Source organism: the organism of the source record quoted next, unplaced genomic scaffold, assembly GCF_019419815.1.
Source record: "Pyrus x bretschneideri cultivar Hongxiangsu unplaced genomic scaffold, Pyrus_bretschneideri_v1 Contig24, whole genome shotgun sequence".
In the NCBI taxonomy this organism is placed as follows: Eukaryota; Viridiplantae; Streptophyta; class Magnoliopsida; order Rosales; family Rosaceae; genus Pyrus; species Pyrus x bretschneideri.
Genome location: NW_025999546.1, coordinates 1,082,586 through 1,185,663, shown reverse-complemented (window position 1 = coordinate 1,185,663; position 103,078 = coordinate 1,082,586). Strand labels below are relative to the sequence as shown.

At 35.7% G+C, this 103,078-nt stretch overlaps 6 protein-coding genes and 3 pseudogenes across 6 annotated transcripts; 4 read left to right on the top strand and 5 right to left on the bottom strand.

Annotated features, from left to right (window-relative positions):
• Positions 1-9,104: 9,104 nt before the first annotated feature.
• LOC125478383 lies at positions 9,105-10,459 on the bottom strand. Its single transcript, XM_048586546.1, has 3 exons — positions 10,286-10,459; positions 9,590-10,193; positions 9,105-9,480 (listed from the first exon to the last, which is right to left on the bottom strand). The coding sequence occupies exons 1-3, from the start codon at positions 10,457-10,459 to the stop codon at positions 9,308-9,310; spliced, it is 951 nt and encodes a 316-aa protein (XP_048442503.1). The 3' UTR covers positions 9,105-9,307.
• A 3-nt stretch (positions 10,460-10,462) lies between these two features.
• LOC125478334 (disease resistance protein RUN1-like) lies at positions 10,463-14,030 on the bottom strand. The gene is made up of 4 exons (XM_048586478.1): positions 13,528-14,030; positions 11,634-12,732; positions 11,250-11,549; positions 10,463-11,128 (listed from the first exon to the last, which is right to left on the bottom strand). Exons 1-4 carry the CDS (start codon positions 14,028-14,030, stop codon positions 10,463-10,465), a joined length of 2,568 nt encoding a protein of 855 aa, XP_048442435.1.
• Positions 14,031-24,701: 10,671 nt separating this feature from the next.
• Positions 24,702-86,302, top strand: LOC125468204 (annotated as a pseudogene).
• On the top strand, positions 28,514-29,519 carry LOC125478386. The gene is made up of 3 exons (XM_048586548.1): positions 28,514-28,650; positions 28,812-28,844; positions 29,145-29,519. The coding sequence occupies exons 1-3, from the start codon at positions 28,539-28,541 to the stop codon at positions 29,318-29,320; spliced, it is 321 nt and encodes a 106-aa protein (XP_048442505.1). The 5' UTR covers positions 28,514-28,538; the 3' UTR covers positions 29,321-29,519.
• On the bottom strand, positions 29,686-35,773 carry LOC125468098 (disease resistance protein RPV1-like). The gene is made up of 6 exons (XM_048586477.1): positions 35,103-35,773; positions 32,195-33,293; positions 31,815-32,114; positions 30,847-31,689; positions 30,133-30,754; positions 29,686-30,023 (listed from the first exon to the last, which is right to left on the bottom strand). The coding sequence occupies exons 1-6, from the start codon at positions 35,603-35,605 to the stop codon at positions 29,851-29,853; spliced, it is 3,540 nt and encodes a 1,179-aa protein (XP_048442434.1). The 5' UTR covers positions 35,606-35,773; the 3' UTR covers positions 29,686-29,850.
• On the top strand, positions 45,852-46,557 carry LOC125478388 (annotated as a pseudogene).
• LOC125478378 (disease resistance protein RUN1-like) lies at positions 54,759-59,242 on the bottom strand. The gene is made up of 6 exons (XM_048586538.1): positions 58,651-59,242; positions 57,343-58,441; positions 56,963-57,262; positions 55,956-56,837; positions 55,227-55,863; positions 54,759-55,117 (listed from the first exon to the last, which is right to left on the bottom strand). Exons 1-6 carry the CDS (start codon positions 59,160-59,162, stop codon positions 54,951-54,953), a joined length of 3,597 nt encoding a protein of 1,198 aa, XP_048442495.1. The 5' UTR covers positions 59,163-59,242; the 3' UTR covers positions 54,759-54,950.
• A 107-nt stretch (positions 86,303-86,409) lies between the features above and the next one.
• LOC125478379 (disease resistance protein RUN1-like) lies at positions 86,410-91,520 on the bottom strand. Its single transcript, XM_048586541.1, has 6 exons — positions 90,817-91,520; positions 88,926-90,024; positions 88,542-88,841; positions 87,576-88,418; positions 86,849-87,479; positions 86,410-86,739 (listed from the first exon to the last, which is right to left on the bottom strand). The coding sequence occupies exons 1-6, from the start codon at positions 91,317-91,319 to the stop codon at positions 86,567-86,569; spliced, it is 3,549 nt and encodes a 1,182-aa protein (XP_048442498.1). The 5' UTR covers positions 91,320-91,520; the 3' UTR covers positions 86,410-86,566.
• An 11,258-nt stretch (positions 91,521-102,778) lies between these two features.
• The window catches only part of LOC125478385, a 5,469-nt pseudogene continuing 5,169 nt past the window's right edge, over positions 102,779-103,078 (top strand).

Here is a 103,078-nt window from a genome sequence, read left to right as displayed (position 1 = left end):
GCCCATAGTGAGGCTTAGCCCATTCTCTTTCCTTAGTGTAACTATGTAAACAATATCGTTTATTAAAAAAAAAAAAAAACAAAAAGTAGATGAATAATAGGAGCTTGGTCTACTTTCGTATTTCATTTCAACGTTGGGAAGGTCCAACTTGGTGTACTGTTACTTTTGTTGATTATTCGTTACTTTATTTTATGAGAGATTCTTTCATAGAACCAAATTTTACTTTTAGAGGCGTCATTACTGAATCAATATTTGCCACGATTTCACAACATACTTTTAAAGACATATCTCCCCATCCGGTTGATAAGGATGGTGGAAATAAAGGATATGGCCATACATGACATCCAAACTGTTGAAAGACACTTCCATTTTTTAAATGACTTGTACAGATTATATTTTATAATTAGGATAAATGAGAGCTTTGCAAATTAAACAATGCACTGAATAATATAGTTGCAAAGTCCTTTGTCGTAAACTCTATATGTTGATGAATGTCTAAGATAGAGTTCACTACAAGAAAATTAGTGGAAGTTTATCCAACACATTTGCAATTAAAAAGACAAATAACATGTATACACATGATGTAGGATTTAACGAGGTAAAACCCACCATTGAGAAAATCTTCAGACTCTTAAGCCAGAACAAACACTAAGAGAAATGAGTATAGAAAGACTTACAAAACTCATCAACTAGACTCACATACTAGTAGACAATTTTTTCATTGCGTTTTGCTACCCGATCTCTCTTCAGCCTTCAAGTGGAAGTGGCATGACACTAATGCAGTCGTCAATCACTATCTCCTCGAACTTTGTAAGATCATGCAAAATGTATGAAATGTAATAGTTTTTTAAAATCAACCAATTATGAAAATCATAAGGTACATTTTCATAATTAATTTCTAATTAAAACACAATGAAAAATCAGTGATTAAAAACTAAACTATTCTCTTTGAAAACACATGGACACAAAATTGATTTTTCTCAAATAATCACTCTATGCCGACTCACTTTAAAACCCAGAGCATGCAACATATAATTTTTGAATAAACAGTGAATAATATATAACCTTCTCTTTCTAAATGCAGTACTGCTGACTACCATGTGCCGTATATGAAAGCTGCTATATAAATTCTACTTACAATATAAATCTCAGCAGCTACAGAAAACCACTTATGCTCAGCGATAGCAATAACCAAAACCACACAAACTACTTTAATGCATGCAGCACCCAAAACTGAAAACCATATTCTAATGCACTCGGTGGTGTGCTAATGCATATGCATTGACGACCATACCTAAGTGGACGTCTCTAAAACGTTTGGTATTTTTGTGATCGAGAGCACAAGAGATAAACTTAAACTAAAATCGGCCTGACCCTGAACAAGCGAAGCCCTGAGTAGACCAACATGGATGCGTTGCAACTCGTCCACTTCTTTCTTCAGACTTTCGTTGATCTTCAACACACCTTGGAGTTTCAACATTTGGGGTTCAAGCTTATTGGCGATCTTCTGGAAGTGGATTACTTGATTATAAGCAGCAATCAACTCTTCATCCCTCAGGAATAATTGCCATGTTAATTGCAAGATATTATTTCACATAATATCTTGCAATTGTTCTCCAATTACCACCATATATGGCTGACCACTCTTCACCCAAAGTGTTGGACACCCTACTATAAATACCCCTCGCATCCCACTAAAATGCTAAGTCATTTGCTACCCACGAACTCCTAAATACATTCATTTCAGAATTCTAACTTTGGCATTGGAGATTTTTCGCCCAAAATCCCCCTCATTCATCATAGGCATGTGAGACTTTTGACCCTAATCTTATGCGTTATTATTTTACGAGTGCATTTTTGTTAAAGGAAGAGACGGCGAAAATTTGCTCCCATATCAATCTTCGCTCAAGTTGTGTCAGAAAGTTACACATAAAGCTAGGAACTTTAAGAAAATCTCAATTTTAACAAAAATTGATTGGAATTGAACACAACCGATCTTTCTCTTTATTGTGCATTGAGTCGTCGACGTGCCCATCGGCCTCTCCTCCTTCCCGTTTGTCCATTACCAACCTTCAACATCACAATTGTCTCAATTTGAACTGAGAAAATTAAATCCACCCCATGAGTATTCTTAAATCTTTCAGATTATTTTGAGACATCTCTCTACAATCACCTGAATTATCTGTGCAACTCAATTTAAAATAACGAATTTTGATTGCTTGGTGACATGATGGTCAAGAATTTATAGTCATTTCCCCCTCAAATTTATGGGTGGTTGCTTGGAAAGATTTGTCAATATAAAAGATCGTTATCCTAACCTCACACGCACTTCTCTCAATCATTTGATACTTTCTCGTTTCTTCGTTTTCAATCTTTACACGATCCTCACGCGTCACTCCATTACCTTGAAGAAGACCACATGCTTATCTCATGGTTCAAATCAAAGAGTTAAATCATTAGAAATTGGAATATGTTCACACACCAATTTTTACTTCTTACATATCCTTATTAATTTTTTGTCATTGTTCTTTTTCAACTCATTATATCCGATGTCCAAAATTTGAGAGTGGTGTGTGAAAAGTAAAAATGGGTGTGTGATAGCACTACCCTAGAAATTTTTACAAGTACTCCAAGGATGACAAGATTAATATGTCTCATTTTATGGGTAAATCTTCATTAGTTTGAATTACTAGGTAGTTCGATATAGGTAAGTCTTCAATAATTCGAATTATTGGTTAATCCGACTTTATGCCATTAGATGGGAAAGTAAATAAAAATGGTATTTTCTCAATTCAATCTTGATCGTTCATTTTTCATTCATTTCTCAATTTAATCTTGACCACCTTATATTTCGAGCACACTAAGCATCTCCGATGTACCAAAAAATTTGGCCTCAAATCTTATATTTGCGTCTAGATACGAGTCTAAGTGTTCTCCAAACTCATATTTATGTCTTTGGCGGAATGAAGACCCAATTTGAGTTTCAGTATGAGATTTGAGTTGAAAGTGGAGCCCATGCCAACTAAGAAAATTGTTACTCAACCAAGAATAATGAGATTTGAGTCCAATCATTTCCAATACACAACCAGATTGTTAAAATTCAAATATGAATTTCCAGTGCAAGGATTCAAATTTTAAAACTCAAAACGAGTTCTAGAATTTAAGTTTTTAAGATCCAAATACATCACCTGACACACCCCGACCCAGAAGGTCCACTTGGACCCTGAATTGAGCTGTGCTGGCCGACACCATAAAATGTGATAAGAGTGTAGAAAAAATGTGAATAATTTGAACTTAAAACTTTTAAATAACAGAGTGCGTTGTGAGTGGGAGCGAACCCATTTCACACATGACATCAGAGCATAAGTAAGGTACAAAAGTGTGGGTAAGAATCATACCCTCAGAAGTATCCATCAATACTAAGATTCGCCACAGATCCTTGTCGATACAAACTCAGTAGCTAAAACCTGGAGGGCACCAAACAGAGAGTGTGAGTGAGCAACAAAACCAAGCTTCCCAAAGTTATTACCTCTCTAAAAGTAATGCCCCTCAATGTAAAACCCGTATCGTTTTCCATAAGACAATACAACATATATACATATATCCAAACCATACTAAAAAATGGCCAAAACCACGATTTTCCATGTCCATTAACTCTACCATGCATTAATAAGTAGGCTAAATGAACTTAATCAATACAAAATGATATATCAGTCGGAGTCACCTATAATGACCTGTACGACTTATCTATATCTCATCAATCATGGCTAACATATAAGTCGGAGTCACCTCTAATGACCTGTACGACTTATTCATATCTCAGTAATATGTCAGTTGGATCCACCTCTTGTGGCCTGTACGGCTGAACCCATAACTCATCACATATCCCTGCACACGAGTCGGAACCACCTATAGTCGTCTGTACGACAGGTTGGGTGTAAATAAACGCGCTCAAGTGCTACGATCATGTGAAGGCTGTGCGAAGTATCGCAAGTCACCTACGAGTTAGAACCACCTAATGTGGTCTGTACGACAGGCTGGCACCTACCTTGGATTCAAGGTGAGTGTGTGGTGCAGCAGGTAAACGATCACGTGAAGGCTAGGCCCCGGCCACAGGCGGAAGCACTAACACCGGGATATAGGTTTATGAGCTCTAATATATCTCAACACAATCATACTCACTACTATCATTATCATCAAAGTATACTTATCTGAATCTCACCTGAGCATCTGCAGCATCATTTGGCACTTCAAAGCATTCACAATAATTAGATTCAGGTAATATACATATAAATATGCCATAATGCAATCTAAACCCAAACATTTCATGATATTCACAAAATATATAATACGGCGTAAAATGTACAATCAATAACACCCTGCTCCCAAACTTTTTACTTTTGAGAGTAATCATCAGTGATAAGGCCAATTAGACACTAGTTAAAATTAACTATAATTACTTATCTTTCCTTACTTCAATTTCTTGATTCTTCACACATTGATTTATGATCAACATTTAATCACCCAATCATAAAGCTAAAGCTCACACTTCCCACCAATGTCCCTCACATTGCTCAATTCACAAAACAAGGCTATTGTCTCGATTATTTAATCTCATTTATTATATGGCTGCATCTAACGTCTTGTTAGACTGCTTACGTACCCTAAACAGGGATCAAGCCATTCGTAGTTCGCAATGATTAATTGTAGGTAACAAGCATAGATCACTTTAGAAGTGTTTGTGGAACTATCAATTATATGCCTATGAAAGAAAAAAACCCACGCACTTGGAGTCCATGCTATGATTATCTTGCACGCACATCGAGACATCACGATCTATCGTTGCCTGTGACCAATTATCAAATCACGTCTCAAAGTTCTTACCGATAGAATACATAATTTACATAAAACATATCTTCAAGGACCTTCAAGAATAATTTGAGACTCATTGACCAAAAGTCAACCGTCGATCTTTGATCGACGGTAGGGTCTACAACCCTATATAATTCGATTCGGAAGATTTTCATATCAAATTTCCAACCCGTAACTTCCAAATATCCACATTATGCTTCTAGACTAACATACTAAAATTTTATTACAATCCAGCGGTTGGATCCTCGCCAATTCCCAAAACTGATTAGCGGTTAACGTTTTATTTTATGAACTTACAAATCCAATTCGGAAAGATCTGTACGTCGGATTCTCAATCTGTAAGTTCCTACATTCTTCAAATATTATGTATTACAATGTAATAAAGTTTGGTGACGATCCAACGGTTGGATCGTTGATTCACATAAATACCTATTAACGTATTGTAGAGAATTTAGGTTCCAACGATCAACCTACGCCATTCAAATATCAAGACTAAATTCAAGACATTTAACATAGCCTAAAAATAGCATTGGCGGCCCACTGGCCATGCGCCGCCACACTCGCCGCTGTCGGTGGCGGTCGGCCGCCCCGACTCACCGGAAAATCCAACTATTTCCAAAAATTACCAAAATTTACAGAAATGAAGATCTCAAAGAGAGGAACAACTTTTATACCTACCACAAAGTTCAAAAGTGGACGGAAGATGGTCAATTTTTCCCACGAAGCCGGCAGGTGCCTAAAGCTTCCGGGTGTCGATTCGTCGTCTATGGTGGTCAAACGGGGTCAAGGTTGGTTGAGTTTTTCTCCTGGGAGGATGGGCTATAAAGCCCAAGTGGTGGCATCAGCCATCGCTTTGCCGATTTGCCGGAAAATAAAAAATGGTGGTCGGAGCACCATGAGAACCGTCAACTTTCATGGCCTTAAACCGCCACATACCGTGGTTAATCAAGGAGGTTCTTGGGTGGGTTTTGTAGAGGGGAATGAGAGCTTCAAGATGGTGGTGGTGGCGTCCAAAAATTCCACTGGATGTTAGCTGCCGCACGTGTAATCGTCCAATTGTGAATTCCACTATGATCCATCTATGATTTGGTTTTGTCTTTGTATTTCATGGGATTTGTTTCTTTTTATGTATTTATTTTTTGTCCAAAGTAAATGCAATGCTACTTAATTAATCAACTCGTAAAACATATTAGATAAATTAAATCATCCATCTCTAAATGTTGATAATCATTACATGACCCACATGGTCATTATGCACTTTTTTATTTTATATATAGTTCTATTGAAAGTAATGTTCAGAATACCGCATCACACGTATTTTTAACATAAACGGGTGCTTATTAGCTATACAAGTAGAGTTTTTAAACATTTTTCTTAGTTAAATGTTTGAGCTACACGTTAAGAATCTCTTTATCAGAAGAATTAGCTTTTGGTCTATTAACACTTACCTTAAGTATCCTGTTTGGTGTCGAATGAAAAGAAAGTGATGAGATTTATTTTTTTTTATTTTTTATTTTTTGTGTTTTGCAGTCTGCAAATTGGATAATGGTGCATAGAGCTATCATGGCCATTAAAGATGTGGGTGCAATGTTTTCTTCCTTGGATCCCGAGTACTATGACATTCTCATGAAGTAGTTATACCTTATGAATGCTATCCGATTTTGGCTTCGAGTATTTTACGTAATCTGTTGAATTGAAATTTGAAATCTATGTAGATAATGTACTTTGTTTTGCTAGAAGGTGGTTTTGTATAGATTTGTTGTCTGTATATAACACGAATCTCGTTAGCGGTTGGTAATAGTTGCATGATTCAATGTGCTTAAAACTGTTGGAAGTTCTTTAACCAAATATAGAGTACACATGAGTATACTAGAGTATTTTCAGTTAAACCGGTTGAAGATTTTCCCAAACGGAGAACCAAAGTATCTTGAATTATAGAAATGAACTTGAATTTGACTGGTTACGTAGGTCTGGCTCTTTCTTTGCGTGCATTATGTATCTTTATCCTTTTAGATGTTGATTATAGGCAAGTTACCAAGACTTGTGCTTTGTTAGGGTACAAACTACAAATAAAAAGTGGCCTTCACTATCCATTTCAGGCCTTAGAGAGATTTGTTTGAATCAAATATGGCTGTTGAGTATCTTATATTCCTGAAGGAATCTAATTTGTATGATTAGTGAATGGGATTTTGGGAATATAAAGAACAAGCAACAAGGTTCCCTTGTAAGTCTGGGACAGCATTGCATCCTTGCAAGGCCTAATCCTTATGGTCTTTCCGGGCACTTAACACACTACGTTGAGTTTGGCGTCTAGTGTGAAACAAATGGTTGCTTTCTTGGGCAATCAAAGTATTGGCTCCATGAATGTGTAGAAAGTAATTTATCAAAAGGCTTCAACGTAGAAACAGGGACGTATTTTATGTAGTATAGTTCATAATGAATATCACTATATGCGAAACATTTGTAAGTTTCTTCTTATTTCGTTTCTTATCCAAGATGTCAGATTACTGTCTTTGGAGCGTTTGTTATATGTATGGCTTTGGTGTAGTGTCATAGAAACAAGTATTCTACCCCAAAGTTTTAGAAAATGTTAGGTATACATATTTTTTTGTCTAAGTTTGTGATTTCGATTTCTTGATGTTTTGCTCGTTGGGTAGACGATTATGGAATGAGGATCTTTATAACCGTATCAAAACCATAACCGAATCATATTCACGGTTTTTTTCATATCCAAAATATTCGAGGGCCTCCGATCCGCACGATTTGTTCTTCTCCGACCCACCGGAGCTCCTCTTCGACCCTCTCGAGCTCGTCGAATAGCACTATGTGGTGTTACCCTAATTTTCATACCTAAATCTGTTCATTCGGACGGTTGTCCACGGTTATTGGATTTAATGTTTTGAATGTCATCCCCAGCTTAAACCCCTAAAACCCAAACCGTGCATTATGTAAATCTGGACAATCTAAGAAGTCACAGTCATCTAAGAACATTGATGGTGATGGTGATGGTGATGCGGATTGGTCACGAATTTCTTAGTTGCTGTCGAGGTACTCAGATCATAAGTTGGATATTCTGAAAAGAAGAATCATATTCTACCATCTAGATATGCTCTCGTTATATTGAAGCCTATCTATAAAACTGAAATATTGTTTAACATTGTTGTTCATGCCATACTTCGCCGATCCATTTGGAGTAGCAAGAAGAACTTTGGAATTTTGTTGTTTTATTGTTTAAACTTCTTGTTGGAAGAAGTGACACAGGACCGAGCACAATGGCGTTCCAGGATTCATATAGCCGACCCCACTTAGTGGGAAAAGGTTTTGTTGTTGTTGTTGTTGTTGTATTGTTTAAAATTCTTGTAAATGGTGGATTCAAGTACCTTACTATTATTGCTGTATTTCAATACCTTAGTGTTTAGTGGGAAAAGGTTTTGTTGTTGTTGTTGTTGTTGTATTGTTTAAAATTCTTGTAAATGGTGGATTCAAGTACCTTACTATTATTGCTGTATTTCAATACCTTAGTGTTTAACTTTTGTTATATTTCAATGCTTAGTTCTTATCAGTTAATAAAAGAGGCTATTATGTTATTAAGTTTGTCTCAACTGTTCAATATGAAATATACTAGCCGATAGCTTTCTGACCTTTAAATTCCATTAGGTACTAAATTAAATTAGTTTGTTATCTAAAGGGGCTGGCAGAGAACCATGAAATTCATTTGTACGTTATACTTGTAAAAATCTATGTTGCCGTATGTTTACCTTAAGTATAATCTCGGGTAGTTCTGTGTAAATTCTTTCATGCTCCGATAACTTCTCTTGCATGAATTTTAGGAATTTATTCTACTATGTTCAACTTTTCATCAGTATGTGCTTTTCCATGCGGGTTACTTGGTCTAACTAAGGCCTGTCACGTTGTATCTTGTAGAATGGCTATTTTCAGAAACAAATTGATAGACAAATGGCAGAGGAAGACGGAGGTGACCACAAGCGCTGCTGATATTAAAAGCGAGCCGCATGCCTTTAATCAGGTCTGGTTCTATAATTGAACTTGTAAACATGCCTTTCCCTATGACTAACTTGTGTCATGCTTTGCCAGATATCACTAGGAGTTCATTTTTCTTTTTCCAATTGCATAGTATTAGTAAACAAGTTGCTGCTTGTATAAAAGACCCAACCAGAATGGTTGGGCAGATGCAGATGTGGAAATTAGCAGTTGCTGTATTTGGCACTGTAAGACATTAACTCTTATATCTAAATTGAAAAACTGAAAATTTCAGAGTTCCCAAGGTCTCACGCGCACGCTCAGATACATTTGTGCTTCATATTTTTAACATCATAACAAGATTGGTTTTTATCATTTAGTAATTTAAACACAAGGAGGGAATCCAAAGATGTCTGTATCAAGTAAAATTACAAACTCATGGATTTCTTGTGGACTACTGTCGCTTCTTTTTCTGGGAGATAGAGGACCGAACTACTAGGGCAAGCGTGAAAAATAAGCCGGAAGCTGTGAGGAGCACCTTCCAGCCTCTGAGGCCGCAATTGCTACTGGCATCCCTCGTCCTTCCAATTGTGTAATCAGGTTCCTCCTCTTGCCCTTCTTCTTTGTCTGAAAAACATACAAATAACATAAAATTTATGTTTTTGAATTGAATACAGACGGACTTGGAAGTGTTTGGATGGAGTATAATTCATTGCAATACAATGACATAGCATACCTGTGTCTTCTTCATCAGTGTCCATGATAAGGTGATACAAAATACTCCACGCAAATTTCATAGTCTGTTCAACAGAGTCTTTTTGGTAACCAAGGAAGTATATTCCTGGTATATGCTCCCACATGGACAAATCTCCACCGATGACACATGGATAATTAGGATCTGATTTGGTGTTGTGTTGGGTACTTATCATTATATTATTCTGGTGTTCTTGCACAAGCTCGACACCAAACTCCTTTATCTGAATCAACTCGGCCACTACAGAAACCACCACTTGATCTCCACATTGTAATATTGTTTTGTTCTCCATCTTCCAATGGCTCAACCATATCATATCTTCTCCATCTCCTGGAATTCCATAGAAATCTGGGCGATAGATCCACTTCAGACCCTTGCTCTTGTTACACACTTTAGTCAGTATTGTAAAAAAAAGATCACAATTCTTTGCATAGGTAGCAAAGATGTTCAAGCCTCGAATTCTGTGACTAGCAGGTAGTAAAGGGACCATAAATAATATAGAGGACTTGGTACTTTTATAACTGAACCGCCCTGGAACCTCATTCCCAGCAAAAAATGTGCTGAATATACCATATTGATACAGTCCCTATGTATTTGCCATAATCATGACAACATTACTCAGTCATTTCTTTCCCATTATATATTTAAGACTTATGAGAGAGAGAAAGAGAGGCGCACCTGGACGGGGACCTCTTTTGGACCGTTGTTTGCGATTGGATAACACATTTGAACAGCTGGCATGGATTCCAAGTTGCACAAGCCCAAAAGTTTGATTATTTCCACATCAACTCTATCAATAGGCTCCATCTTGTAATCATAGTCCCACTCAACTAGATTGTAGTTGTCACGCATCAATTACATTTTGGACCGTCGCTCATGGGAAAGATATTTTATTTTTCTTAATGATATGCATCCGACTATATCTGTCGTTTGGTGTACTTTCGGCAACCCCACAAGCGATTCGAGCCTATTACAATCCTGGAAAGATAGATGATCGAGCCTTCTCAAACCTTTGATGAAAACTGGCAGACTGCAAATTGGATTCTCATCTAAATGTAGGCTTCGCAAGTAGGATAGATTACTTAAATTCGTAGGAAAGACATCGTCAGAAAGATTGCACCCCTTCAGACTTAACTTTACCAAAGAGCATGGAAAAGAACTCAAGATAGTTGAACTTCTTTCTGGCCTTAATGGAATTCCATCTGTTGCAAGAACCTCTAAAGACTCCATCTCCTTCATCATCTCCACTGGAAACTCACCAAGATTTGAGCAACCAGATAAAATGAGTGTTTCAAGTGATTTAAGCATGCACATGTTCTTCGGAAGCATCCTAAGATTCTTGCAATCTTTCATATTCAAGTACACGAGTCTCTCCAGGTTTCCAATGGATTCATGAACATCGATCAGGCTGGTGCAATCCACAAGAATCAATTCCTCTAGTTTGGGGCAAAGTGAGAAGTCAATGATTTCACTAAGGGCATGGGAATGGCTGACGTCAAGGATCTTCAATGATGGAAGAAACTGTGTAAAATAAAAACAAAGAAAGAAAAAAAAAATGTGTAGGGGTTAATTTTAACAAATGCAACTGGTCAAAAAAAAAAAAAAAAAAAAAAAACTGAATGAAATGCGTGGAGTAACATACTTTTGTTCCTTTCCAGACTTGTCTCAAGCTACTGTATTGCATTTCAAGAACAATTAGACACCCCAAAGGAAACTCAATAGGTATAGAATCCAAAGGAAATTGAAGCCAACACAACCATCTTAATCCTGTAGGCAAATCTGCATAACATCCATCTAGTTGTACATGACCAAGATGTAGTAGTTGTAATTTGCTCATCCTTTCAAATGCATTGGTTTCCAAGATTGTCTCATTTGTGTTTATTGGACTGTTTGCAGGATGCATACGCATATTCAGGACAAGACCTTGGATTTTTTTTGTACCCTAAAGGAAAAAAACGGAAACATTAGTATGGATAATTTTCACAATAAGAAATACATATATAGACATAAAATGCATGTTTCTTACATTCTTTTCCCTCAGTACTTCGAAAGAATCCTTATAGCGCCATAATCTACTACGTTTTCCAGGCTCTTCTGATTCATGGCGAACAATTTCTCTTCCCATGTCACGGATCATGTCATGCATTTGCACTTTGTTGCATCCATCAATTGTCACCAAGCATCTATCAATGAGATTTTGAATGCCAACAATTGTATAGAAATCACATCCATCGAGTATTCTAACAATGTGGCTTTTGTTCTTTCCTATTAGGAAACAGGCAATGTGGAGGAATAATTTCCGATCATGGTCATCTTGTAAACTGTCATAGCTTATTCTTAGTTTATTCATGATTTCACCATTAGGGATAACTTTTAGCTTCTCCAATGTACTTTCCCATACATCTGTACTTTCCCCAGATAAAGAAGAACCCAAAACTTTTAGAGCTAATGGAAGTCCGTCGCAATAGTGTACAACCTTTTTTGAATATTCCATGTAACCTCTAAGGGGATGGTCTTGGCGAAAAGCATGCCAACTGAAAAGCTCTAATGACTCATCGTAATACAAAGTTCCAACTTTGTGCACCTTTGTAACTTGATGTGCCTTTAGCAACCTTTCACGCCTGGTTGTTATAAGTATCTTACTTCCCGGATAAAACTGATCTTTCATCTTTAGTACTGCATCTAATTGGTCCATATGGTCCACATCATCAAGAACAAGAAGAACTCTTCTAGAGCTTATGACTCTTTCAATCTTATTTAGTCCCTCACCAACACCATGTATTTTCACTTCTTTGCTGTTCGAAAGATCATAAAGAAGTTGCATTTGTATTTGAACTAAGCCATTTGGTTGATCTGCTGTTTTATTGATATTTTCAATGAAACTACTTCTTTCAAAGCTTCTAAAGTTTGAATTGTAAACATGTTTTGCAATTGTTGTCTTCCCCATTCCAGGCATCCCATAAACAAGAAGTATACCAACATCAGTTGATCTGTCTTGTAACCATAAATTGATGTCTTTGACTCGAGAATGGATTCCAATCAATTTTGGTTCAACACTCAATGGCACGCGACTTAACTTATCTTCAATCACTTTAACAATTTTTTCAATAAACCTTGACTCGTACCTAAGAATTTGCAAACAAAATGAAAGATAAATCAAACATGTCATGTGCAATAAACCATCTTAATTGTTAGTTTTGCTAAATTTGTTTCTTTTGGTTTGTAAATTTTTCTACATGATGTGACTGTTAAATATTTTTGAAGTTTCACATTATCGTATGTTAAAGAAAAAAAGGCAAGTTTATGCAGTGTAATATAGTTATTGGAGTTCTAATCAAGTACTTTTGTAAGTATAACATGAGTTAAATTGGAATTAATGTGAGCTTCAGCAGAAGGTTGTAAATGTTGGGATGTGACATCATGTCTCACCGAAGGGATTTGGATCCTCTCTAGAGCCAATGAAGAGGATCCTCCTGACCAACCATCGTGAATCGTTGGATGAAAATCCAACGGCTATAATTATTATAACTTTAAAGGAATTTCCTGTTTGTAGCCGTGAGATTTTCATCCAACGGCCCACGATGATTGGTCAGGAAGATCCACTCCATTGGCTCAGAAGAGGATCCAAATCCTCACCGAAGTATTGGATGAATAAATAATGATTTAAATATATACTTTGTAATGGGGAGTGGGTCGGATCAGGTGATATTACTTGATAATATTGTACGATTCAGAATTGGGTCAAATTACCTGTTTACTTTAATCGGTGTCAACACATGACACCCAATTAAAATACCAAGTATGTCAAGAAAATGACACGAACACAAAAAATACGAGACGGATGCTAAGTCTAGTACCTACAAATCATATTATCAAATTGACTGAAGAAAGAGAAGAGAAACGGAGAAAATGAAAGTTACCCATCAGCTAAGAACATGCCTGCTAGATTTGCAACCTCTGCAAGTGCCTCTCTCCATCTCTTCACCTTTTTCGACGACTGAGTTCTTTGGTGTTGAGCAAATGCTTTTTCAATACTTCCCGTCTGCTTCCTCAAGTGGGACGGATCGACATCGTAGAAGACTGGTAAAACTACATGATCAATTGAAGTCCTCTTGTGTTCAAGGATCACCACAAGCTCATCGAGGCACCATCTGGATGATGCGTAATCTTTCGAAAACACGACAACAGAAGTTCGTGACAGCTGGATCGCTTTCTGCAGTCCTGGCTTTATATCTTCTCCTCTCTCAAGTTCATTGTCGTCTCGGAACGTGAGAAATCCTGCGTTGTTCAAGGCTGTGTAGAGGTGGTCGGTAAAAGTCTTGCGAGTGTCTTCGCCTCTGAAGCTCAAGAACACGTCGTAGCGATAACCCCGAAAAGTGTTGGAATCAGAGGAGGTTCCTTGAGATGTTCTCACAAGAGCCATTGATGCGGATCGATGGACAAACAGTCTTTGCTAGGTGCATTGCAAATGTCTCTGTGCAGGGGAAATATTTGATAGGGTCATTCCTATCCACTTCCAGGAATGGCCACAAGCATTGACCCAAAAAGCGTTTCTTTAAGTCATGGTCGGCCACTAGTGGTGGAGATGAAAAGAAAAAATAAAGAGTACTTCTTGTTTTATATGTGATTTTATAAATTACAATTTATATCGATGGTTGCTTGCTTTTTTGCGATAAAATGCACTTCTAATTGCATTCAGTTTTTTTGTGATAAAATACAACACACTTTGATAGTTGTTCTATACTGATTTCTCGTCCTTGAAATGTTGGAGCCATTTCTACCAATCGTCAACCCACCAACTAGTAATTTACGATTTATAACACGGATTATGGTCCATCAACCCTTTAAATACCAAGTTTTTTGTTTCTTGTGTACGGCAGCCGGCAGGTATATGGAAGCTAATTGGATTTAGTCCATGTCCTACACAACCAAGCATGTTACGTATCGTTTAAGGCAAAAACATAAAACATAAATTCAATGAAGATTCCTTTGAATTCTTTTGCCGGCCACTAAAACCAAATCTAACTTGGGCTAAATGCTATTTTTTAGGTTTTACTCCTCCCAAACTCAACCTAATTCATGCTAAATGTGTAGACTAAATGCTAAAAAACTAAAAAAAAGCCAGATTTAGCCCAGAATTAGTGGGGCTGGGCCATTATATATGTGTATTTTATTTAGTTTTATATTTATAAATTCATTAAATTCAACGGTTAAGATCTAATTTGATGAAATTCAACAGTAAAAAAAAAAAAAATTAACGGTCCAAATTTAAATCTAACGATTAAAGTAATTAAAAAAAAATCTCTTATGTGTTTCATATTTTTTTTCATAATGTTTAACGAGTTTCATGGTGTCGGTTTGCGATTTTTCAATATTTGTCAGAATCTAAATATTTTTAAGTTAAAATGTTAATTATGATAGTTTACATAATTTTTTCTTTTAAAAAAGTTACTTTAAGAAGAAAAAAAATTAACCTAAATTCATTACTTTAAGACGAGTGTTGGAATTAGAGGATGTTCCTTGAGTTGTTCTCACAAGAGCCATTGATGAGGTTCGGTGGACAAACAAAAAACCTGGTCTTTGTTAGGTGCAATGCAAATGTCTGTGTGCAGGGTAGATATTTAATTAGGTCATTCTTATCTACTTCCGGGAAAATTAACAAACAATTATAAAATGGGTCGTTCCAATGCACTGACCCAAAAAGTGTTTCTTTAAGTCATGGTCGGCCACTAGTTGTAGAGATGAAAGGAAAAAGAAAATTTTACTTCTTGTGTTACATGTGATTTTCTAAATCACGATTATTTTGATCGTTGCTCACCTTTTTGTGATAAAATGCACTTCTAGTTGCACAAAGATTTTTTATGATAAAATACAACACACTTTGATCGTTGTTCCATATTTATTTCTCATCCTTGAATTGTTGGAACCATTTCTACCAATCAACCCATCAACTAGTGTTTCCAATATCACCATCTCGAAGGTTTATATATTCAACTACAAGATTGATTGTCCTAAAGATGATGAGGAAATTAGACAAAAATTAAAACTTGATAGAACCGTATAATAATGTGGCACTTTTAATGTTCAGGTAGTTTCATAAGGAAAGTTTAGAAAAACTTGAATCTAGGTACATGTATGGTTGAACTTAAAGTGGTTGATTGAATTGTTATGTAGTTATAGATTTGTCATATGGTTACGAGATTTGGCAAGTTGTGTCTACGTTCACAGGATAAGAATATTGATTTCTCATTATACGAAATACAATTTACAATGTAAGAAACAGGGGAAGTTGGGAGCATTTTGCTCTTTTCCGTTAGTAGACATAATGATGAAGACGATTTTCCTTTTTTATTTTTTGTTTTTATGCTTTTCCCTCTCTTCCTCTACTCTCCTAAGCTTCCTTCCCCTTTTCCCTTCTTTTCTGCTTTTCTCTATTCTCCAAAATTTCCTCTCATTTTCCTCCTTCCTTTTCTACTTTTCCCTTTGTCTTTTCTGCTTTTCTTCTTTTCCCTTCTTTTCTGCTTTTCTTCTTTTCCCTTCTCCTTTTCTCTATTCTCCGAAATTTCCTCTCATTTTTCTCCTCCCTTTTCTACTTTTCCCTTTTCCTTTTCTCCTTTTCTTCTTTTCCTTCTCTCTACCCTCCGGAGTTTCCTTCTCATTTTCCCCTCTCCTTTGACGTCATTATATTTGGGTTGAGATGTGGACCTGTTATTGATGAACAGACAACCAAGGCAATGCTTGTTTTGGTCAAGCAATTGGAAAGATGTCTTTTGCTTAGGGAAGTGATGGCCACTAGTGGTAAGTGACGAGGGAATTGGATCCTCTCCTGAGTGAGCCTCGTGACCAACACACAAGGGTTGTTGAATTTTGATCCAACGACTACAAACAGGGAACGTTTTAAAAGTTGTAATAATTATAGCTGTTGGATTTAAATCCAACGGCCTTTGTGTGTTGGTTAGAAGGTTCCTGAGCCCAAGCTCAGGAGAGGATACAATTCCAATGACGAGAGAGGGACCCCGTGCAATGTTTTTCTTGATTATTCATTAATTAAAAGTGGATGAATAATGTCATTTAATACTACAGTCTAATAGTATTCATGTTCACTTGTAAGTGAGAGGTCTTAAGTTTGATTTTCACTAAATGCGAATTTGAACCATATTATTGCTAGCCCATTGTGAGGCTTAGCCCATTCCCTTTCCTTAGTGTAACTGTGTAAATAATATCGTTTGTTCAAAAAAAAAAAAAACAGTATATGAATAATAGCAACTTGGTCTACTTTCATATTTCATTTCAACGTTGGGAAAGGTCCAACTCTGTGTCCTGTTACTTTTGTTGATTATTTGTTACTTTATATTATAAGAGATTCTTTCAGATAACCAAATTTTACTTTTAGAGGCGTCATTACTCAATCAATATTTACCACGATTTCAAAACATACTTTACCCTTCCAATAGACGATTGCCACATTATGGGTTTGTAAGATAAAGACATATCTCCCCATCCGGTTGATAAGGATGGTGGAAATAAAGGATATGGCCATACATGACATCCAAAATGTTGAAAAACACTTTCATTTTTTTAATGTCTCGTACAGATTATATTTTATTATTAGGATAAATGAGAGCTTTACAAATTAAACAATGCACTGAATAATATAGTTGCAAAGTCCTCTGTCGTGGACTCTATATGTTGATGAATGTCTAATGTAGAGTTCACTACAAGAAAATAAGTGGAAGTTTATCCTACACATTTGCAATTAAAAAGACAAATAACATGTGTACACATGATGTAGGATTTAACGAGGTCAAACTCACCATTGAGAAAATCTTCAGACTCTTAAGTCAAAACAAACATTAAGAAAAATGAGTATATAAAGACTTACAAAACTCATCAACTAGACCCACATACTAGTACACAATTTTTTCACTACGCTTTGCTACCCGATCTCTCTTCAGCCTTCAAGTGGAAGTGGCATGACACTAATGCAGTCGTTAATCACTGTCTCCTCTAACTTTGCAAGATACTAACGCGATCATGCAAAATGTAATAATTTTTTAAAATCAACCAATTACGAAAATCACAAGGCACATTTTCATAATTAATTTCCAATTGAAACACAATGAAAAATCAGTGATTAAAAACTAAAATATTCTCTTTGAAAACACATGGACACAAAATTGATTTTTCTCAAATAAAAACTCTATGCCAACTCACTTTAAAACCTAGAGCATGCAACATATAAGTTTTGAATAAACAGTGAAGAAAATATAACTTTCTCTTTCTAAATGCAGTACTGCCGACTACCATGTACCGTATATGAAAGCTGCTATATGAATTCTGCTTACAATATAAATCTCAGCAGCTACAGAAAACCACTCATGCTCAGCGACAACAATAACCAAAACCACACAAACTTTTAATGCATGCAGCACCCAAAACTGAAAACCATATTCTAATGCACTCGGTGGCGGTGTGCTAATGCATATGCATCGACGACCATACCTGAGTGGACGTCTCTAAAACGCTTGGTAATTTTGTGATCGAGAGCACAAGAGACAAAATTAAACTAAAATCAGCCTAACCCTGAACAAGCAAAGCCCCGAGTAGACGAACACGGATGCGCTGCAACTCATCCACTTCCTTCTTAAGACTTTCGTTGATCTTCAACACACCTTGGAGTTTCAACACTTGGGGTTCAAGCTTATCAGCGATCTTCTGGAAGTGAATTACTTGATTATAAGCATCAATCAACTCTTCATCCCTTAGGAATAATTGCCATGTTAATGGCAAGATATTATTTCACATAATATCTTGCAATTGTTCTCCAATTACCATCATATATGGCTGGCCACTCTCCACCTAAAGTGCTGGACACCCTCCTATAAATACCCCTCGCATCCCACTAAAATACTAAGTCATTTGCTACCCACGAACTCCTAAATACATTCATTTCCGAATTTTAACTTTGGCATCGGAGATTCTTCGGCCAAAATCCCTCTCATTCATCATGAGCGCAAGAGACATTTGACCTTAATCTTATGCATTATTATTTTACAAGTGCATTTTTGTTAAAGTAAGAAACGGTGAAAATTTGCTTTCATATCAATCTTCGCTCAAGTTTTGTCAGAAAGTTACATATAAAGCTAGGAACTTTAAGAAAATCTCAATTTTAACAAAAATTGATTGGAATTGAACACAACCGATCTTTCTCTTTATTGTGCATTGAGTCGTCGACGTGCCCATCGGCCTCTCCTCCTTTTCCTGTTTGTCCATTACCAACCTTCAACATCACAATTGTCTGAATTTGAACTGAAAAAATTAATTCCACCACATGAGTATTCTTAAATCTTTCAGATTATTTTGAGACATCTCTCTACAATCACCTGAATTATCTGTGCAACTCCATTTAAAATAATGAATTTTGATTGCTTGGTGACATGATGGTGAAGAATTTATAGTCACTTCCCCTCAAATATATGGGTGGTTGCTTGGAAAGATTTGTCAATATAAAAGATCGTTATCCTAACCTCACACGCACTTCTCTCAATCATTTGATACTCTCTCGTTTCTTCGTTTTCAATCTTTTCACGATCCTCACGCGTCACTCCATTACCTTGAAGAAGACCAAGGGCTTATCTCATGGTTCAAATCAAAGAGTTAAATCATTAGAAATTGGAATATGTTCACACACCAATTTTTACTTCTTACACATAATAATTTTTTGCCATTGTTCTTTTTCAATTCATTATATCCGATGTCTGAAAATTACTAGGTAGTTCGATATAGGTAAGTCTTCAATAATTAGAATTACTGGGTAATCCGACTTTATGTCCATTAGATGGGAAAGTAAATAAAAATAGTATTTTCTCAATTCAATCTTGATCGTTTATGTCTCATTCATTTCTCAATTCAATCTTGACCGCCTTATATTTCGAGCACACTAAGCATTTCCGATGTATTAGAAAATTTGGACTCAAATCTTATATTTGAGTCTAAATACGAGTCTAAGGGTTCTCCAAACTCATATTTATGTCTTTGGCGGAATGAAGACCCAATTTGAGTTTCAGTATGTGATTTGAGTTGAAAGTGGAGCCCATGCCAACTAAGAAAATTGTTACTCAACCAAGAATAATGAGATTTGAATCCAATCATCTCCAATACACAACCAAATTGTTAAAATTCAAATATGAATTTCCAGTGCAAGGATTCAAATTTTAAAACTCAAAACGAGTTCTAAAATTTGAGTTTTTAAGATCCAAATACATCACCTTTTAAGATCCAAATATAAAAATATTGTCTAAGATTGAGTCTTTACATTACAGATACTTTGATAGGTCTCTCGTAAAACCAAGTCGGTCATGAAATTTTTAAGCACTATGATTAGCAAATGAGGGTCTTGGTCGGCTATTATTATGCTTCCCCACGTGCATGTTAGCTGCCGCACGTGTAATCGTCCAATTGTCATATAGCGAATTTGATAAGAATAATTTGGTTGCGTTGCTGAGTCCAATTCAATGAATTTAGGAAAATCTGATGGTTGATTTGTGTAGTTCACGGTTAACTTGGGACATTGTCATTTATGGTTTATAGGAATAGTAATTGGAGATTGATATGTGTTGCATATGTGTCATGTGTGGTGAAGGACCCTCAAGCTAGCCTTTCACCCCTTTCATTCACCCCAATTTAGTATCAATTAGTTTGTTTTCTGCAACCTACTTAGTTTTAGTTTAAAATTCGTCCAAACAAACCCCACTTTAGTATTTCGTGTCAATTTACTTCAATTTTCGTCCAAATCACCCTTTAGTTCCTGTTTTGAGTCAATTTGTTTGTTTTGCGCTGTTTTGAGTCAGTTTGGTCAGTTTTGACTCCCCACATCTTTTTTATAGTTGTTAGATTAAACATTCATCCTTTTTAAAGATTTGATCAAGGTACTTTGATCAATTGCCACCTCAATAAGTTTCTATTTATTTAATTTCCATGTCATTAATTTAAATGCATTTATATAGAGGCACAAGGTAACTTAGCAACTAATTGCCTATAATATAGAAATTTAATTTCGTCAATCCCCTTCTACACATTGAATGACATTTTTTTAATAAAATAAAATAAAAAATTAATTAACTAATTCCTCAGTACCTTATTATCAGTATTTAAAAAAAAAAAATCTCTTTCTATTAAAAATGTCTCAATAAAAAGTTTTCAATACATATTTTTTCACGCATAGATATATAAAAAATATACTTAAAATTTATGGTACATTTGAGAACAAAAGTATTAACTTTTGGTACGTTTAGATTTCAAATGTACCGAAAAGCCAAATGTATCAAAAATTCAAATGTACCATAAAACCAAATGTACTCATTGTTATGTAACCTTTTTGGTACGTTTAAATTTCAAATGTACAGATAAACCAAATGTACCATAAAACCAAATGTGCCCATTGTCAGGTAACCCTTTTGGTATGTTTAAATTCCAAATGTACCAAATGAACAAAAAATCACAAATGTATCACAAAGCCAAATATCTCTATCGAATAACTCTTTTGGTATATTTACATTCCAAATGTACCGAGAAATACAAAAAATCAAATCTGCTATAAAACTAAATGTGTCCATATTATAGCTATATAATCAAACAAATCTTTATTATGTGTTGGTTCTTCTAAATAATAAAATTTGACAATTTTTTTATTTATAAATATTCTACTATATTCACAAAAAAAGGAGTAAAATTATAACAAACAATAACAAAAATGCATAGAGATGGATAATAAATGCATAAATATAGGGATAAGAGGAAAAGAAAAAAAAAAGAAATTTCTAGGAAAAGTCGTGAAAAACTAAAATTCTAAACAAAATAAACTTATGTGAAAAAGTGAAATTAATTACCAAAATTTTAGGAAAATGTTTGATCAAATTTTCAAAAGAAGTGTATGTTTAGTCTAAAAAAAAGAAAACAACGAGGCGCCAATATCAAAACGCCCCTTCTTTTTATTTATTTATTTTTTGTCCAAAGTAAATGCAATGCTACTTAATTAATCAAATATAGGGAGGTTAACTAAGTCTCTAATCCTTAATAATCAACTCTAAAACATATTAGATAAATTAAATCATCCATCTCTAAATGTTGATAATCATCACATGACCCACATGGTCATTATGCAGTTTTTCATTTTATATATAGTTCTATTGAAAGTAATGTTCAAAAGACCGCATCACGCGTATTTTTAACATAAACGAGTGCTTATTAGCTGTACAAGTAGAGTTTTTAAACATTTTTCTCAGTTAAATGTTTGAGCTTCATGTTAAGAATCTCTTTATCAAAAGAATTAGCTTTTGGTCTATTAACACTTATCTTTTCAATTTTGGGAGAGATCTTCAATTTTAATTTCACATTTTTTTTGTTAATATTAAAAGAATAAAATACTATGTCAAACCGGCTCAAGTACAAGGAGAGGACATGTAAAAATGTATGGGGGTTGATACTAAAAGACTACATAAATATGTGTTGAAATATCAGTAAAAGAAAAGAAAAAGAAATCTAGACTCTCAAATTCATATTGACATGGAGATGATTGGTAAATTGGGTCGAAAAGTTTTCTAATTTCGCTCGTTTGGTAAAAAGAATTATATTAAAGTATTACGTTACGAAATCCTGATTCATTCTTGTTTTAAGCATCAATTTGCAAAAGAACGACTTTGGTCCTAATTCTTATTTATAGTGTAGGGAGTGACATACATAGATGTATAAGGTTGGAACAACTCTTTTCCTTTTCCATTTTTGCTCTTCTTTTAACACCATTTGCATAAAGAAAAACTAATGAAAAGAACCTCAAATTTTAATCCAAAAACATACAATGAATTTTCTTTAATTACAATAACAAAAGACGATGACAATATTGTAAACAAGTTAAAGTTTAGGTGGAGTGACAGTATCACAATTAAATTAAAGTTGACACCGACAATCGTTTCTTCATAAAACATAAGCTTTTTCAAAATTTTCATTAAAAATCATTAATGTGTTTTTCATTGAAAATTTTGTTGTGTGAAAAATTTTCATTAAAACTCACTTATATAAATATTTGATCTAAAAGAATTGAGTAGAACCAAGAAAATGCAAACAACAGTCTCCAGGAAGACACACGTGCGCTGCTTAAAGACTCGGAAGTAAAGGACAATGTGGACTGGAAACACCGAGTTTTCATTGATTCATACTGAGTTTCATCAACTGAGAGTGGCCTCAAATGCGAAGGACGAGCATTACTACCTACTCTTTTCCCTCTTTCCATCCTTGCAGAACGCGAACGCCAATGAACCGGGGATGGTGATGCAGCAGCTTCATTGAACTGCTGTTCTAAATTTATAGCACCCAAATTCAGAGCTATTAAAATAGCCCTCAGAACCTAAACCGAATTCACTCCTAGCAACAAACTCAAAACTGTCCCGGTTTTTCACCCTCGGTTTCAAACTCCGAACCGGCAATCCTAAAGGCTGATTATCAACCATTGATCTGGGTTTGCATTGGACATAAAAAAACATTGCTTTCATGACAAGATTGAGCCACGGCAGTAACAGGGTTACCCCACAAAATACCCAGAATTCCAATTCTCACCCTCTCTTTTCTCACCATACCCACATGGGTGTTCACACCCGCCGTCGAAATTCGACGAAACGGGATATATTGTAGGCATATAAGACTCAGAAGTACCTAGTACATTTGAGCTATTAATTATCACCGTTTGGTTGGAATGACGATATTGACCTTGTGTTTTGCTTTGATTTACGGGATTTTGTGGAGTGGTGATCTTATATTAAAGTATAACGTTACGAAAAACTAAAATATATTAAAGTATTACGTTACGAAATCCTGATTCATTCTTGTTTTAAGCATCAATTTGCAAAAGGATGACTTTGGTCCTAATTCTTATTTATAGTGTAGGGAGTGACATACAAAGATGTATACGGTTGGAACAACTCTTTTTCTTTTCCATTTTTGCTCTTCTTTTAACACCATTTGCATAAAGAAAAACTAATGAAAAGAACCTCAAATCTTAATCCAAAAACATACAATGAATTTTCTTTAATTACAATAACAAAAGACGATGACAATATTGTAAATAAGTTAAAGTTTAGGTGGAGTGATAGTATCACAATTAAGTTAAAGTTGACACCAGCAATCGTTTCTTCATAAAACATAAGCTTTTTCAAAATTTTCATTAAAAATCATTAATGTGTTTTTCATTGAAAATTTTGTTGTGTGAAAAAATTCCTTTAAAACTCACTTATATAAAATCAAAGAGTGGTTATTTGATCTAAAAGAATTGAGTAGAACCAAGAAAATGCAAACAACAATCTCCAGGAAGGCACACGTGTGCTGCTTAAATTCTCCTGTATACTTCAAGATAGGTTGGGTGGTCATGCAAGTGTGCTAGTCTTGAAACGAACAAGTCCTTATGTAACATATAATATTTGGGTGTTAGTGATGTAGACGGAGCAGGAAGAGGATGACTCTTTCTTCTCATCATGTTCTCCTCATGGAAAGAACCAATGCTATACCCCCGCGAATGCAATGCACTCACTGAGGCTTTTTCATTCAACGGTTTTGGTGGTGATGATGCAAATCCTGAAGGAGAAGAAGACCCTTGAGAATGAGTACTCTTTCTTTTCTTCACATTCTCCACCTTCGAGTTAAGCACCTCCGAAGACATGGAGTGCGTGAAGGAGTTAAGCACGGCAGCAACAGAGTTAAGCACGGAGACATTGATCTGGGTTTGCATTGGACAGGAAAAAACATTGCTTTCATGACAAGATTGAGCCACGGCAGCAACAGGGTTACCCACAAAATACCCAGAATTCCAATTCTCACCCCCTCTTTTCTCACCATACCCACATGGGTGTTCACACCCGCCGTCGAAATTCGACAAAACGGGATATATTGTAGGCATATAAGACTCAGAAGTACCTAGTACATTTGAGCTATTAATTATCACCGTTTGGTTGGAATGACGATATTGACCTTGTGTTTTGCTTTGATTTACGGGATTTTGTGGAGTGGTGATCTTATGATTCTTATCTGTTGGGGCTTGGAGGCCATTTGACCGAAGAACAAAACAAAAGCAATTTGGTGGAACACAGAGCTCACTGAGCACCTAGCAAAATAGCAATGCAAACTAGATGAGTCACGAACATACAAATTTGAAGATACACATCTACGAAGAATTTTTCCCATATGTTTTTTAAGCTTTTTTTCTTTTTATAAATTTTTATTTATTTGTATAAATAAAAGACACATCTCCAACATATTCTATAAAAGAGTTTATATTATAGAAAAATAATTTACAGAGCAACTATTCATCATCTAAATATTAAAAAAGTAATAAAATTCAAAAGTGGAACTTGAGCAAGAAGAACATAAAGAGAGATAAGATTCGTCTAGAAAAAGAGTGGGTTGAATTTGAATTGTTTATAATAAAATATTTAAATTTGTTAAAATAAACAATGTTATTGGAGATTAAAAAAAAAAAAAATTGAATAGCTAAATAGTGGAACAAATAAGAGAAAGGGCGAGGGAGAGGGAGAGAGGGATGGCCATAATCAACAGAATCGAACAAAATCTTGAAAGATCGAGAGCTTACTCAAACTGTATCACTCCAAATCCTTTCCCCTTTGTACATTCAATTTTCTGTAGAACCCCTTAATGATTTGGTAATTCCCCAAAAACCTTAACTGTTTGATCCGTTTTTCATATAGGTAGAAGACAGTTGAAGCTCTAAAAACTGCTCTTGAAGGCTCGCCTCTCAACACCAAAGACGAGCGCTGCAAGGTTTGTCTTTTCTCTTTTGCTAATCTTCTGTTTGGTTGCCGAGAAAATCAATCGGTGGAATAGAAAATTGAATTGCAAGTTTAGAACTTTCTTTTCTTATTGTTTTTCCAGTGGTTTTCTTCGGTACCAATCGGAATTGTTCCCGTGTTTAATTATAATCTTAAGTGTCCTGTTTGGTGTGGAATGAAAAGAAAGTGATGAGATTTTTTTTATTTTTTGAGTTTTGCAGTCTGCAAATTGGATAATCGTGGATAGAGCTATCATGGCTATTAAAGATGTGGATGTAATGTTTTCTTCTTTGGATCCCGAGAACTATGACATTCTCATGAAGTAAGTAGTTTTACCTTATGAATGCTATCCGATTTTGGTTTGGAGTATTTTACGTAATCTATTGAATTGAAATTTGAAATCTATGTAGATAATGAACTTTGTTTTGCTAGAAGGTGGGTTTGTATAGATTTGTATGGAGAGAGAGAGAGAGAGAGAGAGAGAGAGAGAGAGAGATGGAAAGTGAGCGAGGGGTAGGGGTAGGGGTCTCAGCGCTGTTTCTGCAGATGGATTTCACAAGTGGGAGAGTGAGGATGGTCAGAGAAAACCATATGGGTCGTCAGGATTTCAGGGAGAGGGGTAGGGGTCATGAACAGAGGCAACTGAGGGTGGTGTGTGCCGGATCTTGTGCTGCTTGCCTGGATTTCCAAAGATAAGTTCATTTTTTAAATTGGATTCTTTACTGTTAGCTTAGATTTTTGAATTTTTTAGTACGTTAGGTCAGGTTTTGGGGTATTCATCCCTCTCCCTCTGTTTACTCCCTTATTTGTTTCATTCTCTCTCATTTTGGGGATTCATCCCTTTTTTTTTTTTTGTGGGTTTTCAGTTTGTTAGTTTGTTTAATTGTTGTTAATTTTGCAGTTTAATTGTTAAGTTTATAATGTATTTAGGTTGGGAACACAATCTTTGTTGAATTCTAAGTTTTTATCCACCTTTGCTTTTTTTTCCCCTTCAATGGTTTCAATTAATTGCTGTTTTAGTATAACTATTGCCTATATGTTTCGGATGAGGTATTTTTCTTACCTTTTCTTTCTTTCTTTACCGATACTGAAGCCATTCCGCTTGTCCCTCTTTCGAGGAGGGGCTTCGCTTCACTCTCCTTGAAGAAACCAAGTTTGCAGTTACGTATATGATAACCTAGAAGCATCAGCTTCTGAGGGTGTCATTCATTGCATGTGGTAAGTACTACGTGTTTTACGGACCTATGCTTTTTGTGCCAATCTTTTGTTGTTGTTGTTGTTGGTGTAAGTATTTATGTTAAGTACTAGCAAACATAGTGTTATTGCAAATTGTTCCATTCGATAGAAATATAGACATCCAGGATTAAGGGTCACATATTTGGACCTTATTCTTGGAAATTGATTGCATTGTTAAATAAACTGCATATAATTTGGGTTGGGTTGGGTTAGAAGATATGGCTACAAGAGGAATTAAATAAGTGGATTGCTATTGAGTTGACAATGCACGAATGAGATTTCTTCCTTTCTGAATGGCTTGTGTAGTCTGCAAGGAGGGGAAAACGAAGGGGAGAAATTCCTTCTCTTCCATTATTTGGTTGGTCAAGGAAGAAAATACTCATCTTTATCTCCTCAGTCCTGCCTAAATTAACTGGAGTCTGAAATGTTCTTTTTTAGAAATAGTTGGAAGTTTTTCTTATTTAGAATTTTAATGATTAGGTTATTGAAAACAAGCCAATCCAAATATGTGATGGTTTACGCGTATTAGGTGGGAAGTTCAGAGTAGATCAATAAAACGTAGACACTTTGTGATTTTGATTACAGCTTTCAAGGAAACATCAATTAAATAACCACTCTAGAAGGTAAATCAGTTGAGTCTTGTTTTCTGATCTGAGGATAGCGAAGATGAAGCCAGATTTGAAATCTGCCAAGGATGTCAGCACAAATCTTTCCCGCTTGATCTCATATAAGCCTTAGCCTGATTAAGCAAAAAAAAAAGGCTTTTGGGCTACCATGGTCTAATTGGCTGTCCTAGTGTGTACTGTTTGCGTTTTCATTAACTTCATACTGCATATGTTCATGTATTGCTTCTCCTAATACATATCCTGTTCTGTAGGTAAATCTGGACAATCTAAGAAGTCACAGTCATCTAAGAACATTGATGGTGATGGTGATGGTGATGAGGATTGGTCACGGATTTCTTAGTTGCTGTCGAGGTACTCAGATCATAATTTGGATATTCTGAAAAGAAGAATCATATTCTACCATCTAGATATGCTCTCGTTATATTGAAGCCTATCTATAAAACTGAAATATTGTTTAACATTATTGTTCATGCCATACTTCGCCGATCCATTTGGAGTAGCAAGAAGAACTTTGGAATTTTGTTGTTTTATTGTTTAAACTTCTTGTTGGAAGAAGTGACACATGACCGAGCGCAATGGCGTTTCAGGATTCATATAGCCGACCCCACTTAGTGGGAAAAGGCTTTGTTGTTGTTGTATTGTTTAAAATTCTTGTAAATGGTGGATTCAAGTACCTTACTATTATTGCTGTATTTCAATACCTTAGTGTATAACTTTTGTTATATTTCAATAATTAGTTCTTATCAGTTAATACATCAGGCTATTATGTTATTAAGTTTGTCTCAACTGTTCAATATGAAATATACTAGACGATTGCTTTCTGACCTTTAAATTCCATTAGGTACTAAATTAAATTAGTTTGTTATCTAAAGGGGCCGGCAGAGAACCATGAAATTCATTTGTACATTATACTTGTAAAAATCTATGTTGCCGTATGTTTATTTTAAGTATACTCTTGGGTAGTTCTGTATAAATTCTTTCATGCTCCAATAACTTTTCTTGCATGAATTTTAGGAATTTATTCTACTATGTTCAACTTTTCATTAGTATGTGCATTACCATGTGGGTTACTTGGTCTAACTAAGGCCTATCACGTTGTATCTTGTAGAATACATACTTTCAGAAACAAATTGATAGACAAATGGCAGAGGAAGACGGAGGTGGCCACAGGCGCTGCTGATATTAAAAGCGAGCCGCATGCTTTTAATCAGGTCTGGTTCTATAATTGAACTTGTAAACATGCCTTTCCCTATGACTAACTTGTTAACAAGTTGCTTCTTATATAAAAGACCCAAGCAGAATGGTTGGGCAGATGCAGATGTGGAAATTAGCAGTTGCTGTATTTGGCACTGTAAGACATTAACTCTTAAATCTAAATTGAAAAAATGAAAATTTCAGAGTTCCCAAGGTCTCACGCGCATGCTCAGATACATTTGTGCTTCATATTTTTAACATCATAACAAGATTGGTTTTTAACATTTAGTAATTTAAACACGAGTTATTGATGTGCAGGTTCCTGTGGGGGAGAACACTGCAAAGGGAAAGGTACTGATTGCATATAATTGTGGTCAAGTATAATTCTATACTAATCTGAGGACCCATTTATACATTCATTGGAATTAAATGTCCCATGGAATTTACAATTTTTCCATGTGCTATTTTAACTCCCAAATGAGGTACAAATTCATTGTTTGGGATGGATGCTGTTTATAATTAATTTGATATTGCGTTTGAGCAAATTTTGGGTTGTTTGTGGTGTTTGCTTCAATTTTCTTTTTGGATGGCCCTGATGTGACTTGACGAATTTGTGCCTTTTATTGCTATAAGAATAAATCATGCAACCAGTGTGCGAGGGCTGTGAGTGTTTCAGTACTCTTCATGCGCCATTAACTTTAATGATTTTCCAACAATTTGGACTCGTCTGTATCTGCGTCATGAGGGAAGTTTCATTCAAACAATCTGTATCTGCGTCTATTGAAGTCAACGACACTGCATTGTCTCAGCAGCTTGTAGTGGGCTAGGAATCTCAGCTTGTAGAGACAGATGTTCCTCCTAATGCTTCCTGACCCTAATAATTCAGGTTGAAGAAGCAGAAACCAGCTCCGTAGTGTAGTAGTGATGCAATTGTCTGCTGTTTATTTGTTTGATATATTATTCAATCTTGTATCTGTTATACTTATTTACACAATATTTCAATGGGAGTTGAGTCTTTAAGAAGCATGATTTTGTTGTAAATGACAATTAAGATATGTAACTTTGACATTTATAAGCAAATAGGATGGTTTTGCTTTCCACGGTGCCGAAATAGCTTCGCTAATGCTGGATGTATCAGTATTTGATGCTGTTGAACACATTTGAGCTATGCAATATCTGATGATGTGGAACATATTTGAACTTCGATATCTAATTGCTAGGGGTTTCTATATCTCAAGCGGTTAAGCGCTTAGCTGTGAACCCGAAATTTTGAAGGCGGACAACATCTTGAAAACAAGGAGGGAATCCAAAGATGTCTGTATCAAGAAAAATTACAAACTCATGGATCGCTTATGGACTACTGTCGCTTCTTTTTCTGGGAGATGGAGGACCAAACTACTAGGGCAAGCGTGAAAAATAAGCCGGACGCTGTGAGGAGCACCTTCCAGTCTCTGAGGCTGCAATTGCTACTGGCATACCTCGTCCTTCCAATTGTGTAATTAGGTTCCTTCTCTTGCACTTCTTCTTTGTCTGAAAAACATACAAATAACATAAAATTTATGTTTTTGAATTGAATACAGACGGACTTGGAAGTGTTTGGATGGAGTATAATTCATTCCAATACAACAACATAGCATACCTGTGTCTTCTTCATCAGCGTCCATGATGAGGCGATTTAAAATTCCCTGCGGAGATTTCGTAGTCTGTTCAACATATTCATTACAGTAACCAAGGAAGTATATTCCTGGTATATGCTCCCACATGGACAAATCTCCACCGATGACACATGGATAATTAGGATCTGATTTGGTGTTGTGTTGGGTACTTATCATTATATTATTCTGGTGTTCTTGCACAAGCTCGACACCAAACTCCTTTATAATCAACTCATCGGCCACTACAGAAACCACCACTTGATCTCCACATTGTAATATTGTTTCGTTCTCCATCTTCCAATGGCTCAACCATATCATATCTTCTCCCTCTCCTGGAATTCCATAGAAATCTGGGCGATAGATCCACTTCAGACCCTTGCTCTTGTTACTCACTTTAGTCAGTATTGGTTGATATATGGGCGATAGATCATTATAATTCCCCTCGTTTGCATAGGTAGCAAAGATGTTCAAGCCTCGAATTCTGTGACTAGCAAGTAGTAAAGGGAATATAAAAGATATGGAGGACTTGGTACTTTTATAACTGAACCGGCCTGGAACCTCATTCCCAGCAAAAAATGTGCTGAATATACCATATTGATACAGTCCCTATGTATTTGCCATAATCATCACAACATTACTCAGTCATTTCTTTCCCATTATATATTTAAGACTTACGAGAGAGAGAAAGAGAGGCGCACCTGGACCGGGACCTCTTTTGGACCCCAGCGTGTGTATGGATGACGCATTCGAACAGTTGGCATGGATTCCAAGTTACACAAGCCCAAAAGTTTGATTATTTCCACATCAACTCTATCAATAGGCTCTATCTTGTATGTATTCTCCCACTCAACTAGATTGTCGTTGTCACTCACATGGTACCATCTAGACCGTTGCTCATTGGGAAGATATTTTATTTTTCTTAATGATATGCATCCTTCTATACTTGTATATTGGTGCACTTTTGGCAACCCCACAAGCGATTCGAGCCTATTACAATCCTGGAAAGATAGATAATCGAGCCTTCTCAAACCTTTGATGAAAACTGGCAGACTGCAAATTGGATTCTCATCCAAATGTAGGCTTCGCAAGTAGGATAGATTACTTAAATGCGTAGGAAAGACATCATCAGAAAGATTGCACCCCTTCAGGCTTAACTTTACTAAAGAGCATGGAAAAAAACTCAAGATAGTTGAACTTCTTTCTGGCCTTAATGGAATTCCATCTGTTGCAAGAACCTCTAGAGACTCCATCTCCTTCATCATCTCCACTGGAAACTCATCAAGATTTGAGCAACCAGATAAAATGAGTGTTTCAAGTGATTTAAGCATGCACATGTTCTTCGGAAGCATCCTAAGATTCTTGCAATCCCTCATATTCAAGTACACGAGTCTCTCCAGGTTTCCAATGGATTCATGAACATCAATCAGGCTGGTGCAATCCACAAGAATCAATTCCTCTAGTTTGGGGCAAAGTGAGAAGTCAATGATTTCAGTAAGGCCATGGGAATGGCTGACGTCAAGGATCTTCAACGAAGGAAAAAACTGGAAACAAATAAAAATAAAAAACAAAAAAATAACTAGGAGTTGATTCCAACATATGAAATTAATTAAAGAATTAAAACCTAAAGAAAGAAGGAAAACAGATTGAAAAGCGTAGGGTAACATACGTTTGCTTTTTTGCAGAGTTGTCTCAAGTTGCTATATTGCATTTCAAGTACTACCAATTTCTTCAAAGAAAAATCAACAGGAATTGAATCCAAAGGAAATTCGAGCCAGCACAACCATCTTAACCTTGTCGGAAGTTCTGCATAACATCCGTCCAGTTGTACATGTCTAAGACAGAGCAGTTTCAGTTTGTGCATCCTTGCAAATGAATTGGTTTCCAAGACATTCTCGTTTGAGTTTATGGGGCTGTTCGTAAGCTGTTCATGCATGTCCAGCATAAGACCTTCAATTGCTTGCGTACCCTATAAAAGAAATCGGAAAAACAATTGGTTAATTAGCACAAGAGAAAAAGAAAAACACACACACAATGAACATTTCTTACATTCTTTTCTCTCAATACTTCGAAAGAATCCTGAGAGCACCACAATCTACTACGATTCTCAGGCTCATATGATTCTCGGCGAACAATTTCTCGTCCCATGTCACGAATCATGTCATGCATAGACAACTTGTTGTCCCTATCAATTGTCACCAAGCACCTATCTCTGAGATTTTGAATGCCACAGATTGTCTTGAAATCACATCCATCTAGTATTCTGACAATGTAATCTTCATCCTTTCCAATAAAGAAACAAGCAATATGGAGGAATAATTTCTGGTCATGGTCATCTTGTAAAGAGTCGTAGCTTATTCTCAATTTATTCATGATTTCACCATTTGGAATAACTTTTAACTTCTCCAATGTACTTTTCCATACACGCTTAGGTACCCCGAAAAGAGAAGAACCCAAAACTTTGAGAGCTAATGGAAGTCTTCCGCTGTGTTGTACGACTTCCTCAGAATATTTCTCATAACCTTCAAGGGGATGATCCTGGCCAAAAGCATGCTGGCTTAAGAGCTCCATTGATTCATCGAAACCCAACGGTCCAACTTCATGCACCGTAATACCTTCATGTACCTTTAGCAACCTTTTACGCCTAGTTGTTATGATTATTTTACTTCCAGGATAAAACTGATCTTTCATTCTGAGTACTGCATCAAATTGGTCCATATGGTCCACATCATCAAGAACAAGAAGAACTCTTCTCAAGCTTATGGCTCTTCCAATCTTAATTATTCCCTCACTGACATTGTGTATTTTCTCTTTTTTCCCATTTAAAATATCACAAAGAATTTGCTTTTGTATTTGAACTAAGCCGTCTGGATGACTTGCAGTTTCTCTGATACTTTCAACATAGCTGCTTCCTTCAAAACTTTCAAAGTTTGAATTGTAAACACATTTTGCAATGGTTGTCTTCCCTATTCCAGGCAGCCCATAAACAACAAGTACACCAACATCATGTGATGGATCTTGTAACCATAAATTGATGTGTTCGACTCGAGAATGGATTCCTACCAGTTTTGATTCAACGCTCAAGTGTGTGCGACTTAGCTTATCACGAATCACTTTAACAATATCTTTGATAAACTTTGACTCGTACCTAAGAATTTGCAAATAAAATGAAAGATGAATCAAACATGTCGTGTGCAATAAACCATCTTAATGTGACTAGTTATTTTTCTTCAATTGGAAATTGGTAGATGTTTTCTCTCTAGTGTTTGATATGTTAGTTTTGGTAAATTTGTTTCTTTTGGGCTGTAAATTTTTCTACATGATGTGGCTGTTGAATATTTTTGAAGTTTCACATTATCGTATGTTAAGAAAAAAAGCAAGTTTATGCAATGTAATATTACTATTGAAGTTCTAATCAAGTACTTTTGTAAGTATAACATGACTTAAAGTAGAATTAATGCGAGCTTCAGCAGAAGGTTGTAAATATTGGGATGTGACATCATGTCTCACCGAAGTATTGGATGAATAAAGGGGTTTTTGAATATTAGTCATTGCAAAAGATTAAAATTAAAAAAAAAAAAAAAAAAACAACTAGTACTAGATTACATATTCAATTTAATCCCTTGAAGTGTACTTTTATCAAAATTTATATTGAATTTTTGTTATTTAATGTGTATTTTTATTTAATCTCTCCACAATGAATTTTAATTTTATTAATATGCACATATTTAGTTCTTTAATTATAAATGAACATAAATGAGAAAATATTAAAAGAAATTTGTGATACAAAATATATAAATACATGATTATACTTTGCCGAAATGTATATAATTGACTTTTTTGTACCTACATGATTGTACCGAAATATATTATAATGAACCTAAATGTATATACCGAAATGTATTATATTGAATTAATGTACCTAAATATCAATACCGAAATCTATGTACTGATATGTACGTACTGAAATATACGTACCGATATGTACGTACCGAAATATACGTACCTAAATATATGTACCGAAATGTACGTACCAAAATATACATACCGAAATGTATTAATTGAATTAATGTACCTAAATGTCAATACCTAAATGTATGTACCGAAATGTATGTACCGAAATATAGTATATTGAATTAATGTACATGAAAGTCAATATCCAAATGAGAGGTATTAGGTTCGAATCTCATGGATGACGAATTCGGTACCAAATTAAGTTATCCATTGTGTAGCTTAGCCGAACCCCCTCTCCTTAATGTAAAATATATCGTTGTACTAAAAAAAAAAAAAAAATCAAATGTGTGTACCAAAATGTATGTACCGAATTGCATGTATATGTTTGTATTAATGAATTAATATACCTATATGTTTGTATTGATGGATATACCAAAATATTCAAATATATTAATGTACCTAAATGAAGAACATACAAATATTTATCGGACTATATATTATAAAAAAAAATTAGTTACCTAAATATAGACATTAAAATATTATGATAAATGAAATAAAGATTAAATTTAAATGTAATTAATACATTAAAATAGGAATAAAAAGATAAATAAACATCAAAATATAACTAATAAATGAGATGATTAAATGTAATAGAGACTATAATTGGTTTTTAATCTTACGCAAGGTTATAATCTAAAACTCATCTTTTTTAAGGATTAAAATAAAGTTTTCTAATGAATAAATAATGATTTAAATATATACTTTTTAATGGGGAGTGGTGGGGCCGGGTGATATTACTTGGTAATATTGTACGGTTCAGGATCGGATCAAATTACTAATTTACTTTAACAAGTGTTACATAACACACGATTAAAATAAAGGGTATGTCAAGAAAACGACACGAACATAAAAAATACAACATGGATGCTAAGTCTAGTACCTACAAATCATATTATCAAATTGACTGAAGAAAGAGAAGAGAAACGGAGAAAATGAAAGTTACCCATCAGCTAAGACCATGCCTGCTAGATTTGCAACCTCTGCAAGTGCCTCTCTCCATCCCTTCACCTTTTTCGACGACTGAGTTCTCTGGTGTTCAGCAAATGCTTTTTCAATACTTCCCGTCTGCTTCCTCAAGTGGGACGGATCGACATCGTAGAAGACTGGTAAAACTACATGATCAATTGAAGTCCTCTTGTGTTCAAGGATCACCACAAGCTCATCGAGGCACCATCTGGATGATGCGTAATCTTTCGAAAACACGACAACAGAAGTTCGTGACAGCTGGATCGCTTTCTGCAGTCCTGGCTTTATATCTTCTCCTCTCTCAAGTTCATTGTCGTCTCGGAACGTGAGAAATCCTGCGTTGTTCAAGGCTGTGTAGAGGTGGTCGGTAAAAGTCTTGCGAGTGTCTTCGCCTCTGAAGCTCAAGAACACGTCGTAGCGATAACCCCGAATAGTGTTGGAATCAGAGGAGGTTCCTTGAGATGTTCTCACAAGAGCCATTGATGTGGATCGATGGACAAACAGCTCTTTGCTAGGTGCATTGCAAATGTCTCTGTGTAGGGGAAATATTTAATAGGGTCATTCCTATCCACTTCCAGGAATGGCCACAAGCATTGACCCAAAAAGCGTTTCTTTAAGTCATGGTCGGCCACCAGTGGTAGAGATGAAAAGAAAAAATAAAGAGTACTTCTTGTTTTATATGTGATTTTATAAATTACAATTTATATTGATGGTTGCTTGCTCTTTTTACGATAAAATACATTTTTAATTGCATTCAGTTCTTTTTGTGATAAAATACAACACGCTTTGATAGTTGTTCTATATTGATTTCTTGTCCTTGAAATGTTGGAGCCATTTCTACCAATCGTTAACCCACCAACTAGTAATTTACGATTTATAACACGGATTATGATCCATCAACCCTTTAAATACCAAGTTTTTTGTTTCTTGTGTACGGCAGCCGGCAGGTATATGGAAGCTAATTGGATTTAGTCCATGTCCTACACAACCAACCATATTACGTATCGTTTAAGGCAAAAACATAAAACATAAATTCAATGAAGATTCCTTTGAATTCTTTTGCCGGCCACTAAGACCAAATCCAACCTGGGCTAAATGCTATTTTTTAGGTTTTACTCCTCCCAAACCCAACCTAATCCATGCTAAATGTGTAGGCTAAATACTAAAAACTAAAAAAAAGTCAAATTTAGCCCAAGATTAGTGGGGCTGACCCATTATATATGTGTATTTTATTTAGTTTTATATTTATAAATTCATTAAATTTAACGGTTAAGATCTAATTTGATGAAATTCAACAGTTAAAAAAAAAAATTAACCGTCCAAATTTAAATCTAACGACTAAAGTAATTAAAAAAAAAATCTCTTATGTGTTTCATATTTTTTTTTCATAATGTTTAACGAGTTTCATGGTGTCGGTTTGCGATTTTTTAATATTTGTCAGAATCTAAATATTTTTAAGTTAAAATGTTAATTATGATAGTTTACATAATTTTTTCTTTTAAAAAAGTTACTTTAAGAAGAAAAAAAAATTAACCTAAATTCATTACTTTAAGACGAGTGTTGGAATTAGAGGATGTTCCTTGAGTTGTTCTCACAAGAGCCATTGATGAGGTTCGGTGGACAAACAAAAAACCTGGTCTTTGTTAGGTGCAATGCAAATGTCTGTGTGCAGGGTAGATATTTAATTAGGTCATTCTTATCTACTTCCAGGAAAATTAACAAACAATTATAAAATGGGTCGTTCCAATGCACTAACCCAAAAAGTGTTTCTTTAAGTCATGGTCGGCCACTAGTTGTAGAGATGAAATGAAAAAGAAAATTTTACTTCTTGTGTTACATGTGATTTTCTAAATCACGATTATTTTGATCGTTGCTCACCTTTTTGTGATAAAATGCACTTCTAGTTGCACAAAGATTTTTTGTGATAAAATACAACACACTTTGATCGTTGCTCCATATTTATTTCTCGTCCTTGAATTGTTGGAGCCATTTCTACCAATCAACTCATCAACTAGTGTTTCCAATATCACCATCTCGAAGGTTTATATATTCAACTACAAGATTGATTGTCCTAAAGATGATGAGGAAATTAGACAAAAATTAAAACTTGATAGAACCGTATAATAATGTGGCACTTTTAATGTTCAGGTAGTTTCATAAGGAAAGTTTAGAAAAACTTGAATCTAGGTACATGTATGGTTGAACTTAAAGTGGTTGATTGAATTGTTATGTAGTTATAGATTTGTCATATGGTTACGAGATTTAGCAAGTTGTGTCTACGTTCACATGATAAGAATATTGATTTCTCATTATACGAAATACAATTTACAATGTAAGAAACAGGGGAAGTTGGGAGCATTTTGCACTTTTCCGTTAGTAGACATAATGATGAAGACGATTTTCCTTTTTTATTTTTTGTTTTTATGCTTTTCCCTCTCTTCCTCTACTCTCCTAAGCTTCCTTCCCCTTTTCCCTTATGTTCTGCTTTTCTTCTTTTCCCTTCTTTTCTGCTTTTCTCTATTCTCCAAAATTTCCTCTCATTTTCCTCCTTCCTTTTCTACTTTTCCCTTTTTCTTTTCCGCTTTTCTTCTTTTCCCTTCTTTTCTTCTTTTCCCTTCTCCTTTTCTCTATTCTCCGAAATTTTCTCTCATTTTCCTCCTTCCTTTTCTACTTTTCCCTTTTCCTTTTCTCCTTTTCTTCTTTTCCTTTTCTCTACCATCCGGAGTTTCCTTCTCATTTTCCCCTCTCCTTTGACGTCATTATATTTGGGTTGAGATGTGGACCTGCTATTGATGGACAGACAACCAAGGCAATGCTTGTTTTGGTCAAGCAATTGGAAAGATGTCTTTTGCTCAGGGAAGTGATGGCCACTAGTGGTAAGTGACGAGGAAATTGGATCCTCTCCTGAGTGAGCCTCTTGACCAACACACAAGGGTTGTTGAATTTTGATCCAACGACTACAAACAGGGGACCTTTTAAAAGTTGTAATAATTATAGTTGTTGGATCTAAATCCAACGGCCTTTGTGTGTTGGTTAGGAGGTTCCTGAGCCCAAGCTCAGGAGAGGATACAATTCCAATGACGAGAGAGGGACCCCGTGCAATGTTTTTCTTGATTATTCATTATTTAAAAGTGGATGAATAATGTCATTTAATACTACAGTCTAATAGTATTCATCTTCACTTGTAAGTGAGAGGTCTTAAGTTTGATTCTAGCTAAATGCGAATTTGAACCATATTATTACTAGCCCATTGTGAGGCTTAGCCCATTCCCTTTCCTTAATGTAACTGTGTAAATAATATCGTTTGTTCAAAAAAAAAAAGAAAAAAAAAGAGTAGATGAATAATAGCAACTTGGTCTACTTTCCTATTTCATTTCAAGGTTGGGAAAGGTCCAACTTTGTGTACTGTTACTTTTGTTGATTATTTGTTACTTTATTTTATAAGAGATTCTTTCATATAACCAAATTTTACTTTTAAAGGCGTCATTACTCAATCAATATTTACCACGATTTCAAAACATACTTTACCCTTCCAATAGACGATTGCCACATTATGGGTTTGTAAGATAAAGACATATCTACCCATCCGGTTGATAAGGATGGTGGAAATAAAGGATATGGCCATACATGACATCCAAAATGTTGAAAAACACTTTCATTTTTTTAATGTCTCGTACAGATTATATTTTATTATTAGGATAAATGAGAGCTTTACAAATTAAACAATGCACTGAATAATATAGTTGCAAAGTCCTCTGTCGTGGACTCTATATGTTGATGAATGTCTAATGTAGAGTTCACTACAAGAAAATAAGTGGAAGTTTATCCTACACATTTGCAATTAAAAAGACAAATAACATGTGTACACATGATGTAGGATTTAACGGGGTAAAACTCACCATTGAGAAAATCTTCAGACTCTTAAGCCAAAACAAACATTAAGAGAAATGAGTATAGAAAGACTTACAAAACTCATCAACTAGACCCACATACTAGTAGACAATTTTTTCACTACGCTTTGCTACCCGATCTCTCTTCAGCCTTCAAGTGGAAGTGACACGACACTAATGCAGTTGTCAATCACTGTCTCCTCAAACTTTGCAAGATACTAACGCGATCATGCAAAATGTAATAATTTTTTAAAATCAACCAATTACGAAAATCACAAGGCACATTTTCATAATTAATTTCCAATTGAAACACAATGAAAAATCAGTGATTAAAATCTAAAATATTCTCTTTGAAAACACATGGACACAAAATTGATTTTTCTCAAATAAAAACTCTATGCCAACTCACTTTAAAACCTAGAGCATGCAACATATAAGTTTTGAATAAACAGTGAAGAAAATATAACTTTCTCTTTCTAAATGCAGTACTGCCGACTACCATGTGCCGTATATGAAAGCTGCTATATGAATTCTGCTTACAATATAAATCTCAGCAGCTACAGAAAACCACTCATGCTCAGCGACAACAATAACCAAAACCACACAAACTTTTAATGCATGCAGCACCCAAAACTGAAAACCATATTCTAATGCACTCGGGGGTGTGCTAATGCATATGCATTGATGACCATACCTGAGTGGACGTCTCTAAAACGCTTGGTATTTTTGTGATCGAGAGCACAAGAGACAAAGTTAAACTAAAATCAGCTTGACCCTGAACAAGCATAGCCCCGCGTAGACAAACACGGATGCGCTGCAACTCATCCACTTCCTTCTTAAGACTTTCGTTGATCTTCAACACACCTTGGAGTTTCAACACTTGGGGTTCAAGCTTATCAGCGATCTTCTGGAAGTGAATTACTTGATTATAAGCAGCAATCAACTCTTCATCCCTTAGGAATAATTGCCATGTTAATTGCAAGATATTATTTCACATAATATCTTGCAATTGTTCTCCAATTACCACCATATATGGCTGGCCACTCTCCACCCAAAGTGCTGGACACCCTCCTATAAATACCCCTCGCATCCCACTAAAATACTAAGTCATTTGCTACCCATGAACTCCTAAATACATTCATTTCCGAATTTTAACTTTGGCATCGGAGATTCTTTGACCAAAATCCCTCTCATTCATCGTGAGTGCGAGAAACATTTGACCTTAATCTTATGCATTATTATTTTACAAGTGCATTTTTGTTAAAGGAAGAGACGGTGAAAATTTGCTTTCATATCAATCTTCGCTCAAGTTTTGTCAGAAAGTTACATATAAAGCTAGGAACTTTAAGAAAATCTCAATTTTAACAAAAATTGATTGGAATTGAACACAACCGATCTTTCTCTTTATTGTGCGTTGAGTCGTCGACGTGCCCATCGGCCTCTCCTCCTTTTCCCGTTTGTCCATTACCAACCTTCAACATCACAATTGTCTCAATTTGAACTGAAAAAATTAATTCCACCACATGAGTATTCTTAAATCTTTCAGATTATTTTGAGACATCTCTCTACAATCACCTGAATTATCTGTGCAACTCCATTTAAAATAACGAATTTTGATTGCTTGGAAATCTGATATGCGGATCTTCCGGGTCGAGTTATACAGGGTTGTAGACCCTACCGTTGATCTTTGATCGACTGTTGACATGTGGTCAATGGGTCTCAAACTATTTTAGAATGCCCTTGAGGTTGTGATTTATGTGAATTACGTATTCTACGGATAAGAATTATGAGATGTGATTTGATAATTGGTCATAAGGACCAATCATTCAGGACGCCTCGATGCGTGCACTAGAGAATCATAGCGTGGACTCCCGGTGAGTGCATCTTTTCCTTTTTATCGTACATATTATTAAGAGTTCTATCGACACTTTTAAATTGATTAGGTATATTACTTTCATATATAATTCTTGTGAATGCTTGGAGTACTATATGAACTACGAATGGCTTGATCCCTGTTTAGGGTACGTAGGCAGTCTAACGAGACGTTAGATGCAGCCATAATATATTTGAGACAAAAGCCTTATTTGGGAAATTGAGTAATGCGAAGGAAATTGGTAAAGGCAAGTTTTAGTTTTGTGAATTAGGTAGTTAATTAGTGTTAATTGGGTTGTCATGGATAATTATCCCTGAAAATAAGTAGTTCGGGAGTAGGGCGTTATTGATTGTACATTTCACACCGTATTGTTTATAATTGAAAATGCTACAATATGGTTGAGTATTAGATTGCATCATGGCATATTCATATGGATATTACCTTGACCTGACAATTGTGAATGCTTTGAAGTGCTATATGACGCCGCGGACGCCCAGGTAAGTCTCAGGTGAGTACATGTTGATGTTAGTGATGTTAGTGAGTATAATTGTGTTGAGATATAATATAGCTCATAAACCTGCACCCCGGTGTTAGTGCTCCCGCCCGTGGCCAGGGCACAGTCCTTCACGTGATGTTCACCTCCCGCACCTTACACTCACCTTGGATCCAAGGTAGGTGCACAGTCCTGTCGTACAGACCACTTTAGGTGGTTCCGACTCGTGTGCAGGTATACTTATTGAGCTATTGGTTAGCCATGATTGATGAGATATGGATAAGTCGTACAGGTCACTATAGGTAACTCCGACTTATATGCTAGCCATGATTGATGAGATATGGATAAATCGTACAGGTCACTGTAGGTGACTCCGACTTATATGATGGTGACTCCGACTTATATGATAGCCATGATTGATTAGATATGGATAAGTCGTACAAGTCACTATAGGTGACTCCGACTTATATGCTAGCCATGATTGATGAGATATGGATAAGTCGTACAAGTCACTATAGTTGACTCCGACTTATATGCTAGCCATGATTGATGAGATATGGATTAGTTGTACATGTCATTTTAGATGACTCTGATTGACATATCATTTTGTATTGCTTAAGTTCATTTGGCCTACTTATTAATGCATGGTGGAGTTGATGGCAAGCCGTGGTTTTGGTCATTTCTGAGTATGGTTTGGATATATGTATATATGTTGTACTGTCCTATAGAAAACGATAAGGGAATTACAATGATGGGTTATTACTATTTGAAAGGTAATAGTTTTGGGAAACTTGGTTTTACAGCTTACTCACACTTTTTGTTTTGTACCCCTTCAGGTTTTAACTGCTGAGTTCGTATCGACGAGGATATATAGCTAATCTTAGTATTGGTGGCTACTTTTAAGGGTATGATTCTTACCCACACTACCGTACCTTACTTATGCTCTAACATCGCGTGTGAAATGGGTTCGCTCCCACTCGTAGCGCACTCTGGTATTTAGACACTTTTAGATTCAAATTTATTCACTTTTTATACACTATCACATTTTATGGCTTCGTCACCTTCCAGGTGTCGGCCAGCACAGCTCGATTCAAGGTCTAAGTGGACTTTCTGGGTCGGGGTGTGTCATGTGCCCATTGTCAGGTAACCCTTTTGGTATGTTTAAATTCCAAATGTACCAAATGAACAAAAAAATCACAAATGTACCACAAAGCCAAATATCTCTATCTAATAACTCTTTTGGTATATTTACATTCCAAATGTACCGAGAAATACAAAAAATTAAATCCACTATAAAACTAAATGTGTCCATATTATAGGTAACTAGATGTAGCTATATAATCAAACAAATCTTTATTATGTGTTGGTTCTTCTAAATAATAAAATCTGACAATTTTTTTATTTATAAATATTCTACTATATTCACAAAAAAAAAAGTAAAATTATAACAAACAATAACAAAAATGCATAGAGATGGATAATAAATGCATAAATATAGGGATAAGAGGAAAAGAAGAAAAAAAAAAGAAGAAATGTCTAGGAAAAGTCGTGAAAAACTAAAATTCTAAACAAAATAAACTTAGGTGAAAAAGTGAAATTAATTACCAAAATTTTAGGAAAATGTTTGATCAAATTTTCAAAAGAAGTGTATGTTTAGTCTAAAAAAAAGAAAAAAAACGAGGCGCCAATCTTAAAACGCCCCTTCTTTTTATTTATTTATTTTTTGTCCAAAGTAAATGCAATGCTACTTAATTAATCAAATATAGGGAGGTTAACTAAGTCTCTAATCCTTAATAATCAACTCGTAAAACATATTAGATAAATTAAATCATCCATCTCTAAATGTTGATAATCATCACATGACCCACATGGTCATTATGCAGTTTTTCATTTTATATATAGTTTTATTGAAAGTAATGTTCAAAAGACCGCATCATGCGTATTTTTAACATAAATGAGTGCTTATTAGCTGTACAAGTAGAGTTTTTAAACATTTTTCTCAGTTAAACATATTAGATAAATTAAATCATCCATCTCTAAATGTTGATAATCATCACATGACCCACATGGTCATTATGCAGTTTTTCATTTTATATATAGTTTTATTGAAAGTAATGTTCAAAAGACCGCATCACGCGTATTTTTAACATAAATGAGTGCTTATTAGCTGTACAAGTAGAGTTTTTAAACATTTTTCTCAGTTAAATGTTTGAGCTTCAAGTTAAGAATCTCTTTATCAAAAGAATTAGCTTTTGGTCTATTAACACTTATCTTTTCAATTTTGGGAGAGATCTTCAATTTTAATTTCACATTTTTTTTGTTCATATTAAAAGAATAAAATACTATCTCAAACCGGCTCAAGTACAAGGAGAGGACATGTAAAAATGTATGGGGGTTGATACTGAAAGACTACATAAATATGTGTTGAAATGTCAGTAAAAGAAAAGAAAAAGAAATCTAGACTCTCAAATTCATATTGACATGGAGATGATTGGTAAATTGGATCGGAAAGTTTTCTAATTTCGCTCGTTTGGTGAAAAGAATTATATTAAAGTATTACGTTACGAAATCCTCATTCATTCTAGTTTTAAGCATCAATTTGCAAAAGGACGACTTTGGTCCTAATTCTTATTTATAGTGTAGGGAGTGACATACAAAGATGTATACGGTTGGAACAACTCTTTTCCTTTTCCATTTTTGCTCTTCTTTTAACACCATTTGCATAAAGAAAAACTAATGAAAATAACCTCAAATCTTTATCCAAAAACATACAATGAATTTTCTTTAATTACAATAACAAAAGACGATGACAATATTGTAAACAAGTTAAAGTTTAGGTGGAGTGATAGTATCACAATTAAGTTAAAGTTGACACCAGCAATCGTTTCTTCATAAAACATAAGCTTTTTCAAAATTTTCATTAAAAATCATTAATGTGTTTTTCATTGAAAATTTTGTTGTGTGAAAAAATTCCATTAAGACTCACTTATATAAAATCAAAGAGTGGTTATTTGATCTAAAAGAATTGAGTAGAACCAAGAAAATGCAAACAACAATCTCCAGGAAGACACACGTGTGCTGCTTAAATTCTCCTGTATCCTTCAAGATAGGTTGGGTGGTCATGCAAGTGTGCTAGTCTTGAAACGAACAAGTCCTTATGTAACATATAATATTTGGGTGTTAGTGATGTAGACGGAGCAGGAAGAGGATGACTCTTTCTTCTCATCATGTTCTCCTCATGGAAAGAACCAATGCTATACCCCCGCGAATGCAATGCACTCACTGAGGCTTTTTCATTCAACGGTTTTGGTGGTGATGATGCAAATCCTGAAGGAGAAGAAGACCCTTGAGAATGAGTACTCTTTCTTTCTTCACATTCTCCACCTTCGAGTTAAGCACCTCCGAAGACATGGAGTGCGTGAAAGAGTCTTCTTTTGGGGAAGAAGACGTAGAACTAGTTTGAGTACAAGACTCGGAAGTAAAGGACAATGTGGACTGGAAACACCGAGTTTTCATTGATTCATACTGAGTTTCATCAACTGAGAGTGGCCTCAAATGCGAAGGACGAGCATTACTACCTACTCTTTTTCCCCTTTCCATTCTTGCAGAACGCGAACGCCAATGAACCGGGGATGGTGATGCAGCAGCTTCATTGAACTTCTGTTCTAAATTTAGAGCACCCAAATCTAAATTTAGAGCACCCAAATCACCAAAATCCCCATTACTAACCCTATCAGAGCTATTAAAAGAGCCCTTAGAACCTAAACTGAACTCACTCCTAGCAACAAACTCAAAACTGTCCCGGTTTTTCACCCTCGATTTCAAACTCCGAACCGGCAATCCTAAAGGCTGATTATCAACCATTGATCTGGGTTTTCCCCATCCATCAAGACCATAATTTGGTTGAGCCACAAACGCCATTGATTCACCCTGAAAATACTTACACGAATTTCCCCATCCAAGCTTGAGTAACACTTTTCTCTTTATACCCACACGAATTTTCACCCCCGCTTTCACAAATCCCCAAACTGGGTTTGCATTGGGCATAAAAAACATTGCTTTCATGACAAGATTGAGCCACGGCAGCAACAGGGTTACCCACAAAATACCCAGAATTCCAATTCTCACCCTCTCTTTTCTCACCATACCCACATGGGTGTTCACACCCGCCGTCGAAATTCGACGAAACGGGATATATTGTAGGCATATAAGACTCAGACAGTACCTAGTACATTTGAGCTATTAATTATCACCGTTTGGTTGGAATGACGATATTGACCTTGTGTTTTGCTTTGATTTACGGGATTTTGTGGAGTGGTGATCTTATGATTCTTATCTGTCGGGGCTTGGAGGCCATTTGACCGAAGAATTTGTTAAAATAAACAATGTTATTGGAGATTAAAAAAAATTAAATTGAATAGCTAAATAGTGAAACAAATAAGAGAGAGGGAGAGGGAGAGGGAGAGGGGGATGGCAGGAACAGAGGAATTTGTGGAAGCATATAATGCAGAGGCCATAATCAACAGAATCGAACAAAAATCTTGAAAGATCGAGAGCTTACTCAAACTGTATCACTCCAAATCCTTTCCCCTTTGTACATTCAATTTTCTGTAAAACCCCTTAATGATTTGGTAATTCCCCAAAAAGCTTAACTGTTTGATCCGTTTTTCATCTAGGTACAAGACAGTTGAAGCTCTAAAAACTGCTCTTGAAGGCTCGCCTCTCAACACCAAAGACGAGGGCTGCAAGGTTTGTCTTTTCTCTTTTGCTAATCTTCTGTTTGGTTGCCGAGAAAATCAATCGATGGAATAGAAAATTGAATTGCAAGTTCAGAACTTTATTCTTCTTTTCTTATTGTTTTTCCAGTGGTTTTCTTGGGTACCAATCGGAATTGTTCCCCTGTGTTTAATTATAATCTTAAGTGTCCTGTTTGGTGTGGAATGAAAAGAAAGTGATGAGATTTATTTTTTTTATATTTTGAGTTTTGCAGTCTGCAAATTGGATAATGGTGCATAGAGCTATCATGTCTAGTAAAGATGTGGATGCAATGTTTTCTTCTTTGGATCCCGAGTGCTATGACATTCTTATGAATGCTATCCGATTTTGGTTTCGAGTATTTTACGTAATCTATTGAATTGAAATTTGAAATCTATGTAGATAATGAACTCTGTTTTGCTAGAAGGTGGTTTTGTATAGATTTGTTGTCTGTATATAGCACGAATCTCGTTAGCGGTTGGTAATAGTTGCATGATTCAATGTGCTTAAAACTGTTGGAAGTTCTTTAACCAAATATAGAGCACACATGAGTATACTAGAGTATTTTCAGTTAAACCGGTTGAAGATTTTCCCAAACGGAGAACCAAAGTATCTTGAGTTATAGAAATGAACTTGAATTTGACTGCTTACGTAGGTTTGGCTCTTTCTTTGCGTGCATTATGTATCTTTATCCTTTTAAATGTTGTTGATTATAGGCAAGTTACCTAGACTTGTGCTTTGTTAGGGTACAAACTACAAATAAACAGTGGCCTTCACTATCCATTTCAGGCCTTAGAGAGATTTGTTTGAATCAAATATGGCTGTTGAGGATCTTATATTCCTGAAGGAATCCAATTTGTATGATTAGTGACTGGGATTTTGGGAATATAAAGAACAAGCAACAAGGTTTCCTTGTAAGTCTGGGAAAGCATTGCATCCTTGCAAGGCCTAATCCTTATGGTCTTTCCGGGCACTTAACACACTACGTTGAGTTTGGCGTCTAGTGTGAAACAAATGGTTGCGTTCTTGGGCAATCAAAGTATTGGCTCCATGAATGTGTAGAAAGTAATTTATCAAAAGGCTTCAACGTAGAAACAGGGACGTATTTTATGTAGTATAGCTCATAATGAATATCACTATTGCGAAACATTTATATGTTTCTTCTTATTTCGTTTCTTATCCAAGATGTCAGATTATTGTCTTTGGAGCGTTTGTTATATGTATGGCTTTGGTGTAGTGTCATATAAACAAGTATTCTACCCCAAAGTTTTAGAAAATGGTAGGTATACATATTTTTTTGTCTAAGTTTGTGATTTCGATTTCTTGATGTTTTACTCGTTGGTTAGACGATTATGGAATGAGGATCTTTATAACTGTATCCAAAACCATAACCGAATAATATTCACGGTTTTTTTCATATCCAAAATATTCGAGGGCCTCCGATCCGCGTGATTTGTTCTTCTCCGACCCGCCGGAGCTCCTCTTCGACCCTCTTGAGCTCGTCAAATAGCACTCTATGGTGTTACCCTAATTTTCATTCCCAAACCCGTTCATTCGGACGGTTGTCCACGGTTATTGGATTTAATGTTTTGAATTGTCATCCCTAGTTTAAACCCCTAAAACCCAAACCCTGCAGCTTCTTTTGAGGCTTGTTTGTGCCTCTCTCAAGGGTCTCACTCTATATATATGTATGTATATTTAATTTGTTTCGCTTGAAAGAAAATAAGAAAAAATCATCAATTTTAGAATTTGGGATTCATAAATTGGTTTGGATATTTGAAATGAAGTTGTATGTACCATCAAAGCTTAAATCCTTGTGGAATTAAATTCTATAAATTTGTGGGTGTTTGAATTTGTAGGGGCTCAGACGTCACAATGGAGAGGAAGGCTCGTGAAAGTAACAGTGAGTTTGAGGACGATGGTGATTGGACAGCGATGAGCTGAATGTTAGTTTGATTTGTAAATTCTGTTATTGGGTTTTGGTAATCATTCAGTTTTGTTTTGGTTATTTTATTGTTAATTGATGATTTGTGATGTAGATGAAGCAGGAAGAGGATGAATTTGATGATGAGCACGACGAGGAGGAGGAGGAAGAAGAATCAGAAAATGAGGAAGAAGATGGAGGAGAAGTTGGGGAAGAGGAAAATGGTGATGGGCAAAACGATAGTAAAGATGCCGAGATGGAAGAACTAGAGAAAGAATGCATGAATCTTCGTCGTCAAGAGCAGTAAGAGACTTCCGTTCACAATCCTTTTATTTTTAATTATAAACTTGTGATGCTTAATTAGAATGAAGACATAGAGCTAAATGATGTGAATATAAGAGATAATATGCATAGCAGTTGGAGGTTGGTTGTTATTAGGTTACAGAAGTCATTGAATAATGTAAATAGTCCACGAGTGTAGCCATAGAAATTGAATACTAGTGCTATTTCCATCTTAGCTCAAGGCTAATTTTTAGTATCTATTTAATTTAGTTACTACGAAAACACAAAATGGAGCTATATAGGCTGACATATGAAGTTAATTTTGTTCTTCGTTTATTCCCTGTTCCCATGCAGAGATATTTTAAAGAATCTATCTCTTAAAGGTCAAGCAGTGAAGAACCAAAAGGTGTGTTGTTCAAAATAATAGCTCTTGTAATATCCATGAAATAGGTTTTGTTTGTGAACATGAAATTATTGCTCCTTGTTTAAAGCTTCTTTTTAATCCTTAAAGTTGAAAAAAAAAAAAAAAAAAAAATTATATAGTGAGTTATTGTCTGATCGATGTTTATTCTTACCCATTTTCATTGATTCATACTGAGTTTCATCAACTGAGAGTGGCCTCAAACGCGAAGGACGAGCATTACTACCTACTCTTTTCCCCCTTTCCATCCTTGCAGAACGCGAACGCCAATGAACTGGGGATGGTGATGCAGCAGCTTCATTGAACTTCTGTTCTAAATTTGTAGCACCCAAATTCAGAGCTATTAAAATAGCCCTTAGAACCTAAACCGAATTCACTCATAGCAACAAACTCAAAACTGTCCCGGTTTTTCACCCTCGGTTTCAAACTCCGAACCGGCAATCCTAAAGGCTGATTATCAACCATTGATCTGGGTTTGCATTGGGCATAAAAAAACATTGCTTTCATGACAAGATTGAGCCACGGCAGCAACAGGGTTACCCACAAAATACCCAGAATTCCAATTCTCACCCTCTCTTTTCTCACCATACCCACATGGGTGTTCACACCTGCCGTAGAAATTCGACGAAACGGGATATATTGTAGGCATATAAGACTCAGAAGTACCTAGTACATTTGAGCTATTAATTATCACCGTTTGGTTGGAATGACGATATTAACCTTGTGTTTTGCTTTGATTTACGGGATTTTGTGGAGTGGTGATCTTATGATTCTTATCTGCTGGGGCTTGGAGGCCATTTGACCGAAGAACAAAACAAAAGCAATTTGGTGCAACACAGAGCTTACTGAGCACCTAGCAAAATAGCAATGCAAACTAGATGAGTCACGAACATACAAATTTGAAGATACACATCTACGAAGAATTTTTCCCATATGTTTTTTAAGCTTTTTTTTTTTTTTTTTTTTTAAATTTTTATTTATTTGTATAAATAAAAGACACATCTCCAAAATATTCTATAAAAGAGTTTATATTATAGAAAAATGATTTACAGAGCAACTATTTTTCAGTTAAATATTAAGAAAATAATAAAACTCAAAAGTGGAACCTTGAGCAAGAAGAACATAAAGAGAGATAAGACTCGTCTAGAAAAAGCAAGAAGCTTAAACGAATCCGGATGATTGTCACGACTCACGAGCATGGTGCGAAGGGTTCAAGATAAGAATCCTCAGTGTGCACGCCTTCTTCTCCGTATTTGATCGAACAAAGTCTGTCATCTCCCAAGATACTTCAGAAGATCACGACTTAATATGCATGGAGTTGTCTTTTGTAGGAAGAGCAAGCGCCTTAGGGTGGGTTGAATTTGAATTGTTTATAATAAAATATTTAAATTTGTTAAAATAAACTATGTTATTGGAGATTAAAAAAAAATAAATTGAATAGCTAAATAGTGAAACAAATAAGAGAAAGGGAGAGGGAGAGGGAGAGAGGGATGGCCATAATCAATAGAATCGAACAAAATCTTGAAAGATCGAGAGCTTATTCAAACTGTATCACTCCAAATCCTTTCCCCTTTGTACATTCAATTTTCTGTAAAACCCCTTAATGATTTGGTAATTCCCCAAAAACCTTAACTGTTTGATCCGTTTTTCATATAGGTACAAGACAGTTGAAGCTCTAAAAACTGCTCTTGAAGGCTCGCCTCTCAACACCAAAGACGAGCGCTGCAAGGTTTGTCTTTTCTCTTTTGCTAATCTTCTGTTTGGTTGCCGAGAAAATCAATCGATGGAATAGAAAATTGAATTGCAAGTTTAGAACTTTCTTTTCTTATTGTTTTTCCAGTGTTTTTCTTGGGTACCAATCGGAATTGTTCCCGTGTTTAATTATGATCTTAAGTGTCCTGTTTGGTGTGGAATGAAAAGAAAGTGATGAGATTTTTTTTATTTTTTGAGTTTTGCAGTCTGCAAATTGGATAATCGTGGATAGAGCTATCATGGCTATTAAAGAAGTGGATGCAATGTTTTCTTCTTTGCATCCCGAGAACTATGACATTCTCATGAAGTAAGTAGTTTTACCTTATGAATGCTATCCGATTTTGGTTTGGAGTATTTTATGTAATCTATTGAATTCAAATTTGAAATCTATGTAGATAATGAACTTTGTTTTGCTAGAAGGTGGTTTTGTATAGATTTGTATAGAGAGAAAGAGAGAGAGAGAGAGAGAGAGAGAGAGAGAGAGAGAGAGAGAGAGAGAGAGAGCGAGGGGTAGGGGTAGGGGTAGGGGTCTCAGCGCTGTTTCTGCAGATGGATTTCACAAGTGGGAGAGTGAGGATGGTCAGAGAAAACCATATGGGTCGTCAGGATTTCAGGGAGAGGGGTAGGGGTCATGAACAGAGGCAACTGAGGGTGGTGTGTGCCGGATCTTTTGCTGCTTGCCTGGATTTCCAAAGATAAGTTCATTTTTTAAATTGGATTCTTTACTGTTAGCTTAGATTTTTGAATTTTTTTAGTACGTTAGGTCAGGTTTTGGGGCATTCATCCCTCTGTTTACTCCCTTATTTGTTTCATTTTCTCTCATTTTGGGGATTCATCCCTTTTTTTTTGTGGGTTTTCAGTTTGTTAATTTGTTTAATTGTTGTTAATTTTGCAGTTTAATTGTTAAGTTTATAATGTATTTAGGTTGGGAACACAATCTTTGTTGAATTCTAAGTTTTTATCCACCTTTGCTTTTTTTTCCCCTTCAATGGTTTCAATTAATTGTTGTTTTAGTATAATTATTGCCTATATGTTTCGGATGAGGTATTTTTCTTACCTTTTCTTTCTTTCTTTACCGATACTGAAGCCATTCCGCTCGTCCCTCTTTCGAGGACGGGCTTCGCTTCACTCTCCTTGAAGAAACCAAGTTTCCAGTTACGTATATGATAACCTAGAAGCATCAGGTTCTGAGGGTGTCATTCATTGCATGTGGTAAGTACTACGTGTTTTACGGACCTTTGCTTTTTGTGCCAATCTTTTGTTGTTGTTGTTGTTGTTGGTGTAAGTATTTATGTTAAGTACTAGCAAACATAGTGTTATTGCAAATTGTTCCATTCGATAGAAATATAGACATCCAGGATTAAGGGTCACATATTTGGACCTTATTCTTGGAAATTGATTGCATTGTTAAATAAACTGCATATAATTTGGGTTGGGTTGGGTTAGAAGATATGGCTACAAGAGGAATTAAATAAGTGGATTGCTATTGAGTTGACAATGCACGAATGAGATTTCTTCCTTTCTGAATGGCTTGTGTAGTCTGCAAGGAGGGGAAAAAGAAGGGGAGAAATTCCTTCTCTTCCATTATTTGGTTGGTCAAGGAAGAAAATACTCATCTTTATCTCCTCAGTCCTGCCTAAATTAACTGGAGTCTGAAATGTTCTTTTTTAGAAATAGTTGGAAGTTTTTCTTATTTAGAATTTTAATGATTAGGTTATTGAAAACAAGCCAATCCAAATATGTGATGGTTTACGCGTATTAGGTGGGAAGTTCAGAGTAGATCAATAAAACGTAGACACTTTGTGATTTTGATTACAGCTTTCAAGGAAACATCAATTAAATAACCACTCTAGAAGGTAAATCAGTTGAGTCTTGTTTTCTGATCTGAGGATAGCGAAGATGAAGCCAGATTTCAAATCTGCCAAGGATGTCAGCACAAATCTTTCCCGCTTGATCTCATATAAGCCTTAGCCTGATTAAGCAAAAAAAAAAAGGCTTTTGGGCTACCATGGTCTAATTGGCTGTCCTAGTGTGTACTGTTTGCGTTTTCATTAACTTCATACTGCATATGTTCATGTATTGCTTCTCCTAATACATATCCTGTTCTGTAGGTAAATCTGGACAATCTAAGAAGTCACAGTCATCTAAGAACATTGATGGTGATGGTGATGGTGATGAGGATTGGTCACGGATTTCTTAGTTGCTGTCGAGGTACTCAGATCATAATTTGGATATTCTGAAAAGAAGAATCATATTCTACCATCTAGATATGCTCTCGTTATATTGAAGCCTATCTATAAAACTGAAATATTGTTTAACATTATTGTTCATGCCATACTTCGCCGATCCATTTGGAGTAGCAAGAAGAACTTTGGAATTTTGTTGTTTTATTGTTTAAACTTCTTGTTGGAAGAAGTGACACATGACCGAGCGCAATGGCGTTTCAGGATTCATATAGCCGACCCCACTTAGTGGGAAAAGGCTTTGTTGTTGTTGTATTGTTTAAAATTCTTGTAAATGGTGGATTCAAGTACCTTACTATTATTGCTGTATTTCAATACCTTAGTGTATAACTTTTGTTATATTTCAATAATTAGTTCTTATCAGTTAATACATCAGGCTATTATGTTATTAAGTTTGTCTTAACTGTTCAATATGAAATATACTAGACGATAGCTTTCTGACCTTTAATTTCCATTAGGTACTAAATTAAATTAGTTTGTTATCTAAAGGGGCCGGCAGAGAACCATGAAATTCATTTGTACATTATACTTGTAAAAATCTATGTTGCCGTATGTTTACTTTAAGTATACTCTTGGGTAGTTCTGTATAAATTCTTTCATGCTCCGATAACTTTTCTTGCATGAATTTTAGGAATTTATTCTACTATGTTCAACTTTTCATTAGTATGTGCATTACCATGTGGGTTACTTGGTCTAACTAAGGCCTATCACGTTGTATCTTGTAGAATACCTACTTTCAGAAACAAATTGATAGACAAATGGCAGAGGAAGACGGAGGTGACCACAGGCGCTGCTGATATTAAAAGCGAGCCGCATGCTTTTAATCAGGTCTGGTTCTATAATTGAACTTGTAAACATGCCTTTCCCTATGACTAACTTGTGCCATGCTTTGCCAGATATCACTAGGAATTCATTTTTCTTTTTCCAATTGCAGAATATTAGTGAACAAGTTGCTTCTTATATAAAAGACCCAAGCAGAATGGTTGGGCAGATGCAGATGTGGAAATTAGCAGTTGCTGTATTTGGCACTGTAAGACATTAACTCTTATATCTAAATTGAAAGAATGAAAATTTCAGAGTTCCCAAGGTCTCATGCGCATGCTCAGATACATTTGTGCTTCATATTTTTAACATCATAACAAGATTGGTTTTTAACATTTAGTAATTTAAACACGAGTTATTGATGTGCAGGTTCCTGTGGGAGAGAACACTGCAAAGGGAAAGGTACTTATTGCATATAATTGTGGTTAACTATAATTCTATACTAATCTGAGGACCCATTTATAAATTCATTGGAATTAAATGTCCCATGGAATTTACAATTTTCCCATGTGCTATTTTAGCTCCCAAATGAGGTACAAATTCATTGTTTGGGATGGATGCTGTTTATAATTAATTTGATACGGCGTTTGAGCAAATTTTGGGTTGTTTGTGGTGTTTGCTTCAATTTTCTTTTTGGATGGCCCTGATGTGACTTGACGAATTTGTGCCTTTTGTTGCTATAAGAATAAATCATGCAACCAGTGTGCGAGGGCTGTGAATGTTTCAGTACTCTTCATGCGCCATTAACTTTAATGATTTTCAAACAATTTGGACATGTCTGTATCTGCGTCATGAGGGAAGTTTCATTCAAACAATCTGTATCTGAGTCTATTGAAGTCAATTTTGCACTATTTGATTATTTGCCTCAGAGACAGATGTTCCTCCTAATAATTCAGGTTGAAGAAGCAGAAACCAGCTCCGTAGTGTAGTAGCGATGCAATTGTCTGCTGTTTATTTATTTGATATATTATTCAATCTTGTATCTGTTATACTTATTTACACAATTTTTCAATGGGAATTGAGTCTTTAAGAAGCATGATTTTGTTGTAAATGACAATTAAGATCTGTAACTTTGACATTTATAAGCAAATAGGATGTTTTTGCTTTCCACGGTGCCGAAATACCATCGCTAATGCTGGGTGTATTTCAGTATTTGATGATGTTGAACACATTTGAGCTATGCAATATTTGATGATGTTGAACATATTTGAACTTCGATATCTAATTGCTAGGGGCTTTTATATCTCAAGCGGTTAAGCGCTTACCTGTGAACCCGAAGTTTTTAAAGGTAGAAAACATCTTGAAAACAAGGAGGTCATCCAAAGATGTTTGTGTCAAGTAAAATTACAAACTCATGGATCGCTGGTGGACTACTGTCGCTTCTTTTTCTGGGAGATGGAGGACTTAACTACTAGGGCAAGCGTGAAAAATAAGCCGGCAGCTGTGAGGAGCACCTTCCAGCCTTTGAGGCCGCAATTGCTACTGGCATCCCTCGTCCTTCCAATTGTGTAATCAGGTTCCTCCTCTTCTTCTTTGTCTGAAAAACATACAAATAGCATAAAATTTATGTTTTTGAATTGAATACAGACGGACTTGGAAGTGTTTGGATGGAGTATAATTCGTTGCAATACAACGACATAGCATACCTGTGTCTTCTTCATCAGCGTCAAAGATGAGGTGATATGGAAATGCCCGCGGAGATTCCATAGCGAATGCAAAATCTTCTTCAGAGAAACCAAGGAAGTATATTCCTGGTATATACTCCCACCTGGACAAATCTCCACCGATGACATATGGATAATTAGGATCTGATTTGGTGTTGTGTTGGGTACTTATCATTATATTATTCTGGTGTTCTTGCACAAGCTCGACACCAAACTCCTTTATAAACAACTCATGGGCCACTACAGAAACCACCACTTGATCTCCACATTGTAATATTGTTTCGTTCTCCATCTTCCAATGGCTCAACCATATCATATCTTCTCCCTCTCCTCTAATTCCATAGAACTCTGGGCGATAGATCCACTTCAGACCCTTGCTCTTGTTACTCACTTTAACCAGTATTTGATGACATAAGCTAATGTTGGATAACTCGGTAATTTTATAGGTAGCAAAGATGTTCAAGCCTCGAATTCTGTGACTAGCAAGTAGTAAAGGGACTATAAAAGATATGGAGGACTCTTTCCCATCAAAAATTGTGTTGGTACTTTTATAACTGAATCGCCCTCGAACCTCATTCCTAGAAAAAAATGTGCTGAATATACCATATTGATACAGTCCCTATGTATTTGCCATAATCATCACAACATTACTCAGTCATTTCTTTCCCATTATATATTTAAGACTTACGAGAGAGAGAAAGAGAGGCGTACCTGGACCAGGACCTTTTTTGGACCATTGTTTGTGTATAGATGATTTATTGGAACAGGTGTTGTCCTTCGTAGGTATGGATGACACATTAGAACAGCTGGCATGGATTCTAAGTTGCACAAGCCCAAAAGTTTGATTATTTCCACATCAACTCTATCAATAGGCTCCATCTTGTAATCATAGTCCAACTCAACTAGACTGCAGTTGTCACGCATCCAGTACATTTTGCACCGTCGCTCACGGGAAAGATGTTTTATTTTTCTTAATGATTTGCATCCTTCTATATTTGTCGTTTGGTGTACTTTCGGCAACCCCACAAGCGATTCGAGCCTATTACAATTCTGGAAAGATAGATGATCGAGCCTTCTCAAACCTTTGATGAAAGCTGGCATACTGCAAATTGGATTCTCATCTAAAAGTAGGCTTCGCAAGTAGGACAGATTACTTAAATCCGTAGGAAAGACATCATCAGAAAGATTGCACCCCTTCAAGCTTAACTCTACTAAAGAGCATGGAAAAGAACTCAAGATAGTTGAACTTCTTTCTGGCCTTAATGGAATTCCATCTGTTGCAAGAACCTCTAGAGACTCCATCTCCTTCATCATCTCCACTGGAAACTCATCAAGATTTGAGCAACCAGATAAAATGAGTGTTTCAAGTGATTTAAGCATGCACATGTTCTTCGGAAGCATCCTAAGATTCTTGCAATCCTTCATATTCAAGTACACGAGTCTCTTCAGGTTTCCAATGGATTCATGAACATCAATCAGGCTGGTGCAATCCAGAAGAATCAATTCCTCTAGTTTGGGGCAAAGTGAGAAGTCAATGATTTCAGTAAGGCCATGGGAATGGCTAACGTCAAGGATCTTCAACGAAGGAAGAAACTAGAAACAAAGAAAAATAAAAAACAAAAAAATAACTAGGAGTTGATTCCAACATATGAAATTAATTAAAGAATTAAAACCTAAAGAAAGAAGGAAAATAGATTGAAAAGCGTAAGGTAACATACGTTTGCTTTTTTGCAGAGTTGTCTCAAGTTGCTATATTGCATTTCAAGAACTACCAATTTCTTCAAAGAAAAATCAACAGGAATTGAATCCAAAGGAAATTCGAGCCAGCACAACCATCTTAACCTTGTCGGAAGTTCTGCATAACATCCGTCCAGTCGTACATGTCTAAGACAGAGCAGTTTCAGTTTGTGCATCCTTGCAAATGAATTGGTTTCCAAGACATTCTCGTTTGAGTTTATGGGGCTGTTCTTAAGCTGTTCATGCATGTCCAGCATAAGACCTTCAATTGCTTGCGTACCCTATAAAAGAAATCGGAAAAACAATTGGTTAATTAGCACAAGAGAAAAAGAAAAACACACACACAATGAACATTTCTTACATTCTTTTCTCTCAATACTTCGAAAGAATCCTGAGAGCGCCACAATCTACTACGATTCTCAGGCTCATATGATTTTCGGCGAACAATTTCTCGTCCCATGTCACGAATCATGTCATGCATAGACAACTTGTTGTCCCTATCAATTGTCACCAAGCACCTATCTCTGAGGTTTTGAATGCCACAGATTGTCTTGAAATCACATCCATCTAGTATTCTGACAATGTAATCTTCATCCTTTCCAATAAAGAAACAAGCAATACGGAGGAATAATTTCTGGTCATGGTCATCTTGTAAAGAGTCGTAGCTTATTCTCAATTTATTCATGATTTCACCATTTGGAATAACTTTTAACTTCTCCAATGTACTTTTCCATACACGCTTAGGTTCTCCGAAAAGAGAAGAACCCAAAACTTTGAGAGCTAATGGAAGTCTTCCGCCGTGTTGTACGACTTCCTCAGAATATTTCTCATAACCTTCAAAGGGATGATCCTGGCCAAAAGCATGCTGGCTTAAGAGCTCCAATGATTCATCGAAACCCAAAGGTCCAACTTCATGCACCGTAATACCTTCATGTGCCTTCAGCAACCTTTTACGCCTAGTTGTTATGATTATTTTACTTCCAGGATAAAACTGATCCTTCATTCTCAGTACTGCATCAAATTGGTCCATATGGTCCACATCATGAAGAACAAGAAGAACTCTTCTCAAGCTTATGGCTCTTCCAATCTTAATTATTCCCTCACTAACATTGTGTATTTTCTCTTTTTGCCCATTTAAAATATCACAAAGAATTTGCTTTTGTATTCGAACTAAGCCGTCTGGATGACTTGCAGTTTCTCTGATACTTTCAACATAGCTGCTTCCTTCAAAACTTTCAAAGTTTGAATTGTAAACACATTTTGCAATGGTTGTCTTCCCTATTCCAGGCAGCCCATAAAAAACAAGTATACCAACATCATGTGATGGATCTTGTAACCATAAATTGATGTGTTCGACTCGAGAATGGATTCCAACCAGTTTTGGTTCAACGCTCAAATGTGTGCGACTTAACTTATCACGAATCGCTTGAACAATATCTTTGATAAACTTTGACTCGTACCTAACAATTTGCAAATAAAATGAAAGATGAATCAAACATGTCGTGCACCCGATATCAATCAATTATACGAAGCCTGATCATCATGGAATTCACAAGAGAAAATTATACCAAGGTTCGATAAATAATTCTTAACAGCTATTCCATGCAGCTACATGGAAGCGGTCAACAACAACAACAAAGAGAAGACAAAAGAAGAAACTGAAATTTACCCATAAGCTTGATTTTGTAAAACCTTCCCAGCTAGATCTGCAACCTCTTCAAGTGCCTTCCTCCATCTCTCCATCATGTCGGGGGGTTCAGTTTTCCGGTGTCTAGCAAATGCCTCGGCAACGCTTCCCGTCTGCTTCCTCACATGGGACGGATCAATATCGTAGAAGACCGGTATAACCACATGGTCCAAGCTAGTCCTCTTGTGGTCAACGATCTCGACAAGCTCGTTAAGACACCATCTGGATGACACGTAATCTTTCGAAAACACAATGACAGAAGTTCGGGAAATTTGGATTGCTTGCTTCAGTCCTGACTTGATATCTTGTCCCGTCTCGAGTTCATCGTCGTCTCGAAATGTGCGATATCCTGCTCTTATCAAAGCTGTGTAGAGGTGGTCGGTAAACGTCTTGCGAGTGTCTTCACCTCTAAAGCTCAAGAACACGTCGTAATGATAACCCCGACGAGCGTTGGAATTAGAGGATGTTCCTTGAGCTGTTCTCACAAGAGCCATCGATGTGGATCGGTGGACAAACAAAAAACCTGGTCTTTGTTAGGTGCAATGCAAATGTCTCACTGCAGGGGAGATATTTAATTAGGTCATTCTTATCTACTTCCCGAAAAATTAACAAACAATTATAAAATGGGTCATTCCCATGCATTGACCCAAAAAGTATTTGTTTAAGTCATGGTCGGCTAGTGATGGAGATGAACAAACAATTATAAAATGGCCACTAGTGATAGAGATGAAAAGAAAAAGAAAAGATTACTTCTTGTTTTATATGTGATTTTCTAAATTACAATTATATTGATCGTTGCTCATTTTTTTGTGATAAAATGCACTTCTAGTTGCACAAAGATTTTTTGTGATAAAATACAACACATTTTGATTGTTGCTCTATACTCATTTCTTGTTTGATCGTTGCTTCATATTCATTTATCGTCCTTGAATTGTTGGAACCATTTCTACCAATCAACCCACCAACTAGTGTTTCCAATATCACCATCTCGAAGGTTTATATATTCAACTACACGATTGATTGTCCTAAAGATGATGAGGTAATTAGACAAAAATTAAAACTTGATAGAACCGCATAATAATGTGGCACCTTTAATGTTCAGGTAGTTTCATAAGGAAGGTTTAGAAAAACCTGAATTTAGGTACATGTATGGTCAAACTTATGGTGGTTGATTGAATTGTTATGTAGTTATGAATTTGTCGTATAGTTATGAGATTTGGCAAGTTATGTCTATGTTCTCAGGATAAGAATACTGATTTCTCATTGTACGAAATACAATTTACAATGTAAGAAACAAGGGAAGTTGGGAGCATTTTGCTCTTTTCCGTTAGTAAACATAATGATGAAGACAACTTTCCTTTTTTATTTTTTGTTTTTATGCTTTTCCCTCTCTTCCTCTACTCTCCTAAGCTTCCTTCCCCTTTTTCCTTCTTTTCTGCGTTTCTTCTTTTCCCTTCCCCTTTTCTCTATTCTCCAAAATTTCCTCTCATTTTCCTCCTTCATTTTCTACTTTTCCCTTCTCCTTTTCTTCTTTTCCTTCTCTCTACCCTCCGGAGTTTCCTTCTCATTGTCCCCTTTCCTTTGACGTCATTATATTTGGGTTGAGATGTGGACTTGTTATTGATGGACAGACAACCAAGTCAATGCTTGTTTTGGTCAAGCAATTGGAAATATGTCTTTTGCTCAGGCAACTGTGTAAACAATATCGTTTATTGAAAAAAAAAAAAAAAAAACAAAGAGTAGATGAATAATAGGATCTTGGTCTACTTTCATATTTCATTTCAACGTTGGGAAGGTCCAACTTGGTGTACTGTTACTTTTGTTGATTATTCGTTACTTTATTTTATGAGAGATTCTTTCATATAACCAAATTTTACTTTTAGAGGCGTCATTACTCAATCAATATTTGCCACGATTTCAAAACATACTTTTAAAGACATATCTCCCCATCCAGTCGATAAGGATGGTGGAAATAAAGGATATGGCCATACATGACATCCAAACTACACTTCCATTTTTTAAATGTCTTGTACATATTATATTTTATAATTAGGATAAATGAGAGCTTTACAAATTAAACAATGCACTGAATAATATAGTTGCAAAGTCCTCTGTCGTAAACTCTATATGTTGATGAATGTCTAAGATAGAGTTCACTGCAAGAAAATAAGTGGAAGTTTATCCTACACATTTGCAATTAAAAAGACAAATAACATGTATACACATGATGTAGGATTTAACGAGGTAACACTCATCACTGAGAAAATCTTCAGACTCTTAAGCCAGAACAAACACTAAGGGAAATGAGTATAGAAAGACTTACAAAACTCATCAACTAGACCCACATATTAGTAGACAATTTTTTCACTGCGTTTTGCTACCTGATCTCTCTTCAGCCTTCAAGTGGAAGTGGCACGACACTAATGCAGTCGTCAATCACTGTTTCCTCGAACTTTGCAAGATACTAACGCGATCATGTAAAATGTATGAAATGTAATAATTTTTTTAAATCAACTAATTACGAAAATCACAAGGTACATTTTCATAATTAATTTTCAATTGAAACACAATGAAAAATCAGTGATTAAAAACTAAAATATTCTCTTTGAAAACACATGGACACAAAATTGATTATTCTCAAATAAAAACTCTATGCTGACTCACTTTAAAACCCAGAGCATGCAACATATAAGTTTTGAATAAACAGTGAAGAAAATATAACTTTCTCTTTCTAAATGCAGTACTGCCGACTACCATGTGCCGTATATGAAAGCTGCTATATGAATTCTGCTTACAATATAAATCTCAGCAGCTACAGAAAACCACTTATGCTCAGCGACAACGATAACCAAAACCACATAAACTACTTTAATGCATGCAGCACCCAAAACTGAAAACCATATTGTAATGCACTCGGTGGTGTGCTAATGCATATGCATTGACGACCATACCTGAATGGACGTCTCTAAAACGTATGGTATTTTTGTGATTGAGAGCACAAGAGACAAACTTAAACTAAAATCGGCCTGACCCTGAACAAGCAAAACCCCGAGTAGACCAACATGGATGCGCTGCAACTCATCCACTTCCTTCTTCAGACTTTCGTTGATCTTCAACACACCTTGGAGTTTCAACACTTGGGGTTCAAGCTTATTGGCGATCTTCTGGAAGTGGTTTACTTGATTATAAGCAACAATCAACTCTTCATCCCTTAGGAATAATTGCCATATTAATTGCAAGATATTATTTCACATAATATCTTGCAATTGTTCTCCAATTACCACCATATATGGCTAGCCACTCTCCACCCAAAGTGCTGGACACCCTCCTATAAATACCCCTCGCATCCCACTAAAATGCTAAGTCATTTGCTACCCACGAACTCCTAAATACATTCATTTCAGAATTCTAACTTTGGCATCGGAGATTTTTCGGCCAAAATCCTCCTCATTCATCATGGGCGCGTGAGATTTTTGACCTTAATCTTATGCGTTATTACTTTAAAAGTGCATTTTTGTTAAAGGAAGAGACGGTGAAAATTTGCTTCCATATCAATCTTCGCTCAAGTTCCGTTAGAAAGTTACACATCAAGCTAGGAACTTCAAGAAAATCTCAATGTTAACAAAAAATGATTGGAATTGAACACAACTGATCTTTCTCTTTATTGTGCATTGAGTCGTCGACGTGCCCATCGGCCTCTCCTCCTTTTCCCGTTTGTCCATTACCAACCTTCAACATCACAATTGTCTCAATTTGAACTGAGAAAATTAATTCCACCACATGAGTATTCTTAAATCTTTCAGATTATTTTGAGACATCTCTCTACAATCACCTGAATTATCTGTGCAACTCCATTTAAAATAACGAATTTTGATTGCTTGGTGACATGATGGTCAAGAATTTAGAGTCACTTCCCCTCAAATTTATGGGTGGTTGCTTGGAAAGATTTGTCAATATAAAAGATCGTTATCCTAACCTCACACGCACTTCTCTCAATCATTTGATACTCTCTCGTTTCTTCGTTTTCAATCTTTTCACGATCCTCACGCGTCACTCCATTACCTTGAAGAAGACCACGGGCTTATCTCATGGTTCAAATCAAAGAGTTAAATCATTAGAAATTGGAATATGTTCACACACCAATTTTTACTTCTTACACATCCTTATTAATTTTTTGTCATTGTTCTTTTTCAACTCATTATTTCTGATGTCCAAAAATTGAGAGGGGTGTGTGAAAAGTAAAAATGGATGTGTGATAGCACTACCCTAGAAATTTTTACGAGTACTCCAAGGACGACAAGATTAATATGTCTCATTTTATGGGCAAATCTTAATTAGTTTGAATTACTAGGTAGTTCGATATAGGTAAGTCTTCAATAATTCAAGTGACTGGGTAATCCAACTTTATGTCCATTAGATGGGAAAGTAAATAAAAATAGTATTTTCTCAATTCAATCTTGATCGCCTTATATTTCGAGCACACTAAACATCTCCGATGTACCAGAAAATTTGGACTCAAATCTTATATTTGAGTCTAAATACGAGTCCAAGGGTTCTCCAAACTCATATTTATGTCTCTGGCGGAATGAAAACCCAATTTGAGTTTCAGTATGTGATTTGAGTTGAAAGTGGAGCTCATGCCAACTAAGAAAATTGTTACTCAACCAAGAATAATGAGATTTGAGTCCAATCATCTCCAATACACAACCAGATTGTTAAAATTCAAATATGAATTTCCAGTGCAAGGATTCAATTTTTAAAACTCAAAACGAGTTCTAGAATTTGAGTTTTAAGATCCAAATATATGACCTTTTAAGATCCAAATATAAAAATATTGTCTAAGATTAAGTCTTTACATTAGAGACACTTTGATAGGTCTCTTGTAAAACCAAGTTGGTCATGAAATTTTTAAGCACTGTGATTAGCACATGAGGGTCTTGGTCGGCTATTATTAAGCTTCCCCACGTGCATGTTAGCTGCCGCACGTGTAATCATCCAATTGTCATATAGGGAACTTGATAAGAATAATTTTGTTGCGTTGCTGAGTCTAATTCAATGAATTTAGGAAAATCTGATAGTTAATTTGTGTAGTTCACGGTTAACTTGGGGCATTGTCGTTCATGGTTTATAGGAATAGTAATTGGAGATCGATTTGTGTTGCATATGTGTCATGTGTGGAGAATGACCCTCAAGCTAGCCTTTCACCCCTTTCATTCACCCCAATTTAGTATCAATTAGTTTGTTTTCTACAACCTACTTAGTTTTAGTTTAAAATTCGTCTCTACAACCTACTTAGTTTTAGTTTAAAATTCGTCCAAACAAACCCCCCTTTAGTATTTCATGTCAATTTACTTCAATTTTTGTCCAAATCACCTTTTAGTTCCTGTTTTGAGTTAATTTGTTTGTTTTGCGCTGTTTTGAGTCAGTTTGGTCAGTTTTGAGTCCCTACATTTTTTTTATAGTTGTTAGATTAAACATTCATCCCTTTTAAAGATTTGATTAAGGTGCTTTGATCAATTGCCACCTCAATAATTTTCTATTTATTTAATTTCCATGTCATTAATTTAAATGCATTTATATAGAGGCATAAGGTAACTTAGCAACTAATTGCCTATAATATAGGAATTTAATTTCGTCAATCCCCTTATACACATTAAATGACATTTTTTAATAAAATAAAATAAAAACTTAATTAACTAATTCCTCATTACCTTATTATCAGTATTTAAAAAAAAAAAAAATCTCTTTCTATTAAAAATGTCTCAATAAAAAGTCTTCAATACATATTTTTTCACGTATAGATATATAAAAAGTATACTTAAAACTTATGGTACATTTGAGAACAAAAGTATTGACTTTTGGTACATTTAGATTTCAAATGTACCGAGAAACCAAATGTACCCATTGTTATGTAACCCTTTTGGTACGTTTAGATTTCAAATGTACAGATAAACCAAATGTACCATAAAACCAAATGTGCCCATTGTCAGGTAACCCTTTTGGTACGTTTAAATTCCAAATGTACCAAATGAACAAAAAATCACAAATGTACCACAAAGCCAAATGTCTCTATCTGATAACTCTTTTGGTACATTTACATTCCAAGTGTACCGAGAAATACAAAAAATCAAATCCACTATAAAACTAAATGTGTCCATATTATAGGTAACTAGATGTAGCTATATAATCAAACAAATCTTTATTATGTGTTGGTTCTTCTAAATAATAAAATCTGACAAATTTTTTTATTTTATAAATATTCTACTATATTCACAAAAAAAAAAAGAAAGTAAAATTATAACAAACAATAAAAAAAATGCATAGAGATGGATCATAAATGCATAAATATAGGGATAAGAGGAAAAAAAAAAAAAAAAAAAAAGGAAATGTCTAGGAAAAGTCGTGAAAAACGAAAATTCTAAACAAAATAAACTTATGTGAAAAACTTAAATTAATAACCAAAATTTTAGGAAAATGTTTGATCAAATTTTCAAAAGGAGTGTATGTTTAGTCTAAAAAATTAAAAAAAGAGGCGTCCATATCAAAACGTCCATTCTTTTTATTTATTTATTTTTTGTCCAAAATAAATGCAATGCTACTTAATTAATCAAATATAGGGAGGTTAACTAAGCCTCTAATCCTTAATAATCAACTCGTAAAGCATATTAGATAAATTAAATTATCCATCTCTAAATGTTGATAATCATCACATGACCCATGTGTCATTATGCATTTTTTTATTTTATATATAGTTCTATTGAAAGTAATGTTCATAAGATCGCATCACGCGTATTTTTAACATAAACGGGTGCTTATTAGCTATACAAGTAGAGTTTTTAAACATTTTTCTCAGTTAAATGTTTGAGCTTCACGTTAAGAATCTCTTTATCAAAAGAATTACCTTTGGTCTATTAACACTTATCTTTTCAATTTTGGGAGAGATCTTCAATTTTAATTTCACATTTTTTTTGTTAATATTAAAAGAATAAAATACTATCTCAAACCGGCTCAAATACAAGGAGAGGACATGTAAAAATGTATGGGGGTTGATACTAAAAGACTACATAAATATGTTGGAACCAGAAACTTGCAAAGGACTGCTGTAATGCAAAGTTCGAGAGCTTACAAAGCAACCAAGGGAGAATTCTTATTAAGCAAAGCAAAACTTCATGGCTATTAAATAGCCTTACATTTGAACACGAAAATGAAACAACTACTTCCCACGATCACAGGACCTACGATCGTGGTGGAGACTACGTCAAAACAGAAACATGCAACATGTCCCTCAAGTATAGGGATTATTGTTTCCTAAGAGATAAAACAACCCTAAAAACTAGGAACCCTAGCTGTAAATCCTTATCAGATAACGGCTAGAGTTTTAAACAATTCTAACATCCTCCCTTAAACTGAATACCACAGCTATTCAGTTTATTCCTGAAGCTTGCAAACACCCAGTAATCCCCGCAACTTCAGAAACAAGTCGACCTTCAACGGTTTCGTGAAAATATCTGCAACTTGTTCTAGAGAAGAGCAGTGCACCAGTTCTAAAACTCCATCCTTGACCAAATTTTGAAGAAAATGGAACCTTACATCAATATGTTTGCTTCGACCATGCAACACAGGATTTCTTGATAGTTTGATAGTCGAAATATTATCACAATACACCACGGTTGGACTCCGTTGCTCATGGTTAAGACTCTTCACAATTCTTCTTAACCAGACCACTTGGCATGCACTTGATGCTGCTGCTATGAATTCTGCCTCAGTAGTGGATAAAGTAACAACTGGCTGTTTTTTTTAGGACCAAGAGACTGCGCCCATATTCACCATAAATACGTAACCTGAGGTGCTTTTCCTATCATCTTGATCACCCGCGTAATCACTATCGGTGTACCCAATCAACTCCTCAGTTCCTCCCTTCTTGTAGAGTATCCCCAAATCAGTAGTTCCTTTAACATATCTGAGAGCTCTTTTTGCCGTCTGCATGTGAACTTCAGTTGGACGCTCCATGTATCGGCTAATCAAACTTACAACAAACATTAAGTCAGGGCGTGTAGCTGTTAGGTACATGAGACTTCCTACCATCTGTTTGTAAACAGTGCCATCAACCTATATTCCTCATTCATCTTTTGTAAGTTTGTAACCAGGAACAATGGGATTTAGTACCGAGTTGCATTGATCCATGTTAAACCTTTCCAATATCTCTTGAGCATACTTTCTTTGACTAATAAAGATTCCTCCAGAACCTTGTATTACTTCAATACCAAGAAAGTATCTCATTTTCCCGAGATTGGTCATGTCGAACTCCACCATCATAGATTTCTTAAATTGTTCAAACATCAACTTATCATTTCCAGTAAAAATGAGATCATCGACGTAAAGACATACTATTCTTCTGCAGTTTTGATGAACAATGTGTGCTCAAAAAGACATTTGTTGAAACCTTCCTTGATGAAATACGACTCTATACGACTGTACCAGGCTCGGGGAGCCTGCTTGAGTCCATATAGAGCCTTCTTCAGTCGATACACTTTTGTCTCCTGCCCCTTCTGTTCATACCCGGGTGGTTGATCAACAAATACTTCCTCATCTAACTCCCCATGCAGAAATGCGGACTTGACATCAAGCTGATAAATGTCCGAGTTCTTTTGCGCAGCAATCGAGATTACTATGCGAATGGTGTCTAGACGAGTAACTGGTGCGAAGACTTCTGCATAGTCAATCCCATATTGTTGGTAATAACCTTTAGCGACTAGTCGAGCTTTATGTTTATCTACTTCTCCATTCTCGTTAAGTTTCGTCTTGAATACCCATTTTACTCCGATATTTTTCCCTCCAGGTGGTAGCTCGACTAATTGCCACGTACTGTTATTCTCGATTGCCTGTATTTCTTGATCCATGGCCTGTCTCCATATTTCGGACGTCACTGTTTTTTCAAAGGTTGTGGGATCTTGATCAGTAAATAGTGCCAATTGAGCCATACCCTTATTCTCCTCATCGGATAAGCCCTGACCTGTTTCATAGTCCCTCATCCAAGTTGGTGGTCTTCGAGTTCGTCCTGTGAAAGGTGAGACTTCATCAACTTGGTTGTCTTCTTCAACTATTGATCCACCATGATCAGATTCAGTTTCAATTTCTTCATTACTTTCAGCCTCAGGATGACTTGTCGTCTCAGTGCCATTTTCTTCATCAATATCCCATTCGAGATCTGTCATAATAACTTCCTTGTGATTGTCATCCCACACCCACTGTTTATCTTCTTCGAACACTACATCTCGACTTATAATTATTTTCTGTGAGACAGGATCAAATAATCGATAAGCTTTAGACTCTTCACTCACCCCAAGCAATACGCATTTACAGCTCTTGGCATCAAGCTTCACTCTTTTATTGTCAGGTATGTGAGCATTAGCAATGCAACCAAAGATTCTGAAGTGGTCCACGGATGGTTTGTGTCCATTCCATGCCTCCTCAGGTGTCTTGTTCTTCACGGCAAGAGTGGGGCATCGGTTCAACACATGCACTGCCCAGTTAACTCCTTCTGGCCAGAAAGTTTTTGGAACTTGCTTGGCTGACAACATACTTCGCACCAAGTTCATGATGGTGCGATTCTTTCGTTCTGCTACACCGTTCTGTTGGGGAGTATATGCTGCGGTTAATTGCCTGTGGACTCCATTCTCTTGGCAAAAATTTGTAAATTCGTGTGAAGTGAACTCCCCTCCTCGATCTGTTCTTAAGCTTTTTATTGATGTCACAGCATCCTTCTCTACCCTTGCTTTGTAGGATTTGAACGTGCCAAATGCTTCGGACTTCTCTACTAAAAAATAAACCCATGTTTTTCTGCTGAAATCATCTATAAAAGTGATAAGATGCCTCTTTTTGCTGTTTGATGCAGGATTAATTGGCCCGCATATGTCCGCATGCACTAGTTGTAGTATCTCGGAAGCTCTCCATGTGCTTTCTTTGGGAAAAGGATCTCTGTGTTGTCTCCCTACCAAACAATCTTCACATACCCTTTGAGAGGCAATGAACTGAGGCATTCTTTCCACCATATGCTTCTGTTGAAGTATTCTAAGCCCATTCCAGCTAGGATGCCCATAGCGACAGTGCCAAAGTCGTGCTTGATCAGTGGTTTGAGACGAGAAACATCTTTGTTCCTTTGGTAGACCTCGAGCTGATATTGCAAACATTCGATTAGAACTCATCTTGGTCTCCATGATTAGACCTTTCTCCGAGTGAAAGATTTTGCACCTTCCATGTTGGATAAGTACTGAGAGTCCCTTCTCTTGTAATTATCTGATGCTTAACAAGTTGTTCTTCAAATTTGGTACATAGAACACACTGGTGATCACGTGTATCATACCGTTTACCTCCATTCGAACGTTTCCCTTGCCTTGGACAGTCAAGCTGGAATTATTTCCAAGCTTCACTGATTCTTTGAAGCTGCTATCAAACTCACTAAATAGGTCCCTCTTGCCACACATGTGATTGCTGCATCCAGAATCAATGAACCATGTGTGCTCCGCTGTTGCCTCATTGAACTCCACAAGTGCCATCAACAAAATCTCTTCTTTTGTCTCCACATGGTTTGCCTTCTCCTCCTTAGGTTTCTTTGGACACTCCCACTGAAAATGCCCTAGTTCATGACAGTGATAGCATTCTAGGGTTGACTTGTCTAGCCTTCCCCGTCCTCTTCCTCTTCCCCGATAGGTTCTTCGTCCTCGTCCTCCTTGTTGGATTCCATGAGTAGCCTGAAAAGCATGTTCATCCTCCTGATGTCGACTCATCCTTTGCTCATGCACCAAAAGACTGCTCTGGAGTTCGTCGATAGACATGACATCTAGGTCATTCGATTCTTCAATCGAACAGACAACATAGTCGAACTTCGTTGTCATGGATCTCAGGATTTTTTCAATGATCACCACGTCGTCCATCTTTTCTCCGTGAGTCTGCATCTTGTTAGCTATGGCAAGAGTTCTGCCAAAATAACTATCGACTGTTTCTCCATTCTTCATGTGCAACACTTTGAACTCCTTGCGAAGGGCCTGCAGTTGTGCACGTTTTACACGTGCAGTTCCTTGATACTTTTGTTTCAAGGAATCCCATATATCCTTTGCTGTGTCTTTCTTCAGAATGGTCTCCAAAATGGACCGATCTATGGCTTGGAACAAATAGTTCTTAGCCTTCAAGTCTTTCAGCTTTAGTTCATCTATGATCTTCTTCTGTGCTTCCCCAGTTTCTGATCCTCCTGCTGCTGCAGTGATCCCAATCTCTACCAAGTTCCAATACTCTTTGGAACGAAGGAAGTTCTCCATAAGCATACTCCAGTGGTCATAGTGTCCATCAAGCTTGGGAATAGCTGGTTGTACAAAACTATTCTCAGATGCCATGGTTGTATCTCTCCGCTTAGGTTGCAGGCTCTCGATCAGGCCCCGGAGTGGGGCTCTAATACCAGATGTTGGAACCAGAAACTTGCAAAGGACTGCTGTAATGCAAAGTTCGAGAGCTTACAAAGCAACCAAGGGAGAATTCTTATTAAGCAAAGCAAAACTTCATGGCTATTAAATAGCCTTACATTTGAACACGAAAATGAAACAACTACTTCCCACGATCACAGGACCTACGATCGTGGTGGAGACTACGTCAAAACAGAAACATGCAACATGTCCCTCAAGTATAGGGATTATTGTTTCTTAAGAGATAAAACAACCCTAAAAACTAGGAACCCTAGCTGTAAATCCTTATCAGATAACGGCTAGATTTTTAAACAATTCTAACAAAATATGTGTTGAAATATTAGTAAAAGAAAAGAAAAAGAAATCTAGACTCTCAAATTCATATTGACATGGAGATGATTGGTAAATTGGGTCGGAAAGTTTTCTAATTTTGCTAGTTTGGTAAAAAGAATTATATTAAAGTATTACGTTACGAAATCCTCATTCATTCTAGTTTTAAGCATCAATTTGCAAAAGGACGAATTTGGTCCTAATTCTTATTATAGTGTAGGGAGTGACATACAAAGATGTATAGGGTTGGAACAACTCTTTTCCTTTTCCATTTTTGCTCTCCTTTTAACACCATTTGCATAAAGAAAAACTAATGAAAAGAACCTCAAATTTTAATCCAAAAACATACAATGAATTTTATTTAATTACAATAACAAAAGACGATGACAATATTGTAAACAAGTTAAAGTTTAGGTGGAGTGAGAGTATCACAACTAAGTTAAAGTTGACACCAGCAATCGTTTCTTTATAAAACAAAAGCTTTTTCAAAATTTTCATTAAAAATCATTAATGTGTTTTTCATTGAAAATTTTGTTGTGTGAAAATTTTCCATTAAAACTCACTTATATAAAATCAAAGAGTGGTTATTTGATCTAAAAGAATTGAGTAGAACCAAGAAAATGCAAACAACAATCTCCAGGAAGACACGTGTGCTGCTTAAATTCTCCCGTCTACTTCAAGATAGGTTGGGTGGTTATGCAAGTGTGCTAGTCTTGAAACGAACAAGTCCTTATGTAACATATAATATTTGGGTGGTTGAATTAGGGACTCAGACGTCACAGTGGTGAGGAAGGCTCGTGACAGTGACAGTCAGTTCAAGGACGATGGCGATTTCGACAGAGATTAGCTGAGTGTTAGTGATATTTGTAAATTCTGTTATTGGTGATTTTGTGATGTAGACGGAGCAGGAAGGGGATGACCCTTTCTTCTCATCATGTCCTCCTCATGGAAAGAACCAATGCTATACACCCGCGAATGCAACTCACTGAGATTTTTTCATTCAATGGTTTTGGTGGTGATGATGCAAATCCTGAAGGAGAAGAAGACCCTTGAGAATGAGTACTCTTTCTTTTCTTCACATTCTCCACCTTTGAGTTTTCTTCACGCACCTCCGAAGACATGTAGTGCGTGAAAGAGTCTTCTTTTGGGGAAGAAGACTCAGAAGTAAAGGACAATGTGGACTGGAAAGACGGAGTTTTCATTGATTCATACTGAGTTTCATCAACTGAGAGCAGCCTCAAACGCGAAGGACGAGCATTAATACGTACTCTTTTCCCCCTTTCCATCCTTGCAGAACGCGAACGCCAATGAACCGGGGATGGTGATGCAGCAGCTTCATTGAACTTCTGTTCTAAATTTATAGCACCCAAATCACCAAAATCCCCATTCCTAACCCTATCAGAGCTTTTAAAAGAGCCGTTAGAACCTAAACTGAACTCACTCCTAGCAACAAATTCAAAACTGTCCCGGTTTTTCACCCTCGATTTCAAACTCCGAACCGGCAATCCTAAAGGCTGATTATCAACCATTGATCTGGGTTTTCCCCATCCATCAAGACCATAATTTGGTTGAGCCAAACACCATTGATTCACCCTGAAAATACTCACATGAATTTCGCCATTCAAGCTTGGGTAACATTTTTCTCTTTATACCCACATGAATTTTCACCCCCGCTTTCACAAATCCCCAAACTGGGTTTGCATTGGGCATAAAAAACATTGCTTTCATGACAAGAATGAGCCATGGCAGCAACAGGGTTACCCACAAAATACCCAGAATTCCAACTCTCATCCTCTCTTTTCTCACCATACCCACATGGGTGTTCACACCGGCCGTCGAAATTCGACGAAACGGGAAATATTGTAGGCATATAAGACTCAGAAGTATAACGTGAATGAGCTCCCAGAACTTAGTGAGAATCGTGTGATTGATAAATTCGGGAGCTTGTGAGGGGAAACGTGGAAGAACAACGATGAAAGCCGCAAAGAATAGAGCCTTAAGGAGAAAGTGCATAGTGTAGGACTTACCGTGTTGAATCGGGTTTCGGTGAGCTTCTGGGTTTGGATCGGAGAATAGAAAGTGGGATTTTCTGTAGGGGATGGAGTCCTCCATTGATGAGCACGCGAGCTTCTGCGGAGGTTTTGGATTTTGTGCGAAGCAAGGAGGACTATGAAGGCAAGGAAGAAGAAAGAGTGGAAAAAAGTGTGTGCGGACGCGTTAGGAATTCAAAAATGGAGCGTCGATAATTATGACCGTTTGGTTGGAATGACGATATTGACCTTGTGCTTTGTTTGGTGGAACAATGTAAACGGCAGCGTCTTGATTGAAACAAAAGCAATTTGGTGCAACACAGCTCACTGAGCACCAAGCAAAATAGCAATGCAAAATAGATGAGTCATGAACATACAAATTTGATGATACACATCTAGGAAGAATTTTTCTCATATGATCTTTAAGCTTTTTGGTTTTAATTTTTTTTTTATTTGTATGGGACAATGAAAGATAAGCGATTTTTTCACTTTTTTTTCCTTTAACACTCATTCGGTTGTTTCTAGTTGTACGATTGAATAAATATAAAAATAATCAATAGACAGGAACAAATCACTACCTAATGAAATTAGAATTTTGCATGTATATGCGAACCAAAATCATTTAACATTAGATTGAATTGTTATTTAGTTTAATTGGTTTCTTTTTTAGACGTGAAAGTAACAACATTGAGATGAAAATTTAAATTATTTGAGTTGGTGACATGCATAAGTAGTTTTTTTTCTTTTCAACATTTTGTATAGTTGATTGAGTCTAAGTTAAAACACCCCTCCGAAAAAAACCACCCTACTTAAGCCAAATTCACTTCAAGTTACTAGGAGTATTTCTAGGAGATGATGTAAAATAAATAAAATTTTATTTCAAATAGTCAGATTTAAAATATAAAAAAAAGAACACATCTCCAACATATTCTATAAAAGAGTTTATATTATAGAAAAATGATTTATAGAGCAACTATTCATCAACTAAATATTAAGAAAATAATAAAACTCAAAAGTGGAACCTTGAGCAAGAAGAACATGAAGAGAGATAAGACTCTTTTAGAAAAAGAGTGGGTTGAATTTGAATTGTTCATAATAAAATATTTAAATTTGTTAAAATAAAAAATGTTATTGGAGATCAAAGAAAATTGAGTAGCTAAATAGTTTTTTTGACACTGTCTACTTACTAATTTAACAAAAATTTAGACTATCAAATGGTATGAATTCAAGGCTATCTTTGGGCCGACCTAGGACCCAACCCAATATACACTTTGGTCCACCTGCCGTGTCACTTTAGCGGGAATGTGTTTCCTCACGTCTTTTCCAATTGCCATATGAGAAAATCACAGTGAAACACATAAGAGAGGGAGAGGGAGAGGGAGAGAGAGAGAGAGAGAGAGAGAGAGAGAGAGAGAGAGGGGGAGAGGGAGAGAGGGATAGCAGGAACAGAGGAATTTATGGAAGCAGATAATGCAGAGGCCATAATCAACAGAATCGAACAAAAATCTTGAAAGATCGAGAGCTTACTCAAAACTGTATCACTCCAAATCCTTTCCCCTTTGTACATTCAATTTTCTCTAAAACCCCTTAATGATTTGGTAATTCCCCAAAAACCTTAACTGTTTGATCCGTTTTTCATCTAGGTACAAGACAGTTGAAGCTCCAAAAACTGCTCTTGAAGGCTGGCCTCTCAACACTAAAGACGAGCGCTGCAAGGTTTGTCTTTTCTCTTTTGCTAATTTCCTGTTTGGTTGCCGAGAAAATCAATAGATGGAATAGAAAATTGAATTGTAAGCTTAGAATTTTATTCTTCTTTTCTTATTGTTTTTCCAGTGGTTTTCTTGGGTACCAATCGGAATTGTTCCCCTGTGTTTAATTATAATCTTAAGTGTCCTGTTTGGTGTGGAATGAAAAGAAAGTGATGAGATTTATTTTTTTTATTTTTTATTTTTTTGAGTTTTGCAGTCTGCAAATTGGATAATGGTGCATAGAGCTATCATGGCTATGAAAGATGTGGATGCAATGTTTTCTTCTTTGGATCCCGAGTGCTCTGACATTCTCATGAAGTTATACCTTATGAATGCTATCCGATTTTGGTTTCGAGTATTTTACGTAATCTATTGAATTGAAATTTGAAATCTATGTAGATAGTGAACTTTGTTTTGCTAGAAGGTGGTTTTGTATAGATTTGTTGTATGTATATAACACGAATCTCGTTAGCGGTTGGTAATAGTTGCATGATTCAATGTGCTTAAAACTGTTGGAAGTTCTTTAACCAAATATAGAGTACACATGAGTATACTAGAGTATTTTCAGTTAAACCGGTTGAAGATTTTCCCAAACGGAGAACAAAAGTATCTTGAGTTATAGAAATGAACTTGAATTTGACTGGTTACGTAGGTTTGGCTCTTTCTTTGCTTGCATTATGTATCTTTATCCTTTTAGATGTTGTTGATTATAGGCAAGTTACCTAGACTTGTGCTTTGTTAGGGTACAAACTACAAATAAACAGTGGCCTTCACTATCCATTTGACGCCTTAGAGAGATTTGTTTGAATCAAATATGGTTGTTGAGTATCTTATATTCCTGAAGGAATCCAATTTGTATGATTAGTGAATGGGATTTTGGGAATATAAAGAACAAGCAACAAGGTTCCCTTGTAAGTCTGGGACAGCATTGCATCCTTGCAAGGCCTAATCCTTATGGTCTTTCCGGGCACTTAACACACTATGTTGAGTTTGGCGTCTAGTGTGAAACAAATGGTTGCTTTCTTGGGCAATCAAAGTATTGGCTCCATGAATGTGTAGAAAGTAATTTATCAAAAGGCTTCAACGTAGAAACAGGGATGTATTTTAGGTAGTATAGTTCATAATGAATATCACTATATGTGAAACATTTGTATGTTTCTTCTGATTTCGTTTCTTATCCAAGATGTCAGATTATTGTCTTTGGAGCGTTTGTTATATGTATGGCTTTGGTGTAGTGTCATATAAACAAGTATTCTACCCCAAAGTTTTAGAAAATGTTAGGTATACGTATTTTTTCGTCTAAGTTTGTGATTTCGATTTCTTGATGTTTTGCTCATTGGTTAGACGATTATGGAATGAGGATCTTTATAACCGTATCCAAAACCATAACCGAATAATATTCATGGTTTTTTTCATATCCAAAATATTCGAGGGCCTTCGATCCACGCGATTTGTTCTTCTCCGACCCACCATAGCTCCTCTTCGACCCTTTCGAGCTCGTCGAATAGCACACTGTGGTGTTACCCTAATTTTCATACCCAAATCTGTTCATTCGGACGGTTGTACGGTTATTGGATTTAATGTTTTGACTTGTCATCCCTAGCTTACACCCCTAAAACCCAGACCCTACAGTTTCTTCTGAGGCTTGTTTGTACCTCTCTCAAGGGTCTCACTCTATATATACATATGCGTATTTAATTTGTTTCGCTTGAAAGAAAATGAGGAAAAATCATCAATTTTAGAATTTGGGATTCATAAATTGGTTTGGATATTTGAAATGAAGTTGTATGTATCATCAAAACTTAAATCCTTGTGGAATTAAATTCTATAAATATGTGGGTGTTTGAATTTGTAGAGGCTCATACGTCACAATGGAGAAGAAGGCTCGTGAAAGTAACAGTGAGTTTGACGACGATGGTGATTCGACAGCGATGAGCTGAATGTTAGTTTGATTTGTAAATTCTGTTATTGGGTTTTGGTAATCATTCAGTTTTGTTTTGGTTATTTTATTGTTGATTGATGATTTGTGATGTAGATGAAGCAGGAAGAGGATGAATTTGATGATGAGCACGACAAGGAGAAGGAGGAAGAAGAATCAGAAAATGAGGAACAAGATGGAGGAGAAGTTGGGGAAGAGGAAAATGGGGATTGGCAAAACGATAGTAAAGATGCCGAGATGGAAGAACTGGAGAAAGAATGCATGAATCTTCGTCATCAGGAGCAGTAAGAGACTTCCGTTCACAATCCTTTTATTTTTAATTATAAACTTGTGATGCTTAATTAGAATGAAGACATAGAGCTAAATAATGTGAATATAAGAGATAATATGCATAGCAGTTGGAGGTTGGTGACGAAATTTGTTATTAGGTTACAGAAGTCATTGAGTAATGTAAATAGTCCACGAGTGTAGCCATAGAAATTGAATACTAGTGCCATTTCCATCTTAGCTCAGGCTAATTTTTAGTATCTATTTAATTTAGTTACTACGAAAGCACAAAATGGAGCTATATAGGCTGACATAAGAAGTTAATTTTGTTCTTCGTTTATTCCCTGTTCCCATGCAGAGATATTTTAAAGAATCTAAAGGGTCATAAGGACGAAGATCTTCTTAAAGGTCAAGCAGTGAAGAACCAAAAGGTGTGTTGTTCAAAATAATAGCTCTTTTAATATCCATGAAATAGGTTTTGTTTGTCAACATGAAATTATTGCTCCTTGTTTAAAGCTTCTTTTTATGCCAATCCTTAAAGTTGAAAAAAAAAAAAAAAAAAATTATATAGTGAGTTATTGTCTGATCGATGTTTATTCTTACCCACTTTCTATGCCTTTTCTTTTTCTTTTTTCTGAAGGCTCTCTGGGACAAAGCTCTTGAGTTCAGATTATTGCTTCAGAAAGCATTCTCAAGTTCACATAGATTACCGCAGGTCGTTTTTGCTTTTCCCTTTTTTTTTTTAAAGATTTTTTTATATGTTAAGATATTACGTTCTTACCTGAGAGGTTGATTATGTTCTTAACTGAGAGGTTGATGCAGAAGCCAGTTTGGTCTTTATTTTGCGATTCACATGAGGGCGTCAATGCAGCATATTCTGATCTAGTTGACTCATCAAAAGAACTTTGGACTCACTAGTGGAACTACAAGAAGTATGGCTGTCAAAAGGTTTTTTTGTCTACCTTGTACTACTTGGTTTGCGGTTTAGCTTCATACCTTGTTGTAATATGAGAAGTGCTTTATACATTGTTATGATTTGTTAATATTGCCATTTGTATATGCTAACATTTATCACATCGGGCTATTTTTTCTTGTTGCAGCTTTACTTGAGAAGAACCCATCCATTGTTCAAGCAATACATAGTATGTACAAAGTACATTTATCAAACTATTATATTTATTTTGTAATACAATTTGGCTTTCCGCTCTTTTGCATAATCTTATCATTTTCGGCATGATAAGAATTGCCAATGTGTGAAAGGTTTGCAGCTATGCTTGGTGATTTACATTTTGTGTTTGAAGTTTTTAATAACCGTTTACATTCTCATAAAGTGTGTTTGGTTTATAACCTATTAGTTAACATAGAGTTCAATTTTGTCAAATCAAACTTTAAGGAAATGCTTAAGTTTTCATATGGTTGTGAGGGTTCCCCAAATTTCAGAAGTTCCACTACAACGGTTGCTATAATTAGTCAGATTATGCTGGTACTAAAATGCTGGTACTAAGTTATCATTAAGAGTGTAAGAGTGTTAATCAAGAGGAATGGATTGAGCTCAGCCTTGCTCAAGCTTATCCCAAAACACAAAGCATCGAGCTTGAGCTTGGACCGGCTCAATTGTTAATGTAAATCTTGGAACATCAGCTTTTGTTCTGCTGAATTGTAGTGAAGTTTGTGCTTTGTTCTGATTGAGGACAAGCCAGTCCCAATAGGTGATGGTTTGCGCGTAATAGGTGGGAAGTTCCAAGTAGTCCAATTGGTTAGAAATACAGTTGTTTTCGACAAACATTAGACACCTTGGGATTTTGATTACAGAAACATCAATTAAATCACACTCTAGAGGTAGGTATTTGTTGCAGTTGTCAAATGCATAATGTTGACATGGAAGGTAAATCAGTTGGGCCTTGTTTTGTTGATCTGAGGATAGCCAAGATGAAGCCAGATTTCAAATTGCCCTAGGATGTTGGCACAAATGTTTCCTGCTTGATCTCATATAAACCTTAGCCTGATTTAACAAAAAAATTGGCTTTTCGGCTACCATGGTCTAATTGACTGTCCTACTTTGTACTGTTTGCATATTTTCATGAACTTCATACTGCATATGTTCATGAACTTCTCCTAATACATATCTTGTTCTGTAGGTAAATCTGGACGATGTAGATGTCACAGTCATCTAAGAACATTGATGGTGATGAGGATTGGTCACGGCTTTCTGAGTTGCTGTCGAGGTACTGAAATCATAATTAGATATTCTGAGAAGAAGAATCATATTCTACTATCTATAAAACTGAAAATTTTTTTTTTTCCTTTTTCATGCCATACTTCGCTAATCCATTTGGAGCAGCAAAAAGAACTTCGGAGTTTTGTTGTTTTATTGTTAAAATTCACGTAAATGGTGGATTCAAGTACCTTACGATTATTGCTGTATTTCTATACCTTGGTGTCTAACTTTTGTTATATTTTAATACATGGTTCTTATCAGTTAATAAATGAGGCTATTATGTTATTAAGTTTGTCAACTATTCAATATGAAATATACCAGAAGATAGTTTTCTGAAATTTAAATTATACTTGTAAAAAACCATGAAATGCATTTGTAAATTATACTTGTAAAAAATAGTGGTAGACCATGAAATGCATTTGTAAATTATACTTGCAAACCCTTTAGTTTGATATCTAAAGGGGCTGGCAAAGAACCATGAAATGCATTTGTAAATTATACTTGTAAAAAATCTATGCTGATTGTTGTCATATGTTACGTTTAAGTATACTCTAGGGCAGTTCTGCTATGAATTCTTTCATGCTCCGACAACTTCTCTTGCATGAATTTTAGAATTTGTTGTACTATGTTCAACTTTTCATTATTGTTTACATTTCCATGTTGGTTACTTGGTCTAACTCAGACCTGTCACGTTGTATCTTGTAGAATAGCTACTTTCAGAAACAAATCAATAAACAAATGGCAGAGGAAGACACAGGTGACCGCAGGTGCTGCTGCTGTTAAAAGCAAACTCCATGCTTTTAATCAGGTCTGGCTCTATAATTGAACTTGTAACCATGCCCTTCCCTACGAAAGACTTGTGCCATGCTTTGCCTGATATTCACCAGGAATACATTTTTCCTTTTCCAATTGCAGAATATTAGTGAACAAGTTGCTGAACACATGTCATCAGATTGCATATAAAAACTGTGGCTTTTGGAAATTGTTAAGGTTTGTATTGTCCTAAGTGATGTCCGGTATCCTCATTAATTTACTGCTTTGGATATGTGGAGTTGATGAACATGATTTTCAAACAATTTGTACTCGTATAACCAACTTTAAGTAACTAAGTCTGAGTCATGAGGAGAGTTTCATTCAAACAATCTGTATCTGCGGCCATTGAAGTCAATGGCACACTGTATTGTCTCAGCTTATAGTGGGCATGGAACCTAATCGATCCTGAACTTCTATTGTTTTTGTGTTCTGGTAACTTTAAAAATGGACAAGCTAGCAGTAATTCCTGCTAACAATCACGACCTATTTGATCCTGAACTTCTATTGTTTATTGATTTTGATTTTGCACAATTTGATTATCCGCAGAGAACATTTTATTCTTTGAAAAAGTTGCATGCTAAGAAGAGGAAGATTGAGTCGCAAGATAAGTTATCAATAGATTCTTCGGTTCCCTATGTGAAACTGCTGTGATTTTGTTTTGGAATATCTTGGAGCGTCTGTTGAGCAAACTAGGCCAGATGGTTGAAGGCTTATTGCATTATGCTTTTGCAGGTACAATGTTTATGAGATAATAGTAAATTTCATGCCTCCAGTGACCAATGCCGTTTCTCCTATGCTTCCTGACCTCAATAATTTGTTTGGGTTGGAGAAGCAGAAACCAGCTTTCGTAGTGCAGTAGCAATGCAGGGCTGAATCAGCTGTATAGTCCTTAGATCTCAGGCTAAGAAATTGTCTGCTCTTAATTTATTTGATATATTAGTCAATCTAATATCTGTTGTACTGAAATTTATGTAATTTACACAATTTTTCAATGGGAGCCCAGTATTTAAGAAGCATGATTTTGTTGTAAATGACAATTACTATTTCTAAATTTGACATTTATAGGCAGATAGGATGTTTTTGCCTTCCCCGGTGCCAAAATATTTTCCCGCAGTTCAACATTTTTCTTCCCCGGTTTCAATGTCCTTCCCTTGTATGTTTAGAATCATATGTTTATTTTTTTTCTTTCAATTATTTACTGCTAGTATACAACCATCTGTTTTTGTTCTCTGGTACGGGATTGTATGCAATTAGTGTCAGGGAAGAAAAATTCTTAAATATCGTTAATGTTGATGTATTTTATGCTATATTTATGCAGTATTTGATAATGTTGAACACATCTGAACTTCGATATTTTGAAGGCAGAAAACATCTTGAAAGCAAGGAGGGAATCCAAAGATGTCTGTATCAAGTAAAATTACAAACTCATGGATGGCTTGTGGACTACTGCAGGCCCTTGCTCGTGTTACTCACTTTGATTATCATTGGAGGTTTATCGTGGTCGTTGTCTTCATCATCATCATTATAATTAGAATTCTCCTCGTTTGCATAGGTAGCAACGATTTTCAAGCCTCGGATTTTGTGACTAGAAGGGAGTAAAGGGACAATAAAGGATATGGAGGACTTGGTGCTTTTATAGCTGAACCGGCCTGGAACCTCGTTCCCAACAAAAAATATGTCGTTCAGAAAGGCCTTTAGTTGGAGCCCCTCAAGCGATTGATATGTTACTTTTTTCAATGATATGCAATTGCATACATCCATCTTTTCGTGTACTCTCGGCAACCCCACAAGCGATTTGAGCTTCTTACAACTACGAAAAGAGAGTTTAATACAATTACAAACCTTTGATGAAACCTGGCAGACTGCAAATTGGATTCTCATCTAACTTTAATCTTTGCAACTGAGGATAGACTACTTAAATCCCTACAAAAGGCATCATCAGAAATATTGCACCTATTGAGATTCAACTTAACTAAAGAGCATGGAAAAGAACTCAAGATAGTTGAACTTCTTTTTGGCCATAATTCACTTAATGGAATTCCATTTGTTTCAAGAACTTTCAGAGACTCCATCTTCTTCATCATCTTCCCTGGAAACTCGTCAAGGTTATGGATTCAAACTGTAGACGAATGCCATGACAATCTGGAAAACCAAGTGATCAATATCTTATTTAGCGGACTAAGTCTTAGCTAAGTTGACTAGAGCAGTGTACTCCTCTCGTGGCACCCAAGTTCGAAATGGCTAAGCAGCCTACTTCCCCAGCTGCATCTTAAGTTCAAAACCCCCTCATTATCCATTCTAAAGTTGAGGAGTAATTTGATTGTAGTAGACCTGGCATTCGTGTCGTGCTTCTCGTGTTCGTGTCATACCCGATAGCTTAATAGATAGTGTCGTGTAATACCCGTTAAAGTAGATGAGTAATATGACCCGACCCGAAATCAACCCGTTAATAAACAATATATACATATTCCTTATATCTATTGCACTTTATAGTAAGTTTTTTTTTAGTAGTTTAGAAAATTAAAATCATCAAAATAACTTTTTTCTTATCGTGTCGAAACAGATTACCCGCGTGTTACTCTTGTGTAAACTTGTTAAGAACTCGTTATTAATGGGTTATTATCGTGTGACTCGATAATGATCCGATTAGTTATCGTATTGACCCAAAACCCGTTATTTTCGTGTCGTTTACGTGTCGTGTAAGAAATTGCCGGGTCTAGACTGTAGCTTAGCTACAGTTAAATTGTTGCCCCTTGATTTGCTTTATTTACACAATGCTGCCACCAAATCTGTGTTGGGCTGGGGTTTGGGCTCCCTCTTTCTCTTCATGAGCCTTCTGTTGATTTTCGGTAAGAAGCCCGGCCCTCAGTCAGGCTCTCAACGATTTAATTACAGTTCTGCCCACCGAAGATTACAATCCGATGGTGGGCATGATGTATTGGGAAGGGCAATTTTGTCCTCTCGGTTTTGAGCGAATTAGGGGGTAGCTGGTATGTTTGCATTTGTTGTCATTCGATGAGGGTTTAGGGGATGGAGGCTGAGAGAGAGAGAGATAGAGCGAATTAGGGGGTAGCTGGTATGCTTCTATATGTTTCGGATGAGGTATTTTTCTTACCTTTTCTTTCTTTCTTTACCGATACCGAAGTTGTTCCGCTCGTCCCTCTTTCGTGGAGGAACTTCGCTTCACTCTCCTTGAAGAAACCAAGTTTGTGGTTACGTATATGATAACCTAGAAGCATCAGCTTCTGAGGGTGTCATTCATTGCATGTGGTAAGTACTACGCGTTTTACGGACCTATGCTTTCTGTGCCAATCTTTTATTGTTGTTGTTGTTGGTGTAAGTATTTATGTTAAGTAGTAGCAAACATAGTGTTATTGCAAATTGTTCCATTCGATAGAAATATAGACATCCAGGATGGAAGGGTCACATATTTGGACCTTATTCTTGGAAGATGATTGCATTATTAAATAAACTGCATATAATTTGGGTTGGACCTTAGAAGATATGGTTACAAGAGGAATTAAATAAGTGGATTGCTATTGAGTTGACAATGCACAATGAGATTTCTTCCTTTCTGAATGGCTTGTGTAGTCTGCAAGGAGGGGAAAAAGAAGGGGAGAAATTCCTTCTCTTCCATTATTTGGTTGGTCAAGGAAGAAAATACTCATTTTTATCTCCTCAGTCCCGCCTAAATTAACTGGAGTCTGAAATGTTCTTTTTTAGAAATAGTTGGAAGTTTTTCTTATTTAGAATTTTAATGATTAGGTTATTGAAAACAAGCCAGTCCAAATATGTGATGGTTTACGCGTATTAGGTGGGAAGCTCAAAGTAGATCAACAAAAATTAGACAATTTGTGATTTTGATTACAACTTTCAAGGAAACATCAATTAAATAACCACTCTAGAGGTAGGTAATTGTTGTTGTTGTCAAAAGCATAATGTTGGCATAGAAGGTAAATCAGTTGAGTCTTGTTTTCTGATCTGAGGATAGCCAAGATGAAGCCAGATTTCAAATCTGCCAAGGATGTCAGCTCAAATCTTTCCCGCTTGATCTCATATAAGCCTTAGCCTGATTAAGCAAAAAAAAAAGGCTTTTGGGCTACCATGGTCTAATTGGCTGTCCTAGTGTGTACTGTTTGTGTTTTCATTAACTTCATACTGCATATGTTCATGTATTGCTTCTCCTAATACATATCCTGTTTTGTAGGTGAATCTGGACAATCTAAGAAGTCACAGTCATCTAAGAACATTGATGGTGATGGTGATGGTGATGAGGATTGGTCAGGGATTTCTTAGTTGCTGTGGATGTACTCAGATCATAATTTGGATATTCTGAAAAGAAGAATCATATTCTACTATCTAGATATGCTGTCGTTATATTGAAGCCCATCTATAAAACTGAAATATTTTTTTAACATTATTGTTCATGCCATACTTCGCCGATCCATTTGGAGTAGCAAGAACTTTGGAATTTTTTTGTTTTATTGTTTAAACTTCTTGTTAGAAGAAGTGACACAGGACCAAGCGCGGGATTCATATAGCCGACCCCACTTAGTGGGAAAAGGCTTTGTTGTTGTTGTATTGTTTAAAATTCTTGTAAATGGTGGATTCAAGTACCTTACTATTATTGCTGTATTTCAATACCTTAGTGTTTAACTTTTGTTATATTTCAATACTTAGTTCTTATCAGTTAATACATCAGGCTATTATGTTATTAAGTTTGTCTCAACTGTTCAATATGAAATATACTAGACGATAGCTTTCTGACCTTTAAATTCCATTAGGTACGAAATTAAATTAGTTTGTTATCTAAAGGGGCCGGCAGAGAACCATGAAATTCATTTGTACATTATACGCGTAAAAATCTATGTTGCCGTATGTTTACTTTAAGTATACTCTTGGGTAGTTCTGTATAAATTCTTTCATGCTCCGATAACTTTTCTTGCATGAATTTTAGGAATTTATTCTCCTATGTTCAACTTTTCATTAGTATGTGCATTTCCATACGGGTTACTTGGTCTAACTAAGGCCTATCATGTTGTATCTTGTAGAATACCTACTTTCAGAAACAAATTGATAGACAAATGGCAGAGGAAGACGGAGGTGACCACAGGCGCTGCTGATATTAAAAGCAAGCCGCATGCTTTTAATCAGGTCTGGTTCTATAATTGAACTTGTTAACATGCCTTTCCCTATGACTGACTTGTGCCATGCTTTGCCAGATATCACTAGGAATTCATTTTTCTTTTTCCAATTGCAGAATATTAGTGAACAAGTTACTTCTTATATAAAAGACCCAAGCAGAATGGTTGGGCAGATGCAGATGTGGAAATTAGCAGTTGCTGTAATTGGCACCGTAAGACATTAACTCTTATATCTAAATTCAAAAAAATGAAAATTTCACAGTTCCCAAGGTCTCACGCGCATGCTCAGATATATTTGTGCTTCATATTTTTAACATCATAACAAGATTGGTTTTAAACATATAGTAATTTAAACACGAGTTATTGATGTGCAGGTTCCTGTGGGGGAGAACACTGCAAAGGGAAAGGTACTGATTACATATAATTGTGGTTAACTATAATTCGATACTAATCTGAGGACCCATTTATAAATTCATTGGAATTAAATGTACCATGGAATACAATTTTCCCATATGCCATTTTAACTCCCAAATGAGGTACAAATTCATTGTTTGGGATGGATGCTGTTTGTAATTAATTTGATATGACGTTTGAGCAAATTTTAGGTTGTTTGTGGTGTTTGCTTCAATTTTCTTTTTGGATGGCCCCGATGTGACTTGACGAATTTGTGCCTTTTATTTCTATAAGGATAAATCATGCAACCAGTGTGCGAGGGATGTGAGTGTTGCAGTACTCTTCATGCACCATTAGCTTTAATCCTATCTTTTATTTGAAATTTTGATTTGTTTGCCACTTCGATGTGCAGCCTGTGAGGTCCGCTTTAATTACCTTGTTGATGTGTTGTAAAAATTATATTTCTATTTGCACAAATTGAGTAATTTTATTCTTTCACTTTGATAGGTGACACAATCTGATGCTGGTGCACAAGCTGATGGTGACCCTGAACTTTTGGATGACTCTGAGTTATACCAGACATTACTGAAAGAATTTTTTCAGACAATTGACCCATCATCTTTTGGGCATCTCATAATTCATACATGAATGATTGCATTTCCTGTAGTTCAAAGAACATGCAATCAGATTGCATTTAAAAATTGTGGCTTTTGAAATTCCTAATGATTTTATCCTCCCATGTGATGCCTGGTATCCTCGTTAATGATTTTCAAACAATTTGGACTCATCTAACCAACTTTAAATATCACTGCATTGTCTCGGCAGCTTGGAGTGGGCTTGGAGCCTCATCAATCCTGAACTTCTATTGTTTTTTTATTCTAATTTTGCACTATTTGAAGTCAATGACACTGCATTGTCTCAGCAGCTTGTAGTGGGCTTGGAACCTCATCAATCCTGAACTTCTATTGTTTTTTTATTCTAATTTTGCACTATTTGATTATCTGCCTCAGAGACAGCTGTTCCTCCTTATGCTTCCTGACCCTAATAATTCGGGTTGAAGATGGAAACCAGCTCCGTAGCGATGCAAGGCTGAGCCAACTGTATACTCATTAGATCTCAGGCTAAGAAATTGTCTGGTGTTATATTTATTTGATATATTATTCAATCTTGTATCTGTTATATTTATTTACACAATTTTTCAATGGGAGTCGAGTCTTTAAGAGGCATGATTTTGTTGTAAATGACAATTAAACTCTGTAACTTTGACATTTATAAGCAAATAGGATGTTTTTGCTTTCCATGGTGCCAAAATAGCATCTCTAATGCTAGATGTATTTCAGTATGTGATGATGTTGAACACATTTGAGCTATGCAATATTTGGTGATGTTGAACAAATTTGAACTTCGATATCTAATTGCTAGGGGCTTTTATATCTCAAGTGGTTAAGCGCTTAGCTTTGAACCCGAAGTTTTTAAAGGCAGAAAACATCTTGAAAACAAGGAGGGAATCCAAAGATGTCTGTGTCAAGTAAAATTACAAACTCATGGATCGTTTGTGGACTACTGTTGCTTCTTTTTCTGGGAGATGGAGGACCGAAATACTAGGGCAAGCGTGAAAAATAAGCCGGCAGCTGTGAGGAGCACCTTCCAGCCTTTGAGGCCGCAATTGTTATTGGCATCCCTCGTCCTTCCAATTGTGTAATCAGGTTCATCCTCCTGCCCTTCTTCTTTGTCTGAAAAACATACAAATAACAAAAAATTTATGTTTTTGAATTGAATACAGACGGACTTGGAAGTGTTTGGATGGAGTATAATTCGTTGCAATACAACGACATAGCATACCTGTGTCTTCTTCATCAGTGTCCATGATGAGGCGATATAAATTACCCCACGGAACTTTCATAGCGTATTCAACACATTCTTCAGGTACACCAAGGAAGTATATTCCTGGTATATGCTCCCAATTGGACAAATCTCCACCGATGACATATGGATAATTAGGATCTGATTTGGTGTTGTGTTGGGTACTTATCATTATATTATTCTGGTGTTCTTGCACAAGCTCGACACCAAACTCCTTTATAATATAGTTAACTGGCCTGGCCACTACAGAAACCACCACTTGATCTCCACATTGTAATATTGTTTTGTTCTCCATCTTCCAATGGCTCAACCATATCATATCTTCTCCCTCTCCTGGAATTCCATCGAAATCTGGGTTATAGATCCACTTCAAACCCTTGCTCTTGTTACTCACATTAGTCAGTAGTATTGGATCATTTGAGGACCATATACCATTATAATTCCCCGCCTTCGCATAGGTAGCAAAGATGTTCAAGCCTCGAATTTTGTGACTAGCAAGTAGCGAAGGGACTATAAAAGATATGGAGGACTTGGTACTTTTATAACTGAACCGGCCTGGAACCTCATTCCCAGCAAAAAATGTGCTGAATATACCATCTTGATACAGTCCCTATGTATTTGCCATAATCATCACAACATTACTCAGTCATTTCTTTCCCATTATATATTTAAGACTTATGAGAGAGAGAGAGAAAGAGAGGCGCACCTGGACCGGGACCTCTTTTGGATCCCTGTTTGCGAATGATTGACACATTCGAACAGCTGGCATGGATTCCAAGTTGCACAAGCCCAAAAGTTTGATTATTTCCACATCAACTCTATCAATAGGCTCTATCTTGTATCTATGCTCCCACTCAACTAGATTGTCGTTGCCACCCAGATTGCACGATTTAGACCCTTGCGCATGGGGAAGATATTTTATTTTTCTTAATGATATGCATCCTATTATACTTGTCAATCGGTGTACTTTTGGCAACCCCACAAGCGATTCGAGCCTATTACAATACTGGAAAGATAGATAATCGAGCCTTCTCAAACCTTTGATGAAAACTGGCATACTGCAAATTGGGTTCCCACCTAACTGTAGGCTTCGCAAGTAGGATAGATTACTTAAATCCGTAGGAAAGACATCATCAGAAAGATTGCACCACTGCAGGCTTAACTTTACCAAAGAGCATGGAAAAGAACTCAAGATAGTTGAACTTGTTTTTGGCCTTAATGGAATTCCATCTATTGCAAGAACCTCTAGAGACTCCATCTCCTTCATCATCTCCACTGGAAACTCATCAAGATTTGAGCAACCAGATAAAATGAGCGTTTCAAGTGATTTAAGCATGCACATGTTCTTCGGAAGAATCCTAAGATTCTTGCAATCCCTCATATTCAAGTACACGAGTCTCTCCAGGTTTCCAATGGATTCATGAACATCAATCAGGCTGGTGCAATCCACAAGAATCAATTCCTCTAGTTTGGGGCAAAGTGAGAAGTCAATGATTTCACTAAGGGCATGGGAATGGCTGACGTCAAGGATCTTCAACGAAGGAAGAAACTGGAAACAAATAAAAACAAAGAAAGAAAAAAAAATGTGTAGGAGTTAATTTTAACAAATGCAATTGGTCAAAAAAAAAAAAAAAAAAAAAAAAACTGAATTGAAATGCGTGGAGTAACATACTTTTGTTCCTTTCCAGACTTGTCTCAAGCTACTGTATTGCATTTCAAGAACAACTAGACACCCCAAAGGAAACTCAATAGGTATAGAATCCAAAGGAAATTGAAGCCAACACAACCATCTTAATCCTGTAGGCAAATCTGCATAACATCCATCTAGTTGTACATGACTAAGATGTAGTAGTTGTAATTTGCTCATCCTTTCAAATGCATTGGTTTCCAAGATTGTCTCAGTTGTGTTTATTGGACTGTTTGCAGGATGCATAAGCATATTCAGGACAAGACCTTGGATTTTTTTTGTACCCTAAAGGAAAAAAACGGAAACATTAGTATGGATAATTTTCACAATAAGAAATACATATATAGACATAAAATGCATGTTTCTTACATTCTTTTCCCTCAGTACTTCGAAAGAATCCTTATAGCGCCATAATCTACTACGTTTTCCAGGCTCTTCTGATTCGTGGCGAACAATTTCTCTTCCCATGTCACGGATCATGTCATGCATTTGCACTTTGTTGCATCCATCAATTGTCACCAAGCATCTATCAATGAGATTTTGAATGCCAACAATTGTATAGAAATCACATCCATCGAGTATTCTAACAATGTGGCTTTTGTTCATTCCTATTAGGAAACAAGCAATGTGGAGGAATAATTTCCGATCATGGTCATCTTGTAAACTGTCATAGCTTATTCTTAGTTTATTCATGATTTCACCATTAGGGATAACTTTTAGCTTCTCCAATGTACTTTCCCATACATCAATACTTTCCCCTGATAAAGATGAACCCAAAACTTTTAGAGCTAATGGAAGTCCATCGCAATAGTGTACAACCTTTTTTGAATATTCCATGTAACCTCTAAGGGGATGGTCTTGGCGAAAAGCATGCCAACTGAAAAGCTCTAATGACTCATCGTAATACAAAGTTCCAACTTCGTGCACCTTTGTAACTTGATGTGCCTTTAGCAACCTTGCACGCCTGGTTGTTATAAGTATCTTACTTCCCGGATAAAACCGATCTTTCATCTTTAGTACTGCATCTAATTGGTCCATATGGTCCACATCATCAAGAACAAGAAGAACTCTTCTAGAGCTTATGACTCTTTCAATCTTATTTAGTCCCTCACCAACACCATGTATTTTCACTTCTTTGCTGTTCGAAAGATCATAAAGAAGTTGCATTTGTATTTGAACTAAGCCATTTGGTTGATCTGCTGTTTTATTGATATTTTCAATGAAACTACTTCTTTCAAAGCTTCTAAAGTTTGAATTGTAAACATGTTTTGCAATTGTTGTCTTCCCCATTCCAGGCATCCCATAAACAAGAAGTATACCAACATCAGTTGATCTGTCTTGTAACCATAAATTGATGTCTTTGACTCGAGAATGGATTCCAATCAATTTTGGTTCAACACTCAATGGCACGCGACTTAACTTATCTTCAATCACTTTAACAATTTTTTCAATAAACCTTGACTCGTACCTAAGAATTTGGAAACAAAATGAAAGATAAATCAAACATGTCATGTGCAATAAACCATCTTAATTGGTAGTTTTGCTAAATTTGTTTCTTTTGGTTTGTAAATTTTTCTACATGATGTGACTGTTATATATTTTTGAAGTTTCACATTATCGTATGTTAAGAAAAAAAGGCAAGTTTATGCAGTGTAATATAGTTATTGGAGTTCTAATCAAGTACTTTTGTAAGTATAACATGAGTTAAATTGGAATTAATGTGAGCTTCAGAAGAAGGTTGTAAATGTTGGGATGTGACATCATGTCTCACCGAAGGGATTTGGATCCTCTCTTTAGCCAATGAAGAGGATCCTCCTGACCAACCATCGTGAATCGTTGGATGAAAATCCAACGGTTATAATTATTATAACTTTAAAGGAACTCGCTGTTTGTAGCCGTGAGATTTTCATCCAACGGTCCACAATAGTTGGTCAGGATGATCCTCTCCATTGCCTCGTAAAAGAATCCAAATCCTCACCGAAGTATTGGATGAATAAATAATGATTTAAATATATACTTTGTAATGGGGAGTGGGTCGGGTCAGGTGATATTACTTGATAATATTGTACGATTCAGGATTGGGTCAAATTACCTGTTTACTTTAATCGGTGTCAACACATGACATCCGATTAAAATACGTATGTCAGAAAACGACACGAACACAAAAAAAATACGAGACGGATGCTAAGTCTAGTACCTACAAATCATATTATCAAATTGACCGAAGAAAGAGAAGAGAAACGGAGAAAATGAAAGTTACCCATCAGCTAAGACCATGCCTGCTAGATTTGCAACCTCTGCAAGTGCCTCTCTCCATCCCTTCACCTTTTTCGACGACTGAGTTCTCTGGTGTTCAGCAAATGCTTTTCCAATACTTCCCGTCTGCTTCCTCAAGTGGGACGGATCGACATCGTAGAAGACTGGTAAAACTACATGATCAGTTGAAGTCCTCTTGTGTTTAAGGATCACCACAAGCTCATCGAGGCACCATCCGGATGACGCGTAATCTTTCGAAAACACGACAACAGAAGTCCGTGACAGCTGGATCGCTTTCTGCAGTCCTGGCTTTATATCTTCTCCTCTCTCAAGTTCATTGTCGTCTCGGAAAGTGAGAAATCCTGCGTTGTTCAAGGCTGTGTAGAGGTGGTCGGTAAAAGTCTTGCGAGTGTCTTCGCCTCTGAAGCTCAAGAACACGTCGTAGCGATAACCCCGAAAAGTGTTGGAATCAGAGGAGGTTCCTTGAGATGTTCTCACAAGAGCCATTGATGCGGATCGATGGACAAACAGTCTTTGCTAGGTGCATTGCAAATGTCTCTGTGCAGGGGAAAAATTTAATAGGGTCATTCCTATCCACTTCCAGGAATGGCCACAAGCATTGACCCAAAAAGCGTTTCTTTAAGTCATGGTCGGCCACTGGTGGTAGAGATGAAAAGAAAAAATAAAGAGTACTTCTTGTTTTATATGTGATTTTATAAATTACAATTTATATTGATGGTTGCTTGCTTTTTTGCGATAAAATACACTTCTAATTGCATTCGGTTTTTTTGAGATAAAATACAACACGCTTTGATAGTTGTTCTATACTGATTTCTCGTCCTTGAAATGTTGGAGCCATTTCTACCAATCGTCAACCCACCAACTAGTAATTTACGATTTATAACACGGATTATGGTCCATCAACCCTTTAAATACCAAGTTTTTTGTTTCTTGTGTACGGCGGCCGGCAGGTATATGGAAGCTAATTGGATTTAGTCCATGTCCTACACAACCAAGCATGTTACGTATCGTTTAAGGCAAAAACATAAAACATAAATTCAATGAAGATTCCTTTGAATTCTTTTGCCGGCTACTAAAACCAAATCCAACCTGGGCTAAATGCTATTTTTTAGGTTTTACTCCTTCCAAACCCAACCTAATTCATGCTAAATGTGTAGACTAAATGCTAAAAACTAAAAAAAAGCCAGATTTAGCCCAGAATTAGTGGGGCTGGACCATTATATATGTGTATTTTATTTAGTTTTATATTTATAAATTCATTAAATTCAACGGTTAAGATCTAATTTGATAAAATTCAACAGTAAAAAAAAAAATTAACGGTCCAAATTTAAATCTAACGACTAAAGTAATTAAAAAAAAAATCTCTCTTATGTGTTTCATATTTTTTTTCATAATGTTTAACGAGTTTCATGGTGTCGGTTTGCGATTTTTCAATATTTGTCAGAATCTAAATATTTTTAAGTTAAAATGTTAATTATGATAGTTTACATAATTTTTTTCTTTTAAAAAAGTTACTTTAAGAAGAAAAAAAAAATTAACCTAAATTCATTACTTTAAGTCGAGTGTTGGAATTAGAGGATGTTCCTTGAGTTGTTCTCACAAGAGCCATTGATGAGGTTCGGTGGACAAACAAAAAACCTGGTCTTTGTTAGGTGCAATGCAAATGTCTGTGTGCAGGGGAGATATTTAATTAGGTCATTCTTATCTACTTCCAAGAAAATTAACAAACAATTATAAAATGGGTCGTTCCAATGCACTGACCCAAAAAGTGTTTCTTTAAGTCATGGTCGGCCACTAGTTGTAGAGATGAAAGGAAAAAGAAAATTTTACTTCTTGTGTTACATGTGATTTTTTAAATCATGATTATTTTGATCGTTGCTCACCTTTTTGTGATAAAATGCACTTCTAGTTGCACAAAGATTTTTTATGATAAAATACAACACACTTTGATCGTTGCTCCATATTTATTTCTAGTCCTTGAATTGTTGGAACCATTTCTACCAATCAACCCATCAACTAGTGTTTCCAATATCACCATCTCGAAGGTTTATATATTCAACTACAAGATTGATTGTGCTAAAGATGATGAGGAAATTAGACAAAAATTAAAACTTGATAGAACCGTATAATAATGTGGCACTTTTAATGTTCAGGTAGTTTCATAAGGAAAGTTTAGAAAAAATTGAATCTAGGTACATGTATGGTTGAACTTAAAGTGGTTGATTGAATTGTTATGTAGTTATAGATTTGTCATATGGTTACGAGATTTGGCAAGTTGTGTCTACGTTCACAGGATAAGAATATTGATTTCTCATTATACGAAATACAATTTACAATGTAAGAAACAGGGGAAGTTGGGAGCATTTTGCTCTTTTCCGTTAGTAGACATAATGATGAAGACGATTTTCCTTTTTTATTTTTTGTTTTTATGCTTTTCCCTCTCTTCCTCTACTCTCCTAAGCTTCCTTCCCCTTTTCCCTTCTTTTCTGCTTTTCTCTATTCTCCAAAATTTCCTCTCATTTTCCTCCTTCCTTTTCTACTTTTCCCTTTTTCTTTTCTGCTTTTCTTCTTTTCCCTTCTCCTTTTCTCTATTCTCCGAAATTTCCTCTCATTTTCCTCCTTCCTTTTCTACTTTTCCCTTTTCCTTTTCTCCTTTTCTTCTTTTCTTTCTCTCTACCCTCCGGAGTTTCCTTCTCATTTTCCCCTCTCCTTTGACGTCATTATATTTGGGTTGAGATGTGGACCTGTTATTAATGGACAGACAACCAAGGCAATGCTTGTTTTGGTCAAGCAATTGGAAAGATGTCTTTTGCTCAGGGAAGTGATGGCCACTAGTGGTAAGTGACGAGGGAATTGGATCCTCTCCTAAGTGAGCCTCCTGACCAACACACAAGGGGTGTTGAATTTTGATCCAACGACTACAAACATGGGACCTTTTAAAAGTTGTAATAATTATAGCTGTTGGATCTAAATCCAACGACCTTTGTGTGTTGGTTAGGAGGTTCCTGAGCCCAAGCTCAGGAGAGGATACAATTCCAATGACGAGAGAGGGACCCCGTGCAATGTTTTTCTTGATTATTCATTATTTAAAAGTGGATGAATAATGTCATTTAATACTACAGTCTAATAGTATTCATCTTCACTTGTAAGTGAGAGGTCTTAAGTTTGATTCTCGCTAAATGCGAATTTGAACTATATTATTACTAGCCCATTGTGAGGCTTAGCCCATTCCCTTTCCTTAGTGTAACTGTGTAAATAATATCGTTTGTTAAAAAAAAAAAAGTAGATGAATAATAGCAACTTGGTCTACTTTCCTATTTCATTTCAAGGTTGGGAAAGGTCCAACCTTGTGTACAGTTACTTTTGTTGATTATTTGTTACTTTATTTTATAAGAGATTCTTTCAGATAACCAAATTTTACTTTTAAAGGCGTCATTACTCAATCAATATTTACCACGGTTTCAAAACATACTTTATCCTTCCAATAGACGATTGCCACATTATGGATTTGTAAGATAAAGACATATCTCCCCATCCGGTTGATAAGGATGGTGGAAATAAAGGATATGGCCATACATGACATCCAAAATGTTGAAAGACACTTTCATTTTTTTAATGTCTTGTACAGATTATATTTTATTATTAGGATAAATGAGAGCTTTACAAATTGTAGAGATGAAAGGAAAAAGAAAATTTTACTTCTTGTGTTACATGTGATTTTCTAAATCACAATTATTTTGATCGTTGCTCACCTTTTTGTGATAAAATGCACTTCTAGTTGCACAAAGATTTTTTGTGATAAAATACAACACACTTTGATCGTTGCTCCATATTCATTTCTCGTCCTTGAATTGTTGGAACCATTTCTACCAATCAACCCACAAACTAGTGTTTCCAATATCATCATCTCGAAGGTTTATATATTCAACTACAAGATTGATTGTCCTAAAGATGATGAGGTAATTAGACAAAAATTAAAACTTGATAGAACCGTATAATAATGTGGCACTTTTAATGTTCAGGTAGTTTCATAAGGAAAGTTTAGAAAAACTTGAATCTAGGTACATGTATGGTTGAACTTAAAGTGGTTGATTGAATTGTTATGTAGTTATAGATTTGTCGTATGGTTACGAGATTTGGCAAGTTGTGTCTACGTTCACAGGATAAGAATATTGATTTCTCATTATACGAAATACAATTTACAATGTAAGAAACAGGGGAAGTTGGGAGCATTTTGCTCTTTTCCGTTAGTAGACATAATGATGAAGACGATTTTCCTTTTTTATTTTTTGTTTTTGTATTTGTTTTTATTTTTTGTTTTTATGCTTCTCCCTTCCCCTTTTCCCTTCTTTTCTGCTTTTCTTCTTTTCCCTTCTTTTCTGCTTTTCTCTATTCTCCAAAATTTCCTCTCATTTTCCTCCTTCCTTTTCTACTTTTCCCTTTTCCTTTTCTGCTTTTCCTTTCTTTTCTGCTTTTCTTATTTTCCCTTCTCCTTTTCTCTATTCTCCGAAATTTCCTCTCATTTTCCTCCTTCCTTTTCTACTTTTTCCTTTTCCTTTTCTCCTTTTCTTCTTTTCCTTCTCTCTACCCTCCGGAGTTTCCTTCTCATTTTCCCCTCTCCTTTGACGTCATTATATTTGGGTTGAGATGTGGACCTGTTATTGATGGACAGACAACCAAGGCAATGCTTGTTTTGGTCAAGCAATTGGAAAGATGTCTTTTGCTCAGGGAAGTGATGGCCACTAGTGGTAAGTGACGAGGGAATTGGATCTTCTCCTGAGTGAGCCTCCTGACCAACACAAGGGTTGTTGAATTTTGATCCAACGACTATAAACATGGGACCTTTTAAAAGTTGTAATAATTATAGCTGTTGGATCTAAATCCAACGGCCGTTGTGTGTTGGTTAGGAGGTTCCTGAGCTTGGGCTCAGGAGAGGATACAATTCCAATGACGAGAGAGGGACCCCGTGCAATGTTTTTCTTGATTATTCATTATTTAAAAGTGGATGAATAATGTCATTTAATACTACAGTGTAATAGTATTCATCTTCACTTGTAAGTGAGAGGTCTTAAGTTTGATTTTCGCTAAATGCGAATTTGAATCATATTATTGCTAGCCCATTGTGAGGCTTAGCCCATTCCCTTTCCTTAGTGTAACTGTGTAAATAATATCGTTTGTTCAAAAAAAAAAAAAAAGAGTAGATGAATAATAGCAACTTGGTCTACTTTCATATTTCATTTCAACGTTGGGAAAGGTCCAACTTTGTGTACTGTTACTTTTGTTGATTATTTGTTACTTTATTTTATAAGAGATTCTTTCAGATAACCAAATTTTACTTTTAGAGGCGTCATTACTCAATCAATATTTACCACGATTTCAAAACATACTTTACCCTTCCAATAGACGATTGCCACATTATGGGTTTGTAAGATAAAGACATATCTCCCCATCCGGTTGATAAGGATGGTGGAAATAAAGGATATGGCCATACATGACATCCAAAATGTTGAAAGACACTTTCATTTTTTTAATGTCTTGTACAGATTATATTTTCTTATTAGGATAAATGAGAGCTTTACAAATTAAACAATGCACTGAATAATATAGTTGCAAAGTCCTCTGTCGTGGACTCTATATGTTGATGAATGTCTAATGTAGAGTTCACTAGAAGAAAATAAGTGGAAGTTTATCCTACACATTTGCAATTAAAAAGACAAATAACATGTGTACACATGATGTAGGATTTAACGGGGTAAAACTCACCACTGAGAAAATCTTCAGATTCTTAACCCAAAACAAACATTAAGAGAATTGAGTATAGAAAGACTTACAAAACTCATCAACTAGACCCACATACTAGTAGACAATTTTTTCACTACGCTTTGCTACCCGATCTCTCTTCAGCCTTCAAGTGGAAGTGGCACGACACTAATGCAGTCGTCAATCACTGTCTCCTCGAACTTTGCAAGATACTAACGCGATCATGCAAAATGTAATAATTTTTTAAAATCAACCAATTACGAAAATCACAAGGCACATTTTCATAATTAATTTCCAATTGAAACACAATGAAAAATCAGTGATTAAAAACTAAAATATTCTCTTTGAAAACACATGGACACAAAATTGATTTTTCTCAAATAAAAACTCTATGCCAACTCACTTTAAAACCTAGAGCATGCAACATATAAGTTTTGAATAAACAGTGAAGAAAATATAACTTTCTCTTTCTAAATGCAGTACTGCCGACTACCATGTGCCGTATATGAAAGCTGCTATATGAATTCTGCTTACAATATAAATCTCAGCAGCTACAGAAAACCACTCATGCTCAGCGACAACAATAACCAAAACCACACAAACTTTTAATGCATGCAGCACCCAAAACTGAAAACCATATTCTAAAGCACTCGGTGGTGTGCTAATGCATATGCATTGACGACCATACCTGAGTGGACGTCTCTAAAACGTTTGGTATTTTTGTGATCGAGAGCACAAGAGACAAAGTTAAATTAAAATCAGCCTGATCCTGAACAAGCAAAGCCCCGAGTAGACGAACACGGATGCGCTGCAACTCATCCACTTCCTTCTTAAGACTTTCGTTGATCTTCAACACACCTTGGAGTTTCAACACTTGGGGTTCAAGCTTATCAGCGATCTTCTGGAAGTGAATTACTTGATTATAAGCAGCAATCAACTCTTCATCCCTTAGGAATAATTGCCATGTTAATTGCAAGATATTATTTCACATAATATCTTGCAATTGTTCTCCAATTACCACCATATATGGTTGGCCACTCTCCACCCAAAGTGCTGGACACCCTCCTATAAATACCCCTCGCATCCCACTAAAATACTAAGTCATTTGCTACCCACGAACTCCTAAATACATTCATTTCCGAATTTTAACTTTGGCATCGGAGATTCTTCGGCCAAAATCCCTCTCATTCATCGTGAGCGCGAGAGACATTTGACCTTAATCTTATGCATTATTATTTGACAAGTGCATTTTCGTTAAAGGAAGAGATGGTGAAATTTTGCTTTCATATCAATCTTCGCTCAAGTTTTGTCAGAAAGTTACAGATAAAGCTAGGAACTTTAAGAAAATCTCAATTTTAACAAAAATTGATTGGAATTGAACACAACCGATCTTTCTCTTTATTGTGCATTGAGTCGTCGACGCGCCCATCGGCCTCTCCTCCTTTTCCCGTTTGTCCATTACCAACCTTCAACATCACAATTGTCTCAATTTGAACTGAAAAAATTAATTCCACCACATGAGTATTCTTAAATCTTTCAGATTATTTTGAGACATCTCTCTACAATCACCTGAATTATCTGCGCAACTCCATTTAAAATAACGAATTTTGATTGCTTGGTGACATGATGGTCAAGAATTTATAGTCACTTCCCCTCAAATTTATGGGTGGTTGCTTGGAATGATTTGTCAATATAAAAGATCGTTATCCTAACCTCACACGCACTTCTCTCAATCATTTGATACTCTCTCGTTTCTTCGTTTTCAATCTTGTCACGATCTTCACGCGTCACTCCATTACCTTGAAGAAGACCAAGGGCTTATCTCATGGTTCAAATCAAAGAGTTAAATCATTAGAAATTGGAATATGTTCACACACCAATTTTTACTTCTTACACATAATAAGTTTTTGCCATTGTACTTTTTCAATTCATTATATTCGATGTCCGAAAATTGAGAGGAGTGTGTGAAAAGTAAAAATAGGTGTGTGATAGCACTACCCTATAAATTTTTACAAGTACTCCAAGGACGACAAGATTAATATGTCTCATTTTATGGGTAAATATTCATTAGTTTGAATTACTAGGTAGTTTGATATAGGTAAGTCTTCAATAATTAGAATTACTGGGTAGTCCGACTTTATGTCCATTAGATGGGAAAGTAAATAAAAATAGTATTTTCTCAATTCAATCTTGATCGTTTATGTCTCATTCATTTCTCAATTCAATCTTGACCGCCTTATATTTCGAGCACACTAAGCATTTCCGATGTATTAGAAAATTTGGACTCAAATCTTATATTTGAGTCTAAATACGAGTCTAAGGGTTCTCCAAACTCATATTTATGTCTCTGGCGGAATGAAGACCCAATTTGAGTTTCAGTATGTGATTTGAGTTGAAAGTGGAGCCCATGCCAACTAAGAAAATTGTTACTCAACCAAGAATAATGAGATTTGAATCCAATCATCTCCAATACACAACCAAATTGTTAAAATTCAAATATGAATTTCCAGTGCAAGGATTCAAATTTTAAAACTCAAAACGAGTTCTAGAATTTGAGTTTTTAAGATCCAAATACATCACCTTTTAAGATCGAAATATAAAAATATTGTCTAAGATTGAGTCTTTACATTACAGATACTTTGATGGGTCTCTCGTAAAACCAAGTCGGTCATGAAATTTTTAAGCACTATGATTAGCAAATGAGGGTCTTGGTCGGCTATTATTATGCTTCCCCACGTGCATGTTAGCTACCGCACGTGTAATCGTCCAATTGTCATATAGCGAATTTGATAAGAATAATTTGGTTGCGTTGTTGAGTCCAATTCAATGAATTTAGGAAAATATAATGGTTGATTTGTGTAGTTCACGGTTAACTTGGGACATTGTCATTTATGGTTTATAGGAATAGTAATTGGAGATCGATATGTGTTGCATATGTGTCATGTGTGGTGAAGGACCCTCAAGCTAGCCTCTCACCCCTTTCATTCACCCCAATTTAGTATCAATTAGTTTGTTTTCTGCAACCTACTTAGTTTTAGTTTAAAATTCGTCCAAACAAACCCCCCTTTAGTATTTCGTGTCAATTTACTTCAATTTTCGTCCAAATCACCCTTTAGTTCTTGTTTTGAGTCAATTTGTTTGTTTTACGCTGTTTTGAGTCAGTTTGGTCAGTTTTGAGTCCCTACATCTTTTTTATAGTTGTTAGATTAAACATTCATCCTTTTTAAAGATTTGATTAAGGTGCTTTGATCAATTGCCACCTCAATAAGTTTCTATTTATTTAATTTCCATGTCATTAATTTAAATGCATTTATATAGAGGCACAAGGTAACTTAGCAACTAATTGCCTATAATATAGGCATTTAATTTCGTCAATCCCCTTCAACACATTAAATGACATTTTTTAATAAAATAAAATAAAAAATTAATTAACTAATTCCTCATTACCTTATTATCAATATTTAAAAAAAAAATCTCTTTCTATTAAAAATGTCTCAATAAAAAGTCTTCAATACATATTTTTTCACGCATAGATATATAAAAAATATACTTAAAACTTATGGTACATTTGAGAACAAAAGTATTGACTTTTGGTACTTTTAGATTTCAAATGTACCGAGAAACCAAATGTATCAAAAATTCAAATGTACCATAAAACCAAATGTACTCATTGTTATGTAACCCTTTTGGTACGTTTAAATTTCAAATGTACAGATAAACCAAATGTATCATAAAACCAAATGTGCCTATTGTCAGGTAACCCTTTTGGTATGTTTAAATTCCAAATGTACCAAATGAACAAAAAATCACAAATGTACCACAAAGCCAAATATATCTATCTAATAACTCTTTTGGTATATTTACATTCCAAATGTACTGAGAAATACAAAAAATCAAATCCATTATAAAACTAAATGTGTCCATATTATAGGTAACTAGATGTAGCTATATAATCAAACAAATCTTTATTAAGTGTTGGTTCTTCTAAATAATAAAATCTGACAATTTTTTTATTTATAAATATTCTACTATATTCACAAAAAGAAAAAAGTAAAATTATAACAAACAATAACAAAAATGCATAGAGATGGATAATAAATGCATAAATATAGGGATAAGAGGAAAAGAAAAAAAAAAAAGAAGAAATGTCTAGGAAAAATCGTGAAAAACTAAAATTCTAAACAAAATAAACTTATGTGAAAAAGTGAAATTAATTACCAAAATTTTAGGAAAATGTTTGATCAAATTTTCAAAAGAAGTGTAAGTTTAGTCTAAAAAAAAGAAAAAAAACGAGGCGCCAATATCAAAACGCCCCTTCTTTTTATTTATTTATTTTTTGTCCAAAGTAAATGCAATGCTACTTAATTAATCAAATATAGGGAGGTTAACTAAGTCTCTAATCCTTAATAATCAACTCGTAAAACATATTAGATAAATTAAATAATCCATCTCTAAATGTTGATAATCATCACATGACCCACATGGTCATTATGCAGTTTTTCATTTTATATATAGTTCTATTGAAAGTAATGTTCAAAAGACCGCATCACGCGTATTTTTAACATAAATGAGTGCTTATTAGCTGTACAAGTAGAGCTTTTAAACATTTTTCTCAGTTAAATGTTTGAGCTTCATGTTAAGAATCTCTTTATCAAAAGAATTAGCTTTTGGTCTATTAACACTTATCTTTTCAATTTTGGGAGAGATCTTCAATTTTAATTTCACATTTTTTTTGTTCATATTAAAAGAATAAAATACTATCTCAAACCGGCTCAAGTACAAGGAGAGGACATGTAAAAATGTATGGGGGTTGATACTGAAAGACTACATAAATATGTGTTGAAATGTCAGTAAAAGAAAAGAAAAAGAAATCTAGACTCTCAAATTCATATTGACATGGAGATGATTGGTAAATTGGATCGGAAAGTTTTCTAATTTCGCTCGTTTGGTGAAAAGAATTATATTAAAGTATTACGTTACGAAATCCTCATTCATTCTAGTTTTAAGCATCAATTTGCAAAAGGACGACTTTGGTCCTAATTCTTATTTATAGTGTAGGGAGTGACATACAAAGATGTATACGGTTGGAACAACTCTCTTCCTTTTCCATTTTTGCTCTTCTTTTAACACCATTTGCATAAAGAAAAACTAATGAAAAGAACCTCAAATCTTAATCCAAAAACATACAATGAATTTTCTTTAATTACAATAACAAAAGACGATGATAATATTGTAAACAAGTGAAAGTTTAGGTGGAGTGATAGTATCACAATTAAGTTAAAGTTGACACCAGCAATCGTTTCTTCATAAAACATAAGCTTTTTCAAAATTTTCATTAAAAATCATTAATGTGTTTTTCATCGAAAATTTTGTTGTGTGAAAAAATTCCATTAAAACTCACTTATATAAAATCAAAGAGTGGTTATTTGATCTAAAAGAATTGAGTAGAACCAAGAAGATGCAAACAACAATCTCCAGTAAGACACACGTGTGCTGCTTAAATTCTCCTGTATGCTTCAAGATAGGTTGGGTGGTCATGCAAGTGTGCTAGTCTTGAAACGAACAAGTCCTTATGTAACATATAATATTTGGGTGTTGGTGATGTAGACGGAGCAGGAAGAGGATGACTCTTTCTTCTCATCATGTTCTCCTCATGGAAAGAACCAATGCTATACCCCCGCGAATGCAATGCACTCACTGAGGCTTTTTCATTCAACGGTTTTGGTGGTGATGATGCAAATCCTGAAGGAGAAGAAGACCCTTGAGAATCAGTACTCTTTCTTTTCTTCACATTCTCCACCTTCAGAGTTAAGCACCTCCGAAGACATGGAGTGCGTGAAAGAGTCTTCTTTTGGGGAAGAAGACGTAGAACTAGTTTGAGTACAAGACTCGGAAGTAAAGGACAATGTGGACTGGAAACACCGAGTTTTCATTGATTCATATTATAGAAAAATGATTTACAGAACAACTATCCATCAGCTAAATATTAAGAAAATAGTAAAACTCAAAAATGGAACATAAAGATAAGACTCGTATAGAAAAAGAATGGGTTGAATTTGAATTGTTAATAATAAAATATTTAAATTTGTTAAAATAAGCAATGTTATTGGAGATTAAAAAAAATTAAATTGAATAGCTAAATAGTGAAACAAGTAAGGGAGAGGGAGAGGGAGAGGGAGAGAGGGATGGCAGGAACAGAGGAATTTGTGGAAGCATATAATGCACAGGCCATAATCAACAGAATCGAACAAAAATCTTGAAAGATCGAGAGCTTACTCAAACTGTATCACTCCAAATCCTTTCCCCTTTGTACATTCAATTTTCTGTAAAACCCCTTAATGATTTGGTAATTCCCTAAAAACCTTAACTGTTTGAAACAAATGGTTGCGTTCTTGGGCAATCAAAGTATTGGCTCCATGAATGTGTAGAAAGTAATTTATCAAAAGGCTTCAACGTAGAAACAGGGACGTATTTTATGTAGTATA

What these genes read in the sequence shown, in the direction of transcription:
- LOC125478383 (XM_048586546.1), bottom strand. Translation starts at nt 10,459, where the DNA reads ATGCGTGACAACTACAATCTAGTTGAGTGGGACTATGATTACAAGATG. An exon ending in CAAAAGAGGTCCCCGTCCAG is followed by an intron (nt 10,194 to 10,285) that starts GTGCGCCTCTCT and finishes GCAAATACATAG; the next exon opens with GGACTGTATCAATATGGTAT. An exon ending in CACTGATGAAGAAGACACAG is followed by an intron (nt 9,481 to 9,589) that starts GTATGCTATGTC and finishes TATGTTTTTCAG; the next exon opens with ACAAAGAAGAAGGGCAAGAG.
- LOC125478334 (XM_048586478.1), bottom strand. Translation starts at nt 14,030, where the DNA reads ATGGCTCTTGTGAGAACATCTCAAGGAACCTCCTCTGATTCCAACACT. An exon ending in GGCATGTTCTTAGCTGATGG is followed by an intron (nt 12,733 to 13,527) that starts GTAACTTTCATT and finishes GCAAATTCTTAG; the next exon opens with GTACGAGTCAAGGTTTATTG. An exon ending in AAGTACTGAGGGAAAAGAAT is followed by an intron (nt 11,550 to 11,633) that starts GTAAGAAACATG and finishes TTTTTCCTTTAG; the next exon opens with GGTACAAAAAAAATCCAAGG.
- LOC125478379 (XM_048586541.1), bottom strand. Translation starts at nt 91,319, where the DNA reads ATGGCTCTTGTGAGAACATCTCAAGGAACCTCCTCTGATTCCAACACT. An exon ending in AAGTACTGAGGGAAAAGAAT is followed by an intron (nt 88,842 to 88,925) that starts GTAAGAAACATG and finishes TTTTTCCTTTAG; the next exon opens with GGTACAAAAAAAATCCAAGG. An exon ending in CACTGATGAAGAAGACACAG is followed by an intron (nt 86,740 to 86,848) that starts GTATGCTATGTC and finishes TATGTTTTTCAG; the next exon opens with ACAAAGAAGAAGGGCAGGAG.
- LOC125478386 (XM_048586548.1), top strand. Translation starts at nt 28,539, where the DNA reads ATGCCTTTCCCTATGACTAACTTGTTAACAAGTTGCTTCTTATATAAA. An exon ending in CAGTTGCTGTATTTGGCACT is followed by an intron (nt 28,651 to 28,811) that starts GTAAGACATTAA and finishes ATTGATGTGCAG; the next exon opens with GTTCCTGTGGGGGAGAACAC. An exon ending in AGAACACTGCAAAGGGAAAG is followed by an intron (nt 28,845 to 29,144) that starts GTACTGATTGCA and finishes TCATGCAACCAG; the next exon opens with TGTGCGAGGGCTGTGAGTGT.
- LOC125468098 (XM_048586477.1), bottom strand. Translation starts at nt 35,605, where the DNA reads ATGGCTCTTGTGAGAACATCTCAAGGAACCTCCTCTGATTCCAACACT. An exon ending in CAAAAGAGGTCCCGGTCCAG is followed by an intron (nt 30,755 to 30,846) that starts GTGCGCCTCTCT and finishes GCAAATACATAG; the next exon opens with GGACTGTATCAATATGGTAT. An exon ending in CGCTGATGAAGAAGACACAG is followed by an intron (nt 30,024 to 30,132) that starts GTATGCTATGTT and finishes TATGTTTTTCAG; the next exon opens with ACAAAGAAGAAGTGCAAGAG.
- LOC125478378 (XM_048586538.1), bottom strand. Translation starts at nt 59,162, where the DNA reads ATGGCTCTTGTGAGAACAGCTCAAGGAACATCCTCTAATTCCAACGCT. An exon ending in TTACAAAATCAAGCTTATGG is followed by an intron (nt 58,442 to 58,650) that starts GTAAATTTCAGT and finishes GCAAATTGTTAG; the next exon opens with GTACGAGTCAAAGTTTATCA. An exon ending in CAAAAAAGGTCCTGGTCCAG is followed by an intron (nt 55,864 to 55,955) that starts GTACGCCTCTCT and finishes GCAAATACATAG; the next exon opens with GGACTGTATCAATATGGTAT.